General features: G+C 45.2%; 3 protein-coding genes and 6 pseudogenes across 4 annotated transcripts; 3 read left to right on the top strand and 6 right to left on the bottom strand.

Moving 5' to 3' along the window:
- Positions 1-29,848: 29,848 nt before the first annotated feature.
- Positions 29,849-32,185, bottom strand: LOC118985115 (GRAM domain-containing protein 2B-like; annotated as a pseudogene).
- On the bottom strand, positions 31,798-32,885 carry LOC118985078 (myosin regulatory light polypeptide 9-like; annotated as a pseudogene).
- Positions 32,886-39,129: 6,244 nt separating this feature from the next.
- LOC118985114 (olfactory receptor 1F1-like) lies at positions 39,130-40,054 on the top strand. Its single transcript, XM_037043450.1, is given in 2 exon segments — positions 39,130-39,951; positions 39,953-40,054. Coding segments are annotated over 2 exon segments (924 nt in total).
- Positions 40,055-48,001: 7,947 nt separating this feature from the next.
- LOC118985113 (olfactory receptor 1F1-like) lies at positions 48,002-55,954 on the top strand (annotated as a pseudogene).
- Positions 55,955-57,963: 2,009 nt separating this feature from the next.
- ZNF200 (zinc finger protein 200) lies at positions 57,964-72,319 on the bottom strand. The gene is made up of 5 exons (XM_037043364.1): positions 72,197-72,319; positions 71,175-71,493; positions 70,459-70,550; positions 69,998-70,121; positions 57,964-58,733 (listed from the first exon to the last, which is right to left on the bottom strand). The coding sequence occupies exons 2-5, from the start codon at positions 71,419-71,421 to the stop codon at positions 58,006-58,008; spliced, it is 1,191 nt and encodes a 396-aa protein (XP_036899259.1). The 5' UTR covers positions 71,422-71,493; positions 72,197-72,319; the 3' UTR covers positions 57,964-58,005.
- Positions 60,197-62,214, bottom strand: LOC118985077 (ras-related protein Rab-11B-like; annotated as a pseudogene).
- A 5,595-nt stretch (positions 72,320-77,914) lies between the features above and the next one.
- On the bottom strand, positions 77,915-91,012 carry MEFV (MEFV innate immunity regulator, pyrin). 2 transcript variants are annotated; one of them, XM_037043363.1, is made up of 10 exons: positions 90,711-91,012; positions 86,637-87,452; positions 84,607-84,986; positions 84,087-84,182; positions 81,070-81,300; positions 80,651-80,673; positions 78,786-78,901; positions 78,578-78,610; positions 78,177-78,209; positions 77,915-78,016 (listed from the first exon to the last, which is right to left on the bottom strand). In XM_037043363.1, exons 1-10 carry the CDS (start codon positions 90,985-90,987, stop codon positions 77,931-77,933), a joined length of 2,091 nt encoding a protein of 696 aa, XP_036899258.1. In that variant the 5' UTR covers positions 90,988-91,012; the 3' UTR covers positions 77,915-77,930. The 2 variants fall into 2 exon arrangements, with proteins under 2 accessions (XP_036899258.1, XP_036899257.1); XM_037043362.1 differs by having other exon boundaries at positions 77,972-78,209.
- LOC118985075 (small nuclear ribonucleoprotein E-like) lies at positions 82,848-83,282 on the bottom strand (annotated as a pseudogene).
- Positions 88,015-88,189, top strand: LOC118985127 (uncharacterized; annotated as a pseudogene).
- Positions 91,013-106,861: the final 15,849 nt, after the last annotated feature.

Below are 106,861 nucleotides of genomic sequence, written 5' to 3'. Positions count from 1 at the left end.
AGGAGGAGGACATGCCTCACTGTTACTAAGCAGAGGTCCAAAGGGGGCAATATTTGGCTTACCCAGGGATGCCAAAAAAACTGTTAAAGAACAGAAACACTGGGGCCCCTGACTCCAGGGGGTGGTATACTAATACTGTCTGTACCCCACTACTGGGCCCAATCATCCGTCGCCAATTAGAAAGACATCTCTCAATACCTGAGATTTGTGAAAAGGAAACGGAATGTTTATTTAATGCTATTCAGACCTAATGCCTTCATTAAAGTATCAGAGTCCTTTAGGGTATACACCCCCCCCACACACACACAGTGCTCCCTTCTCCCCCTGTCCTAACTCTGGGTACCGTAAGTCAGGAAAAGAACACACGTCTGTGTTTCAGGCTGCTGGTACCGTCAGCTGTGTTGCTGTCCAGGCAGAATCTCCAATTAATCCAAAGTCACGTAGCACCTTCTCACAGTCCACTGGCAAGAGTTCTTTGTACCCAGTTTTCCGGTCAAAGTCTCTCCTGCTTCCCAGGCCACGCGGCCAAAGGGAGCGCCCCAAAGCTGTGTGGGCCTCCTCTACCAAAGCTGCAGGTGTCCGCACCCCACCAAAAGAGCATGGCTTTCTTCTTCACCTGGCTGGTGGGGCCCCCACTCTGCTAAAGCCTCATGCTTCTCCCTTTCACCTGGGCAAGAGGGGGGTCCTAACTCTGCCCAAAACCGCATGGCTCTCTCCAATGGCTGCTGTGTCTGGGTTAAAATCCCCGTGCCAATCTTCCTCTGTACCCCTATTTCCAACTCCTTCCACGATCAGTTATACCTGCCAGTCTTTCTGTATTATTACAAGTTTACTGGGCTGCCATTGTTAGTCTGGGCAGGTATGGCCCCATGTTCTAGAGCCAATCTTCTCCAAGCTCTCACGCAGGCGGGGACCAGCCCCCCCCAGTTACATCTTTAGGGGAAGTGACTTCATGCCCCTAGCTCCAAGCCTGGCCACAGCCATTTAACATATCCAAGTGACCCGCCAAAGGCTATAGATATGTTAAATGGCCATGCCATGGATTAGCTGCAAGGCTGTGGCTGTACAAAACAGCCCTGCATGTTCCTGCCCCATGTGTCCCTTCCCCCAACTCACACCTGTGGGGGAAGGAGTGAGGTTATCTTGTATGTCTCTCCAGTATTCCTATACACCTTGAGTTCTGGACCCCATTCCAAATCTCCCCCCCCCCCAACCCCCGGGCTGCACCCTGTATCATCACCAGGGAGCCACGGAAGGGTGGTCAAGGAGCAGAGGGAGTGAGGGGAAAACCTGGGCCAGACCCTCTATTGTGGCTCCACAGAAGGTGAAATAGGTGAAGCAGGTTAAACAGGTTTAGATGGGCTAGTTCCGCAGGCTGTGGGGCACAAGTGCTGTCCTGGGCTGGATGCTTGCTTCACCGCCTCGGGGTCCTTCTGGAAGGTGCACAGTGGCCCCGAGTGTCAGAGCCAGCTAGAAGAGCTGGTTGGGGCTGTGGATTGATTGGTTTGCATTCAAAATGCCTGCTCACGGAGGAGCTCTTTGCTATCTCCACAAATTAGCTAACTCCGGGATTGGCAGTCAGAGCATCAGAGTACAGAAAATAAAAGATATGGCCAATACAGGCGGGGACTAAGGAAATTTCTGGGGGTTTCCAATCTGGGAAAAATTTCCAGATCCCAATAACAGAGTTGAGCCTGGCCCAGGATTACCTCCGAGGCACCCAGCCCCCTTCCCTGCAAGCTGCTGCAGGGCCAGAGTTCCCCCACCCCCACCCCCCACCCTCCTGGAGCCTGTAGACGGGCAGGCAGGACAGTGGGCCCGTCTCTCTGAGCAAAGCCTCCCTGGGCTTCTCTGCCTAGGCCTCTGGGTGGGGATCTGGGTGCCTCTTTAGAGCCTTCTGACTACTGCGTTCCTGAGTGAGTTCTCCCACACAGAATCCAGGGCCTCCGTGGGTGGGCAGGGAGACCTCTCCCAACCCCGAGGTCCACAGCGCCAAGGGGAAAACCAGGTTCCCTGGCCAAGGCTTTCTTCTCTGGTGGCTAGAACATTTTAGGACTCCAAGTCCTGAAGGGGAAATGACTACCGCCTCCGCAAGCAGGACAGTTCCTCTCCAGAGTCCTCCTCTGTGTTGACCCTCCCGCCAGGCTCCCTCTCACTTCTTCACCAGGGTCTGCTTCCCTCTACACCTAGCCTCAGTCCAGGGCCTGGATTGAGCTGGGCTCAGCTGTCATTTGTCCAATGAATGGGGAGAGGACGGTCTAGGACAGCAAGTGCATGCTGCAAAAGAAGGTACCCACGCAGCAGGGATTCAGTTTCAAATTCCAGAGGAACCCACAGTTTGTTGTCGCTGGTTATTTTAGGGCCTAAATGGAGCCCCTGGCAGAGTGGAGTGGGGTCTGGGACTGTGGGGATAGATGGGAGACAGGCCAAGTGGTGGGCACAGATCCCAGCTGGACGCCAGTAGCCAGATTGGGCCTGGGTATCTACGTGTGCTCAGTGGGCAAAGAGACACCTTGACCCAGGTCAGGGGCACTGGTAATGTGGGATGTCTCCCCTGAGGGGTCTGTGAATTTCCTCAGCATCCTTGCTCATCCTTCTGCTCCCCACTTATACCTCCCTCCGTCCTATGTGCCTTCCCCAGCTGTGGCTTGTGCTGGGAGGCTAGTCTTGGACTCCAGAAGTCCGATCCCTGGTCAGGAGCACGTGCAAAACTGGGGATCAGTGCGCAGTCCCTTCAGTGTCTGTGCCGTGGGAGGTGGTGTGGTCCTGGGAGCTTCTGGGAGCCTAGGGGTGTGGGTGTGGGGGAAGGGGAGAAATTCATTCCCAGCTTCACTCCACAGCCCATCCCTTTAGTGGGACAAAGGAGCACCTCGGGGCACTTTCCCAAACTGAGTTTCAGTTTTCCATGGGTGGGGGGAGAACAGGGGAGCAGACTTGCCGACTTGGAGTCTCAGCAGGTGGCGATGCTGAGCCTCGTTCGTTCCTCTCTTGTGCATGGGGACCTGAATCAAATCCTTCACCGTCACCCACTGGAACGGAGAGGGGCACTTTGTGGGCAAGAAAACGCGGACAGTTTTAGATCTTCGAGGGTGCTGCTGGGTTGAGCTCACCAAAGAGGACGAGGATTAACCACAGGACTGTCTGTGGCTTATAACTCTAAGAACATGATTTTCACTTAGAGTGTGAGAGGCCCTGGCGTTCAAAGCCCACTTAGCCCCCCTTTGAAGAGCGGCTGGTGGTTGTGTTTGTTTGAACCTAGGGTCCCTGAGCTGTGCTGCTGGGTTTGTGTTCGCCACACGACATGCCCACCCAGGGTGACCCCTTCACCCTTTCTGCTAGTGGTCTGGTCTGCTCTGTTCTGAGGGCAATGATTTAGTAAAAGTTAACTTTTTATAACTGTAGATGAGGAGATAATAGTAGTGGCTTGCTCTGTTGACTAAACCAAAGGAAAAACTGTGGGTGGGTTTTCTCTGGTAGCTGGGTTCAAATTTCCTCGCTTTGCTCAGAGAGGAAGTTGAGGAAGGAAGCAGGTTCCAGGAGAGCTGGCACCGCTGCCGCGGGGCGGCGGGGCGCAGTGGAGGGGCGGGGCGCAGCGGCGGGGCGGGGCACAGCGGGGGGGCGGGGCACAGTGGCGGGGCGCACACTCCCTGCCCACCAGACGACACGCGGTTGGTGCATTTATGAGATTGTGCCTAAACCAAGTATGCCAGGAATTGCGCAGAGGTCCATGCAATTTGTGCGTTTTTTGCTGTCCAAAGGATACCACCCTCCCCCACCCCGCTATAAAGTGCTGTATTCTGTTGGAATCTGAATTTTTTCAGTGAAAAATTAGTTTTCGTGTTTGCTAATTGTTTCTTTTCACTGACATGTGAAGATATTATTTTATAAATGATGAGATTCCGGGTAAGAGTGGAATGTTTTTTTTCTTTGAGTTTCATTTTTTTAAATTGAATCAGTTTGGAAAGTCCACCTAAATGTTGTGGTTCAATACACTGGTTTTGCTCCAGTACACTGGAGGAAAGAGTGTTAAATTTGGTATTTTATTTTATTTATTTACCTTTTTAATTGTCGTTTGAATACAGTTGTCTCCATTTTCCCATCACCACTTTCCCCCGTTCTACCCATCCCCACATTTCACTCAAATCTGGCATTTTAAAACATGTTTCTCTAAGGTTAACATAATTTCTAAAGGTTATTTTTAGTTGTGTTTGCTTTTGGTACAGTAAAATATTGACCTTGTTTTTTTTCCCAACAGTTCCTGATATTTATTTATTTGTTAATTAAAGATTTTATTTATTTATTTAGAGAGATGGGAAAGGAGGGAGAAAGAGGAGAGAAACATCAATGAGTGATCGTCTCTCATGTGCCCCCTACTGGGGACCTAACCCGCAACCTAGGTGTGCTCCTTGGCTGGGAATTGAACTCCCAACATTTTGGTGTACAGGTCGATGCTCCGATCAACTGAGCCACACTGGTCAGGGCTGATAACAATTTACCTTTTTTTAAAAAAAGATTTTATTTAGTTAGTTTTAGAGAGAAGGGAAGGGAAGGAGAAAGAGTTAGAGAAACATCAGTGTGTGGTTGCCTCCCATGTGGCCCCCACTGGGAACCTGGCCTGCAACCTAGGCATGTGCCCTGACTGGGAATTGAACCAGTGACCCTTTGGTTTGCAGCCTGAGCTCAATCCACTGAGCTATACCAGCTGGGGCTGATAATAATTTATCTTATTAAAATATTAAAAATTATATTGCCACAGCCATTCTTGGTCTGCCCTTTGGATAATTCTGAGCTGCTGGAACCTGCCACTGGGCCCTGACTGAGAGAGGGTTGGAGACTCCAGGGTGCTCACCAAGTTGCCTGCCACGGGGTCTCTGCCTTGGAATCCAATCTTCCAGGATACAGGGGCCAAAGTGAAGCAGCCCTGAGCAGCCCTGGAAGAAGCAGGTTGGTCCCTGCACCGCAGATGTGAGGAGCTGAAACTGCTACACAGACTGGGGATGAGGGAACACTCAAGATAATGTTGCTGGATATGAGCATGGCATTGGAGATATTTAAAAATAGAAGGACTTTATTTGTAGAGATATTTACAAAAAAAAAGCAAAATGCTTTGATGGGTAAAGCAGTACTGTACGATCTTTAAAATATGATAAAATGTGGAGGGAGATGTGTTTTTTTAAATTTATTGATTTTTGAGAGAGAGACCGATAGATTGACAGACAGACATTGATTTGTTACTCCACTCACTCGTACATTCATCTGTTGATTCCTACACGTGCCCAGGTCGGGGCATCTCACCCACAATCCTGGCAAGCACGGGGACTCTGCTCCTGCCGAGTGCTACCCAGTGAGGGCAGACAGGGTTTCAGAATATGCAGGTTCAGGGGAGGCTGTGCAGAGGGTTACGAGAACTCTGTATTTATGCTCAATGTTGCTGTGTACCTAAAACTTCTCTTAAAAGACACAGAAAAAAATTCAGCTACTATTTCTTCTAATACTATTAGCTCCATCTTTCTCCTCTCTTGGATCTCCAGTGCCTCAAACATGAGATATTTTGTTAAAGCTTCAAAATTCCTGAGGTTCTGCTTTTTAAAAGAAATCTGTTTTCTTTTTTTTTCAGATCAGATTATTTCTATCGTTGTATCTTTAAGCTCACTAATTCTTACTTCTTTGTTCATTCTGCTGTTGCTTATCCATTAAGTCTTTTATCTTGGTTATTGTATTTTTTGGTTCTAAGTTTTCCATTTAGTTTTTCTTTATATCTTATATTTCTTTGAGACTTTCTATTTTTCAGTTTGTCTCAAGCTGCTTGTAATTGCTCATTGAAGGGTATTTATGGTGGCTGCTTTACCGCCTGTCAGGTGGTTTCAATTTCCGAGTTGATATTCTTGATTATCCTTTCTCCTTCGAGTTGAGATTTTCCTGGTTCTTAGTATGACCAGTGATTTTTATTGCATCTTGAATATTTTCGGCATTAAGAAATAGATAATATTTGTCATCTGGTTTACCCGTCTCCTCTGACAAAGCGCCCTCTGGTGGGTAAAGAGGGAGCCACCCTGTTGTTGCGGCCTCGTGCACAGTGGGTGGGGCCTCCTTCACTGCGGAGTTGATGATCGCTACTAGACCTCCACTGACACCTTCTGGCTGGAGAAGAGGATGATCGCTTCTTATTCCAAGCGGACACACAGAAGGTTGGGCCAACGAGGACGTTCATCATTAGAGCCCAGAGAAATGCGAGGCAGGATATGGAAGCTGCTGCTAGGACACGGGGCCACAGGCTGAAGTAGCCCCGCAGTTTCTGCTCCGATCCTAGGAAGGGAAGGGGAAAAAGAGGAAAAACTGGGGACAAAGTGCAGGGGTGTAGTTTGTGAAGTGTATGCTTGGGGCATCCTGACACCGCACTGGTCATCGTTGACAATAAGTAGTTGTGTAAGGCCACTGGCCAGAGCCTGGCTCACTGTGTGAACGTGGCTCGGGGCTTCCTGGACCAGCACCCTGGTGTTATCGGTCCGGTGTGGCTGGCTGGGTGCTCCCTCTGGGGGTCCAGGAACTACGGAGGTATCCCAGATGGGTACTGTGGGAAGGAGTAGAAAGGGTGGGGCGCGAACCTGAGACCTCTAGCACCTGAAGTTTGATTCACTCACCTGAACTTGTCCTGCACCTGTCCATTTCCTTGTCCCACCACATTGCTGGCCTTTCCTACTCCCAAATGGCCCCACAGTAGGCCGCGGTATGTTCATAGCCCTGAAGGGGAGGGTGGTTTAGTGTCTCCAGACCTGGCATCCACTGCAGCTCTGGGGGTCTGGAGCTCTGTTCTGCCTCCCCTAGTTCTGGGTTTGGTTGGCCTTTCCATGCCCAGCAAGCCGAGACCTTCAGTGCAGCTGAACTTATGGGTCTTCTTCTCTCTCTATTGCCCAAGGTATAGGTTAGAGCCACGGTCCCCAGACCCCTCTGCCCAGAGGAGCCCTGTGCACGGCAGCTGCCACTCTGCTCGGCCTGGCAGCGTATTTGGACTAGAAGTGTAGGTCTCTTTGAGGCTTAGGGGGTAGGTGCACCAGTTACTCCAGGGGCTTTCCTGGCTGTCCCTCAGGAGGCTCTGTTCCTGGGCTGGTGTCCTCATCTGCCACCTGCACTTCTTTGGCCCTGAAGGCGCTGGCCCCCACAGAGCTCTGGAGAGGGTCTCCTGCCTGCTCTTCCCTGTACATCCCAGTCCACATCCGAAAATATTCGAGACTTCTTCAAGTCTAAACTCCTCTGGGCTTTCTCATACCCGAGATGAGAAGGAGGCCCATGAACCAACAACCACCCTATTCTTCAAAGGTCTGGAGAAGAATCCTTCCTTGTTTTCTAGCTTTTGGTGGCTCCCAGCATTTTGGCCTCTAGACCCGTCACTCCAGTCTCTTCCTCTATGAGCCTCTGTGTCTTCACATAATCTTTTTATAAAGACACCAGTTATTGGCAGTGGCTGGGTGGTTTGGTTTGTTGGAGCGCTGTCCCATACACCAAAAAAAAAAAGGTTGCAGGTTTGATTCCCAGTCAGGGCACATACCCAGGTTGCAGGTTCAATCCCTCGTCAGGGTGTGTACAGGAGGCGACCGATACGATGTTTCTCTCTCACATTGATATTTCTGTCTCTCTCTCGCTCTCCTGCCTCTCTCTAAAATCAGTAAACATACAATAAAACATTGGATGAAGATTGAAAAAAAGACACAAGCCACTGGATTAGGGCCCATCCTCCTCCTGTATGATCTCACTTTAGTCAATCATACGTGCAAAGGCCCTACCTTCTGAAGTTCCGGGTTGCCAGCAGTATTGGGAGAACACCATCTAACCCAGTGCAGTATCTTTCAGGGGAAAATTTTTATATTCCTTTAAAATAGCCATAATTATTTTCTGATGGGATTTGTGTACTTGATGGACCCTGTAAACTCCTCCAACCTTGGAATCAGATTGGCTCCTGCTGCTTTTAGTTCCTATTGCACATTGATTTTCCTGCACTGCTTGCTTTTAATTACAGAAACCATAGACAACCTAGCTTTGCCAAAGTATAGCATAATCAAAAACTGGAACTGAACTGCCTTGAGTTAGTAGTTTTAGAGGGTGTGGTTAAACACGGTGAAGGCCCCTCCACACATGGTCTGTGAGCCACAAACCGGGTCCAAAGCGTCACCCCGAGTGCAGCAGCCACGTGCTTGAGGAAGACAAGTAGCTGACACCAGAGGGAGCTCCTGCTGGTGGCTCCTTGGGAGGGGCCTGGAGGGCAGTTGTTCTGGAGGCAGCTGCACCCGGAGCCCACTCCCACCCGGAAGGCCCTTCCTGTGTCTGAGTAGCACCCTGATCTAGCAAATCCAAGCTCTTAGCTGTCCCCAACACTAAGGGCTCAAGACCCTGGGCCTGCTGAAGCTGTCTCTTTCCCTTGGTTCCAAATGACATCACAGCCAGGCCCTGCACTGCCTGCTTTAGAACAGGAGACTTTTGGGATTGAATTCAAGACCTTTCACATCTAAAGCAAGGAAAATATTCGTGGGCAAAAGATTCCCTTTGGCTTGTGCTCCTGGGTGACTCTAACTTCTGCTCTCTCACTTGCCTGAGGCAGTCTGTATTTCCCTTCGAGCTCGAGACAGGGGTTGGATGGAGAGGTGGGGCCCCCACATGTGGGATTTGGGATGCCAACCAGGTCATGTCTGAAGTCTGGGCACCTCTTTCTTCCCTCTGCCCCAGAGTACTGGGGTCTCCAGTTCAGGGAAACACCCCCTGCCAGAATGCTGGCAGCTTCTGGCCAGCAGAAGTGAGCTCAGGCCCACACTGGCCCTGAGTGAACCTTGGTCCTTTTTGGTTACAGCAACTGATCATCCTGGGAAGAAACATAGCTGAATTATAGAGCTCATATAGCACTTGAACCTGGGAGCACTTGTATCGAAAGCAAGAGTCACACCCCTACACCAGTAAACCAAATTGTCCTTTGTAGGTGTCCTTGATTCTGTCTGTTTCTCCCCCTTGCTCAGATTGGGCAATGTCCCAGATGCCTGCCTGGAGGAAAGGGGTATGTGGTGGGAGTATTTGGCTCAGCTTCTAGATAGGGGTGAGGTTCAACACTGCAGGTCCCAAAGGTCCAGGGTCGGTTCCATCCACTGCTCACCCCCCATCTGCCACCAGGACCTCCCTCCAGCACAGGCTGATCCAGGGGACTTGGGCTACTGCTGAGCTGGGTGGGCTCCAACACCACAGGCGAGCTCCCTGTGAAACCCAAACCTGGAACTAAGGCATCCCTGCTGTCCCAACTGGCCAGCTGGGACCATGGGCCTGGGTCAAAGGTGCCTCACCCGTCTGTAGGAAGGCAATTAGGTTCTGGGCAGACCTAGGGGCTCCTGTCCTCAGCCATGCCACCATCCCCTGGGCTCAGTGCCCAAAGCCTCTGCATGGATCTGGGTCCCTCGAAGTTCCTTTCCTTGGCCAGGCAGTCCTTTTCCTGCAGGGGCATCCCTGGGCTGGACCAATGCGCAGGGCTGGGGCACCGTGTGTGTCCTCCCTCGAATCTGTCAAAAGATACAGAAATCTACTGGAAAGGAAGAAGGGGACCTGGCCACATCCCTGGGGTACAGGACCCCCTCCAGGCCTGTAGTGGGTCCCCTATATCTTTCCCATTCATGTCATGCTACCTGCCCAAAGCAGGTGGGGGTATGCGTGGTAGAGTGCAGGGGAGGAAGTTGGAGCACAGAGGTGAGACGCATCAGGGATTTGGACGCAGGAGCTGCTGCAGGCCCAGGGAGACTCACCCCCGAGGGGCCACTGTGGAGAAGGGTGCCTTGCTCCACCTGTCTCTTGTACCCCTGACTCCTGTGACTCTGCCCTCCGTTCTCCAAGAGGGTCTCCAGCTTCCCTCCCTGGAGGCAGGAACAGGCAGGAGGAAGGTTCAGCTTCGGTACCAGAAATGGGAGGGAAGGAGGCAGTTTAGCGCTGCTGCCCCTGCCTGTGGGCCAGGGACCTGAGTGTAGAGTTGGACAGTGGGGGTGGGGGATGGGGTGCTTGGTGCCATTAGGGACTGGCCTCCCAGTGTTTGTCTGTGTCAGCGTGCCATCCCTGCCATGTCCCTGGATTTCAAACTAGGTGGTCCCCTCCCTCTCCCGCGCAGCTTTTAGTACGAGGCTCCTGGGCAGCACTGGGGAGGAAGAGTGTAGTCAAGCTGGGGCCAGCACTGGCCTGGGGAGTGGGTGAGGTGGGGCGGGGGTGGGCTTATTGTTCCCCACGATTGCTTCCTTCTCCCCTTGAAAGAGAGCCAACGGCCAAGCCAGTTGGTAAGATGTGGACTTTCAGTCTCAGGGCCATAGTTCCAAGACCCCTGTTCGGAGACAGCCTGTGAACAGGATTCTCTGGAACCAAGTTTACCCTGACTTACCACCTTCCGGGCAGGGTTCCAGACACCTGTGAACCAGGCTGGAGGGGGGGCCCTTGTGAAGAAGGGAAGGGCCTCCCTCCTCAGGGGGGTTGGGTGGCCTCTGACAGGGTGAGGTGAGGTGGACAATGGACTTAAGTCCCAGGTTACACTTATTTATTTGCCTGTTGGGGGTTAGGCAGCTTCCTGTCATCCACGGCGGCCCAGAGTCGGGCCTGTGGTTGAGTAATCTCACACACCGACGAGCAGGCAGCTTTTCAACCTATTTTGAGGAGACTAGTTGCCAGGACTCCTGGGGTAGAGGTGGCCCTTGGATCCACCTCTCCGAACCTTCCTGGAGGGCATGCAGACATGAATTAAATAAACAGGGGGGAGGTCCTCTGCCTCCTGACCCTGGACCTCTGAGTTCTTTGAGACCCAAGGCATATGATTGGACACCTCCCCTCTCATTCTCTCAAAATTCAATCTCATGACACTTTCCTTGAGTGACAATTATATCAATAGATGGAGGAGAGCCTGACATCAGGACCTTCCTTCCCAGCGGGGACCCAGGAAAAGGCTCGAGTTTGCAAGACTCCAAGAATGAGAGGAGGGATCAAGGAGGGCAGTGGGGTGGGGCGGACACACCAGCCCTCACACCCACGTCCTATTCGTAGGACCAGAGCCCATGGGGAGAGGAACGGGGGTCTGAGAACCCAGGGCAGTCTGTCTGCTCACCTCTGGACTGGGAGAAGAAACCCCCACTCCCCTTTCAGCAGCAGAACGTCTTACCTTCCCCAGCAGACCCAGTTTCAGGGCTTTTCCCACAATTGTCCCCATCTCCCCACAACTTAGGTTCATTCCAAAGAGGGCCGAGTCCCTACTCTCAACCCCAGACCCAGTGCCCAGTGCAGGGAGACCTCGGCAACTCAGGTGGGAGGCTTGTTGCCCCAGGGTTATGATTCTCGGCTTTGAGTGTAGGAGATCCCAGGTTAAAGTTCCTGTCTGAGCCCAAGTCATGGGCCTTCACTTTCCCTTAGTTTACGTGGGGATGATAACAAGTCCCAAACTGTAGCTGAAGCTGGACTAGGCAAAAGTCTGTGTGACTCTCTGGCCTAGGGCTGCGCGGTCCAGTGCGGTAGCCGTGAGCCACATGCAAACACAGAGCCCTTGAACATGGTCGTTCTGATCCAGACACTGCTGCTCTAGGAGTAAAATACGCACGGGATTTTGAAGACTTGGCACAAAAACAGTAAGATATCTTATTATGTCTTGGAATGTCTTGGATATATTGGATTAAGTAAAATATATTATCATAATTAATTTTACCTGTTTCTTTTTATTTTTTTAAATGTGCTACCAGAAATTAGTTAAGTGGATTCGAGGGAAGACACGCACAGTGCCCCAGCCCTGCGCATTGGTCCAGCCCAGGGATGCCCCTAAGGGAAAAGGGCTACTGGGCCAAGGAAAGGAACTTTGAGGGACCCAGATCCATGCAGGAGCTTTGGGCACTAGTCCAGGGGATGGTGGCATGGCTGAGGACAGGAGCCCCTGGGTCTGCCCAGAGCCTAGTCGCCTTCCTACAGATGGGTGAGGCAGCTTTGACTCAGGCCCATGGCCCCAGCCGGGCAGTTGGGACAGCAGGGATGCCTTAGTTCCAGGTTTGGGTTTCACAGGGAGCTCGCCTGTGGTGTTGGAGCCGCACCCAGCTCAGCAGTAGCCCAAGTCCCCTAGATCAGCCTGTGCTGGAGGGAGGTCCTGGTGGCAGATGGGGTGTGGTCCATGTCTGTGGCTGCAGGAAAGGACCCAGCTGGGCCAGAGGCTTGACTCTCACTGGTGGGGCACAGGTCCCGGGACCACAAGCTGACACAGACCGTAACTGTAAAAGCGCTCCCATCTGGTGCAGGCGCGTAGTGGGGGGCTCTGGATGAGAGGTTTAGCCATCTAGGACGTATTTATTTTCATCATCTGTTAAACGAGGGTGATAACAGCACCTGCAGCACACTTTGAGTTAGGTTTGAAAAAAACGCTTAACACTGCATCCTGGCACATAGTAGGTGCTCATGAGTTATTGGTAAAAAAATCTGGCCATTTCAGAGAAGGGCAGTTCTGATGGTTGGGGTGTTGAACAGCATGGGTGAGACGGTCCTCGTCTTGCGGGGATGAGTTTCTTTTCTCACCTTCCCTGTTGTGAAGAACCCCCCGCCCGGGATCATGAAGTGCAGCTTTCAGCGGTGGCTGACACTCTTTGGCGGGGGAACCACCCGGCACGAGGCTGCCCCGACGTTCTGTACCTGGATGGGCCCCACAATTCCTGGTTTTGGAGGCCAATGCCTCCTTCGTTAGGCCACCGGTGCCAGCTTCCTTTCCAGGAACCCCCACCCTTTCCACACTGGCGGCGCCCAGAGCTGGTGGGTACCTCGAAGTGCAGCGCCCGTGGTGTTGAAGGGGCCCCGCGTTCATGGCAACGACCATTCCCGCATTTGGCTGTGCTAGTTCCTGTGTTTAGGGCTCAGCGCAGGGGAGAAGTATGGGCATCGCCCCCCACCCCTTGCCATGCCCTGTCCTGTCAGATCCCTCTCTGACCTCAAATCCAGGTCTGCCTGGCGCCGTGTCCCAGGAGGGTGCCCCTGGAGCTGGGGCCCAGGACCGCGCCAACGAAGAGACAGGCAGCCGCACTCCGGGCGCTGGGGCTGCGCACTCAGCGAACCCAGACCTCGAACCATCCCAATTGAATGCGCAGCGCGGAGGCCTGTTCGCGATAGAAAGAAAAGTGGACCCGTCTCCACGGCTGCAGCTGCTCTGGTCAGTCGGCCACTATCTCGAGATCGAAGCCCCCGGCTACGTCCTCTGCATTTTCTCCGGTGGCAGCATTGGAACGGCAGCAACCACGTCACCTGAGGTCTCAGATCAGAGGTCAGAGAGTTCTTTTAATATGACTCATGGGTTTGACCCCGCCTCGGGCTCTCTCAGGCTCTTCAAAAACAAATTCTGTTTAGAGATCTTCCAGAGAGAAACTTCTGGGCTCGTCCTTCTATGAGGAGGAGGCAATACTGTACTCGGAGGGTTAATTTTGGGGGAGGTGGTTTATGTATTTATTTAGTTTTTGGTTTAAACACAGAAAGGCAGAGTCAGACCTGGAGCGCAGGGCACTATATGATTGGTTGTGTGGGGAAGGGGGCCTGCTGAGCTGAATGAGGCTCTTATCTCAGGGGCCCGGCCTGCGCCCCGCCTTGGGCCACCTCTTATGGCCCTGGACCTGTGGCTTTAACTGAGGCCTCCATCCCCTCTGAGTGCCCCCTTGAACAGATCTTACCATCCTGTTGCAGGGCGCAGACCAAACTGGATCCCACAAAATTAAAGGACCCAAAGGAACACCCCAAGATGTGGCCTCTTGGCCTTTCCCAGACATGTTGTCTTCAGACCCACAGAAGCAGTGCACCTCCTCCCTGCACCCTCAGGGGGAGGTCAGGAGCCCCAGTGACCGTGAGGGTAGTGTAGTGAATAAGAAAAAAAGTGTCTAAAATTAAACCTGACTCCAACTTCTGGGGCCTTCTTCTATTTTTGTTTTTAAATTTCATTTATTTATTTTTAGAGAGAGGGGAAGAGAAAGAGGGGGAGATAAACATCAATGTGTGGTTGCCTCTCACATGCCCTCTACTGGGGACCTGGCCCTCAACCCAAACACATGCCCGGACTGGGAATCAAACCTGCAAACCTTTGGTTGACAGGCCAGCCCTCTATCCACTGAGCCATGCCAGCCAGGGTCAGTTTCTGGGGCCTTCTGTCCTCCCTTCCCAAATGCAGGCAGTCCCACACCCTCTGTGCTCACCTTCCCTGCTCCAGCCTGGCCGTGCGTCTTTCCAGTGACCCCTTCCAGCACCTAGGAAACGCTGTCCCTGATCATAGCCCCACTGTCCCTGAAGTCCCCTGGGCAGGTATAATATTCACTGTACCCCCAGTTCAAGGCCTGTCCCAGCCAGTGATTTACAGAAGAATGGATGGCTGCAGGCCCCATAGAACCAGCAGGGGGCAAAACCACTTTCTTCAAAGAAAGGAAGAGAGGCAGGTAAAGAGACTGACCTTGATGAATATGTTAATCTCGGGATACTCTACAGCCTCTGGGAGTGAGAAGCCCTGGATTCAAATACCTGACAAGCCCTTCCCTTGCACACAGAATATTTTTATAATATGGATAAAGTGGTGGGTCAAAATCTAGGTCCTTTTACTTTATGGTAGAGGAGAGCAAAGGGGTTGAGAGTGCCGAGAGGAGGAGGTTCCTGGAGGCTGAGACCCGCCCCCATTGTTCAAATCCAACTTTCAGGCACTGTAGACACAAAGAGTGGATTCCTGTCGCAGAGTCGTGCACCCAAACTTCCTTGCATGGACTCCACCCCTGAACCTCAGTCTCTGGAGAACGCTGTGCTTCCATGAGAAATCTTGCATTGGAAATTTTCATGGCCAATTGGCTGTGGTCTGGGGTCCTGAGCCTCTCCCTAGGCCTGAAAGATCCAGGACACAAATCCTGGGCAGTTCTTTTGGGGGGGTGGTTTACAGGACCGGGCTCCTCAATCTCCATCTGGACTCCGCAAATCTGGATCTATTGTTAGAGGAAATTGGCAATTATTTTAAACATAGCACAGCACTCAGGGAAAGACTTGCTTATTATGGCTTGTTTTTTTCCCTTTGTTTCTTGCTTGTCCCTGCCTGCCAGAAATAACGATTGCCCCTGTGTGCTAGAGATAACTTTTCGCTTCTTGCTTCTGTAAGCTGCTTCTTGCTTTCGCACCAGAAGTAATGGTCTAAGTGAGAGACCACCCCTCACTCTATATAAGCAATTGCCCCCCGGCTGATCGGGGCCCAGAATTGGGAGACTGCCTCCTCTGGGTCCGCTGTGTAATAAAGGTTCCACTTTGCTTCCTCCAGTGTTTGGTGTGAGTCTTTCCCATAACACTATAATACTTGGGCTCTCGAGGGCTTCAGTTTACTCATCTGTATAGTGAGGATAATAGCACCTCATGCCTCAGAGATTTATTTGGGACATTAACACTATTTTTTTGCAAAACATTTAGAACGGTGCCTCAAGACTGGAAAATTAACTCCTTTCTGAGTTTCCAGCCTGCTTGTCCATCCCAGCCCCACTCTTACAGCTGGTCTGGTGGAAGCCAGGTTTTCTCTCTGAGGCCCCTTTCAATTCCCTGAGCACCGCCCACCTCCCCTCCTCACACTCCCCCTGACCCCTTCGGGCAGGAAAAGGAACAGTCTGTTGTCCCAAATCGTCAGATCCTGGCTCCATGCCGCTCCTTCCGCAGAAGCTGGATCTTGAGGGCCTGCTCCCACTACGTCGTAACTCAGATGGATTTCAGTCTGAGTTCAGCAAAATATTTCAAGGGAAGAAGGAATCCACTTGCTTTCCATCACCCTGTGGAAGCTGTCCCAGGTTCCCACATGCCTGGAGTGGCTTTAAGCTGACTCACCCACTTCCTGTGGCTTCAGGGTGGTTCCAGAACCCAGGGACTCAGGGCACAGACACTGATCAGGACCCGACTTGGCACCCAGCACCATCGTGGGTCTCAGGCAATGTGTGACCTTTGTGGTCTGGGTTGAAGGCAATGTGTATGACTGACAACATCGTCCACAGTCTGGTTTTGACTCTGACGTCACACTGATCTGAGACTCGGCTTTAACTGAAAGACTCAGTAAGGTTTAGCTGTGTGGGCTCCCAACCAGCTCATTCAGGGAAATATGAGACTTGTAATCTCAAGGCCATGGGTTTGAGCCCCAGTTTGGGCATTTAAAAAAAAAATTCACCAGTTGTGGGCCGTGATGGCATCTGGGTTCCTAGTCCCTCATAGGTTGTTTTCATGCTTGTAGGTTGTTTTTCTGCTCCAGATTTTCCACCTTGGCCTAAAAAGCTCCCTGTTGGGCCACAGTGAGAGTTAAAATAAAATTGGTTATAATAAAGAGTTATAATAAAAGCATATGCCCACTCACCCTCACACTCGGAGGGTCGAAAGCTGTGCTGGCTTTTGCCCCTCCGAGATGTCTACCCCTTGAGCCAGAATCTGCCTTCTGGACATCTCTGGACTGAGTGGAAGTTCAGCTACCCAGTCCTCGGGCAAAGCAAAGACCAATGAGCACTTTAAGGCCAACCAGAGGGCTTTCTTGCTCCTTGTTAGCAAAGGCCCTGAAAAGGAATTCCACAAGGGTTCAACTCCACAGGGAGTTAAGACTAGAAAGGCTGAAAACTGGACTATCCCAGGATTTGACGCTCTCTGTACACTAAGCAGAATCATCCCATGGACCCATGCAAACTCCTCTTGCTGCTAACCTCTTGCTCAGCAACACTGTCCGGACTCATTTCCATGGTCTTCATGAAGTAATTTTGGGGGAGAGTCTGATTCAGATATCCGATCAGGTAGATGAGTATAGGGTCTCTAGCGTCTAGTAGTTTGGGAATTCCAGTGTCTGTTTTGTCCCTCCCTCCCCACCAAGAACTTGAGGCCTCAGGCCCAGAAAGGTGGATGTGCTGACTGGAGACAGAGGATTGGCCCTGGTCTGGGACCAGCCTGACTGTGTGCAAGCCTCAGACTCTCCTGTCCCCACTAGAAGCCCAGGGGGAGGCATCCACCCCTCAGGCTTCTCACCTGAGGAGGGAGGGAGCGGGTGGCTGTGAACCCACTGTGCACACCCTAACAACTGAGCTGTCAGGCTGATCGCTGTACATTTTCCAGTGTCAGCTGCAGGAGGAGAAGGAGCTAGAAAAGAGGGGTTCCGGGGCGGGGCAAAGCAGGTGTGGCTTGGTCTAGGGCAGCGATTTCCCACCTTCTCCATCTCTTGGCACACGTAAACTAATGGCTAGAATTCTTCAGCACGCCCGCCCAAACATATTTTTTTCTGCCGATATGATAAAAAGTAGGTATAATTTTTGTTCATTCACACCGAACAGCTTTTGTGTTGGCTGAGGACATTTTTTTAAAAATGTGGCAATCTAAGGGAACCGAGGTCAGTGCCCCTGACTCATTAGGTGTTTCATGTTTTAAAAATCCTTGTGGCGCATCAGCGTGCCTGCCGTGGCTCACCGGTTGGAAGTCCCTGGTCTGGGGGGTCTGGTTCGCTTTGGGTGCAAGAGGTCCCAGGTTCCTCCCGAGTGAGCCCTCTTTCCCCGTCTGTGTCTCCGACGGAAGACAGGAGACCGGTCGGCACAACCGGGGTGGGGGACCTGGTGACGGAGACAGAGTCCCTGCGGCGGGGACTCCCAGCTCGCTACCGCCCTCGGTGAGACGAGATGATTCCCGGAAATGGAAGGTTATTTCGAGTAAGGGGAAGTGCTTCGTGGATTGCTCTAGGAGCACAGATCTCTCAGATTTAGAAATGATCGCCGCTCAAGTCCCGGGTTAAACCCTACGAGTTGCGTTTCAGGTGGGGGTCGGGCTTCCAGCGGCAGAACTTCGGTGGTCCCTACGGGCGCACACTCAGGCAAAGGCCGTTCTAGGCGGGAGAGGGAGGAAAGTCTGCAGCTTGGATCCGGAGGGGCCGTGGGACCCGCGCTCCCTGCGGTGAGAGGGGAGGGCACCACTGACCCGCCTCGGCACCCGGTCTCGGCGGCCCGTCGGCCTCCCTCCGGGAACCCCTGCGGTGCCAGACCGTCGCCGGGCGCCGGAGGCCAGGGCCATTGTTGGTCAGCTGGTTCGGTCGGTGGAACAAAGCGACCCTCAGCGTCGGCCTCCAGCCCCCGGGACTGGAGGCCCCACGGCAGCAGCTCACTTTCTTGGTTTAGATCTTGCCTCGGGCGGGAGCCGGCGCGGCGCCGAGCAGGGGCGGCGGTGGTGCACACCGCAGGCTTGTGGTGCGGCCCCCGGGGCGTCGCCCCGCGGCGGTGCGCGTTTTTCAAAGCGAGGGTCCCAAGTGATGGGGCTCAAGGACCTCCGCGCCCTTCCGCCCCCCCCCCCCCACCTCACTGGAGCGCCCGCCCGCCCGAACCCGCGCGCGGAGTAACCCAAGGGCGGCAGAGGGATTCCCGGCTTCCGGGCCAGAGGATCTTCGTTGTCCCAGCGCAGAGTAGAGTTGGCAGCCGGCGGAGAAATGCGGGTCGGCGCTGGACTTTGGCGCGCAGGGGGCTGTTCCCTACCGTGTGGGTCCTGGGGACGAACGCCGGGCTGCCTTCCAGCGGGTCTGAAATCCGGGTCTCTTCGTGGTGCAGACCCACCATCTCCGCGGGTCCTGCTCCAGACGCCACACCAACCACCAAGGGCCATCGGGTGGTCGAGGGGTGCGAGAGATCCCCGACGGCCGTCTTTAATGCTCCAGACGGAGACCAGAGTTGTAGGATCGGTCTTCAGCTTGGCTCCCTGGGAGATTATTTACCGTAAGTCTGACTAAGTGCTTCTCACTACCCTTAAAAAATAAATAAAAAAAAGTTCCAAAGCGTGAGACCTTGTCTCCCGACATTCTATTTAGTCCGAGTCGGTGTGCCTTCCCCTGTGCATCAGGAACCCATTCGTCTCTAGTCAGACGCTGGACACCTTTTAAACGTCCAGCCTGGGGCTTGCCGCACAGTCCCGAGCTCAAGAAGCCAGGGCCTGCGCGAACAGGACTGGGAGTTTGGGAAGAAGAAATGGGCAATGGGCTCCTTTGCAGCAGGCCTCTGAGGCAGCCTCCCTCCTTCCCCCCAGGAGCCCCGTCCCCCCTGTTCTGGGGCTCCGACTGCGCGTGGGTGGGGGGAGCCCAGACACGAACACCTGGTGAACACCTGATCCCGCTAACGTGGAATAGTTAGAAAATCCAAGCATTTGAACAATAGTAGCCGGTGGTTTGTTTTTCCAAGTCTACGTGATCCATGTGGTTACAGCCCCACTTCATGACCCACTAGTAAATAACTTCAAGCAATGGATTCACGAGACCACACACTTTGCCACACTATCTCTTACCTGTGACTAAGTTTAACAGACCACGTCCAGGAGCTCTACAGGCGTGAATATTTACTCTGCAGAACCCTGAGCAGGGATGCCTCCCGGTGCTAAATTCTTACAAAACACTTCCTCATTGGGAAGGTATGTTACCCTCCAGTACCCGGGGGTGGGAGGAAGGTGAAACTCGGGGGAGAGGGATCACTCCTCCAATCGTTCCTGCTTCACTCAGGAAAAGTCCTCCATGAAGTCCCAGGTGCGTGCTGGCTGATGCCTTTAGCATGTGATGGAGAAAAGAGTGCCTGGGGTACAGAGAGCGTCTGCTTCCCGCAGGACCGGGGTCGAGGGGGGGGGGGGCGGTTACACTGGAGAGGACCATAAGGTTGGGCAAATACCATTGGCAGGGTCTTCCTTTTGTGTGGGAAGGCGATTTGAGAGTGTGCCGTGACCCAAATATCATGAACATCCACCCCAGTTCTATGTACCAGACGGTCGATTGGGGTGGGGTCTATCTCAAAAAGATTTAGTTTAAACTGATCCATGATTGATAAATTCTTGAGCCTCTTCCTGGTATAAACAACTTCCTGTGGTGAAATACACTTTTGTTCTAGATCTCACAAAATTCCCCACACGAAAAATATTTGCAAGCAAAATGGGCAATTCTCAATCAAGAACAAGGCACTGTGGTGCGAACAAAGCACCATAAACGAACCAACGACGGCAATGGAAATAAAATGCTAAGATTTCAGATGTCAAGATTACCAGATATAGACTACAATACAACTATCTTTATCATGTATAAAAACATGAAAGACAATAATGAGAAGATATCTCTGAGAATAGGAACTATGTAAAATGCTCTAAAAAGAAAAAATAATGGTCTTTTACCCTGACTGGTATACCTCAGCATGGGCTCAATGGGCATAATAAAAATGTTGAAAACTAATGACAGAAAGTTAGCAATAATAAATACAAAGAAGTTAGAACAAGGGAAAATAGTGAAAAAGATGAAATTCATGAAGTAGAAAACAAGCATGCAATAGAGATTAGTGACGAATCTTGAAGACAGATCTTAGAGAAACGTAATGTTACTGATAAAACTGCAAAATCGGTCTCGGCGGGTACAGCTCAGTTGTTTGGGTAACAACTTTCAGTCCTGCAAACTGAAAGGTCGCGGGTTTGATGCCCGATTCTTGGTTCAGGGTGCATGCCTGAACTGCGGGTTCAGCCCCCAAACAACTAAACACAAACACCATAAAAAATAATTTAAAAATCACAATCTTTTGAAAATAAATGTAAACTTTTAAACAAAATACTAACAAACCAAAAGAAAATGTAAAGATTTTATTTATTTATTTTTAGAGAGAGGGGAAGGGAGGGAGAAAGAGAGGGAGACAGATATCCAAGAGCAACACCCATTGGTTGCCTCTCACACCCACCCTCCTTGGGACCTGGCCCACAACCCAGGCTTGTGCCCTGAGTAGGAATCCAACCCACAACTTTTCGGTGTGCAGGCTTGCGCTCATTCCACTGAGCCGCACTAGCCAGGGCCAAAACCAAAACTTACACGTGGAAAAAGAACAATATACCATGGCCAAGTTGAGTCTATCCTGGGAAATACAGAGTTGATTTGACGTTAGATCATTTAGTAATGTATTCAGTAAATTCAAGGGAACGTATTTGCTATAATCCAGCTTTCATTCATGATTTTAAAACTTCTTAGTAAACTAGAAAAAGGGGGTAATATTCATAAATTGCCAAAATTATCTACAAAACACTATAGCAAGTTTCCTACCTGATGCAACTTGAAGACATTCCCTGAGGCGGGAAGCACAGCAAGGATGCTGATACTGTCTCTACTGAACATTCACTGGGTCACTCAGACACTTGGTGGGAATATAAAATGGTACAGACACTTGGGGGTTTATCCCCCCAAAATGAAGATTTATGACTTATGCTCACACACACACACACAGAACTGCACACAAATGTTTATAGCTGTAATATGGTAACAGTCAAAAAATGGAAATAATCCAGACGTCCTTTAAGGGATCAATAATGTACCTGTGGTATACTTCAGCTTAACTTTTTACTTGCAGATCCCTTCTGTCCTCCTCTTGCTTCCCTAGCTGCTGGGGCTGCTCCTCCTGGTGCCTAATGTCAGCTCCACGGTGATGGGCACGGGACCAGGCCCCGGGTTTCTCAGCTAGAGGCCACTGGGTGGTGAGTGAAGTCTTAGACTGGGGCACCCTTGTTGTAGTGGGGGAAGCTTTAGCTGTTGACCTGCCCTGGGTACCTAGGTCCAATTCATTACCTAACCTAGTTCCCACCACCTTCAAGCACTCGGAAAAATTTAGATAGGACAATACATCCCTAGGGAATTTTGGCTAGCCCAGTTGGTAGAGCATGAGACTGTTAATCTCGGTGTCATGGGTTTGAGTCTCATTTTAGGCGGTTCTTTTTCTTGGCTTGGACCTTGAAGTCCTGAGAAACTCCGCCAGGGCGTTTAGTAATGATCGATAGGGGTGCAGCATTTTTAAAGTCTTGCAGGGACTGAAGTTCAAAAGACACTCAACGCTGCCCTGCGGGACCAGAGCTGCTGCTGGCTATTTCCCCACTGAGTCCCCAGCGCCCTTGCATCTGACCCAAGGGCACAGGGATGCATAGATCAGCAACCCAGCTGGCTGCCCATCCTAGCTGGGGGTGGGGGCAAGGGTTTGTTTGTTGTTATTTAAATTAAATAAGGTAATTTGTGTTGTTGTTGTTGCCTGCTCTGGAGTCCCCAGATTGGGTGGGGTGGGGGTGCTGGGGGTGGAGACATGGAAGAGTCCCTGGGCCCCAGAATGGAACCCTTTCTGGTGGGTGTGAAATCAAAGTCTCCATGCCACTGCCCCCCCCCCCCCAATCNCCCCCCCCCCCCCCCCCCCCCCGTCGCATCCTTAGGGAGCCATGTAATTATAAAGTAGAACGTTGGGTAGCTTGGTGGTCTGGGATAAGTGTCTTTTTTTTTTTTTTTTCTTTCTTGTTTTTTTTTTTTTTTTTTTTTTTTTTTAAATATATTTTATTGATTATACCATTACAGTTGTTCTATTCCCCCCTTCAATCCCTTCCACCCGCACCCTCCCTCCCCCACCATTCTGCCCCCCTTAGTTTATAACCACGTGTCTCAAGTTCTTTGGATTCTATATTTCCCCCACTATTCTCACCCTCCCCACTACCTATTTTCTACCTACCATCTATGCTATTTTCTGTGCCTTCTCCCCCCTTCTCCCCCTCCCACTCCCCTGTTTCTAACCCTCCATGTGTTCTTCATTTCTATGGTTCCACTCCTGATCTAGCTGTCCTCTTGGTTTGCTTTTGTTTTAGGTGTGGTTGTTAATAGCTGTGAGTTTGCTGTCCTTTCACTGTTCATATTTTTCATCTTCTTTTTCTTAAATAAGTCCCTTTAGCATTTCATATAATAAGGGCTTGGTAATAATGAACTCCTTGAACTTGACCTTATCTGAGAAGCACTTTATCTGTCCTTCCATTCTAAATGAAAGTTTTGCTGGATAAAGCATTCTTGGCTGTAGGTCTTTGGATTTCATGACTTGGAATACTTCTTTCCAGCCCCTTCTTGCCTGGAAGGTCTCTTTTGAGAAATCCGCTGACAGTCTGATGGGTACTCCTTTGTAGGTGACTGTCCCCTTATCCCTTGATGCTTCTAGGATTCTCTCCTTCATTTTGGTCTTGGCTAATGTAATTATGATGTGCCTTGGTGTGTTCCTTCTTGGGTCCAACTTCTTTGGCACTCTCTGAGCTTCCTGGATTTCCTGGAAGTCTATTTCCTTTGCCAGACTGGGGAAGTTCTCCTTTATTATTTGTTCAAATATGTTTTCCACTCGTGGTTGTTTCTTTCCCCCTTCTGGTACCCCTATAATTCGGATGTTGGAACGTTTCAAGATGTCCTGGAGGTTCCTAAGCCTCTCCTCATTTTTTTGAATTCTCATTTCTTCATTCCTTTCTGGTGGGATGTTTTGTTCTTCCTTCTGGCCCACCCCCTTGATTTGCGTCCCAGTTTCCTTTCCATCACTATTGGTTTCCTGTGCATCTCCCTTCTTTTCATTTAGTTTAGCCATATATTCCACTAATTTGTGACTTTGTTTCACTAATTTGTGACTTTGTTCCTCTAATTTGTGACTATAATCTACCAGTTCTGTGAGCATCCTGATAAATAGTGTCCTGAATTGTGCTTCTGAGAGGCTGGCAATTTCTTGGTCGCTGAGAGTTATTGGCTCTTGGACTTTGAGTTCTTGTGCCATCTTTCGGGTTGTTCTTGCCTGTTCCATAGCAGGATCAGAGCCCTAAAATGTTCACTAGAACGGGGCAACTAAATCGCTGGTTTGTGTCGTTGTATGTGGGGGCGGAGTCAAAGAGCAACAATGGCTCTCACCGGTATTGCAGGGAAACTAAGTCGCTGGGTTGTGACGCTGTATGTGGGGGCGGGGCCAAAGAGGGACTCTGGCGTCCCGTCTGCCGCCTGCCGCCCCGGCCCTCACGGGTGCCGAAGGGCAACTAAGTCGCTGGGTTGTGACGCTGTATGTGGGGGCGGGGTCAAAGAGGGACTATGGCGTCCTGTCCGCCGCCTGCTGCCACGGCCCTCACCGGTGCCGCAGTTGCTGCCGTCACCTGGCCCACGCGTTTCGTCCCACTGCTCGCGAGTGCGCCACCGCCGTCAGCCCTCGCCCCCTGGGGCCTGCGTGGTCTGTCTCACTGTGCGCGAATATGCGCCCGCGGTCTGCCCCGCACCCCAGCTGGTTCTCGTCCGCCTGCGCGCCTGGGTCGGGGGCCCTGTCCTGCCCGACCCCGCTCACTGCTGGCTCCGCCCCTCTTACCGTCCCCGTTGAACGGTTAGATGTAGTCGGACTTCCGTATAATTCAATTTTCTGTCCTTTGGTTGTGTCTTTGTTTCTCCAAACCTTTGTTGTATTCAAACTTGGTTGTGGGAGAAGGCACAGTGTTTCCACCTATGCCTCCATCTTGGCGGAAGTCCTTGGGATAAGTGTCTTGATTAGGTTGTAAAAGGTCCTAGATTCATTTTCTGGAAGTCACCCTTTTAAAACAAAATCATTCCTCCTAGAATTTGGGAACTGCCCAAAGGCCTCAGCCACTTAGCACCAAACCCAATGCTGCAAGGAGGAATTAAAAGAAAAATCTTTAAAAGTATCAAGATGGTTCCTAATGCTTATACACTTTAATTGGAGTATTGGGGGTCCAGAGGCTGTGAACACCATGGGACAGGGCACTCCGCCCCAGCTATGGCCAGTTTAAGGCCTGAGGGGAGAAAATCCGTGAGGGGAAACGCACTCCACCAGTCACACACCTTTGAGGGCTCAAGGCCATCAATTATGTACTTCAGAGAGACTCACAGTCCCCTTGCTAGGTGTCCAGTGATTTATATGCCATGATTACCCAGCTGGGACGGGGAGATGGCACTTAGAGTTGGCGCCACCTCCCTTTTCTGTCTTCCCTTTTTCTTCTTCCTTCTCCTCGCTCCATTTTCTTGCAGTCCCTCACCTAGATGCTCCCAGGTCTGCCCTGGTCTCACTGCCCCAGACGGAAAAGTTTCCCAGAACAAGGGCAAGGACCTCATCCTGGGATCCATGCCTTTTAAAGAGGGGTCCTGTGCCTCCTTTGAATGTCTGGTTGTGAGATGCCCCTGTTTGGTTGGCTGACTTTGACCCTTAAGGAGTTTCTGTTGCAGAGAGCTGCTTTCCAGAGAAGCAGAAAGTTTCCTGCTTTCTAAGCATCCACGGGCCAGGGTCACACCCAGGACGAATCTTCTTTGTTCCAGAGACCACTGCAGATCCTGAGGTTGACTGTCAAGTTACATTTCCTGGAAGAAACCATCCCTGTCCTAATGTTATTTTGGTCAACTTTTATTTATTTGTTTGCACCTTAACAAGCAGTTACTGATGAAGTCCCACTGCTCTGACCCAGGAAGAATGGAAATCTTCACGGTCCTGAGAAGTCCCAGGCTTGCTTTACTTTTCTAGACCCGGCCAGAGATTATTGGTCTGAGGGAGAGGAACTCTCCCTGGGCTTTCAGGCCAGGTCTGCATGAACAAGAGGTTGCAGTGCATGGACTCAGCCCTCGGGGCAGGAAGGATGTTTGGGGGAATCATAGGTCCAGTGCTTCACAGGAATCCTGTAGCCACTAGGGCCTCATTAGAGATAAGCAGAGAGTAATTGTCCCTTCTCCTTGGGCAATTTTGGATCCAACACTGATAATAAAGAGCCTGCCATCAGAATTATGTAATTGCTTTTTCAGGACTTGACAACTTTGTCAAGGTATATCCTCCTCCTGAGCTAGGATGTCCTAGCTGGAAAATATACATGATGCTGTACAGGGATTAAGAGAATAACCTTTGGATTCTCACAGATCTGTACACAATTCCCCAATCCACCACTGAGAATTACGTATTCTTGAGAAAGCTACCAACCTTCACAGAATCACAAACTTTCACCATCTGTAAAGTGGAGAAATAATATTCACCTTGTAGAGTTGTGCAGATTAAATAAAGTAATTTGTGTTGAAAACTTGTGATCCCTAATCTCATTAATGCACTGGGCTAGGACCATGTCCACTGCTTGGGAGCTTTAAGGTATTAAATGATATTTACATCCTTTATTCTCTGCTGAATCATCTGTGTTCTGAATAGCTACCATTTGTTAACTGTATGTTTGTTGTAGTGTTATTTACAATAGCCAAGACTCAGAAGAATCCCAAGTGTTCATCAGTAAATGAGTAGATGAAACAGGTATGGTACATTTACATGATGGAATACTACTTGGACTTGAAAAAAGAGGAAAGAAGGAAATTTTACCCCTTGGTACAGCATGGATGAACCTGGAGAACATTATGCTAAGTGAAATAAGGCAGTCAGAGAAAGACAAGTACCATATGATTTTACTTATATGTGGAATCTAATGAACAAAATGAACTAACATGTAAAATATAGACAGATTCATAAACAGAGAGCAGGCTGACAGCTGTGGGAGGCTTAGGGGGGTGTTGAGGGCTAACAAAGAAAAGAGAAAGAACTCATGGGCATGGACAACAGTGTGGTGATTGCCCAGGCAAAGGGTGGGTGGTGCACAGGTGAAGGAGGGTCTGGGGGGATAAATAGTGATGGATGGAGACTTGACTTTGGGCGGTGAACACACAATACAGTGTACAGATGATGTGTTGTAGGACTCTGAACCTGAAATCTGTACAATTTTGTTAACTAGTGTCACCCAAATAAGTTAAAAAAATAACCCAACAGATAACAACATCGAAGTCCTTTAGGCCTTGAAAAAATATCATTTGGTAATACTGTCACATGTTTATATGTCAACAGTGATTTTTTAAAATACTTTTTAAATTGTTGTTCAGGTATAGTTGTCTGCACCCCCCCCCCCCCCCCCCCCCCCCCCCCCCCCCCCCCCCCCCCCCCCCCCCCCCCCCCNCCCCCCCGACCCCCACCACCCTTCCCCACCCATTCATTCCCACCTCCCACCCTTGAACCTATCCCCTTAAGCTTTGTCCATGTGTCATTGGTACATCGTTCCTTGACGACCCTTCCCCTATTTTCTCCCACTATCCCTCTACCTCCTCCCCTCTGGTCACTGTCAGTTTGTTCTCATTTCAGTTGGTTGTATTTTGCTCCCTTGTTTGTTTTGTTGATTAGTTTCCACTTATAGGTGAGACCATATGGTATTTGTCTTTCACTGCCTGGCTTATTTCATTTGTCATAATGCTCTCCAGTTCCATCCATACTGTCAAGAAGGGTAGGAGCTCCTTCTTTCTTTCTGCTACATAGTATTCCATTGTGTAAATACACCATAGTTTTTTTCATCCACTCATTTACTGATGGACATTTAGGTTGCTTCCAGCACTTGGCTATTGCAAATTGTGCTGCTATGAATTTTGGGCCGCATAGGTTCTGTTGGATTGGTGTTTCAGGGTTCTTAGGATATAATCCCAGCAGCGGAATTGCTGGGTCAAAAGGCAGTGGGTCAAAAACTAAAACCATTTTTAGTTTTCTGAGGAAATTCCATATTTCAATAGTGATTTTTGAAAGAAGCCAATTGACAAGTCTTTTTTTAAACCAATGAGTATTTTTTAAAATGTATTTTATTGATTATGCCATTACAGTTGTCCCATTCCCCCCTTCATTCCCCTGCATCCTGTACACCCCCTTGGCCCACATTCCCCTCTTTAGTTCATGTTCATGTGTCATAAGTTCTTTAGCTTCTGTATTTCCCAAACTACTCTTGCCCTCCCCTGTCTATTTTCTCCCCACCATCATGCCACTTATTTTCTGTACTTTCTCTCCCCTTCTCCTCCTCCCACTCCCCTGTTGCTAACCCTACATATGATCTCCATTTCTGTGGTTCTGCTCCCGATCTAGCTGTCCTCTTAGTTTGCTTTTGTTTTAGCTGTGGTTGTTAATAACTATGAGTTTGCTGTCCTTTCACTGTTCATATTTTTTATCTTCTTTTTCTTATATAAGTCCCTTTAACATTTCATATAATAAGGGCTTGGTGATGATGAACTCCTTCAACTTGACCTTATCTGAGAAGCACTTTATCTGCCCTTCCATTCTAAACGAAAGCTTCACTGGATGGAGCAACCTTGGATGTAGGTCTTTGGATTTCATGACTTGGAATACTTCCTTCCAGCTCCTTCTTGCCTGTAAGGTCTCTTTTGAGAAATCCGCTGACAGTCTGATGGGCACTCCTTTGTAGGTGACTGTCTTCTTATCTCTTGCTGCTTCTAGAATTCTCTCCTTCATTTTAATCTTGGCTAATGTAATTATGATATGCCTTGGTGTGTTCCTCCTTGGATCCACGTTCTTTGCAACTCTCTGAGCTTCCTGGGCTTCCTGGAAATCTATTTTCTTTGCCAGATTGGGGAAGTTCTCCTTTATTATTTGGTCAAATAAGTTTTCCACTCATGGCTGTTTCTTTTCCCCTTCTGGTACCCCTATAATTTGGGTGTTGGAACATTTAAAGATGTCTTGGAGGTTCCTAAACCTCTCATTTTTTTGAATTCTTGTTTCTTCGTTCTTTTCTGTTTGGTTGTTTCTTTCTTCCTTCTGGTCTACTCCATTGATTTGAGTTCCAGTTTTGTTTCCATCACTATTGGTTCCCTGTGCATTTTCCTTCATTTTGCTTAGTGTAGCCTTCATTTTTTCATCTAATTTGTGACCAAAGTCAACCAGTTCTTTGAGCATCCTAATCACCAGTGCTTTGAACTGTGCATCTGATAGGTTGGCTATCTCTTGGTTTCTTAAAAGTATTGGCTCTGGGGCTTTGATTTGTTCTTCCATTTGAGCCATAATTTTTTGGTCAGGTTGCACCTGTTATGTATGAGGGGCGGAGCCTTAGGTGTTCACCAGGGTGCAGAGACCCAGTTGCTGGGTTCTGAGGCTGTATGTGGGGGCAGGATCAGAGAGGGAGCAATGGTGCTTGGTCCTCTTTCTCTCGGATTTTGGTCCCCTCTGCCACTTCCCAAAAGCAAATTGGGCATCTCTGGTGCTGGTTCCTGGGTGGGTGGGCCTGTGTATGTTCTAGGACCCTATGGTTCTCTCCACCAAACTCTAGTGTGAGGCTGGGAGCCTCTCCCAGCACCCCAACCCCCGAAAGTTTTTTTCAATCTGTGCTTTTAGGCTTTATTTCCCCCATCACTGGGGCCCTGGGTTGCATGGTCTGTCTCACTGCCCCCTTTTTTGCCTGGTTTATCTGCACGCAAATGTGTGTCCACAGTCAGCCAACCATCTTGCGAGTCTCACTGGGTTTGCTCATTTCCTCCCTGCACCTGGTTCTGCTAACCACCACCTCTTCCTGCTGGGACCCCTCTCCACCAGCCACTGACTCCACCCCTCTTACCGGTCTAGATGAATGGTTCGTTGTTATTGGACTTTGGTACAGTTCAATTTTCTGTGTGTTCTGGTTGTATTTTTGTTTCTAAATCTTTGTTGTCCTTAAATTTGGTTGTGCGAGGAGGTACAGTGTTTTCACCTATGCTTCCATTTTGGCCGTAAGTCTAACCAATGAGTATTTATTAAAAGCCAGGTATATCAGACACAATGCTTGTCCAGTAGGCTAACAGATACAAATGATATAACCTATTTAGTTATTAGCTTATCTAGTTAAGCAAAATACACTTCATAGAAATGATTATAAAATGTGTCCTGGCTGGTGTGGCTCAGTGGATTGAGTGCCTGCCAGTGAAGTGAAAGGTCACAGGTTCAGTTCCCGGTCAGGGCACATGCCTGTGTTTTGGGCCAGGTCCCCAGTCAGGGGTATGTGAGAGGCAACTAACTGATATATCTCTTACACATTGATTTTTCTCTCTCTCCCTTTCTTCCCCCCTTCCCCTCTTTCTGAAAATAAATACAATCTTTTAAAAAAGAAATTATAAAATGCATTGCAGATAAAAACAGAATATCTTTTATATTACAGAACTTATGGTACCTAAATAATTATTAATAAAAACCAGGCAACTCATACGGCAAACAGAAGTTAGAAGCCACCCGCTATTTCTTTATTTTAGTCAGCAAAAGATAAAAAGCATGCTATCATCGTGCTGCAATGGGTTTCAACATTTAATACAGACACCCTTTTTCAAAAGTAACATAACCCACCTGTAACCTTTAAAAATTCAGTGTTTTTCATCTTGTATCAAATCACGTTATACTTTTGGTTTAAAGATTAGTTTTGGTTTCAGAATAAGTTTATTTAGTGTTTCAGTCCCATGTCTCACAGATTCTTGACTTGGGGTGGGTGAAAATCAGCTCACTTAAGTATTAGTTTGAAGAACAAAACAAAACAGAATACAGTGAATGGGATGATTTATCTGCTTTGCCCAATATTCTTGCCAATATTCAATTGAGAAGTTAACACAAGAGGATTTAAACCAAAGCATAATAGTAGAAGGGAAAAAAAGAGAGACAAAATGCTGGTGTTATCTCTTTGCAGCAAGCCTGTCCATTAGGGCTCTTTATTGCCTTTGGAGAGTTATGACTAATTCTTTAAAGGACCATATCAGGTTTGTTGGTACATGATACATGCCTTTGTTTGAGGGCTGGGCTGTGAGGGAGGGTGGGAGGGACTAAAAGGCATGCTGTGGATGGTGTTTGCTGATGCACTTATGATGACCACTGAACCACAGTCATCCAAGGGAATGTCCACCACAGGTTCTTCCTGAGACCTCCCAAGATGGGTCTGTTTTCTTCAGGCAGCAGCGCTAAAAACTTCCTCAGAGAGTCAAGGTCAACTTTTATTGCACAGGAACTGAAATTATCTCCCTCCCCCTTTCCTGAGCTGGAGACCACCAAATGCAAAAATGGCCGGGGATGCCTTGCAGCTCATTCCTCCAGCCAGCAGGGAGCGCTCTGTCAGAACGCCGCCTCTGGCAGCCCCTACAGATGGAAGAGTGAGGTTTCATGTTGGCCCAACCAATCAGTTGGGTCAGCCACCATCCTCAAGCAACTTTTGTAAGCTGTTTTGTATCTTTTCTAATTTTATTATGTTAGCTGTAAACTCTCAGCAGCAGACCTCCACATTTAATAGTTCTTAAATAGTGACCCTGCATGGTGCTGCCTGTTCAGCATGATCGATGTCCACAGTGGAGATTAGTGACCACAGCTGCTCTGCCAGAGTATTAATTCTCTATCTCATGTAGAAGTTCGTGATGACTAATGCACAGATGACCTTTGTGTAGAATATAAGAATATGGCTGAGAGTCGGACATTTCTTAGACTGTGTAAGATTCTAGCGGTTTCTGACTGGCCATGAGCAGTCAGACTCTTGGCTTTTCCTTCAGGTATTCTGTTCACATGGGCATCTTCCCTAGTTGATTTTGCTTCTCCCTTGGAGACATTCAGAACTGTTTGGGATTTTGTCATGTGGAAATCTCTACAGTTCTTGGATTTGGGAGTCTGAGAACCAGAACTGTCCTGCCTACTTTGCTGAACCACTCCATCCAGACCTAAGAGTTCATAGTCAAAATTCAGAGGCAGAGATGAAGGGCAGACTTCCCTGAACTGGGAACTGTTTTCAAGAGAAGATGGATAGAGATGGTTACCAACACTTGTATTTTCTAGGTGTCCACACATAGATTTTAATAGTTTATAAAATGAATCTCTGGACAGTAAGAAAACAAATATGTACCTGCCTGTGAATGTTGCTATAATCAGGACATTTGGCACCAGAAGGGCAGATTTGCTTTTTAAAAAATCCTTACCTGAAGATATGTTTATTGATTTTGGAGAGAGAAGAAGGCAGAGAGAGAGAGAGAGAGAGAGAGAGAAGCATCAATTGGTTGCCTTCTTTACGTGTCCTGACCTGGGATCAAACTGCCACTCAGGTATGTGCCCTGACTGGGAATCGAACCCAAAACCTTTGGTGTATGCTGATGCTTCAACCAGCTGAGCCACTGGCCAGGACTGATTTTTTTCTTTTCTTTTTTCTTTTTTCTTTCTTTCTTTCCAGTGCTCAGCCTTCTATTAGAGACTCCGCCTCCCCTGGGACAAGCTCCACCCTCCAGCACCTTCTGGAGCACACTCCCAGTGGTGTGGGGACAGGGCCAAGGGGAAGGTCTGTCATCCTGTCCTCTGAGAAGGGACTGTGGTGAGGTTTGTGCGTTTGTGGCAGTGACTGGGAAAGGGCTTTCATGCCCTGCATGGGGTTCATATGAAGTGGTGTCCCAGGGCAGTACACAGGGCCTTTCCTGTGGGGACAGCCCATTCCAGGCAGGCAACAGCTGAGGCCTGGGCTCTCCTGTAGGGCCTTCCCTTTGACCCCCAGGCCTAGCCCTGTGGCCCAGCTCCCTAGATGACCCCTTCCTGGAAGATCATAATGGGCACACCTGCCTCATGTTGGCTGTGTGACCCGTGCCTGGCACTGCTCTCTCTTGGCCCTTTTCCTCCACTGAGAGCCAAGCCTTTAACCCCTCAGAAGGAGGCTCCCCCGAGGGAGTCCCATGGGCATGTAGCAGGTGCAGACTACATGTGGGGGGAGCAGGTAACTGGGTTAGGGGCCTGGGCATGGGGGCCAGGGAGCCTAGTCATCTTTGTCCTTGGCAACACGTTTGAGGATGCAGGTGAACTCCACATTTGACATTGCCTTTCTTGTCAATGGGTGCCTCAAGTACATCTCATTCACTTCCTCATCTGTGAAGTGGTCACCCATGGTGGTGAGCAGCTCTGGAAGGTGGTCCTTGTGGATAAAACCTGAGGCCTCCTCGTCAAAGCAGGTGAAGACATTGTGGATCACATCTTCGGGGTCTTTGCCATTCACCTTCTTCCCAAACATGGTCAGGATCATGGTGAAGTTGATGGGCCCAGGGCCTCGCTCATCATGACCTCCATGTACTCCTCTGTGGGGTCCTTCTCCAGCGAGGTCAGCATTTCATGCAAGTCCTCCTTGTCAACGAAGCCGTCTTGGTTCTGGTCCATCACGTTGAAGGCCTCCTTAAACTTCTGGATCTGGGATTGGTCAGACATCGCAAAGACATTGAATGTGGCCCACTGTGGTCACTTGTTGGTAGTCTTGGCCTTGGCTCGCTTACTGAACATCTCAGCTTCAGGTGGGTGGGCTTTCCTGGGGTGGAGAAGGCGCTCTTTTAGTGCCTTAAGAGACCTGGTGCGCAGTTGGATGAGGAACCCTGTGTCCAGTTGGGGCTGGACTGAGCCTGATTTTCTTTATTAGGGTTGTAGAGAAAGCTGGAATAGAGACCTTAGTATCATTTTCAAAGACCTTGAAATGAAAACAAATCTGGTATTCTGATGCAAAGAGCTTCCCTTCATATAATATTTCTTTCTGCAGAGCACAGGTAAAACTTTGCCTGTTATTCCTCAGTTGGGACATAAAGAGACAACTTGTGAAAGTGCTATTTGCCTTCTATTGGCTGGATGATAAACATGTTTTCAGTCTTAGAGTCATTTTTGCTTTCTGTTTTAAAGCAAAAATTTGCCTGTTATTCCTCAGTTGGGACATAAAGAGACAACTTGTGAAAGTGCTATTTGCTTTGTACTGGCTGGAAGATAAATATGTTTTCAGTATTAGAGTCATTTTTGCTTTCTGTTCTTACAGAAAGCCGTTCTTACACCATCAAAACTGGGCTTTGACCTCAGGCAGATGATTGATTCTCTTCTGGTCGGGGGACTGGGCTTTGCTGGATGGGGTGGGAGACTGGGCTGTTGGTGACCTGCAGACTTTCTTTTTCTCCTTCCCACCATTCTCAGCCTCTGAGTGGACTGTGCCCATCTCTTCCTGAGCACTTTGGCAGGCTATATGTGTTCCACATCTCGCTGTAGTTCACTCACCGGGGCCACATCTGCTGGGCACCTTCAGGTCTCCGAGCATCTGCAGACTGCTGCCGCCAATCTAGATGCGTTAGAGCGGCAGTGATTGGTCAGGGCAAGTGTGGAGGAGCCACGAAGGAGGGAAGGAGGGGGGGCAAGTGTTTTATTCAATATTGTAATTTGAAGGTAAATGGGTTATAGGAACCATTGCTGGGTCCATGTATAAACTGGTAGAACATGGATGCCCATGAGGAGCAGAGAATTCGTGAATCTAATGTGTACAACTTTACAGTTGTTCTGAAGACAAAACCTGGCTTTAAGGTGTCCAAACAGCTTTTGATATTATGCATTGAAATATTTAGTTTTCTGAGTTGATAACATTTAAGAGTTATTAATAAAAACCATACAGCAGAGCCAGAAGTGGTAACTAAATTGTAATCTCCATCCTCTGGGAACCAGAATGTTCCTTTAACTAATCTTTCACTTTGGGTTAATTTATAAATAATAATTTCCTTAACTGACTACAGCATCTTTTAAAAAAGATTTTATTTATTTATTTTTAGAAAGGGGAAAGGAGGGAGAAAGAGAGGGAGAGAAGCATCAGAGAGAAAGAGAGGGAGAGAAGCATCAGAGAGAAAGAGAGGGAGAGAAGCATCAGAAGCATCAAGGAGGGAGAAAGAGAGGGAGAGAAGCATTGCCTCTCAGTGTGTGGTTGCCTCTCACATGCCCCCTACTGGGGACCTGGCCCACAACCAAGGCATGTGCCCTGAATGGGAATTGAACTGGGACCCTTTGGTTTGCCAGCTGGTGCTCAATCCACTAAGCCACATCAGCCAGGGCCTGAGTACAGCATCTTAATAAATACAATATTATTCACCTACTCCAGTAACTCAGGATAGGAACCTCAGGGCTATAATGAGCCCTCTTGTCTCTATCAGATACATGTTACCAGACATCAGTCTCTGTCCATTCTATCTCTAAAAATAGGCCATCTCCCTCTCACATAGATCTGGGGAGGAGGGGGCGGAATAGTCACAGGATTAGTAAAAACATTGTTTGCATATGATGAAAAACCAACTCGAATCAGCTTAAGGAGAAATGGAATCTATTGGTTGATATAATCATAAAGTTCAAATTTCTTCTTGCAAAGCCTCTGTGTTTCAGGCAAGGATAGTTTATGTACCCAAATAATGACATTAAGACTTATATTTATCTTTCTACTTTGTTTGCTTCTGTTTGACTTCGTTCTGAAAACTGTATCTCTCCTTGTGGCAGGCAAGACGGCCACCAGTAGTTTCAAACTCACATTCGTCCAGACTACCTTTCACGGGGCATATAGGACTTCTCTCTAACTCCAGGCAATGCTGCAATCATCCCTTCTTCAATCATATGCTCAAATATGAACCAACCATTCTGGATAAAAAAGGAGAGTATTCTAGTCATCCTGGGTCATAAACCCAATCCCTTCCATTTGGAAACAGAGTGATGAACATTATCACCAGGATGAAATGGAGGAGGGGAGGAGTTTCCCAAATAGATCAAAGAATGAAAATGGAAAGGAATGCCCTTGAATGAAAAATATCTAGTTACCATGATCTATTAGAGCTACTCCATCAGTTGACTTGAGCAAAGGATTGTGAGGGCACACTTAGGGCACACGATACATTAGTAAGCTGCTTCAAAAGTTAAGGTGAACAACAACAACAGAAACAAACCTGTACCAACCCAATACTAACTAGCACCCAGATCTTGGTTTCTAAAAACCATTCTCTACTAAAAGAAAATTCAGCTCCTTAGAGAAAGGGATGGTTGGAGGTCTGGGAAGGAAAAAGACAAAGGTGAGTTTTGGATATTATATATATGCCAGATAATAAATTTCACTTTTAAATTTTTCATGGGGCTATTAGAAAAATTTACTAACAGATAGGATGTTTATTGCCTCTAGCATGCCATCAGGAGATTCATTGTACCCGGTTGTCCCTATTTTTAAAATGACATAGTACTATGGATATCTTTCTAAGTCTTGCTAACTTAAAAAACTTTCATTCAAAGACATGAGCATGTATTTAAGGAGAGTCCTGGTTTTCTGACCCTTCTCTTTAATCTAGGGTGCAAGAGAAAAGGAAGTACACACTCAACCCTGAGATTAGGAATCTCATGCTGTACCAGCTACAGCTAGCTGGATGTGTGATAGTCTGATTTATCAGAGAAGAATATCTGATAAAGAGAAGAGTGTGTACACACCAGTCGGTATGACAGTGAGAGGACAGTGGGAGTGTCACGGACTGCTGGCAGAAGTGCAAGGCAGCCGAGTGGCATTTGACCCAGGTCTTCCGATTAGCAAATGGCACAGGTACCAGCTCTGGAAAGATGAGGCAAGTCTGGGATTTCTAGTGACCATGAAGATGGCTGTTCTTCTTAGGTAAGGGTTAGATTAGTAGGACTTCGTCAGTAATGGCTTGTTAAGGTGTAAAGCCGTTTGGGGCACTCTTCACTATACCCTTGTAAGTCCAGCCACAGAAGCAGTTCTGAGATTATCAAGCAGTTCCTTGTAATCACTTGGTCATGATCACTATTTGTCTTGTCTGTTTATGAGATCCTGAACTGTGATGAACACAAATTGGCTGAGTTTCTGCTCATATTCTGGATCATTTCCATTTTAACTCTACCAGTTAGACTTAGAGAGCTCAGTGGGCATAACCAAGAAGGGCTGGCTTGGAGCTCTAGAAAGTGCTCCGAAAATATGAGCCAAGGAAGCAGCAGCAGCAGCAATATCACCATTACCTCTCAAGGAGCAGTTACTGCCTGATGACTGATAATGTCCTCAGAGCAAACATGTAAAGAATGTGTAACATGTCCAGCCCTGGCCAGGTGGCTCAGCTGGGTGGAGCATCATTCCGTACAACAAAAGGTTGGAGGTTTGATCCCTGGTCAGGGCAATACCTAGGTTGAGGGTTTGTTCCTTGCTCAGGGGGTCTGGGCATGTACAGGAGGCAATTGATCTATATTTCTTTCTCACATTGATATTTTTCTCTTTCTCCCCACCCCCCACTTCTCTCTCTAGCAAATCAATAAAAATAGCCTTGAGTAAGGATTTTAAAAATGTATAATATGTCCAGATTAGATATAATGAAACTAAAAAATATTCTCCAGGATTTCCACCAAGATGGAGGCATAGGTGGAAACACTGTGCCTTCTCCCACAACCAAGTGAATACAACAAAGGTTTGGAGAACAAAGACACAGCCAAAGAACAGAAAATTGAATTATATGGAAGTCCAATGACACCGAACTGTTCAACCAGGACAGTAAGAGGGGCGGAGCCAGCAGCGGAGCAGGGTCAGGCAGGACAGATCCCCCGACCTAGGTGCGCAGGCAGCCCAACACAGTCAGGGTGTGGGGCAGACTGACCGCGGTCGCACATTTGCACACAGTGAGACGGACCGAGCAGGCCCCAGCGGCGAACCCAGTGGTGGAGGGCTGACGGCAGTGGCACAGTCCCGTGCAGTGGGACGAAATGCACGGGCCCCCATGACGGTGGCAGCTGCAGCGGGGAGAGGTGGCAGATGGGACGCCATTGCTCCTCTTTGGCCCCGCCCCCACATACAGCGTCACAACCCAGCGACTGAGTTGCCCTGCTCTGGTTAACACCTAGGGCTCTGATCCTGATATGTAACAGGCACGAACAGTTCAAAGATGGCCCAAGAAGAACTCAAAGCCCTGGAGCCGATAATTTTAAGTGACCAAGAAATAACCAACCTATCAGATGCACAGTTCAAAATACTGGTGATCAGGCTGCTCACAGAACTGGTTGATTTTAATCACAAATTAGAAGGACATAGGAAGGCTAAACTAATTGAAACGAAGGGAAATGCACAGAAAACCAATAGTGATGGAAAGGAAACTGGGACTCAAATCAAGGGAGTGCACCAGAAGGAAGAAAAAAACGACCAAACAGAAAAGAATGAAGAAATGAGAATTCAAAAAAATGAGGAGAGGCTTAGGAACTTCCAGGACATCTTTAAACGTTCCAACATCTGGATTATAGGGGTACCAGAAGGGGGAAAGAAACAGCCACGAGTGGAAAACATATTTGAACAAATAATAAAGGAGAACTTCCCCAATCTGGCAAAGGAAATAGACTTCCAGGAAATCCAGGAAGCTCAGAGAGCCCCAAAGAAGTTGGACCCAAGAAGGAACACACACCAAAACACATCATAATTACATTAGCCAAGATTAAAATGAAGGAAAGAATCCTGGAAGCAGCAAGAGATAAGGGGACAGTCACCTACAAAGGAGTACCCATCAGACTGTCAGTGGATTTCTCAAAAGAGACCTTACAGGCAAGAAGGGGCTGGAAAGAAGTATTGCAAGTCATGAAATCCAAAGACCTACATCCAAGATTGCTTTATCCAGCAAAACTTTCATTTAGAATGGAAGGACAGATAAAGTGCTTCTCAGATAAGGTCAAGTTCAAGGAGTTCATTATCACCAAGCCCTTATTATATGAAATTCTAAAGGGACTTATCTAAGAAAAAGAAGATAAAAAATATGAACAGTGAAAGGACAGCAAACTCATAGTTATTAACAACCACACCTAAAACAAAAGCAAACTAAGAGGACAGCTAGATCAGGAGTGGAACCATAGAAATGAAGAACACATGGAGGGTTAGCAACAGGGGAGTGGGAGGAGGAGAAGGGGGGAGAAGGTACAGAGAATAAGTAGCATAGACAGTAGGTAGAAAATAGACAGGGGGGAGGGCAAGAATAGTAGGGGAAATACAGAATCTAAAGAACTTGAGACACGTGGTTATAAACTAAGGGGGGGAAGAATGGTGGGGGAGTGTGTGGGTGGAGGGGAATGAAGGGGGGAATAGAACCACTGTAATGGTATAATCAATAAAATATATATTAAAAATATATTCTCTAAGGCAACATCACCTATGATATTGATAATATCTGTATCCTATATTAGGGTATTTGCTTACTGCACGTCAGTGTCTATGGTACTCATCATAGGTATTATCAATAGTGATGGAAAGGAAATTAGTCTCTATTAATTTTCCTATATCTGTAGCGTTTTGTGACACTTTAAAAAATACATGGTATGGTAGAAAGCTCAAGCAGATGAACAATTTACCCATAAAACATAAATCTGTGTCTGTGCTTGCATGAGCACAGCACCCTCATTTTGCTAACCAAGTAATGCAGGCACAAAGAGGGCTATCAGGAGCCAAAACACACAGGGAGCAAAGTTCTAATATACTACCTATGTCACTTGGCCTTTCTCCTTGTAATTTTCTTATTTAAAAAATTATATGAGTTAATTTGGTGACATATGCTGGGGAGCAAGATCTAAAATTCTCCCAAGAATAACAGTTTTGCAGCTTCTTCTATGCATTTGAAATTAAGGAGGAGTCCTTGCAATCTTCTTAGCTTCCCCATCCTAACCATCATATTCTAGGATTTTAATTTTTTTCTGCTTTGTCTGTCTCTGCACTCAGGCTCCCAGCCTCATGAGAAGAGCAAATCAGTCAAGTGTCTCTGAGTTACTTCTCCAGGGGCTCTCCAGCCAGCCACCCCTCTTCATCTTCTTCTTGAGTGTGTACCTGGCTATGTTCCTGGGAAATCTGCTTATCCTCCTGGCCATAAGGATGGACTACTGCCCGCACACTCCCATGTACTTCTTCCTCAGCAATCTGTCCTTAGTGGACATCTGCTTCTCCTCCAACACCATCCCCAAGAAGCTGGCCAACCATATACTCAATGGTCAGACCATCTCTGGGTGTCTCACACAGATGTATCTTCTCTTTGAACTTGCCATGGACCATTTCCTTCTGGCTGTGATGGCCTGTGACTGCTTTGTCACCATATGCCACTCCCTACACTACTCAGCAAAGATGATCCAGCAGCTCCGTGCTCTGCTGGTCACTGGGTTACGAGTCACTGCCAGCCTGAATGCTCTGTTGCATACTCTGCTTATGGCTTGACTCCCATTCTGTGCAGACAAGGTCATCCTCTATTTCTTCTATGATGTGACACCCTTCCTGGGACACTGCTGCTCTGACACACACCTCAATAAGATGATAGCTCTGACTGAGGGTGCCCTGATCATGATTACCCCATTTGTTTGCATCCTGCCTTTGTATATCCATATCACCTGTGCTGTCCTGAGAGTCCCATCCAAAAAGGGAAGATGGAAAGTCGTCTCCATCTGTGCCTCCCACCCGGCTGTGGTTTTCCTCTTCTCTACTACCACCATTGCTGTGTATTTCAGCCCTTCACCCTTGCACTCATCTGAGGACACCACAGCTACTGTGATGTACATACACGGTGTACATCATGATCCTTAGGATGAATCCTTTCATCTATAGCCTGAGGAACAGGGACTTGAAAGGGGACCTGCAAAAAATAACTGGCAGGAAGGCATGTTCTTACTGATGAAAGTACCATGGATTTATCATTCCCATGAATATAAATCTTTGCCAATTTCACTGAAATGTCGCAATCTGTTTGTCAAAGTGTCTGCAAGGTACCGGGCCTCACATAGAATTCAAAGAACACGTCAATGTTTTTAGTGCCTGTCCTAGTCCATTCAGGTTGCTATAACAAAAAACACCACAGACTGGGTTGCTTAAATAGCAAACATTATTTTTCACAATTCAGAAGGCTCCCAGTCCAAGGTCAAATTGCTGAAAGATTCAGTTTTTGGTGAGAACCTGCTTCCTGGTTCATAGATGGCATCTTCTCATTTTATCCTCATATATTGGAAGGGGAGAGAGAATTCTCTGGGGTCTCTTTTATGAAGACAGGACCCATTCATAAGGGCTCCCTCTTCCTGACCTAATTACCTCCCAAAGCTCCTGTCTCCAAATACCATCACCTAAGGGGTTAGGATTCTAACATATAAATTTGAGTGTCATTATCCAATTTGACTGTCTTACCTTTCAGGGGCATATTTGGAATAAAGGTACTTCTGATTTTGGAGAAAGGTCAAGTTTTGTATTCAGTCTGACCAGGAAGCCTGGTCCTTCTCCTTGAGAAAACCTCTGAGTCTTCAAGAGCTGAAGTCTTTGTCTCCTATATGAAGTCTTTGCTGACTGATTTAGGCTGAGACTCTCATTGCTTGTGCTGAGTTCCCACAGAAAACTCTTTGAGTTGTTGTCCATGTGATACTGTTCATCTGCTTATTGCTGCTGCTTCTCCCCCTTCCTCTTCCCTCAAGGCTCTCTACAGACTGTGAGAGCTCATTACTCACACACATATACTTTGAATGCCTTGTTAAAGGCTTTTTAAATTTTTTCTTTTTAATATATTTTATTGATTATGCCATTACAGTCGTTCCATTCCCCCCTTCATTCCCCTCCACCCTGCACACCCCTCCCCCACAATTTCCCCACCTTTAGTTTATGTCCACGTGTCTCAAGTTCTTTAAATTCTATATTTCCCATACTATTCTTGCCTTCCCGCCATCTATTTTCTACCTCCTGTCTATGCTACTTATTCTCTGTATCTTCTCCCCCTTTCTCCTCCTCCCACTCCCCTGTTGCTAACCCTCCATGTGATCTCCATTTCTATGGTTCTGCTCCTGATATAGCTGTCCTCTTAGTTTGCTTTTGTTTTAGGTGTGGTTGTTAATAACTATGAGTTTGCTGTCCTTTCACTGTTCATATTTTTTATCTTCTTTTTCTTAGATAAGTCCCTTTAGAATTTCATATAATAAGGGCTTGGTGATGATGAACTCCTTGAATTTGATCTTATCTGAGACACACTTTATCTGTCCTTCCATTCTAAATGAAAGCTTTGCTGGATAGAGCAATCTTGGATGTAGGTCTTTGGATTTCATGACTTGAATACTTCTTTCCAGCCCCTTCTTGCCTGTAAGGTCTCTTTTGAGAAATCCACTGACAGCCTGATGGGAACTCCTTTGTAGGTGACTGTCCCCTTATCTCTTGCTGCTTCCAGGATTCTCTCCTTCATTTTAATCTTGGCTAATGTAATTATGATGTGTTTTGGTGTGTGTTCCTTCTTGGGTCCAACTTCTTTGGGGCTCTCTGAGCTTCCTGGATTTCCTGGAAGTCTATTTCCTTTGCCAGATTGGGGAAGTTCTCCTGTATTATTTGTTCAAATAAGTTTTCCACTTGTTGCTCTTCCTCTTCCCCATTCTGGTACCTCTATAATTAGGATGTTGGACCGTTTAAAGATGTCCTGGAGGTTCCTAAGTCTCTCCTCATTTTTTAAAATTCTTGTTTCTTCATTCTTTTCTGTTTGGTTGTTTTTTTCTTCCTTCTGGTGCACCCCCTTGATCTGAATCCCAGTTTCCTTTCCATCACTATTGGTTTCCTGTGCATTTCCCTTCATTTCAATTAGTTTAGCTTTTATTTGTTCCTCTAGTTTGTGACTAAAATCACCCAGTTCTGTGAGCATCCTGATCACCAGTGGTTTGAACTGTGCATCTGATAGGTTGGCTATTGCTTGGTTGCTTGGATTTATCAGCTCTGGGGCTTTGAGTTCTTCCTGAGCTATGATGTTTTGGTTTGTTGGTGCCTGTTACATATGAGGGGCAGAGCCCTAGGTGTTCACTATGGTGGGGCAACTCAGTCGCTGGGTTGTGACGCTCTATGTGGGGGCGGGGTCAAAGAGGGGCAATGGTGGTCTCCTCTGCTGCTTCCCGTTGCTGGGGCCTGCGCAGTCCATCTCACTGCTCTCTCCATCTCACTGCTCACAAACGTGTGAACGTGGTCAGCCTGCCGCATTGCGCCCTCACTGGGTCTGCCCATCACAACCCCACCATGCCTGGGATCTGCCAACTGCCTCCCACGCACCTGGGTCCCTGGGTCGGTCTGGCGGAGTTTTCCTGTGCAACCTTGCTCTGCCAGTCACTGGCTCTGCCCCTCTTACCGGTCTGGCTGAACAGTTCATTGTTGTCAGACTTCAGTATAGTTCAATTTTCTGTGCTTGGTTGTATTTTTGTTACTAAAACTTTGTTGTTTTTAAACTTGGTTGTGTGAAGAGGCACAGTGTTTCCACCTATGCCTCCATCTTGGCTGGAAGTCTGAATGCCCTGTTAAAGGCTTGATTCCTGAAAAATTATAAATGCAACCCACTAATACCGAATAAGTGAATGAAAGGCATGTGGATCTGGAGAACCCAACCTGAGACACATTTTAACAGTAGCAATAACAGCATGGAAACAATAACAGCAAAGAATAGATAAACCATGTTGCCTAACCAAAGATTAAGTGCTAAGATCTAGTCCATTTGCCATATTACCAACTATTCTTTAAAAACAACACTTAGTATTTTATTTGAAAACATAATTTTGCAAAACACAATATTGCTATTCAGTAGTTTTGGTGATTTCCCAGTGCACTTGGCATTGTTTTTATTAATTTCTTTAAAAACTCACAACTTCGTTAAACACGATTCTCTGCTTGCTTCCTGACTGTCTCTTTGCTTCATTTATTTTGTCAGCTGTTTCTCTTCTATCATCCCCAATATGTTTGTTTTCCTCTTGGGTTTTATTCTTGGATTTCTTTTCACACTATACTCTACCCTAGGCAATTACACCCACTTTCTTGTCTTTAACCACACCTATGTTCTGGTGAGTTCTGAATCCATATTTGGCATGTTTGATCAGTCACAGCACCTTCTCCATGGACTCCATAAATCTTTTTTTTGTGTGTGTTTCAGTTGCATTTTTACCTTTCTTGAAATAATAACACATAATATGCCACAATGTTGCATATTTTCTTCCATCTTCAATATTAAATGGCTGTTCAAAAATTTACCAATTTTGATTTAAAAAAATGCACACTGATATGACAGCTATCATAATATAATCTAACAAAATTGTTCTGAATGAAGTTAAAGACAACTAGAGCCATCATAGGGGAAAAACCAAATGAACTTTTTGGCCAACCAAATAGAAATAAATCAATCAAAATCTACTTCTTTGTCTATCTCAGTTTCAACTCAGAGAATTGCCATATTTGACAATTTCTCTCAACCAGGTGAAAGTCTTCAACAAATATTAAATTAACTTCAATCTTACTTATCTTGTCTTTAAAACTTTGATAGTTTGTTCAAAGACTTTTGGATTAACTTTGATTTTATAACTCAGTGTATTGAAATATTTATGTTGATTACTATGTTTTTGGGACCCCCTTAAGTTTTGCACCTCACCACCCACCACCCCATCCCCCCACCTTTGTGTAGGTGAGTCTATGCACACAAGAGGACCTCCTTGAACAGGTTAGCTATGTAGCAACGCAGCACTGAAGGGACACCACAGCAACTCTCCTGGAAGCTCTCTCCTTGCTCCACCCCTTTCAGATCTTTCTTTAATTTTCCAATAATGGTCGACAGGGGACTATCACCCCTTTCTCCCCAAGAGCTCCTGCCCAATTAGATAGGAGGGGCAGGGAATCAACCCTGTTCAATCTCATTGGGAAGGCCCTCTGGCAACTTTTTTTTTTTCCCTAGCGACTCTCAGCTGAAGTTTTGCGTGCTGGGAACTCCAGCATAGAGCAGATGTTCTGCTCTGCAGTAAGTGGCTGTGATTCTTTTACCTTGAAGTGCCATAAAGGGGCACTCTGAGGTTGGCACTCGCAAACCTAGAAAACTAGGGTGTCCCATGAGCTTTCCACACTCCACCTAGTCCCAATCCTCTAGGTCTCTGTTCCAGCTATCTGCCCTTCCTGATTAGGAATGTGTTAAGGATTTCCATCTCCTACTACCACAGGCTGGGACTGCTGGAGGCCAAGTGTGACTTCCAATCTGATATCCTTTCAAAAGGTGAAGTTGGGTGGGGAGGCAGATGTGCATATACGTGTGTAGGTGGCTTGGATCCTTCTCAGGGTAAGGGCTGAGCCCTCACTGCTCAGTGTGACTTGAGGACCAGGCACTGCCTTGGAGATTGTTGGACATGCATTATCTCAAACTCCATCCCAGACTTTCTGAATCAGAACCTTCACTTTAACAACATCCCCAGGTAATTTATGTGCACGTTAATGGTTGAGAATCGCTGCTTTAAGTTTCCCAAGTTTTCTGGTCTAGAAGGCAATGTTGGTGTGTGTATTTGTTTCTGCAGATGGTGGCCTATACTGCAGACCTAAAGGAGGTGTTGAGATTTGAGCTTTGTGAGTCAGATTCAGGATCTTTATGACACTTCAGGCAAGACTTACCCCTTAATCAAGATGACACAATGAAAGTCATGTGCGATAATATAGGTAGAAAATCTATGGTGAGCATTTGTATCTGAGAATGTTCAGAAATACTCTGAAAGGGAAATTAATGATCCTGAAGAGGCACTTAATGAACCTGATGTTGAAAGACTGATAGGTTGTGTATTAGAAATGAATGAATCTATTTGTCAACTTGGCATCTTACAAACATCATTTCTTTAAAAATTTTTTTTTAATTTATCTGTAGAGGGGAAGGGAAGGAGAGAGGGAGAGAAATATCAGTGTACGGTTGCCTCTTGTGCATTCCTCAATGGGAACTGGCCTGCAACCCAGGCATGTGCACTGACTGGGAATCGAACTGCGATCCTCTGGTTCGCAGGCCCGCACTCAATTCACTGTGCTACACCAGCCAGGGCTTTTTTTTTTTTTTTTTTACAAACATCATTTCTAACCAAGAAACTGACTTGATGATAAAAGGGATGTAGTAACCAGTTTCCAAGATGGCCCTCGATGATCATAGTCTTGTGTAATCCCTTCTCACTTCGAATTGGGCTGACTTTGTGTCTTTATCCGTTTGGGCTGCAGTAACAAAATACCATAGACTGGGTAGCTCATAAACAACAGAAATTGGTTTCTTACAGTTTTGGAGGCTGCAAAGTCAAAGATCAAGATGCACATTTGGTGTCTGGTGAGACCTCACTTCCTGATTAATACATGGTGATATCTTCAGTGTAACCTCACATGGCAGAAGGGACAAGAGAGCTTTCTCATTTCTCTTTTGTACTAATCCCATTGATTATGGCACAATCACCTCCCAAAGGTCCCACCTCCTAATGCCATCACTTTGGGGGTTAGGATTTTAACCTATGAATGTTGTGGGGACACAGTCCATAGTACTGTATAAGCAATAGAATGTTGTGGAAATGGTGGTGTGTGACTTCTGGAGCTCAGTTATAAAAGAAAATATGGCCTCCATTTTGCTCTCTTGAATCCCTTGTTCTGGGGAAACCAGCTACTCCCTTGCAAGGACATATTGAGTTAGCTCTAAGGAGAAGTCGTGTGAGGAAGTGAGGCTTCCTGCCAGTCGCCCTGTGAGCAAGCCAGTTTGGACAGTCAAGCATCCAGATGACTGAGCCCCTGCTGACCACTTGGCGGCTATATCATGAGAAGCCCTGACCCAGAACCAGTCAGCTAAACCACTACCAGATTCCTGACCCAATGGAACTTGTGAGATGCATGTCTACTGTTTTAAGTAGCTAAGTTTTGGGGTAATTTGTTACTAGACAATAGAGTAACTATGTGTAAAATAACGATGAGGCTCATTGGTACTTACTTGTACACCATCACCAGGAGCAGCCTACCCTATGGAATAGAGATATGGTCTTTTAAAGACCAGTTTTGTCACCAGTTGAAGTTACCATGCGAGGTAAGGGGTGGTGTTTTACAGGATACAGTTTAAGTTTAATACCAGTTTCATACCGATATAGGCTGAACTTCCTCCCAGCCAGGAATTTATGAGGTAAAGAAACAAGAGGGAGAAGTACCATGTGTTGCCGTGTATAATGCACACCTTTTTGCCCAAATCTTTGAGAGAAAAATAAGGATGCACACTGTACATGGATATAATGATTACACTGCATGCATAATGAGCACAAAAATGTGAGTGTGCATTATATGCAGCAAAATACTTAAATGATCTGCTTGTGAAATTTTTCTTAACACTGGGCTCTGGAGAGACTTCTTGCTGGCCAGTTTGGGCTCCATTTGCTACTGGACAAACTGACCAAAAAGGTGATTCTAATATTGTTTTGATTTTGACTATCAATAGAAAATAGTTTTGCTGCTACATAATGGTAGCAGAGAATATTATGGATGGATATAGCTCCTTGAGAGAATTCCAGAATTGCCATGTCCAGTGATGGCAATTATTGAAAGATTAGGATAATCTTATATGGGTAAGATCAAAAGGGCACCAGGTCTCTCAAACATGAAAGTTTAGGTTACTATATCAGATTAATATAGGGTTACTATAGGGATAATATCGGGTTACTACATCAGTTTAATAACCTTGAGCTACTGAGGTGCTTACTAAAGACAAAAGGAACATGAATTAGATTGTGGACAGGAAAATGATTACTATCAACTAAGAATTCATGACTACCTGTAGAAATGAATACTACATCATTCAGTCATATTTTCCTCCTTCCTTTGTTATGTATACATTTTTAAAAAGAATTTTTTAATTCATTCTTAGAGAAAGAGGAAGATAGAAAGAGAGGGAGAGAAACATCAGTGTGTGGTTGCCTCTCACGTGACCCGCACTGGGGACCTGGTCAGCAAGCCAGGCATGTGCCCTGACTGGGAATCGCACTGGCGACCTTTTGGTTTACAGCCCGTGCTCAATCCACTGAGCCACACCAGCCAGGGCTGTTATGTATACATTTAGGTATCATCTTGATTAAGTGGCAAGTGTTGCCTGAAGTGTCATAAAGATCCTGAATCTGACTCACAAAGCTCAAATCTCAACACCTCCTTTAGGTCTGCAGTATAGGCCACCATCTGCAGAAACAAATACACACACCAACATTGCCTTCTAGACCAGAAAACTTGGGAAACTTAAAGCAGCGATTCTCAACCATTAACGTGCACATAAATTACCTGGGGATGTTGTTAAAGTGAAGGTTCTGATTCAGAAAGTCTGGGATGGAGTTTGAGATAATGCATGTCCAACAATCTCCAAGGCAGTGCCTGGTCCTCAAGTCACACTGAGCAGTGAGGGCTCAGCCCTTACCCTGAGAAGGATCCAAGCCACCTACACACGTGTATGCACATCTGCCTCCCCACCCAACTTCACCTTTTGAAAGGATATCAGATTGGAAGTCACACTTGGCCTCCAGCAGTCCCAGCCTGTGGTAGTAGGAGATGGAAATCCTTAACACATTCCTAATCAGGAAGGGCAGATTGCTGGAACAGAGACCTAGAGGATTGGGACTAGGTGGAGTGTGGAAAGCTCATGGGACACCCTAGTTTTCTAGGTTTGCGAGTGCCAACCTCAGAGTGCCCCTTTATGGCACTTCAGGGTGAAAGAGTCACAGCCACTTTTTTTCTCTCCATTTGTTCTATTTAATATACACACAGGGTACACAGTTATTGGTTAGCTTTCAAGTTCAATTCATAAGTTATAGGTTGTCATGATGGGATGATGACTGGCATAGAGGAGATGCTGATTGTGGACATGGATACAGTAACTGATGGGATTTTGAGATGTACTGCTCTTGAAAGAAGGGTAGTTGCATTATGTTTGGCCAGAAAATTTCACTTCTACTGAAGGGTAAATTGGTAAGAGGCATATGTGTTAATATTGTGCTACTGGAGGGGTGTATTTCAGTGAGCATTTAGCATGCTTTTTGGTTTCCCAACTTCTGTAACCCCTTCCAAAGCTTAGGTAATCTCTTCCCTAATAATTCTGGCTGGGTAAAAAGCCTCCTTCCTCCTATGTAAGAAAATCTCGAATAACTTGTCTCCCAGCTTCCATTGCAGCTGAAATGTGGGCATGTGACTACCCATCAGATATCTTAACTTAGCGTTTGACATGAAGAAGAGGAAACCAAGTAACCCACTAGCAGTGGCTGTCACTGTAGCCAAATGAATTCCCAGGGCAACACTGCTACTGGCGACAGCCTATGTCCAGTGACAGCTGTGTCAAAGCCATGAACTATGACATTTATGCTTGGAGGCACAGGAATCACTGGTGTGCTCGTAAAACCAGTTCTGTGGCATGCTTTGGGCCATTATAGCTTGTGTGTGACCTTCTGAGTCTGGTTCTTCAGCTGCTCGGTGTTTTTGAAGGGCATCCATTATCATTTTCAAGAAATAATTCTCTGCATAGCTCAGCAAAATGTGCTTTTTCTTATTTTCAACTAAGAACTGTGAGTGAGGCCACAGTGTAGCCAATCATCAGAAAAGGACTTGGAAAACTATCATAAAAAAACTTTTGCATCTTCATTTATGATGCACTTTGGAGGGTTTGTAAACTCCTGCATATCTAGACCAAATCATACTGAGAATGACCTGCATGCCTTAGCCTCAGTTCCCAGTTCCCGTCTTCGATCATGAATCCTCATTGGGCAGGAGGTGGTGCAGTATAAATTGTGCTACTGGAGCCCACAGCCCTGTGACTCTGGATTAGAGGATCATTCTCAGAAAAAGGTGACTCATTGTGAGCTGGGAAGACATCCTAAAAGAAATCTATTCCAGGATCTTGGATTTTCTCAGTAATGGCATGCTTGTACTCTCTCTGATATATCTCTCCCTGCAATCATAAATAGGTTGTCTTTCACACCAAATACTTTAAATGATTAAGCCTGTAATGCCAAGTCCCCAGCCCAGCATTCCTATCTGCAAACAGGTCATTAACTTTTTACACAGCAAATGACCACATATGAGAAAAAAATGAGATTCACTCAGATTATACTATAGTAACCCCAGTTTCTGAAAGGAGAAAATAAGAAGAAAAACATTTAATAATGGAATTTTCAAACCCATAAACACAAGCCTAGATTCACAAGGCGATTCAATGAGGTCTTGGAAATTTTCTGTAGGACCTGTCTTTACCTAGATTGCTTTATCTCCAAGTTCTGATTTAGGACTCAATAGTATACTTTGTGGTCATCGTTGAGTCTTCAGAGATCAACAAATAGGTGGGGCAGTTCTTTTTGCTTGTCTCTGATGAGGTTCTCAGGGAATTTGGTCCCAGCAGCCATGGAAACTACTGTAAATGCCCAATTCTAATTTCCCCCAAAAGTCTTCCTGCACAGAGGGCTAAGGTCATGAATCCCTGATTCTCACCCACTCAGGAACTACCTGTATTTTCAAGACTTTCCAAACCTTATAATAGAGAGAAGCATTGGCCAGTTCCTCAAAGGCGAACACTTGACAGCAACAGCAACAGCTTCTCACAGGTAAGATTATATCAGTGATGTCAATATTTCTTATTAATGAGTGAAATTCTTTGAAGAGCTTCCTTCCAGATCCAGGGAATAAGAGTCCTGAATCCATCAGTTGGAGCTTGAGATGAACTCAGTAATAACTTGTTTCTCTTGTCTCTATGAGCTACTAAAAGAGACCTATATAATGACAGAGAAAGGATCTGTATGTGCCTGTGTTGTTATGTTATATTTGATAAAATTTAAAACTGATTCCAGTGGGACCAGCCTCATCTAGGACGCGGAGTTGGAAGTTGAGGGTGTAGGGACGAGAGGAAGATCCTGACAGAGCAACTCACATACAGGTGTCACTAACATGACCATCACCAGAGCTTGGGTTGTTGCATCCAAACCCTTACCTTCTTGGTTTGTGACCCCTGCCTCTCTGCATCTCTGCCAGGCTCATGAGAGGGCAAACCAGTCAAATGTATCCTAGTTTCTCCTTCTGGAGCTCTAGGCAGTCCCACCAGCAGCTGCTCCTTCTCTTCCTCTTCCTGAGCATGTACCTAATCATGGTCCTAGGAAACCTATTTATCCTATGGGGCATCAGCATAGACTCCCACCTATATACTACCATGTACTTCTTCCTCAGCAGTCTGTCCTTCATGAACATCTGCATCTCTTCCATTGTCCCCAAGATGCTGTCCGATCACATACTCAGGATTCAGAACATTTTTTTCTGGGTGCCTCATGCAGATTTATTTTCTTTTCGTGTTTGTGGATATGGACAATTTCCTTCTGGCTGTGATGGTCTATGACTGCTTTGTCACCATATGCTACCCCTTACTCTACTTAGCAAAGATGATTCATCAGCTTTGTGTTCTGGTCCTCTGGGTTATTGCCAACCTGGATGTCTTTTTGCACACCCTGCTGATGACTCAAGTCTCATTCTGAATAGACAACACCAACCCCCACTTCTTCTGTGACTCACTTCCTTTTCTGAAACTCTCCTCAATGATCTGATCTTTTTTTTTCAAATTATAAGAGAAAGTTTATTTAGGAAGTTACAGAGGTAGTGGAAATGAACCACCTGGGTGGTGTAGGCTCAGGAAACAAGTTACAGAAGCAAAACAAGGGCCCTTAAAGCATAGGAGAGGGAAAGGCAAAGGTAATACGCTTGGGGGGAAGACGAAGGGGACAGGAAAATGCACAAGCATGCTCCCTAGAGGGAGAGCCTCTAGGTGATGATTGTGATTGAAGTAAGGCTGACAAGGATCATTCCCTTCATTTGCATCCTGTTATCATATATCCTTATCGATTGTGCATCCTCAGAGGAGAGTCCCACCCACAAAGGGAAGATGAAAAGCCTTCTCCACCTGTGGTTCCCACCTGGCTGTAGTTTTCTTTTCTTTGCTTTTATATTTTTAAATATATTTTATTGATTATGCTATTACAGTTATCCTATTCCTCCCCTTTATTCTTTTGCTCCCTGCATCCCCCACCCCTTAGTTCATGTCCATGGATTGTATATATAAGTTCTTCGGTTTCTACATTTCCCACATATTCTTAACCTCCTGCTATTTTTTTATCTACCGTTTCTACTACCTATTCTCTGTACCTTTTCCCCCATTCCCACTCTGCCTCCCCACTGATAACCTTCCATGGGATCTCCATTTATGTGATTTTGTTCCTGTTCTGGTTGTTTCTTCAGTTCATTTTTGGTTTTATTTTAGGTTCAGATTTTGATAGTTGTGAGTTTGTTGTCATTTTACTGTTCATATTTTTTATCTTCTTTTTCTTGGATAAGTCCTTTTAACATTTCATATAATAAGGGCTTGGTGAGGATGAACTCCTTTAACTTGACCTCATCTGGGAAGTACTTTATCTGCCCTTCCATTCTAAATGATACCTTTGCTCAAAAGAGTAATCTTGGACGTAGATCCTTGCCTTTCATGACTTTTAATACTTCTCTCCAGCCCCTTCTTGCCTGAGTTTTCTGTTGAGAAATCGACTGATAGTCTTTGGGAACTCCTTTGTAGGTAACTGTCTCCTTTTCTCTTGCTGCTTTTAAGATTCTCTTCTTATCTTTTTTTTTTTAAGATTTTATTTACTTATTTATTTTTAGAGGGGAAGGAGCAAGAGAGAGAAACACCAATGTATGGTTGCCTTTTGTGCATCCCCTGCTGGTAGTTAGCCTGCAAGGAACCGGCCTGCAACCCAGGCATGTGCCCTGACTGGGAATCGAACCGTGATCGTCTGGTTCGCAGGCTCGCGCTCAATCCACTGAGCTATGCCAGCCAGGGCCTCTCTTCTTATCTTTAATCTTGGGTAGTATAATTATGAGGTGCCTTGGTGTGTGCTTTCTTGGGTCCAAATTCCTTGGGACTCTCTGAGCTTCCTGGACTTCCTTGAAGTCTATTCACTTTGCCAGCTTGGGGAACTTCTCCTTTATTATGTTTTCAAATAAGTTTTCAGTTTCTTGCTCTTCCTTTTCTCCTTCTGGCAGCCCTATGATTTGGATGTTAGAATGGTCCAAGTTGTCCCAGAGGGTCCTAAGCCTCTCCTCATTTTTTTGTATTCTTATTTTTTCATTCTGTTCTGGTTGAATGTTTATTTTTTCCTTCTTTTAAAAAATTTTTAATTGTATGTATGTATGTATGTATGTATGTATTTTAATTATTGTTCAAGTACAGTTTTCTGCCTTTTACCCCCATCCCAGCCCACCCCCACCCTCCCCACCTCCCTCCCATCTCCACCTGCCCTTGTTTTTGTCAATGTGTCCTTTATACTTGTTCCTGCAAACCCTTCCCCTTTTACCCTGAAATTCCCTCCCCTCTTGCCTCTGGCCACTGTCAGCCTGTTCTCTATTTCATTGTCTTTGGTTATATTTTGCTTGTTTGTTTGCTTTGTTGATTAGGTTCCTGTTAAAAGTGAGATCATATGGTATTTGTCTTTTATCACCTGGCTTATTTCACTCAGCATAATGCTTTCCAAGTTCCATCCATGCTGTTACAAGGAGTAGGAGCTCCTTCTTTCTTTCTGCTGCATAAAATTCCATTACAACAGGAATATAATCAACAAGACAAACAAACAAGCAAAATATAACCAAATACACTGAAATTGAGAACAGGCTGACAGTGACCAGAGGGGAGAGGAGAGGAAATTTCAGGGGAAGAGGAGGAAGGGTTTGAAGGAAGTAATATAAAGGACACATGGACAATAACAAGGGGGGTGGTGGAGATGGGAGGGAGGTGGAGAGGGCTGGGGAGGTGGGCTGGGATGGGGGTAAAGGGCAGAAAACTACACTTGAACAATTAAAATAAAAAAATAAAATGGAATGTGGATCTAGAGGCTTGGGCAGATTCAAGTTCAACTTTTTAGCAAGACTACGCAATAGTGGTGTTGTGTTCTTCAATAAAATGGCATGTCTGGTTGTCTCTTTTTTCCCCCTGATGTTAACAGGCAGGCGTTGGTACTCAAAGTTAAGATCCATGAAGTCATTACAGGTTGTAAAATCATGAATATTTCATTGTATTATTGCTTCTTCATTCACTGTCGAGAATATTTTTATAAAGAGAAACTGTTACAAAACACAGCATACACATGGGCGGGGGGGATCATGATATACTATTATTGAAAGGACCCCCTACCAGGTTCATTATGTCCACTGCCAGATAGGAAAGACGTCTCTCAATGCTAGAGATTTGTGAAAAGGAAAGGAAATGTTTACTTAATGCTATACAGAATTAAAGTAGTGACCTAATGTCTTCATTAAGATATCAAAGTCCTCTTTGGATACCTACCCACAGTGCTTCCCTCTCCTCCTGTGCTAATCTGGGGTACTGTATCTCAGGAAAAGAAGCACACGTCCATGATTCAGGCTCCTGGCACCTGTCAGCTATGTCGCCATCCAGGCAGGATCTCTAATCCAAAGCCATGTGGCACCTTCTCATGGTTTACTGGCAAGAGTTCTTTCACCCTTCTTCCAGGCAAAGTCTCTCCTGCTTCCCAGGTCATGTGACCAAAGGGAGCACCCCAAAGCCACATGGTCCTCTTCTACCAAAGCTGCAGGGGTCCTGATTCTGATCAAAACCGCATGGTTCTTCTCTCCACCAGAGCTGCGGGGGTCTGCACTCTGGCCAAAAGTGTGTGGCTCTCTCTCAATGGCTGCTGTATCTGGGTTTAAATCCCCTCGCCAATCTTCCTCTGTACTCCCATTCCTGATTCACCCTACAATCAGTTGCACCTGCCAGCATTTCTGTATGATTCCAAGTTTACTGGGCTGCCATCGTGAGTCTGGGCAGATATGACCCCATGTCATGGAGCCAATCTTGTTCAAGCTCTCATGCAGGTGCTGTCACCTGGGGGACTTGTCCCCAGTTACATCTTGGGGGGAAGTCACTTCCATCACCCTGGCTCAGAGCATGGCCACAGCTATTTAACATATCTATGCAGTCAGTTAAAGGTTATAGATATGTTAAATGACCTTGCCAGAGGTTAGCTGCAAAGTTGAGGCTGTACAAAACAGCTCTGCATGTTCCTGCTCCATGTGTCCCTTCCCCCAACTCATACTTGAGGGGGGATGGGGTGAGGACATCTTATATGTCTTCCTAATATTTCCTGGACACCCTGAGTTCTGGGCCCCATTCCAAATCCCTTTTTGGGCCTCCCCTCTTGGCTGCACCCTGTATCAAAACTTCCTCTCACCTGCTATTTTGTTCCCCAAACATTTATATAAAAACAAAAGTATAAATGCTAGACTATTTCCTTTGTTTGTAAGTGTTCAAAAGAATGAGCTGGCCCTGGCTGGTGTGACTCAGTGGATTGAGTGCTAGCCTGCAAAGAAAGGGTCGCTTGTTTGATTCCCAGTCAGGGCACATGCCTGGGTTGTGGGCCAGGTCCCTAGTGAGGGGTGCATGAGAAGCAACCACACATTGATATTTCTCTCCCTCTCTTTCTCCCTCCCTTCTTCTCTCTAAAAGTAAATAAAATCTTAAAAAAAAAAAGGAATGAGCTGGCTCAATATTAATACTCCAATGATAACCAAGTAGTTTGTTTTAAATTTCTACACCCCACCCATCCCTTTGACAACCATTAGCTTGTTCTCTATATTTATGGGTTTGTTTCTATTTTGTTTCACTTATTTTTTAGATTCCACATATGAGTGAAGTCATATGTTTCTTTGACTTATTCCACTTAACACAATACATTCTAGGTCCATAATACACTCTCATCACAAATGGCAAGATTTAATTATTTTTGTTGGTGAATAATATTCCATTGCACATATATACATCTGCTTTATCCATTCATCTATTGATGGACATCTAGATTGCTTCCATATCTTAGCTATTAATAGTAATGCTGTAATGAACATAGGTGTGCATATCTCTTTTGAATTAGTGTTTTTGTTTTCTTCAGATAAATACCCAGAAGTGGAATTGCTGGGCTGTATGACAGGTGTATTTTTCATTTTTAAAAATGTTTATATTTAAATATAAGCTCAAAAATTTAAACATAAAACTGCAATGTTTTTATGCTTGATTTTCAGATTGTCCTATATGGTCAGCTGTAACCTCTGTAAGTTGCTCCTGACTTCTTTCGACAAAATTTGGGTAGTCTTTTGATAGCATCCTTGTTATCTGGTAAGAAAAGGTGTTCTAGATTCATTCTGTGCTTTTTTTTTTTTGGCTGCCACTGGCCAATTTTCTAATATTCCCTGTTCCTTTTAGTAGGAAATGATGCTCATGACTAATGAGCTAATCATGTTTCCCTGGCTTTTTCAGTGGATAGTTAGGGAACATCTTCTTAAGATAGAAATACACCGTAGGTTCACACTGATACTTCCAATTCAAATTTGGGACTAAAGTGTTTTCTTCTAACCTCTTGGGTAATACATTCATATCTTCTCTCTCTCATGCTGAGACACTGAGCTCAGTGCCACCAACAATAACAGAATGTGACAAAAACCTTTGCTTTCTTTCATAACTAACAATCTCAAAACAATGGTGGAGGAAATAAAAATTTGTTATGTCTCTGCAGTGGCAAGAAAGCCAGTGATTCCACCAGCCTCCTGCTCCAAAGTTCCTGTCAGGCAAGGGTCCTGTTGGGGAGGGGGACTCAGGTGCCACTTGGACTTTTGAGTTTTTTTTCTCTCTCGCCCACCTGTGGTTCTGGTTCAGGAACTTATAGCAGAGAACACACCTAAGAGCTTTCTGGTGCTCTATTAGGCGGTATCCTGGCCCTGCGCTCCTGGGAGAGGGAGAAGGCACAGGAAAAGCTAGGCTGGCCCAGGCACTGCCCTCCAGGACAGCAGGCATTCACGACCTTGACTGCATTGACCCTTGTGCATACTGAGACCCAGGACAGAGGGAGACTCCCAGACGCAGGGAGGTTCTTTAGGTGATGGGAACATCACCCACCCACAGGCCTTGGGGACCATGTGGCCTAACCCTTGGGCAGGGGCCAGGACCACCCAGTCACTGCCCCATAGTGCAGAGCCTTTAAGTACTCTAGGTGTGTGGGCTAGTCTTTTGTGCAATAACCGGTGGACCCTGACAAGACTTCTGGAGGAATGAGAATAACGTTAGCAGTCAGTTTTGTCCCTGGTTTTAAAGGGTACTGTAGGCTTGAAATACAAAGTTGATAAAGGACAATTTTTCTGTGATCTTTAAGTATTGGTTTTTGTCATCGTTTTTAAATTAGAAGTCAGGACTGTACCGTATCATAAAATGTTTTGTACCAAAACAAAGCTTAGAGCAACCTGTTTTTAAAATAACAAAAAATAGGCCAAAAGAAACAAAACCATTATTTGAAGATGGTATAATTTTCAACCACAAATTACAATAAATTGTGAAATTATTGAAAATTAATAACATTCAGTGAGGTGGCTAGTTTCACAAATACATAATTAAAATAACTTTCTTATATAAGAGCAGTAACTATAAAAATATAATAAAAACTATTTACAATTAAAAATGAGAAAAATTTACTCAGGAATTAATAAATGAAAAGGCATAGTTCTGAATGGGAGACAAAATTTGTAAAGTTAACAAGTTTTTTTCAAATAGTTTAGAGGGCCAACTTATTCCAATCAAAATACCAATGTAAAAACTTGGGAAACCTAGAAAGTATAAAACTGATCAACAATCCTTAAACTCACATACCACAGGATTGGTCCCGGAAAGATACCACTGACCTTACCTCTGGGAAGACAGGTCAGGAAAGTCTAGATATCAAGAGGCCAAAGAGAACAAATATCTACTACAATGAAGACACTGGGATCCTGTTTCTTGAGGGGCATTGTGAGCTAGTCACTGGAAACAATTTCTAAAAATAAAATTTTGCTTGTGAGGTAGCGACCACCCATTGCCAAAAGTCTAATAACTGCTTAGAGAGGAATTAAGCTTATGGCCAAGATATTGAGCAACTCTGGTTCCAAGCCAAAGTGCTCCTCCTCCTTTTGCGGCTCTTGGGGTTTTCTTCCTAGTTAAGTCTTCTTGGCTCAGCAGAGGGACACAATTCTCAAGAGCTTTTTCAGTAGTGGGGTTGGGTGGCTGGACCTGAGCAATCTAAACTTCTTTGTGGCAAGGGAAAGGCATCAGAGAGCTGTTTAAGCAATTACTAGCTGAACAAGAAATAGTAAGAATGTAGACATTTTAAAATTATGTTGTGAAAAGGATTTTTGTAAGTCACTTTTCACAAGTTGCAAATGTTACTGAAATTGATAGTTTAGATTACAAATGAGAGTAAACCTTTGATATTCAATTAGTATATTTTCCTATATTCCAAAGCAAATAATCCCTTTCAAAACTCAAGCTTTAACAGGGTGTTCTTAGAGGGTTAACACATTAATAGAAGCTATTGGTTTAAGAACTCAGTAGTCTGGGTCTTTCAGGAGCATACCAGTCCAGAAAAAGACTTTGCATTATTTATCTTTTCTCAAGTGTGAATCCCTATGTGGAGGGAAAACGGATATATTTTCAGTACACAAGTTACTCTCTGTTCACTTTGCAGACTTGTATTTGAAGCCTTTCTTGGGAAAAGGATCTGTGACCTGTACATACATTGCTGTGTAAGTTCACAAAGGCAAGCTCCTTAGTCCCAAAAGCCTAGATGCTAACTGAGGTATAGACTTTGAGGGTATTTTCTTCCCTGTGAATTTCCTAAAAATCTGAGGCTTCAGGCAAGATGCATATTTATCCAGTTTGGGCTATTATGAAGTTTTCACATATCTTTCTTTTCAGACAGCCCGAAAATTCAGAATTCCTTATTAACCATTTCAAGTTGAGACAGGACCATATGACCTTTCCCGATCCCACTTCTGCTTTCGGGTCTTACATGCTGAGTGGGTTTTTTCATGGCGAGTGCAGTTTGACAGCCGACCAAATCTTCTCCCACATTTTTTGCAACCATATGGCCTCTCAGCCACGTGACTCTGCAGATGAAGCACAAATTCTTTGTTCTCTGGGAAGGTTTTCCCACATTCTGGACACTTAAATAGGTTCTTCCTTATATGGATTCCTTCATGGCGACTACGATGAGAATTTTGACGAAAATTTTTCCCACACTTCGAACATGAATAAGGTTTCTCTCCTGTATGGATACGCTCATGTTTATTAAGGTTGGTTTTATGATTGAAGCTTTTCCCACAGTGACTACAGTCATAGGGTTTTTCTCCAGTGTGAGTCCTCTGGTGGGAAATAAGGTAAGAACTCTCATTAAACTGTTTCCCACACAGTGGACAAGTGTACAATCTTCTTGTTCTCCGATTTCGGGTAAGTTCAATAATATTGATATCCACAAATTTTGAGAGTTCCTCTAGTGGAGTATCATTTTTAATGGTAACTAAAAGATTTCTCATTTTCCTTTCAGCTGGAATGGATGTATTTAGTCTTTTTTCTTTATGGCAATCTGGAGGTTGCTCAGAGACCATGGAATAATCAATTTCATCACAATCTGAAGACTTTTCTCTATGATCTTCATTCTCGGGATTATTGTCATCATTAACTGTTGGGGGAAAAAAAGAATTTAATAGCTTTTGAGGGATATGACACCAGGAGGGGAAAAGAAAACGAGTCTGATTTCTCATGAAATAACCTTGAAAATCACAAATCTGAAAATTGGCAGATAATCATCACCAACATTTCTTTTCTACTCTTACTGACTGGGGGGATACATGACTAATAAATCTTTCCATACCCCCAATGCAAGCACGTGAAAAAAATGGAATGACTGAGGCCATACTGAAAGACTTTGTATGTTTGTTTATTCATTAAGTTAACATTGAGCTTATATTCTGTGTGGAGCACTGAGCTAAGTACCAGGTGATGAAGGACATAAATACAAAAGGGTAACACTCATAATCTTTAGACTAGTGAATGGTAAGATGAGTTACTCCTAGGTTCCACTACATTAAATATTGCAATATTATAATATTACATAATATTATCCTATATATAGTGAAAAACCTCAAACAATTAAAAAGCCCTAAAATAGAAAAGATGTAACATATTCACACAGATTATTATTTGGGCATTGAAGTGAATGCTACGACCAATACAACAAAACTATGGTATTAGTCAGTAGTGGTCTTTTGAGGGTAGGAAGGGAAGTAGTCACTGGGCAGGGGCCACAAGAAGAATTTCTGTGGTGCCAGGAATAGTTAATTTTGGGTGGTGGTTTGACGAATGTGTATGTTTTGTGAAAATCTGAGTTTTACACTTATAATTTGTACATTTTTCTGTATTTTATTATACTTCATCCCAAAATGTATAAAATAAGATGATAAAGATTAGGTGACAATGTGGGGAAAAAATTATGCTGTAAACAGGCAGGACCCCTAAACTTTGGGCAACTTACTAAAAATAAAGGGTTGCATCAGCCATTTGGGTATGTGGCTCATCCTGAGGCTGGAATGTGAATCTCTGCTGAATTTAGCAGTTTCACACTAATAGATTTTTTCTATTTATTTTAAAATTATTTCCTTAGGTTAATAAAAATGCTGGGTCAGAGCTTATGCCAATTTTCATCACAACTCTTAATGTGAACTGCCATAATGCTTTCCAAAGAAGCTATCCCAATTTCAGTACAAGCATCTACAAGGGGGTAATCATTTTAGCAAATCTTGCCAGCATTAAATATCATTTTAAAATATTTAATAGGTATAAAATGGCTTTTCATTGTAGCTCTATTTTGCACTTTACTGAAAACTACTGGACTGAAACTTTTATACATTTAAAGAAATTTTATATATTACAAATTCTAAATCTTTGTCAATCATTACTTATTAAATATTTCTTAAAAGATTTATTTATTTATTTACTTTTAGAGTGGAAAAAAAGGAGAAAGAGAGGGAGAGAAACATCAATATGTGGTTGCCTCTCACACACCCTCTACTGGGGACCTGGCCTGCAACCCAGGCATGTGCCCTGACTGGGAATCAAATTGGCGACCCCTTGGTTCACAGGCCCACGCTCAATCCACTGAGCTACACCAGAGAGGGCTTATGAAATATTTTTTAATTGAAGTCTTCTTCTATAATTAAGCTCCACAACTTAAAACGAGAAAAAAAAACCTTTCAAAATCTGATCAATTTCTATTGTGTTTTCTGGCCATTTTTAGTGACTTCTTTTTATAGTTAATTCATACATTTGGAGGTTTTTTAAAAAAAATCAATGGATAAAAATTTTGTTTCTTTGCAATCGCAAAAAACAAACACTACAGGAGCACATAATAGAAAACACTGAGATATTGTTTCGCTTGCAAACACATCCTTGACCAGACAGAGAAAAGGGCATAGGGAGAGGTGTGGACTACACTGAATGCAGAAAGGAAAGGGGGTTGTTTTCTCCAGAATAAATCTACAGGCAGGAGCTGGACTCACACATGCTTGGGAGAAGCCAAGTGTGCCAATGCTGGCTGTGCATGAGTAGGGTGCTAGGAGCCTTTGTTTGTTCTGCCCCATGTTACCTGCTTTTCAGGCTTGAGCCCAGATGGGAGTTCTAGGTAGGGGCCAGGACCAGCTGGGGCAACTTGCCAGAGAGGGAGGGAGGGAGGTAATTGCTCCCTGTAGTCTGCTGTGGAAAACTAAAGAGGCTTGCTAGATGTGCCCATCCTCTTGCCTCTGGCTGGCCCTGTCCATCCTGCCACCCTCCCTGCTCCCTAGCCAGAGGCCCACTGGGACTCAAGGGCAGTGTAGCAGCAGGGCTTCGAACTTTCCTGGGGAGTACAGGAGGTACGGCTTTACTTTTGTTCTTCCTAAGCCTCAGCTGACTGTGCACAACTTAATGGAAGGTTGGGGGTCAGTCAGAGGGACAGAGAAGGTTGGGTCATGGAGGGTATCATGGTGAGGGGTAGGAAAAGGATGAAGATGTGCATGCACACTTGGACAAGGTAGGGGTAGTTATAGGGTCTGGCAGTACTGCAGACTGTTCGGTTTCTGTCTGTTGGTAGTGGGCAGTACAGTCTGCAATCTGCTTCTATGACAGTGTGGTAGATCTCTGTGAGGATGTTCTTGAAAGCCTTCTCTATGTTAATGGGGTCCAAGACTGAGGTCTCCACAAAGGTAAGTTATTCTCTGTGAAGGCACAAGCCTCGTCAGTAGACAGAGGCCACAGGTGGTACAAGTTGCTCTTGTTGCCCACCAACAAGACGACGTTGTCACTGTCAGCATGGCCCTACAGCTCATTCAAGGGGTGCTCCATGTTCTCCTGTCATGTACTTGGTGATGTCATACACCAGCAGCACACCCAATGGGCCATGGTCGTAAGCAGAGGTGATGGCACAGTTGTGCAGATCTGGCAGTGTTCCGGATCTGCCCCTTGACCATCCTCCTAAATGCTATGGGTGGCAAACTCTATGCCAATCGTGCTCTTGCTCTCCAGGCTGAGCTTCCTGTGGGTTAAGCAGGACAGCAGGTTGCTCTTTTCCACACCTGAGTCCCAGATGAGCATTGTTTTGAATTGACAGTCATACCTGTTCCCAGTCCCCACTGTCTTGGGCTTCTGGCACGATCTGTGACTCCACAGATCCACCTAAAATACCCCCATTTGGAATTTAATATCACACTTTTGTTTGTAACATGTCTAATATTGGTAAAAGCAGCAAGAACATCCACTTTTACCTTTTTAAAAATTTTGACTCTGACTCTAAATACAGTATAGACAAATTTGGAAAACAGTTATCTTTACATGATTTTAGTTTTCCCATTTAGATTCATGTCTCTCCAATATTTAACAATCTTACATTTACCAATAAACATCTCTAGTTTATTCCTGTTTTATACACACTCTGAATTGAGAGCTTTCGTTGATTTAAGAATGCTATTGATAGTCATATATTCATCTACTATCTACTTTAAAACTATCAAATGTAATTTTTAGTTGATCCTTTCAGATTTTCTAAGTGCAAATCAAGGTTTGTACTAAGCATAAAAAGGGTTCCCTCCCTTTCCAGTATTTTTTTCTTCTTTTTAAAAAGGTTTTACTTATTTTTAGAGGGAGGAGAAGGAAGGGAGAAAGGAAGGGAGAGAAACATGTATGGGAGAGAGAAACATCCATTGGTTGCCTCTTGTACACACCCCAGTCAGGGACCGAACTGGTGACCTTTCATTCTGCAGTGTGACACCCAACCAAGTGAGCCACACCTGTCAGGGCTCCAATATTTTTTCTTAATTCTTTTTTCTTATCTTCTTGTTTTAGAAAACCTAGATAATGGTATTAATAGTGATAGCAAGTTTCTTTATTTTGTTCTCAGTTTTAAGGTATTACCATCAGTGTTTTATGAAGGATCATAAGTGTTTGGTTATATTAAAGAGCTAAATATCTGTTTTGAGGGCAATTTGTTAAAATTTGTATACTTTTTCTTTAATGTGTTAACTTTTAAAATTAAAAAATTTTAAGAGCGAATACATTTACATTGCTCAAAAATCAAAACATACGAAAAGGTACACAATCAGAAGTACTAATCCAAGTCCTGTGCCTGTCCATTCTACTCATCCCCAAGACAGGCACCAGTTTTTATCAGTTTCTTTTTAGTATTCCATTGTTTCTTTAGGTAATACATTTTCTTTTTTTCTACTTTTCTTATATAAAAAGTAGTATACTATGTATATTTCTGCTTGTTTTATTTCAATCACTATATGCCAGTGCATAGAGATTATCCTAGTACGATGTGTGGACATACCATATTCAAACCTACGGAGACACCTGAATTGTTTTCAGTCCTGTGTTTTCATAAGCAGTACCACAATGAATAACTGTTTGTACATTATTTTGAGTGTATGCTATTCCTATTGCCTGTAGATCAGATTCCCAGAAGTAGGAATGCTGGATCAAATGGCTAATGCCTCTGTAATATGAGTAATTACAGATTCCCATACACAGGGACTGTACTATTCTGCATGCCTACTAGCAATATCGGCATCTCCCAATAACCTCACTACCAAGGTGTTAGTATGGTACGATTTATGTATATATGATTTAAAAAAATGGTAACTTAGCCCTGGCTGATGTGGTTTAGTGGACTGAGTGCTGGCCTGCAAACCAAAGGGCTGGTAGTTTGATTCCCAGTGAGGACGCATATGCCTGGGTTGCAGGCCAGGTCCCCATTAGAGAGTGTGTGAGAGGCAACCACACATTGATATTTCTCTCCCTCTCCTTCTCCCTCCCTTCCCCTCTGTCTAAAAACAAATAAATAAAATCTTTAAAAAAATGGTAATTCAGTAGAAGTTTAATTTGAATTTCTAATTATGATTAGGGCTAGACATATTTTCATGTTACTAAGAGTAATTTATATTTCTAAGTAAATCTTTTGGGCTTTCTCTTCTTTACTTTTAGAAGTTCTTTATGGATTAGAATTAGGAAGAGTAGGCTTTTATTACAAGGTATAAATATCCCAATTTATTATTTTAAAATATTTATTTATTTATATATTTAATTTATTAATCTTTTCCTTCAACATTTCTGGACTTTTGAGCCTTAAAATTAGAAAAGCCTTCCTATCCCATGGTTATAAAAGGAATTCATCCATGTCCTCTAATTATGCTTTTAAGGTTTTCTTTTCTTTTCTTTTCTTTTATTTATTTATTTATTTATTTATTTATTTTTTTTTTATTTTTTATTTTTAGAGGGGAAGGAGAGAGGGAGAGAAACATCAATGTACGGTTGCTTTTTTGTGCATCCCCTGCTGGTAGTTAGCCTGCAAGGAACAGGTCTGCAACCCAGGCATGTGCACTGACTGGGAATCGAACTGCGATCGTCTGGTTCGCAGGCCCGCGCTCAATTCACTGAGCTACGCCAGCCAGGGCTTAAGGTTTTCTTTTAAACACTTAATATCTGCTATCCATTTGGACTTTTCCTTGGTGTGCAAAGCAATGTACAATTCACCAAACCGATACTAAGTTGTGCCATGACCTTTTATCAAAAAGTCCCTGTTTACCTTGCTGTCTGAAGATTTTGCCTTTATCACAAACTATACCTCCAGTGTATTTGAGGATTTTTCTGAATCCTTTATTCCACTCCACTCGTCTCTCTAGTCAAATGTCAGTACTACTCTATTTTTATTACACAGGATTTAAATTTAGAGGCTGCTTTAACACCTGACAGAGCTAGAACCCTTCCTATCCCACTCCTCTTCTTTTCAACTTTCCTGGTTACTTGTATTTATTTTTCCATTTAAATTTAGTATCAGGTTATCTGATTCCAGGGGGCAAATCCTATTGGTATTGTTGAAAATATTAACATTGAATTCATGAATCAGCTTGGGGAGAACTGACTTTTTTTTAAAGATTATATTTATTTAAGAGAGAGGGAAAGGGAGGGAGAGAAACATCAATGTGTGGTTGCCTCTTGAGTGCTCTGCACTGGGGACCTGGCCTGCAACCCAGGCACGTGCCCTGACTGGGAATCAAACTGGTGACCCTTGGGTTCCCAGTCTGTGCTCAGTCCACTGAGCTACACCAACCAGGACCCAACCTTGTTATTTTAAATCTCCCTAGCCAAAAACATGGTGTTTCTTTTCATTCATTCAAGTCTACTTCGGAGTTCTTCAGAAGTGTTTTAAGATTTTTCTCATAATTTTTGCACATTTCTTATGTTTATTTCCAGGTGTTTAATCTTTTTTGTTCCTATATATTCTAAATGATTGTTTTCATTCATGAAAGCTAATTATTTCCATATATTGTAAAAGGCGAAAAGACCAATTTGATCTGAAGAGAAACCAGAGTACCCATATACTGTAATATTTTACATCTCACTGCCATACTAAATGCTTATTATTTGTTGTAAGTTTTCAGATATTCTCTATGTTTTTCCAGCTACACAATTACATCATATGCAAGTAGATATGCTTTTTCCTTTCTCTTAAACCCTTATACATCTAACTTCATTCTCATTTAACTGTACTGCCTAATACCCAAAATACAATATTAAATACTGAAATTATGACAGTGGGCTTTATTGTTGTATTCCTCATTTTACTGGGAATGCCTCACAGTATTTCCTGTGAAGATGATGCCGACAGCCTTGGCTGGTTTGCCTCAGCTGGTTGGGTGTCGTCCTGCAAAGTGAAAGGCTGTGTGTTCAATTCCCAGTCAGGGCGCATGCAAGAGGCAACCAATTGATGTTTCTCTCTCATATTGATGTTTTTCTCCCTCTTTCTCCCTCCTTTCCCCTCTCTCTGGAATCAATAAAAGAGAAAAAAAGATGATGCTGACTGAATATATAAGTACCCCATTAAGAAAATATTCTCTAATTACTATTTTGTTAAGTGTTCTTATGAAGAAGGGGTTAGTATTTTGTCAAATATCTTTTCAGTAACTAAAAATGATCTTAGATATTGATTTTTATTAAACAATAGATTTTATTAACAGACTTCTAGTATTAGATCAATTTTGCATTTCTGGATTAAATCTTCTTTGGTCACATTTTTATCAGGTTGTATATCTTTGTAACACTAAATTCATTAAACAATTTGGAAGTTCTTTATTTCTGTACTCTAAAATTTTTCATAGCATTTCAATTGTCTAGTTTTTAAAGATTTACAAGAATTTTCTGTGAAGCTGAGGCTGGTCCTTTTTCTTGAATGGCAAGCTAGTTTTTGAATATTTCAATTTGCTCGGTAGAAATTGGTTCGTTTTTAAATCTATTTATTACTTCCTCTTTTAATTTATTATATTTCTAACTTAATACTTTCTTTTCCTTTATCTTGTTTTCCTAACTTTGAGTTAGAGGCTTAATTAATTTCATTTTTCTATGTTAACATACATGTTTTATAGCCATAAACTGTCTTTGAGTATCACTTTAGGTTATAACATAGATTGCAATACACAGTGTTTCTAGAAAAATTGTGTAATTTCAACTGTATTTCCCCTTTGACTCAAAGTTACTTAATTGTTTTTAAATTTTCCAGTTAGGACCCCCCCGCAATTTATTATTAGCTTTCAGCTATACTAGATAGATTCTATTCTGTTAGATATATTCTCTTACCACAGTAGAGGTAGATAAAACCTACCTCTAAAACCAACCAAAAGAACCATCTCATTGAAAATTTGTTTAAGTGTTCTACATTTCCACATTACTCACTTGAGTAGAGACACACATTCTGTCCTCCTCTAACAAGAGCTCTTTTCTGATTTCTTTCTCCACTAGGTTCATTCTCTTACATTTTTCCCTTTGCAAACTGACCAAGAATTACTATTTCAAAATTAACTGTATATTGATGACTCCCAAATCTTTATGTCCTTATACCTGACTTCCAATCCTCAATGCCAAGTACCCAGAGGATAAGCTCATTTTACTTCCTGCTATAGAAATAAAATCCAACTTCTTTTAAACTCTGTTCTTGGTCCAAATCCTGCCTCAACCTCATCATATATCTTTATAACAGTTTCACACTGCTTATCTTTTTATGTGAATGACTTATCTTACAAAACGAACCATAAACACCTAGATAGCAGGAATGGAGCAATATGTATCTTTTTAATCAACTCCAGAACCCAACCTTGCGTGAGAAAAACAGGCAGAGTTTACTAAATATTGGTGAATGACTCTTGGTGCTTTTAAAAATTGTGCATATCAGACTTCTGCCAAGATGGAGGCATAGGTGGAAACACTGTGCCTTCTCCCACAATCAAGTCTGAATACAACAAAGGTTTGGAGAACAAAGATGCAGCCAAAGAACAAATAATTGAACAACAATAACAAACTGTTCTACTGGACGGGTAAGAGGGGCGGAGCCAGCAGCGGAGCAGGGTTGGGCAGGAAAGATCCCCCCCCCCGACCCTAGGCGCCCAGGCAGCGGGGTAGCGTTGGGCGGACCCAGTGAGGGCTCGAGAAGGTGGGAGTGAGAAGTGAGACGGACCGCACAGCCCCCAGCAATGAATCCAGCAGCTGCTGACTGCAGTCGCACATTCGTAAGCAGTGGGACGAATCTCTCGCGGTGGGGTGGAGGCGGGAGGAAGCAAAGGGTGCCCACCATTGCTTTCCTTTGGCCCCGCCCCCACATACAGCGTCATAACCCAGTGACTGGGTCACCCAGCCCTGGAAAACACCTAGGGCTCTGCTCCTCATACGTAACAGGCATGAACAGTCCAAAATATGGCTCAAGAAGAATTCAAAGCCCCAGAGCCGATAACTCTAAGCGACCAGGAAATTGCGAACCTCTCAGATGCACAATTCAAGACACTGGTAATCAGGATGCTCACAGAACTGGTTGATTTTAGCCACAAATTAGAGGAACATTAGAAGGCTAAACTAATTGAAATGAAGGGAAATGCACAGGAAACCAATAGTGATGGAAACGAAACTGGGATTCAAATCAAGGGGGTGGACCAGAAGGAAGAAAGAAATGCCCAAACAGGAAAAAGTGAAGTTACAAGAATTCAAAAAAATGAGGAGAGGATTAGGAACCTCCAGGACATCTTTAAACGTTCCAACATTCGAATTATAGGGGTACCAGAAGAGGAAATGAAACAGCCACGAGTGGAAAATTTATTTGAACATATAATACAGGAGAACTTCCCCAATCTGGCAAAGGAAATAGACTTCTGGGAAATCCAGGAAGCTCAGAGAGCCCCAAAGAAGTTGGACCCAAGAAGAAACACACCAAGGCACATCATAATTGCATTAGCCAAGATTAAAATGAAGGAGAGAATCCTAGAAGCAGCAAGAGATAAGGGGACAGTCACCTACAAAGGAGTACCCACCCATCAGACTGTCTGCGGATTTCTCAAAAGAGACCTTACAGGCAAGAAGGAGCTGGAAGGAAGTATTCCAAGTCATGAAATCCAAAGACCTACATCCAAGACTGCTCTATCCAGCAAAGCTTTCATTTAGAATAGAAGGGCAGATAAAGTGCATCTCAGATAAGATCAAATTCAAGGAGTTCATCATCACCAAGCCCTTATTATAGGAAATGTTAAAGGGACTTACCTAAGAAAAAGAAGATAAAAAATATGAACAGTGAAAGGATAGCAGACTCACAGTTACTAACAACCACACCTAAAACAAAAGCAAACCAAGAGGACAGCTAGATCAGGAGCAGAACCATAGAAATGGAGATCACATGGAGGGTTAGCAACAGGGGAGTGGGAGGAGGAGAAGAGGGGAGAAGATACAGAAAATAACTAACACAGACGGTAGGTAAAAAAGAGAGAGGGGGAGGGCAAGAACAGTAGGGGAAATATAGAATCTAAAGAACTTGAGACATGTGGACATAAACTAAAGGGGGGAAAGGGTGGGGGAGGGGTGTGCAGGGTGGACGGGAATGAAGGGGGAAATAGAACCACTGTAATGGTATAATCAATAAAATATATTAAAAAAATAAAAAATAAAAAAATGGGAAAAAATAAAAATTGTGCATATGTTTGCTATTTATTGTTTGACTCTAACTCATCAGTTTCAGGGTATGAGTGATAAAAGGGAGGGTGAGCTTTGGGTCTCCAGATCTCAAGATTCATGGTCAAAGTGTTGCTGGTGGTGACAACATACCCACCAACCAGTCACCCAAAATAAATGTTAGCTTTGCTCAACACTCAGGCAAAACTTTTGTAATAACTCTTATCTCTTTATATTTTTCCCTAAAATAAAAAAATATAATAATAGGACAACTGTGGGAAATTAACCTGGCCCATTAAGTAGCATTACCCTGACCATCATACTGTATGAGAAAACTACAGAGTTCAATAGTCATTATAGATTTTTGTCACCCCAGGCAATTCACAAAGCCCACTTTCTCCTCAAAGCCTGCCCCAGAAGCAAACAGCCTTGAAATCAAGGTAAAAAGTATTAGGCACTCTTCAAAACAATTTCTGAAGGCTCCTGACTCTAAAGTAACAAAATTCATTTGTCAGTGAATTTTCTCTACTTCTGGAGAAAAGCTGAAGCATCTCTAAAATTAAGCTGCTGCCAGATGAGTTGATACATAGCACTGAAGACACTTGTTAACCATACTGGGAAATAAGCACAAATGAAGACTCCTCCCTTCACCAACCATATAAAAAATTCACTGACAAAATTATGACAAATTCAGCAAGGAGGCAGGACAACTCTAAGCCAGGACTACAAGATGTGATGTTAGATTCCCAGAGTCCAAATCCCTGCTCTACTACATACTGCTGTGTGACCTTTAGCAAATACCTTAACTTTTCTCTGCCACAGTTTCATCATCTGTAAAAATAGTACAGATGGGTACTATTGTGAGAATTATGAGTACAACTGTGAGACTTGTACAATTGTGTGAATTATGAGATTATAAATGCATCCCAAGTACTTAGATTTACTGTTTGGCACATAAAGGCGTACAAGTGTTTAATAAGTGCTAGATGTTATATCCATCAATAGTTGGATATATTTTCATTTATACTAGCAGGCTTCACGGCTATTGAACATCAAGGGGAGAAAAAGACTTAAACAGTTTGTCATGTGTCCAATAAAAACACTAATTTAAAATATACCTATTGAGAGAACAGTACTGGATCCAGAAAATGGATTCAGAAACAGTCTGCCTGCATTTTCTGTTTGAATGTTTGATATTAGGCTATAGTTCTTGCATACCAAGAAAAATGCCCTCTGCCCTCACTGCCCCAAGATTCAGAGAAAATGGTCATCCACAGGTGGAGCAGGCTCTGCTACATAGGATAAAATAAAAATTAAACGTGTTTATAAACATGTGCTTAGCTGTGAATAGTGTCTCAAAAAAGTCTGAGATGAAGTAGTAAAATATGCTTTTCCCATAACATTCAATCTGAACATACAAGAGACTTAATTTCTTACCCATTAACATCATCTCCCCAACACTGTCTTCTTCCTTCTCTGAGGTGGGCTGTTGAGTAGGATCCAGGCTCACACATTCTTCTTGGGAGTAAAATATATTCAAATCTTCGAAGACCACCAGCTCCTGAAAGATCAACAGGTTCCTCTTCCTCTTAGTAACAAAACTTCTTTGACACCCTGTTGATAAGAAAGACTGAGACCCAAAGATAAAGGAAGGAATGGTGAAAGGAATCTTTAAGTCCCACACAGACGCGGCCAGACAGGAAAGCCAGGCTCACAGAGAAGCCAGGCTCAGAGGAAAAGCAGAAGAAAAACACCTAATAAGGCAGTGAAGCACAAGCCCCACTCTCTTTCCCGACTCCCAGGAGTATGATTTTATGCAAAGATTGGCTAAACAGGGAGGGACGACAAGAACACAGAAGGTGATCCACTTAAACAGTGAATGGAAAACCAAACCACACCTTAGGCTCAGATTTCAAACACAGAGATACTGTCTCCTGTTTCTGCCGGATTCCTTCTCTGGTCAGAAGCTTCACTAAGGGAAGAGGTTGCACTGGGGAAAGAGGAAGCTGTAGTTACTGGAAAAGTCAGTGACTCTGATATGGAGACTCTACCCATACCCTGAAGCCAGGTTGCCCTCACTCATTCAGCAGACACCTCATGGCTTTTTCTGCTCCTGTGAGCCCAGTTAGAGATCAAACCATAAACCACAATATCTTGAATCTATATAAGGTCTCCTCACTATGAAAAGAATGTTTCCTTAAGTACCTTTGAAAATTCCCATAACTATTAAAGGGGAGGTGGGGGGAGGTAAAAATCTGAAGATCCCCACAGCAAGCACAAAATTTCCAAAATGCCACATAAACTGAAATCAGTTCAATAATTCACTCACATATATTTATCCTAAAATGATATCCCCTAACCCCCAGAATGTCTCTGGAAAATTGACACTAAAGAAAAGACATACATTCTTTATTCTAAGGTCTTACTCACACCCAGCAAACCACTCAAGCTCCAGCTTGAAAAAAAAAAGTACTCCCTCTCCCCAACACGTTTACTTACTAGAATCAACTTCTTTTCTCAATACCCACCATCCTAACTGGAATTTGTTACTAGTACGGAAGTCTATCTCAGCCCCAAGTACCAGCCTCTTCTAGTGAAAAAAATGGGTTCTTACCTCGGTTCTGAAAGTCTGAGCTCACATCCTTCATAATAACCAAGGTCTCTCTGATTTTCTGATTGGGCTGGGCTAGTCCTGGCTTGGGCAAAAAGGTGAGGAAGTGCTCCAGAACCAGCTGGTGGATGGTCTTGGGCCCATTAGTAGCGTCTCGAAGTAGGTCTTGGCCTAGCTTGGAGTTTGGAGGAACTCTCAGTATAAAAGACTGCTTTGGCTTCGGGGGCATAGGAAACACTTTTGCAGCCATCGTGCCTTTAAATCACACACCACACTCGTTTCTGCAGTTCCCTTCTCTTACTGAAGGAAATCCGCCAGAAAGCTGCAGACAAGAGAGTAATTCGTTACCCACAAAATCAGGCAGGGCATACCTACACTCCAAAACGTAGCTTGGATAGTTAGACCACATGAGCTCCAAGTCAGAAAGCAAAGATAGGCTGGGGTAGGGAACTCATAACTGAAATGAATAATTTTAGCAAGGCCTGAAAGAAGATCTTGAGAATGAGAGCCAAAGGATGTCCAAACCGCAAGGACCACATGGAAGGGAGAAAAGGCAACCGGCAAAATATCAAGGGCCATTCGCCTAAGAAATGTAAACTCCACTGGGAACAGCTGTTTAACTCATGCTGGTAGAGCAGTGGCTAAAAGACAGAAAATCTGAGGGCCAACACTAAGGGTATCAGTCAGCTTGGCCACTGAATCTGTCCAGAACAGCTGATGGATCAAGGAACGAACTCAAGATCGTATTAAGTGTCCACACATGGCCCGCTGACTCCTTTACGCTGAGAAAACTGTGGTGAAAGCGGCAGGGGACAGCCTAGTAGGGCCTACCGGTCCTAGCACTCAGAATCTCTTCCACCGGTCAAGGGCTACCTTCAGCGCAAAGTCCGGACTGGGCGTTGCCTGCGGCTCGCTCCTAGCTCCCTATCCGGCCAGGCTCCTCAAACAACGGACCATGCTCCTGTCCCCAGAGTGGCCCCAGAGACCGCCTCAAGCCTGGTTCCCGCCTTTACCGAGCACCTCACCTTTCTGAGGCTCGGCCACCCTCAGCGCTTGCTGAGAACGACCCAGAGACCCAGGATCTGAGAGAGACCGGGAAACTAGGCGCGAGAGACCGAACCCTCCCCTCGCCCTTGGGAGTGTCCTCACAGGCCGCCAGTCACTATTGGTGGGCCAAGCCGTCAGTTATGGGAGACGGAAGGGACGCATTGTCTTCTGGGAGGCTCAGCACCTCGGCACATGTGACATCACATCCGGTGACTCGTTTCCGGTGCGATAATATGGTCTCCCTGCTAGGAGCGGGCAGTGTGTAGTTGAAGCAAGCCCGAGGCCGACCGGCGGAACTCTCAGGACCAAAGGAAGGCCAAGCTGGAGGCAACCGCTCTCTCTTTGGCTCTAGCTGGAAGACAGACAGCAGAGGGCTGACTCCAGTCCCCCACGACGGGCTGGCACCACTCCAGGTAAGGGCTGACTCTAGGTCCTGCTGGGAAATGTAGTTCAGCTACAACCAGCCAGTGGGAGGGCGCCAGGCACAACCGTTGGGGCTGGGTAGAGCGGAGGCTCGACCGGAAGCGGGTTGTGTCTAGGACCGGAAGGTCTGTGTGAGGCCGCCGCAGGTGCTGTTCCAGCATCCGGGGTGGGTCCAACCTTTACCGAGCTTGGGAGTGGGTAGTGTTTCAGGGCCCCGGGCCCTGGCGCTTTTTACAGTTGTCACCGCCTTCCATCTTCAGTAGTGTTCTGGCCATCTTACTTTCTAAGAAATCACTATTGTTCTTGGGCCGTTGCTGTTTCCATCCTCAATTTCAGCCTCTTACGGACGCCTAACAGCGTCTTTTCTCTTTGCATAGTTCCCATAGGCGGTTCCCACACACTGATCAGGGTTGGAATAGCCCCAAATATGCCTTACTTCTTTGCGTAACATCGGCTATCAGCAGGATGATGAAAGTCAGACTTTAAATCAGTGCCTTTTCTTAATCCTAACTATAGGTGATGCACTTAACCATAGTTTAAAATAAATTATAAAGAGACTAGTGTCAAAACTGTGTGGTACCAAAAAAATTTATTTTAAATAAAGAATACCTTTCTCGACATCAGACTTACTAAAAAAAGGAAAAACAAAAAACAACAGCAACCTCCTCCTTTAATCAAAGCAGTATAGTTTCAGCCCTGGCTGGTGTGACTCGGTGGATTGGGTGCCGGCCTGCAGAACGAAAGGTCACCAGTCGGATTCCCAGTCAGGTCACACGCTTGCCAGGTCCGCAATTGGTGGGATGTGAGAGGCTACCGATGGATGTATCTCTCATGGATGCGCATCATTCCCCCCCTTTCTCCCTCCCTTCCCCTCTCTTTAAAAATAAATAAAGGCTTTTAAAAAGAGCAATACAGTTTGAACTAAGAGTAAGTAAATAGAACAGTAGAGAAGAGCAGTAAGTGCCAAAATTGGTCTGAATATATGAGGACCTATATGAAAGGGCAATTTCAACCTAGTGTGAACTAGATGGTGTTAGCAAAAACTGTTTTTTGGGGGAAAAAAGTAAGACTCCTGTCCTTAGACATACAAAAAATGGTATTTAATAACAAATGAAAGCACACTTAAGAGAACATTAAGTTTAATGTTGAAGCAAAATGGGAAACTGAGATGTCTTAAAATATATATCAGTGTTAACTTTAAAAACGGTATTAGTGAAAATCACTCAACAATTTTCATCCAGTTGTTGGAATCAAAGAAGTGTTTAGGAGAGTGGTAGAAAAGGGTAAAGGAGGGATAAATGGTGATGGAAGGAGACTTGACTTGGGGTGGTAAACACACTATGTAGTATACAGATGATGTGTTGTAGAATTGTATACCCCAAACCTATATAATTTTATTAATTAATGCCACTCCAATAAATTCAATAAGAGTGACAAAGAGTTTACCATATTTTGTCATGTATATTATGCACCCATGTTTTGGGCCCAAATTTTCAGGAAAAAATATTTTGTTTTAATTTTTAAATTCAATTATTTATTTATTTATAGATATTTGTTTTTATATTATAAAGGAATTTTAGTATTTATTTTTGAACATATGGTATGAGAAATTTTTTGTAACAAATAATTGTAAAACATGAGAACAGGAACAAGGTACAAGAAATTTTATTTACTGTTAACAAATTAGTACTACCCATGCATAATACGCATCCTTATTTTTCCCTCAAAAATTTGGGCAAAAAAGTGCACGTTACAGGCAGCAAAATACATAGTTCATTTTGCAAGTTGGAGCAGCTGACATGTATATCCTATTGTAGAATTTGAAAGTTCAACACGAAATAAAATGTCTGAGCTGGGTTTTCTGGGGTGTCCTTGGTGTCAGTTTTGTGTGTTCTCCTATTGTTGTTGAATCTTGATTGCTGCTAGCAAGTCAGTGGGTGGGATTGACCCCAGGCTGACTGACTGTGGGGACTGGATGTGATTACAGCACATGTGCTGTAGTGCAGAGATTGACCCCATGGAGTGTTTATACACTGTATTGGGACTGTGGTTCCTGCCAAGTCAACAGTTTGGGTATGTTATTTGTGGAACTAATTGGGTAGTGCTCTAGTGTAATCTGAAGCCAGCCACCAGATGTGTTGGTTCTAGGGCTTTTTGGGTGGGGGGCTTCTCTGTAGGCCCATGTCGGCCACTACCTGTGCCTGGTCTGGGGACAAGTGGTAGGAGTGACAGTGTGATCTGCATTAGATAGGTGTCTGTGCTGGACTCACTCCCACCTGAGAGAGTCTATGGTGCAAACCAAGGCCTACTGCCACTGGCCCCAGGGCCATTTAGCAAGAGGTAGAGGGCATGCTGAGGCCAGCTGCTGCTTGACTGGGTTTGTGGACCTCTTGAGATTTTAGGAGAGTCACCAGTATGAGTCAAGATTGGCATCTTGTTAGGAATAGCCACTGAAAGAGGTTTGGGTTAGTGTTTGAGTTTAGGTAGTGTGAGTTTTAGGGAATCACCAGAGTGGGATGATATTGATGGAGACTGAGATTTGGTACCAGTCTGCTCCTGCTGGCTATGTGGGGAGAGGGGTCAACAAAGGAACAAAGTTGCCAGCAGTATGGCCCCAGAGAGAGCTGCTCTTCCCATCCTCACCCTGAAGCCAGACAATTCAGTTTTGTCCTGTTCTCCCTGGCACTTTCTGAGCTGCTGCCCCTGGAGCTGGAGTCAGAACAAGTTGAGTACATCAGGGAGTAAGTCTGTGCACAAGCCTTTGAAGAGGAACACCTGAGACTCATTTCCACAGCCAGATGTTTTGGAGAATTTTTTTTTCCTGGCACTGGTGGTCTGGGCTGGGGAGCCTGGTGTAGGGCTGGATTTCCTGGCTCTTCAGCAGGCACCTCCACAGCCCATTTTGCATCTTTGTCCCGCCTACCAATCTTGGTGTGGCTTCTTTTTTATATACTTAGTTTAGGAGTTTCATTCAGCTAGTTTTCAGGTGGTTTTCAAGGGTGGTGGTTCTGTAGAAACTCCCTGGTTCTATAATTTAGTTGTAGTTTTGATGTAGTTGTGGGAAAAGGCAAGCACAGCCTTCACCTACTCTGCCAATCTTGACCGGAAGTCCTGTACACTTTCAAAGGGTGCATCTTATGGTATGTGAAATATATCACAATTAAAAAACACCAGACAGGGAAAATTTCATCTTACAGATACAAATATTTAGTATCTAAAATATTTATGAAGAACATACTACCAACAAAAAATTTCAATATTTAGATTCTACAATTAAATAGCCAAAGGAGCTGTACCATTTCTTTTTTTGAAGGTTTTATTTATTTATCTTTAGAGGGGAAGGGAAGGACAGAGGGAGAGAAACATCAATGTATGGGAGAGAAACATCAATTGCTTCTCGTGCATCCCCTGCTGGGAACTGGCCTGCAACCCAGGCATGTGCCCTGACTGGGAATCGAACCACAATCATCTGGTTCGCAGGCCCGCGCTCAATCCACTGAGCTACACCAGCCAGGAGAAGCTGTACCATTTCTACAGAATGAAGTAAAAAGTAGAAATTCACTTGGAAAAATTCACTGCCTCATAAATGGTAGTGAAATAAAACGTAGGTAAAACTTCATCATATCTCTATTAAACCAGTGAAAAATAATGTCAAACATTGCTTTGGGCATGAAATGTTTTAAATCTTTCTGGAGGATTATATGGCCACTGTAGCACATGTTATCAAACAGTTCACATTCTAAAACTATTTTAAGAATAACAGGAGAAAAAATAAGTGAGGCGATGGAAAATAAACATGAAGCTTATTGTGAGAAGGGCAGGAATAATTGGAAGTAACAAATGACCAACCATAGGGAACAGTTGAGCAAATAGGGCACATGAACTGTGTCAGCATGTGGATCATTCACATAGAACAAAGCACCATGAAGACAGCAAAACATATGTTTTGTGCTCTGGTCACAACCATGGAGAACTGGAGTCCAATCTAGGCTGTAGTGTGAAGATACAGAAAGAGGAGTTGGTGTAGGAAGAGTTTGGAGTTTAATCTTCATTGATTATTTTTTTCTTACATCCTTTCTCTTTGCATGTAATGGGGGATGATAGAGGGGACATCTGAGAACTAGAGCACCTAATATTCCATAGGCCCACAATTTTCAGATATAGATCTGGACAGAATAACTGGACACTTGGAATGTATGTCAAATGTTTTCCCACCACAGTAGCCCCATCTCTCTCATGGTGTTCAGTAGGGAAGTGGAATCTCACAGTGATCAGTTGAGTGACAACAAATGGAATTATGATAAAATTTTCTAATCAATTTATCAGGCCTAACCAGTGCTGTTTAAGAATCATAGTTTATTATTCCAAGTACAAAAAACAAATTATAGCAAGATACTCTGCTTTTTAAAAAATCTAGAATTCCCAAATTTTCAAAACAGGGGAGAATAAACTGAGGGGACATGTCCTTGCCATGGGGTCCTGAGGGAAATGAGAGTGGGATCTCTGTCTCAGGAACCTTTTAGGGTGTTAATACATACAAGGATTTATTGAGCAATAGCCATGTACTTTGTACTCTGAAGAACATGTGGCATGTCATCATTACATGTGTTTTCTTTTTTCACCCTTGGTTTGCCGCTATTTAAGTACCTAGCTTACTTTGACTACTACTCCATAAGCTCCTGGGGCACACAGACTATTTTCTGATTTATTATATTTCCCAAAGCACCCAGAACCCAGGATATGTACAATAATAACTGTTGAGTGTATGAATTCAAGATGCAAGGTTGGGAGTTGGAAGAAAGACAAGAAGTGTAGGCCATTCAGTGAGGCACCTGGCTACCCACTGGACAGATGGTGAGAGGACCCATGTTCTCCCCTCCATCATGTGTTCCAGGGCTGAAGATAGGTTGAAGGGGCCCAGAGGAAGAGAAGCTGGTGAATGTGTAGATGTGAGATTTGGCTGTCACACTGTAAAAGGAAATGTCTTCAGCCAAGTAGCCCAGGAGGATACCCACACGCCTGGGGGGCTTTCTCATCTGCAGGTGGATTGAGGGAAAGGTGGACACCTGGTACTCATGTTGCTTCATCATCATCACTACCCAGTAGCCATTCTCCAAGTGACAAAGTCATGCTCCTCTTTCTGCTTATGGATGTCTTGCAGATGCCTAGGGCCCACTCTGTCTCGTCTTCCACCTCCACGTCCCAGTAATGGTGGCCAGAGAGGAAACTCGGAGAGCCCAGGACGATGATGCAGCTATCAAATCTTTCTGGATTATCAGACATACAGTTTTACTTGTTTCCAAGTCTAACACTCTTCAGGTCATCAGAAACGATGAGGTTGGGGTGGTCAGTTTCTGCATTCAGAAGCACATAAACTGCAGAGATAATTAGAATACCTAGCTAGGGGTCCATGGGCAACATCCCCACAGGTTCTCCCCACCTCCAGGAAACATGGGCAGGGCTGTTCTTCTGGAACACAGGGGAAGCGCAGGGACCCACCAGGCCAAGGCCACTCACCTTGATCTGGGCACTTACCAGCATGTGCCTGAGCACCAGTCAGTTCTGGAACTACAGAGAAAAAGGAGATGAGGGGGGTGTGGGGAAATCCTGAGTATTCCCATTCTGAGGGTTAAATCTACCTTGGTTCCTACAACAAGGAAAGACAAGGACCCTGATGTTCAGGAATCTGATTCCTCTGCTTGGATATAACCCCATTCCTTTTAGGCTCCTGGGCCTGCCTTGGAGACTTTTGAGGTCTGATGAGTTGACCCCCCTCTAAAGGAATCTTGCACAGAGCCTGTGAGGGCCTGTTGTGACCTTTCTCTTGCCTTTGTTACAGGTGCTTTCCTCCCTTCTAAATAATGCCCAGAAATAAACAGTATAAGGGAATATCATAATTACTCTTGCTCAGCACATATTACCACCACCGTACTTACCAATGAAGGTTTCCATTCCTGAACGCAGGGTTTCTAAAGGAGAAAGGGAGCCAGAGTTAAGTTTGCCAGCTAGAGACAGATTGGGGGAGGCTGAAGGCAGAGTCAGAAAGCTGTGAGAGGTGGAGAAGGGATGCCCAGGGACTCTTGGATACATGCATCTCAGGGAGGAAGTGAGCAGGTAACTCCTATTTTCCACAAGCCCACCTACCCAAGAAATGCTTTACGCTCTTCTCCACAAACTCTGATTTCTGGTGGAGGAGGTGGATCCTTTCTTTTACCTCTAGAGGAGTGGTCCATGGCTCAGGGATAGTCACTGTCTTGGCTCTAGAAACAAAAACTGGTGTCCAGAGAGGGCTGGAGCATGGGAGTGACCCAAGTTCTCATAAAATGGAAGGGACGTGCAACCTCCACAGGCTATACCTAGCCCAGCCTGGGCTTTGCAAAGAAAGTCCTCCCTGGACTTCAAGTTCTAAATCATGGTCCTCAACTTTGGCCATGGATTTGCATCACGTGGGGAGTTTTAAAAACCACTGATACTAACTTCTCAATGAGTTTTAAGAATTGCCTTAAAATGCTTCTGATTTGAAATGTTCAGCCCAGAATTATCTATGTCAAATTAATTATACTTCCCTAGTCTTTTTCTTTCTATGGAAATAACATGATAGTTGGTGAGGAAAAAAACACAATGATATACTACTCCACACCCATTGGGATGGCTATTGTTAAGAAAAAAATAGACCTAGTCATGTAGCTCATTGGTAAGAGCATCATCCCAATACCTGGTTGTGGATTCAATCACCAGTCAGAGCACATACAAGAGTCAATCAGTATGTGTTTGTCAATGTTTCTCTTTCTTTCCTCTTTCTCTCAAATCAATCAAGTAAAAATTAAAAAAACAAGTGTTAGCAAGAATGTAGAGAGATTTGAATCTTTATGCATTGCTGTGGGAATGTAAAATGGTACAGACACTGTGGGAAATACGATGCTTCTTCAAAAAAAGGAACTAAACATATAATTAGTATATGACAGAAAGATTCCACTTCTGGGTGTATATATCCAAAAGAATTGAAAGCAGAGACTCAAACACATATATCTGTACCAGTATCCATAGCAGCATTATTCACAATAGCCAAAAGGTGGAAGCAATCTAATTGTCCCTTGATGGAAGGACAGATAAACAAAATTTGATATATACATGCAGTAGGATATTAGTCAGTCTTAAAAAGGAATGAAGTTCTGACACATGCTATAGCATGGATTAACCTTAAAGACATTGTGCTCAATGAAATAAGCCAAATATGAAAGTACAAATATTTTATGATTCCACTTATATGAGGTCATTAGAGTAGTCAGATTCACAAAGACAGAAAGTAGAATGGTGGTTGCTGGGGGTTCAGGGTGGGGAGGTTGATGGTGTGGAATTTCCATTTGGGAAGATGAAAATGTTCCGGAGATGGATGGTGGTCTTGGTTGTATAATAATGTGCATGTATTTAATGCCACTGAGCGTACATTTAAAAATGGTTAAGGTGGTGAATTTTATGTTATGTATATTTTACCACAAAAAAAGATTTATAAATTGATTCCTGGGTTGCACTCCTGAAGATTCAGCTTTAATTCATCTGCTAAGGCCTGGATGTCAGGATTTCATGAGGCTTCTGGGATGATTGTAATGTCCAGCCTCCTCACTCCGATATCCTCCCCTGCCTGCTGGGCTTAGCAGCTCCACTCCTGGAAAGTCCGTTCCCTCCCTGAGACCACAAGCACTCTGCAGGAACAGTTTTCCTGAGGTGAATTGCATTGGACACAATCTATTAGGAAGGTGTCTTAGGTAGCCACCATCAGCACGGCAAGCTGTGTTCATTCTTTCCAGTCTTGGAGCTCATGTTCTCCCTCCTGATCATACACCTGTTTTCCCTACACAAATCCAGAAAGGCCTTAGGTAGCTGCAGGAAATGGGAGGAACCTGGGGAGGAGTCCCAAACTCAGAGTTGGGAACATCTCCATTCTAGGACTGCCTCACCAAATGCTTCCTGCAGGACACCCAAGGGATCATCAGGGGACCTCTCAATACCTGTGCAGGGTGACTCCAATGTCCTAGGAGAGAAAAGAGGGAAGCTCTCCATTACCACAATCCTATGGGATGCACTGACTACTGGTCTCTCTGGCCCCAGGACATCAGCAAAACTGGGGTACCTCTCCCAATTCTAATTCTAATTCCCTGAGGTGGCAGCCTAGCTGTGGCCTGCAACATAACTGCACGCAAGGCCTGCTGATCTCTGGGAGATGCCAGGAGAACCCCTGGATTCTGGGCCACTCTGGGATCCTAAGAGCTTATCAAATGGGTCTGGGCATAAGAGGCATTGCAGGTCACCAAGACCAAGTCCCACCATTGGCCCCAAGGACCTGGACAGAGCTGATGTCAGTGCTGGGTGTCCATGTCATCCTACTGGGCACAGTGTACAGGTCAAGGCCAGGTCCAGTCATACTCACCTGCATAAGCTCCCATTCTGGCTGATACTGCTTGGCTTCCAGCTCCTCGATTAGCTTGTTGAGAACGGCAATATCCCTGGACACTTGGCTGTCATATGTCTCCTTGACCTGGCCAATGGTCTGGCCTAGTTCCTCCAGCCAGGCCACAAAGAGCTGTTCTTGCTGCTCCAGAAAGCGGTGCAACTTCTCCAGCTGGTACCTGACTCTTTGCTTCTGGATTTCAGTTTGTTTCTGGGAACAGGAAACAGGGAGGTATAGGTGTCTGTGCTGTAGGATGGATGTGTGCCCCAGTAATCCCTAGAAGCATCTGGGATAAGAGGCATCTCCCTCAGCCTCTTAGAGGCTTGCATTCCAGAGCAGGAGGCAAAATGGACCAGAACCTTTCACAGCAGACTGAGGGTGAAAGGGACTGGCTCTTGGGAAATGCCCTAAAACCTATTATAGATTAAATTATGTTTTCTCTAAAATTTATATATTTAATTTCTAACCCCTAGTACCTGAGAATATAGTCTTATTTGGAAGCATGTTTTTTGCAGATGTAATTAGTTAAGATGAGGGCACACTAGAGTGGGGAAATTAGGGAACACACACACACACACACACACACACACACACGGAGAACATCACGTGAAGAGACACAGGGGAAAGACAAGTGTCTACAAGATGAGGAGAGAGGCCTGGAATATGTCCTTCTCTCAGGACCCTCAGAAGGAACCAACCCTGCCAAGATATTAATTTTGGACTTCTGGCCTCCGGAACTGCCAGAGAATAAATTTCTGTGGTTTAAGCCACCCAGTTGGTGGTATTTTGTTACAGCAGCCACAGAACACAGATACCTGATGTCACCTTCTTCCTTCCTGAAAAGCTAGTGTGAGGATGGCATATACTTGGGGTCATAAATGGACAAGATTATGACCACCAAGCTCTCCAGAAGGGAAACTTCTCTCCACTCCCTGCCCCTACCCCAAGTGATGGCATGCAGAAGTTTCTCAGTATGGCTCTGAATGGGGTTGTCGGTCCATTTATTGGAATGAAAGTGAACTTGACTTCCACTACCGTTGCACACTGGTCAGCCAGTAGCTTATTGCCTTGTTTCTCATGGTCTCTAAGAAGCATCTGTGGAGAAGTGAAGTGGCTCTAGAGCACCTTTTCCTTCTCCCAAGAAGGGCAAGGGCCCTTCAGATCCACTAAGACTGGACTTAAGAAGTCTCTTCATTATTGGCTCAAGAGGACAGGACTCACTCCTGTTCTTTGAACCAAAAACTCCTCCTCACTTTTTGATGTTGTTGTTGGCAGTAATGTTGACTTTTTTTAAAGGACAGGTCATTTGTCTTGTGTAGTGGCCTATATCCTAAAATTATCTGATAATTTTGCTTATGATTAAATTCAGGTTAAGTACTGTGGACCAGAGTACCACATATTTAATGCTGTGGTCTTCCCAGAGTATCTCATGGGGAGGCAAAGAACTTCTAGTTTGCCCATTACCATTATTGCAATACTAGAATCAGTCACTTGATTAAGGAAGTGTCTGTCTCCACTGTAATATATATTAGTTCCTTTATAGTTATTAAGTAATTTGGGGAATATACTTTGAGAGTATGTAAATATCCTGTACTCTAATGATCTAAAAAATTTAGCATTCATTGAGGATTCCTATTGGTGTCAATTTTTATATTGGTGGTTATATAGTGAAAATTTCTAATTCAGTTATTCTTCTATATTTGTTTTAGCTGGCATGGTGCTATAAAGAAGAGCTTTCTTTCCTCCCCTTTTTTTAAAATAAAAATAATCACATAGCATTTATTGTGGTCTGGCAATAACAAAAGGGTACTCAAAACAGTATCAATAAATGTTCAAGGACTACCTGCAACAAAGAACACCTAAAAAACACAAACTGTATTGCTCCTCAACAATTTTTCATTTCATTAGTCATTTCTAGTTGGAGACACTTTGGAGGAGAGTAATATTATCTCCTTCAGCGTGATCCGACCTAGTTGTTTTCTTGACTTTGTTTTAGAATGAATCTCTTCTGTATTATCTAATACAAGGTTCATGTATTCATCAAAACCAGTGATACAGCCCTCTATCCACATATTTACTTGCTCATAAAGCCACACCTGAATCCGAGATCTATTCTGCAAGTATCTGAAGATAAGGTTGATGGGCTGTGCCATCACCTTGTGCACCTTTTGGCCCTGGCCATGGTGTGCCATGGTGGAAGCTGACGAAAGACTCTTTCCCCCTTTCTTATGAGTACAATTTTTTTGATTATTGAAAAAAGGAGAAGTTCTGAAAATAGCATGTTGTTTCCACAGTGGCCTGTGTCACTGTGGCCTCTTTGCCTGTTTCCCATTGTGATGTGATGGATCCCAACCAAAGTTTGGAACCCGGAGGAGGAGATGGGATCCAACCAACAGAAATGAATCAGACAGATCAAGGCTCTGTGAGTAGGTGCCTTCACTTGCAGGTAAAATGGAAACAATTTACACATCCGAAAGGCTGCACATCAGCTCCACAGAGGAAGGCCAATAATTTGTGGCATTGCAAAAACTGTGGTTTTAAAGAAAATGTGTATTTTAACCATTTGAATTTTAAAAATCAACATTGTTTTTGTAAAAAATTACAACCAACAACAACAACCATGATAAAAGCATTAAAGAAGAGTATTCAAGTTGAAAAGTCCTTCCTTTTTGTCAGTCCCATCCTTGAGCCACAGCCTCTGGTATTAGTTTCTCTAACCGTTTCATGATGAGTATGAGAAATTGTAATACATCCTCGGAGATGCCCCTCCCTGTGGTGGTCAGTCCCCCTCTGCAGGCATGAGCTCATCCTTGGACACTTGTTACCTTCCTCTCCCCTGCCCCACAAGAGCAGGTAATTCTAAATATGTGATCAGCTCTGCTTCCCTATGAACCAGAACAGAACCTCGGGGACCCTAGTTTATGCTCTGTCCCTTCCCTCCTTCTGGAGGGGTGAACCTGGGTAAAGACTGGACATAGAAACACCCTTGGCCTTACCAGGTAGTTTGCTATGTTCTTATCCCCCTGAGATCTCTGCTCTTCTCCAGATTTTCTCAGCTCCTTCAGATGCTCCAGCTGCTTCTGAATTTGCTCCTAGACAAAGAACACTTGTTGAAGCTTAAACTTGTCTCCTGCTATGTTTAGTTGGTACCAACTCTAGAGGGGAAAATCTGCTTTGGGGAGTAAAGCTGAGGGTGTGCAGCCAAGAGCAAGTGGAGGGGTGCCCAGGAAAGAATGAATCCATCACACCAAGGGAAGCAGAAACAAGAAAAAGGAATTCCCAATGACCTTGTGAGCACCTGGATTCAGCCATACCTGAAGTGAGGCCCTTGGACCTCTGAGCTACATGAAGTGGTAAATTCTGTCTTTGCTATCCTGGTTTGTTTTGTGATTTTGTCATTTACAGCTCAAGAATGGTGACTAACATACCAACCTCCTAGAGTCATTGGGAAAATGAAGCAAGCCCCCACATGTCCAAGTGCTCAGCAGAGAAGGGCCCCCAGGCAGGAAGTCCTACCTTGTATTCCAGGGCAGCTTCCTCGATGGGGCGTACCCGGTGGCCTCGGTGCTCCTGACTCAGGCTGCAGATGAGGCAGATGGTTTCCCCATGGTCCTCGCAGAAGAGCGACTGGGCCTGCTTCATGTGACGCTCACATTGCGGCAGGGGCTTAGGGTTCAGACAGGCCATCAGAAGGCCCTCCTGTTGTTCAAGGTCTCCAGAGCTCTCCATTGGGAGCAAGGCCTGGTACCTGTGGCATCTGGGCAAGCAACCACCCAAGGTCTTGGGATCCCTAGAATCAATGGAGCAGCTGCAAGAATTGTGCACACAAGTGCCACCAACCGGGTCTCCTTCCTGGGCACAGCAGAGGGGATACAGAGCTTCATCCTGCGGCCTCCCTAGGGACATGGCAGTGGAAAAATCTCCTGAGTGGCAAACCCAGGATGTTACAAAGCGGTAATGCAAAAGCACAGGAGGGAAAGAGCCCATGCCCAAGACACACAAGCTCTCTGTTAGACTGTGGCCACTTCTAGCTTGTCCTCCTCTGATTTCCCTCCAGCAAGGCAACAGACAAGTCCCTGGTACTGAGAGCTAGGGGCTAGATCTCATGACAGTCCTGAGACCTGGAATTCTTGGGTACTTATCCTAAAGAAAGGCCTTTTGCTGTAAATTCTATGCCTTCTTCCCACACATACACTGATCGAACAGGTAATATAAAGACAGACATTTTGACCAGTGTTTGCTTTACCACTTAAAACCACCCCAAAACCACCCAGGCTACTCATGACTATAGTGGGTACTTCTGGGGGACACTGACTGGCTCATAGCCAGACCTCCAGTTCCTGGCAGTGTCCTCGAGACGTGGTCAGCCTTTGGGAAGTTTGTGTTGAATGAAGAAACAAGTGGACCACCTTTTATACCCACGTTCAGGAAGTATTAAATGAAAGTAAAGAAAGGGACTTTATAAGGCTAAAGGGTGTAGCCTGCCGTGATGACATACAGCTGTGATTAGCTCTGCCCCGAGGCCATAGCACAACTTCATGGAGCGGAAATGACAGGAGCCCCAAGAAGAAGTAGAAACACAACCATTAATGCCCTCCCACCTCTTCCTCTCACAGGGTTCCAGAAACTTAGAAAATATCTGTGAGACTGCAAGAGGCCACATAATAACTGTTCTCCCCTCCTTCCCTTGTGGTAGAATTGATTGCTGTCCATAAGGCTGCTCCCCCTGACTCAACTCCACCCCAAATAAAATGACATTTCTCAGCTTCCTTTGCAATTAGTTGTGGCCATTTGATTATATTGTGGCTAAAGGGATGTAAATGGAAGTGTCATGACCAACTTCTAGAAACTTCTGGAAAGCTTCCCTAAGTGCCACTATTCTCCTTTGTCTCTCTACCTTGCTCCCTGGAATGAGGATGCCACCATTTGAGACCATGAGCTTGAAAGCAAATTTGATGAGCAGAAGACAGCAGGAGCCTGGATTCCTGGCCCACAGAATACCACAGGCCCTGGACAACCTGTGTATCATTTGTGTAAAAGAGGAACAGACTTCTTTCTTGTTTTAGTTACTGTTATGACAGTGTTTCTGTCATTCAAAACCCAGCATAATTCTAATTTCTGCCTCATTCGTATAAAAGAGACCTGAGGTTTTGGCCAACAGCTCTCCTCCTGAGAGGCAAATCGTGGATTCTTGGTTCCATGACATGTGGCCACAGGTCTATTGGGACATTTTTACCCAGTCTTTCCCAGGTGCTCAACCTGGGATCCATGAAGACCTTAGAATTCTAAAGCAGGATTTCAGAGTGTGTAAGAAATAACTAACTGAAATTTAAGGTATCATTTTGTGAAGATGTGCATTTGTAGGTTTTTTCCCCAGGATTCACAGCCTCCAACAGATTCTCAAAGGGTTGGGGACCTCAAGGGGGCACCCAGGGATCCAGTAACATTAGTACAATGGGGATAAAAAAAGGTTTGTGGAGGAATACCTGCACAGGTCACCACCCCTAAGGATATCAGGTCATCTGGATTCTGAGGTCCTTTCTTACCTGAAGATGGAGGGACTCCTGGATTTAAAAGCTCACTGCCCACTGCCTCTCCTGAGGTCCTAGGGGTCTCTGGTTCCTCATTTTTATTTTTCTCTGAAGGTGTGGATTTTGGATGCTCCCAGGTCTTCTCCTCTCCAGCCAATGACATATTGGAAAACACATTCCTGAATGCTTCCCCATCCAGGGTCACAGAATGTTCTGGATTTCTGGAGCATTTCTCCAGAGCTACGGTAGCCCCTACATCCAGAGTGGCCACTTTGCGGAGCATAGCTGCTGAGTTGGGACTCTCACTTATGACTTTCTCTTGAGGCAGAAGAGTTCCTAGATTGGGCAGTTCTCTTTCTCCTGAAGAAATGGTAAATTCAAGACTTCTGGGTCGATTCTTTTTTGAAGGTACATATGCTTCAGATGGCTTGCATTCTTTCCTGCCCGGGGACCCAGAAAATGACCCATTGGAAAGTCCTTGGAGTCTTCCTGCAGAGCTGGCATTCCTGCGTAGCCTGACACTTGAATTGCTCCCCTTCTCCACTTGTGGCTTGCCTGGGAATGGACTTCTCTTGGAAGACAGAGTCATGCTCCTAGGGCCTGGCTTGCCCTGAACATCCAGGCCCTCTGATCCCTTCTGATCTCTCCGTTTACCCTGAGGCTTCTTCTGGGGCCCCTTCCCAGCCTCAGGCTGGCTGGTTGCCCCATCACCACTTTGCTGCTGCCTGTCACCATCCAGGCCATCTGGTATCCTTAGGCTTTTGGGCTTATTCTCCCCAGATAAACAAGACATTGCCGAGCAGTCAGTGCCACTTTCTTGTATCGGATATTCTGAAAAGACAAGGTGATGCAAAGGCATGAAAATGTTGGGTGCTCAGGCCTAGGGCTGGGGGAAGAGACAGAAGAGAGAATCCACAGAAATGGGAAAAGTTCTGGCCCTGGCTGGTGTGGCTCAGTGGATTGAGTGCCAGCCTGCAAACCAAAGGGTCACCGGTTCGATTCCCAATCAGGGCACATGCCTGGGTTGCAGGCCAGGTCCCCAGCAGGAGGTGTGCGAGAGGCAACCACACATTAATGTTTCTCTCCCTCTCTTCCACCCTTCCCTTCTGTCTAAAAATAAGTAAAATCTTGAAAAAAGAGGAAAGTTCTGAATATTCTAGACAATAGCAATCAGTTACCATTAAATGAAAACATAGTATTTGCTATATATTTTTCAAATAGTATCTTCAAACTTTTTAGGCAGGAGAATTTATTTCCAATATGAGAATTCCAAAAACAGAATTCTTCATACATAAGATAAATAAAACCCTAGTTACTGGTATGAATTGCGTGTGATTATAAAATCAATAAATAAAGAATTCGCTTATAAAATCAATGAAGAATGAACAGGTCTATTGCTTCTCAGCCTTTTGGCTGAGATCAAGTGTAGCACTTGTTCCTATCAGTTTAATATCTGGTACATTTTTTACCCAAGGACAAGATATTAAGTGGGTTTTTGGAATTAGGAGGTGAGATAAGGGCTTGCTCCATCTCCTTCACGCATCCATTCCGGGCATGGTGCACCCTCTGGGGGAAGTTTGAGTGTTTCAAAGTAAGGTTCATCTAGGTGGACATACAAATAAGTTTTCTGGAAATGTCAAAAAGAAGAATTAACAGGTGTAAACTAGACTTTTCGTGGTGAGCATGCTGTAGTGCGTTGAATTATAATGTACACCTGAAACATGTTATCAACCAATAATTTCTCAGAAAAACAAAACTCAATTGCAATAGTAAGCAAGGGAAGAACAGCTGTAGTCAGAATGGTCAGAGAGTGGTAATCATCGAAGTGGGGGTGGGTACAAAGAGGCTTCCCCATAGTACCCTCTACCCCTGAGTATGTTGGAAAATCTATACTTAAAAGTTTTAAAGGAAAAAAAGAAAACCTTCCACACAGAAGAGGACAGCACGAATGTGTACCTATAGATCTTGACACTAGATACAGCAGAGAAGGAAAATCTCTCCTGAAGATTCGTAAACACCAGCGCTGTCTTTTAGGCCTCTGCTCCAATTCACATTATTCATGCAGTCCGAAAAACCTCAAGAGAGCAATTTCATTTGAAGAGGGTGCTGGGTGGCATTCCCCCTAGACAATTAGGGGGAGCAGAATTTGCATACTGCTGTATGATACATTGGAAAGTTGTTAAAGAGAGTAAATCCTAAAAGTTCCCACTTACTTTATGAGAAGGTGGGTGTTAGCTGAAACTATGTGGTAATCATTGCACAATATATGTAAATCAGACCATCATGCTGTATGTCTGCCTTACACTTAGACAGTAATATATGTCAATTATTTCTCGATAAAAAGAATTAAAGTATTAATTCTTTAATTAATTTAATTAAAGAATTAAAAAGATTAAAGAATTAAAGAATTTTTTTGGCATAAAAATTTGAAATGAGGTAGTGAAAGGCAGTTAAAACTTCACAAAGGAATTTATATCTGTTTTTCCCTTTGGTTTCATGAGGTGAAGAAAATCCTAACTCCCACAGATAAGTGAGTGTAAATGGTAGTTCTTTTAAATAAACAGCTTGCCTTGAAACTTCTGGGTGCTGTTTAGTAAAACAGAAACGACAGGAAAGACTTAGCCCCAAGATTTACACAAAGAGGAGTTCAAGTTGCAGTGTGAGCCGTCACACTGGCAGCCTTCGGCCTTTCAGAATTTGATTACTGATACGTTTTAAAGGGAATTTGTTAGTTTTTTAAGTTCCAAAATTAATAAAATTTGAATCAAGTATTTGCTAGTATTCTAAATAATCCCTGAAATTCCATCCTGGGATATAAAACTACCACTCTAATAAAGAAATGAAGATAACCTGTAATTAGCACCTTAATATTTGGTTTGAGGAAGCTCATTAAAGTTCTTTTAACATTGTTTAAAACACTTTGCTGTTGGCTTTGTAGGAAACCATAAGTTACCAAAGATGGCTTAAGAACTGGTGAGAAACCCTGAACTTGCTAATAACCAGATTTTAAAACATGAAAAAGTAATTCTATTCATCAAATTAATGCAGATTCAGATGATAGTTGGTTCAGTTCTATCGTTACTTCAAACAGCAGAGAATTTTAAGTTACTTAAACTGTTCTACCACAAAGGAACATTAGAAGCATTTCTAATGTACTCTCAAAGTGTAGAAATTGAAGAAAAATTAACACAACAAAGGATATTCTTAAAAAAATTTTTATTCACTTATCTTTAGAGGGGAGGAGAAGGAGAGAGGGAGAGAAAGATCAATGTATGATTGCCTCTTGTGAGTCCCCTGTTGGGACCTGGCTTGCAACCCAGGCATGTGCCCTGACTGGGAATCGAACCATGATCCTGGTTCGCAGGCCCATGCTCAATCCACTGAGCTACACCAGCCAGGGCCCAAAGCACATCTTAAAAACTGACCATGTGTTAGCCGCCCCCAAATCTTTTAAAATGTGTTTGAAAGCAGAAAGCAAATAGGCCACATTATTTGATTACAGTATAACAGAATCAGAAAGTACAGCAAAAGGGTAGCAGAGGAAGGAGAAGGAAGAGAGGAGAGAAGAGGAGAAAAGGAGAAAAAGGAAGGCAGGGAGGGAAGGAAGAAACAGAGAAGAAAAAAAAGGAGAAAGTCCTCTTGACAATTTTAAAGTGGCCTTTGTAAAACGTGTGAAAGAAGAACTCATAACTGAAATTAGATGGTTAACAAGGGAAAGATCACTTATAAACCCTGTTAATATGATCCCTTAGCAAGCCATTTTTATTCACCCGGATAGTTGTCTGCACACAGGTGTTGATCAAAAACAACATGAGGAATTCTTTGAAACCAGGCATCTAGCTCCTGCCTCTCCTGATCCTTCCCTGAGTCCGAACCTGCAGCTGCCCACTCCCGCCCCTGCCCTTTTTAAGCCATTGGGGGCCTTCACTTTGCTAATCCAGCTCCAAAGAGAAAGGGCCTTGCTTAGCAAAGTCACTAGCGTCATGGAGGACCTGGGACTCCTAGCCCCTAAGTTGGAGTGCTAGTTCTTGCCTCTCCCACCCCACCTCAAGAACAGCTAGCGGAGGAGGGGACATGGGGTCTGCTTACCTGAACCAGTCGCCCTGTGGAGCTCCTCTGCCAGGAGGTGCTGGTTGATGGCCCTCAGGACCTGCAGTGTCAGCCGCACGGCACACTTTTCCCCATAATGGGTGAGCATCAGAGTAGCCAGCTTCACTGGCCTAGCTGTCTGGAGCTGGCCTCGGGGTATCCGAGGATGCTCCTTCTCCAGGCTGGTGTTTTGCAGCTTGAACTTGAACTTTTCAAAGTCATAGGGCACCAGCTCCTCCAGGGAGTACAACAGATGGTCACTAGGGGTCTTGGCCATGGTGTTGACCAGGAGAGGTTAGAGCCAGCTGTCTGGCTTCTGGGAGGAGAAAAGGTCCTCTGTCCTGGAGCCCAGGGTGTAAGTGAGAAGAACTTGTGAAATAACGGAAAAGGCACAGGAAACACTTTGTGCTTTTGTGGGAACTGAGACTATAAGAGCTCATTGGTGGCTTGTGTTCTCTTTCGTCTAGATTCAGACACTTTTCCAGCTGGGAGGACTTGATACCTGCCCCACACGGGGTCTTCCAGTGCCCCAGCTCTCATCTCCAAGGGCTAGACTGTCGGGCTGTGGGAAAGTCTGTGAGGGAGGGTCTGGAATTGGATTCCAGCCTCTTGATCTTTGGGCAGGAACTCAGATTCTTTCCTCTTTCCTACTTTCAGCGTTCGGGGGTGGGAACAGAGTCCCTGGTCCCTTGTTGGAGATGACCACGATGAGGATCAGCCCCTCTGGCCAACTGTTCTCTAGACTCTTGGGTTTTATTGACCACCCAGAGCCAATAGTTGGGGGAATACGGAGCAGTAAATACAGTCCTGCAAGCTTTGTGGTTCTCTGCCCAAGAAGGCAGGCAAGGCCAGAGGGCACTGCCAGGAGGTAAGCCCTGGTGTCACCCCTGTTAATGTAGTTCCAGCTGTTTGGTACCACCAGCAACATGAGGTCCTCATGGTGCCACTCTCGGGACTGCCACCTTCATTTGTTTGTTCCCAGGGCTGACTCTGCTCTGGCTTCCTGGAAGTACACCCGAGAGAGAGAACACGCATCTCTGCACATTCACAGAATGAATATTCTGAACACCATGTCAGATGCCAGAGAAACAAGGTGAAAAAAGGCACAGGTGTCCTTTGGAACTCACGGCCCATTGCCCCAGGGGGGCTCATGGTGGCTGTACCAGGGGTGAACTGACCTCTTCCTTAGTTAACTGCTTCTGTCTTTCTGCATAACAAGATTTTTATCCCCAGTGTTTTGTTTTGAAAATTTTCAAACCTACAGAAAAGTTGAGCGCATAAGTACAACAAACTCACATAAATCCTTTACTTGGATTCACAAACTGTTAACACTTTATACTATTTGGTGATCTTCTCTCTTCTCTCTCTCTCTCTCTCATATTCATGCACCACTTCTTTTTTTGAACCATTCGATAATAAATGTAAAACATTATCAGATATCACTCCAAGTACTCTAGATATCCTAAATACTATGAACGGGGATACAAGTCTATTATTTCAAATAATCAAAATAGTGTCATTACACTCAGGAAACAAAACATTGTTAAATCAAATTCCCCCAGTTGTCTTGATAATGTCCTTGACAGCTTTTTCCTTCAGCCCAGGGCCCAGTCAGCACTGCTTTTAGTTGTCATGTCTCTATGGTCTCCTTTCATCTAGAGCACTTTCACACTTTCCTGCTCTTTTTTTTTTTTAATTATTTATTTGTTTCCAGAGAGAGGGAAACATCATTGTGTGGTTGACTTTTACACCCCCTACTGGGGACCTGGCTCCCAACCCAGGCATGTGCCCTGACTGGGAATCGAACCAGTGACCCTTTTGTTCTCAGGCTGGTGATCAATCCACTGAGCCACACCAGCCAGGGCCCTGTTCTTTTTGATTCTTTCAAAACATGAATGTTTTTAAAAAGTTCTGGCCCAAGCAGAATGTTTCTCAGTTTAGATTTGTGTGATTGTTTCCTCATTATTAGACTCAGGGTCCATTCGGTCATCCTTGAGATCTCTCCATTGTAAAGGGACATTTTTCTTTGTAATTAATTAGTAATCTGTGCAGAAATGTCTGGTTCTCCCACCATTTTTCATCCCATGGTTTTAGCATTCATTGATGATCCTTTAGCATTGATTTGCTACAATGGTGGTTGCAAAATGGTGATATTTCTACCACTTAGATTATGACTTAGAGTCCATATTCTGGTTTAACCTTTGTCTTTTCTCATGACATTTTTGGTTTATGGATGTTTCATTGGTAATGGAGTTACTTTCCAACAGTGCTCACTCTATAAAGCACATTATATACATTCTCTCCCAGAGTTTCTGCAGCTCCCCTGCATGGCAGGATTCATCACCCCATTTGCAGACAAACTTAGTGGCTTAGTAACTTGCCTTCAGCCAGGATTCAAACCCACTCTATTAGTCACTTTGCAATATTGTCTCACTGTATGACAACTTTACTATGCATCTGTAACTGTCACCTTTTTTAGCTGACCACTGAAGCTCAGAATGGGCATTACTGACCACTCCCGCAGGTCAGTGACAACATTCTGATGCCTGGCTGAACAAACAATCCTGTGTGTGACCAGCCTGAGATCAAAGGCTTCCGTGAGTTCTGGTTGATTGAATTTATCTTATTGTCCAGTTGGCTCATGTGCTTTGTATTTTACAGTTATCAGTAAATCAGTGCTGAAAAGAGTAATCAGTGCTTTTGGTTTGACAGCTGATAACGTCATGTTCTCTGGATCCTGCTGAAAAGATAAACACTACCTCAATATTTTCCCTAAGATGCACATTTCTGGTACAAATGACAGATTGTGAAATTGTCAGGTTGGTCAGCAGGGTGTTGACTGGGGTGTTTCTAGGACCAGGACCAGGACAAGATTATGGAAACAGCAACTGCCCACTGCTGACGCAGAATGATGAAATTATGTGATGATTGCAGAATCATTTGTGTTTCTTGGGTCTCTGACCCTGTCTTGACTGGCCAGGGAACTCTTCTAAGCTGTGACTGTGACAGACTGGATAGGAAGCTGGGCTTTCCAGTCTCTTTTGCAATTGCAGTGACATCTTCTGCAATGGGCAGTTCTGAGGAAGGGACTTCTTGAAAAGTGCTGTTTTGATGTCATTGAGGCGTTTCTAGGTAGAGAGGCTCATGAAGCGTTCATTTTTTTTAGGCTCCAGTGAGTTTTTACAATGAAGAAATGTAAAAATAGGATTATAGTTCTTGGGGTGCATTTTAAATCTTTGATTTACCAATTAGAATGGAGTGTTGAACTCTTATTTCTTGTACCTCTGGGACTTATGTGTGCCCTTTTTAGGGACAACATGACAAATCTACATTCAAGGCAGCTGCTGCAAAGGGTCCAAACTCTGCTCTTATATTTAAGTAATGCACAGCTGAGGAATCCCAGCCTTTAGTCCATTCCTGGTTGTTAGCGGTTTTGCTTTCTACTGTGGCAGGATAGTAAGAAGCCAATGAAATTCCTTGACAAATGGAATACTGGAAACTGAGACAAAATAATTAAACAAGGCCAAAGGATTTGACCAATTTACAGTAGCTAATCAATCACAAGATTTTATCTTCCCTAACCAAGGACACTTAGGAGCAAATATTTTACACATTCCAGACTTTCCTGGGATAGAACAGCCTAGGGCCTAGTCCCTCTTCAATGATGTTCTTGATAATGTTCTTTAAAAATGAAACTAACCAGCCCTGGCTGGTGTAGCTCAGTGGATTGAGCGCGGGCCTACGAACCACATGATCATGGTTCGATTCCCATTCAGGGCACATGCCTGGGTTGCAGGCCAGTTCCCAGCAGGGGACACACCAGAGGCAACCATACATTGATGTTTCTCTCCCTCTCTCCTTCCCTTCCCCTCTGAATATAAATAAATAAAATTAAAAAAAAATGAAACTAACCAGAAAATAACCACGGATCCCTCTATATGCACATTTTGATGGGTTAACATATTGAAGGACACACCTGAAAACCTAATGAATATTCTGTTGAGACCGTAGACCTCCCCTCGGAGTCCAGCCAGCCAAAGAAGATAAATCTCAAGACAAAGGACACACAGTGTGTTCTCTCACCCATGCCTTGTGTCTCTGCTGTTTTCCTCCTAAACTCTTATGGCCCCCACGAGACCTGCAGTCAGGGGAGGAGCAGGCAGCGGCTTACCCCTTGAACCTGTATGCAAGGCTCTCTTTGTCTCTGACTTCCCAGGGAGCTCACTTCTGTCACTATGACTTTTATTTCTCAGTGAGCCCAAGCAGCCCCGCCTAGGTTCTCCTGCTGCTGCTTCTAGCTTAAGCCCTTCCTTTGTTTCACTGTCCCCAGCTTTAATAAACATACCTTCAAAACCACCTGGACTCGTGTTGTGGAATCTTTCCTACACAAAGTGAAGAATGGCCAGGAGGAGGTCCAAGGTGGACCTCCTCCTGGCCCAGACCCTGTCCACTAAGACTACTGCATTCATTTTTTTGGCATCACTTTGTGATTTTTAAATCAGTATGTATTTTTATAATAAGAAAAAGATAGTTTTTAAAAAGTATTTTATAATTACCTTAGTCTCTAAGGTGCTATCAGTCCCAACCATCATGCTAAAGGATGTCTATGAAGTATTTAAATACGATACATATCTGCTATTGAGGAAATGGAAACAACTGCTGGGAAGATCATGGAACAGTTCCTGTGTTAATCTGGAGTGGAGAATAATGGATCCCATTGTGACATGAACTCTCCATTGCCCCCAGTATATTGAGTTTTAAGGAAGCTATCTGAGACTTTGAGGGGCTAAACCAAGTTCCAAGTGAATTTCAGGCAAGGAATCTACCACTGAGAAACATACTTGTAACTGCTTGAGGGCAAACTGATTTCTGGGGCAGCCTACAAACTCCTGAGCAGGACTTTCCTCTCCCTAGAAACCAAGGGCGAGGAAGCCAGCTTCCCAAAGTGGGGCTCAGTGGGCGACGCGACCTGTCGAGGTGCTGCAGTAATGAGATCTGAACAGGTCTTCTACCCGCTCATCAGTGAGAGCTTCATTTGTAATTTGGTCACTTAGCAAGAGGCTTTATAAGCTGTGAAGTGTTATACACATCGCATTCTGGTTGTTAAATCTAGATGGTCAGTGGGTGTTCATTTAAGTCTTTAAATTTTTCTATGTATTTAAACATTTTATAGTTTAAAAAATTGAAAAAAAATTACTCTACCACTATAAGGACCCTGCTAGGACGCTGGCTTTGGGCACCCAGTCCTTGAACGAAAAAAGATTACAGGTCAGTGAAGGGGGACAACACAGTCACCCAGAAGGTGACGGGTCTTCCTTTGCCACACCTTTTCAAGTTCGGTTTACATAATCTGTCCCCACTCACCTAGCCATTCTGCCACTGCTGGCAGAGCTGATCCCTCTTGCCCGATGCTTCTGTCATTCCCGCTCACCACCTCATATTGAAACTATTAATGAGTTTGGCAGCTTCATGAAGTAGTGGGGAAATATGGGACTCCAGGGTCTAGGACCTGTGTGACCTGGCAAGTTACTGGACTTCCCTGAGTTCGTTCCCTGTCAGATGGGTTGTGTCATGAATTCAATGAGATAATGTGTGCAAAAGTGCCTGTCACCATGGGTAAGTGTCACCTTCATTCTTTGGTGTACCAGTGCCTGGTACATCGTAGGCTGTGTCCACCCTGAAGGTGGACAGGAGATCCCTGCCCCAGTACACCGTCACCTCCTGGACGCCCTCTGCACATTCAGTTCGAGGCGTGGGGGACGGGAAGGCACCATCTAGGTGACGTGTCAAGCTCAGCAGCATCTTCCTGGGGCCACAGCTCCGAGGGGAAGCGGCTTGAGGTAAGAGGGGCGTTGCTTACAGGAAGAGGCCCGAAGATAAAAGGGGAAGTGTCAGCGCAGAGCCCCAAGAGGCAGGCAGGCGCTGGAGCCGAGGCCAGCCCCGCGCACTTCCTCTGGCCCTGCAGGGTCTCCTCAAGGTAAGGGGAAGCTGTCGCCACGCCTCTGCTTCGGTCTTCCACGGCGGTGAATGCAGATGCTCCGGTGACTCCCAAGGGATTCAGGGAGTGAACGGGATAAATCAGAGGACTGGAGGCTGGGCTCACTCGGGCCTGCGTCTCCTAGAGGGCGCTAGGCCGCCTCCTTGTGGGGGGGGGGGGGGGGGGGGGGGGGGGGGGGGGGGGGGGGGGGGGGGGGGGGGGGGGGGGGGGGGGGGGGGGGGGGGNCCCCACCCCCCCCGGCAGTCCCAACACCTTAGCGCGGTTTCTCATCAGAGCGGGCTCGCGCTGGGTGCGAAGGAGGAGCGGTTGTTTCGTATCCAGAACAATCCAGAAGAGCCCCGGGGACTGGATCCCGCTGGTCCTTGCCGCCTCCGACCTGTGCGGAAGCAGTGATCCTTAGATCCCTCCGACCTTTAGGAACCTGTAGACTGTTGCCGAGGGTGTAGCATGTAACCACTTACCACTGTGCTAGGGGTGAGGGTGGTCATGTCAGGTAAGCTTACTGCCCCAGGGGGCTCATCTCGGGGGAGAGGGGAGTAAACGATAATTTCCAGTCATGATAAGAGCTGTGAAAGAAATGGGTCCTTTATACGAGCGGTCCCTAACTTTTTGGCACCAGGGACTGGTTTCGTGGAAGACAAGTTTTCAGGTAGGTGGTGGGTAGGGGAAGGCTACGATTTCGGGATGATTAAAGTGCATTACATTTATTGTCATTTTATTTCTATTATTATTACATTGTAATGTATAATGAAATAATCACACAACCCACAACATTCTAGGCTTAGCACTGGGCTTACCAAAACTGTGGCTGAGACAAGTACACAGTGCAGGAAAGAGGCACCCACCAAGTGGTAAATAAAATAATGGGTGAGCCACCTCGGACTAAACCAAGTGTCAGATTCTGACTTAAAGCCTGGCACCAGAGAGATACAGCTTGTCACTTGGCACTCACTGATAGGGTTTTGACATGAGTCTGCAAGCAATTGATTTATTATGGTCTCTGTGCTGTCAAGCCTCTCTGCTAAATGGTAATCTGTATTTGCAGTCGCTCCCCAGTGCTAGCATCGCTGCCTCAGCTCCACCTGGGATCATCAGGCATTAGATCCGCATTAGGAGCAGCAACCTAGATGCCTCACGTGCGTAGTTCACAGTAAGGTCTGTGTTCCTATGAGAATCTAACGCTGCCGCTGATTTGACAGAAGGTGGAGCTCAGGCAGTAATACCAGCGATGGGGAGCGGCTATCTGAACAGATGACACTTGGCTCTCTGGCGGGTCGTGTAGGTCGTTCACCTCTGGCTGTGTGGCTGGGTTCCTAACAAGCCGTCGACTGATACTAGTCCGTGGCCCCGGGGGCTGGGGACCCCTGCTTTATACCAACACCAGCTCTGCCATCTTCTCGGTTTTCAAACACTGTCCCTAGGAACCCTAGAGTACAGATTCTTAAATTTCTCTGAATCATGATTCCTTTGGGAAAATCTAGTAAAATGCCATGTTCCTTAAGGATAATGGTGGAAAAGAGTATATGCACTTACAATTTTGTTTATCATTTAAGGATATTCATGGAAGTCCTAAAGTCCACCTGGGGGAACCTAGCAGGGGGAACTCTAGGCATAGACCCCCACATCGGCCAGGGCAGCCCCTACTTTTTCACTGTTTTGCATATCTCATCTTCAAGCAAGGTTTTCTTTGATCGAAGTGTACTGGGTGGGGGGCAAGGGTGGTGGAACACCCAGCTAGATGGTCTGTGTTTCCAGTTACACATTCTATTTAAGTCCTTCCCATTGAAGCAGGAAAATTAGAATAGGAAACAAAGGCCTCAAACTTTACCCCTCCCCTTTGCTGTCATGGCTGGAACGTCACAGCTGTGACCTTCACTGATCACCTGTTTCCCCTCTCCAATTTCCTGTAATTGAGAGGACCAATAGAAATTGCTATCTGGAGAGGCGACCAGAACAAACCAAGTCAAGTCACCCACTAGTGTCAGAAGCAGAAGACCACCCTATCCCCCACTTGCCCACATTTAATAAAAACCTCCCACCCAGACCCCATCTGCATGTCTCATTCTCTGAGGTGGCCCACTCTCACTTCTCCAGTGTATACTATCACTTTAATAAACTTACTCTGCTTTGCTAAATCCTTCTGTCAAGCTCTTGAATCCTTTCTCGTTCCATGACAAGAACCTGGATGGGGTAAACCTGGATTGGGATGAGGCCTCCCTTGGCCTCCCCTGGTACTGCCTGGCATCACAAGCAAGACTACTCTCTAAGCTCAGATCAGCGTAACTAGTCTATATTCACCTGCTCGGTAATGTGTGTGCCACCTTCTTCCTTAAATCCCTGTGTTCCATCTGGAGCATTCCCTTGCCTGCCACACTTGTCCGGTAGTCAGCAACGTAAACAAAGGGCTATCAGCAGGGAGCTGGCTTAGTACATTTTGGTGAATCTGTCCCATCTGCACTGCATCTGCTGAAAACAATGTGATGGTTTTCCACTTGCTAATGTGCAAAGATTGTGAAAGTATATTAAATGAAAAGACATGTCTACAGTGTGGTAGTATAATCCCATGTTTGTAAATAATAGACAAATATTTAAAAAAATTAAGGATCTGGGCCCTGGCTGGTGTAGCTCAGTGGATTGAGCATGGGCCTGGGAACCAAACAACCACGGTTCAATTCCCAGTCAGGGCACATTCCTGGGTTGCAGGCCAGCTCCCAACAGGGAACACACAAGACGCAACCATACATTGATATTTCTCTCCCTCTCTCCTTCCCTTCCCCTCTAAAGATAAATAAATAAAAATTTTTAAAAATTAAGGATCTGAAGGGAGACTCAAGAAATAGAGAGTAGAATTGGGGGCGGGGGGTGTGCTTTACACTCAGTGTCCTCTATATATTTTTGTTTTTCAATGAGTATTTAAACATTTTATGACACATGAAACATAGTCTATGAATATGTTCTCAGTGTAAAGTAATAAGGCAAAAGAGAAAATATAGCAAGCTAAATGTTAGAGGAAGACTTTAATGTTTTGCTCACTATTTTTATAAAAAATGTAAATAAAACCTCATTAAGTAGAATATGTTTTTACTGGTGTGCAGAGGATTAGGAAAATAGTTTTTGAAAAGCAGATTGTACTCATAGAGAAACAAATATGTCAGGTTTTTAAAAATATTTTAAATATATTTTATTGATTATGCCATTACAGTTGTCCTATTTTCCCCCCTTCATTCCCCTCCACCCTGCACACCCCCTCCTCAGCCATTCCCCCCCTTTAGTTTATGTCCACATGTCACGAGTTCTTTAGATTCTATATTTGCCCTACTATTCTTGCCCTCCCCCTGTCTATTTTCTACCTACTGTCTATGCTACTTATTCTCTGTACCTTCTCCCCCTTCTCCTCTCACTCCCCTGTTGCTAACCCTCCATGTGATCTCCATTTCTGTGGTTCTGTTCCTGTTCTAGTTATTTGCTTAGTTTGCTTTTGTTTTAGGTGTGGTTGTCAATAACTATGAGTTTGCTGTCCTTTCACTGTTCACATTTTTTATCTTCTTTTTCTTAGATAAGTCCCTGTAACATTTTATACAATAAGGGCTTGGTGATAATGAACTTCTTGAACTTGACCTTATCTGAGAAGCACTTTATCTGCCCTTCCATTCTTAATGAAAGCTTTGCTGGATAGAGCAATCTTGGATGTAGGTCTTTGGATTTCGTGACTTGGAATACTTCTTTCCAGCCCCTTCTTGCCTGTAAGGTCTCTTTTGAGAAATCAACTGACAGTCTGATGGGAACTCCTTTGTAGGTGACTGTCCCCTTATCTCTTGCTGCTTCTAGAATTCTCTCCTTCATTTGAATATTGGGTAACTTAATGATGATGCGTCTTCGTGTGTTCCTCTTTGGGTCCAACTTCTTTGGGACTCTCTAAGCTTCCTGGATTTCCTGGAAGTCTATTTCCTTAGCCAGACTGGGGAAGTTATCCTTGATTATTTGTTCAAATAAGTTTTCCACTCATGGCTGTTTCTTTTCCCCTTCGGGTACCCCTATAATTTGGATGTTGGAACATTTAAAGATGTCCTGGAGGTTCCTAAGCCTCTCCTCATTTTTTTGAATTTGTGTTTCTTCATACTTTTCTGTTTGGTCATTTTTTTCTTCCTTCTGGTCCATTCCATTGATTTGAATCCCAGTTTCCTTTCCATCACTATTGGTTTCCTGTGCATTTCCCTTCATTTCAATTAGTTTAGCCTTCATTTGTTCCTCTAATTTGTGACTAAAATCAACCAGTTCTGTGAGCATCCTGATCACCAGTGTTTTGAACTGTGCATCTGATAGGTTGGCTAAGTCTTGGTCGCTTAGAATTATCGGCTTTGGGGCTTTGAGCTGTTCTTGAGCCATAATGTTTTGGTCTGTTGGTGTCTGTTAGGTATGAGGGGCAGAGCCCTAGGTGTTCACCAGGGTGGGGCAACCCAAGTCTCTGGGTTGTGATGCTGTATGTGGGGGTGGGGTCAGAGAGGGGCAATGGCTGTCCCCTCTGCTGCTTCCCGTAAGCTCACTGCTCGCTCCTTCGCCTGGTTTATCTGTGCGAGAATGTGTGACCGTGCTCAGCCAGCCGTCTTGTGCCCTCACTGGGTCTGCCTCTTGCTGCCCCACGCCTGGGATCTGCCAACTGCCACCTGTGCACCTGGGTTGGTCTGGCTGATTTTTCCTGCACGACTCCACTCTGCCAGCCACTGGCTCTGCCCCTCTTACCGGTCTGGCTGAATGGTTTGTTGTCAGACTTCCATCCAGTTAAATTTTCTGTGTTTTGGTTGCATTTTTGTTACTAAAACTTTGTTGTCTTTAAACTTGGTTGCGCGAGGAGGCACAGTATTTCCATCTATGCCTTCATTTTGGCCAGAAGCCTCAAATATGTCAGGTTTTCAAACAGTATGTGAGGTTTTTCCAATACTGAAGGAAGCACAGGACAGACGTACTTCCAAAGTAAACACACACATAGATACAGATACAAACCCACCCCCGCACACACTGCAGGCATCAAATTAATGTATACACAGACTCTAACAAGAGCATAAGGTCTCACGCTTTGAATCCCTTAGAGCTACAGAATGGAAGCTAAACTGTTACAGAAAACAACTCAGCTGCTTTTGGGTGTACGGAGTGGAAGTTTATTTTCACGTGTGCGGACCCAGAGGAGTCAGTCTCCAAATTCTGGGCCTTGAACAGTGGGAAAGCAGTTGTTTTTATAGAGCAAGGGAGGGTCTGTCCTTTGGACCGAAAGCACAAGGCAATTTACAGAAGCAGAAAGCACAGCGTTTCGTTATCTCTGGTGTGTTGACGATAAGCTAGAAGAAACATGGTGAATCACTGGGCTGTAAAAACAACTCCCTAATTGCTTTGCTGTATAGTGAGTCACTTCCTATGCACTGAGTTGTATTTTGAAATAGCTATCAATTTCCCCAACATTCCCCCCTTTGATGCTTGGCAGCACTGTCAGCTGGACTAGCACCACTACACGGCTGGTCTATAATTGGGGTATCTTCTGATAATGATGCCTCTGGAGGGACAGGATCTTGGTGGTTGTTCTGTGGGTCACTGTGGCCTCTAGACTCTGGACTATGGTCCATAGTATACAGGGGCCAAAACTCAGGCCTAAGAAAATGTTGATTAGGGGTCCCAGGAAGGGGAGCAACCACTGGAGCCAGGCATGAGGGTTTATTCCCCAGCTCTGCCACCCCTCTCTTCCTGCTTCTTTGGTACGGTGGTTTATGTTCTCTCAAAATTCTCCAACCTTTTTTGCAATAATTCCTGACTTTTATGTAATAACAGCACTCCTCACCTAGGAATGTACAAGTTCCTCCTCTCTCTGTGGTGAGCAGGTCTATCGCTCGTCTGTTCTGAAGGGTGACTTCTGCTAGGGAGTTGATTTGTTGTTGTGTGGTAGTGAGAGAATCTGCTGCCTTATCCATGTCATCATTCAGTTGAGCTGAGAGCTTATAATAGGAGGTTGCAGACATACCTAGGGCTCCAATACCTGTTCCAGCTCCTATAGCTACTCCTACCCCTGCTGTGGCGGCTATTGCTGCTCCTCTCTTAACTCGGGCAGACCCCCATCTCCCCTCCATGAGTAGCTTTGTCATTTCTTGTGGGGTCTGCACACTCACCTAGGTGCTAGGAAAACTTCTAAACATATTCCGGTCCAATTTGCAGGGAGACACTTTTGTAGGTTGCCTGTCCACATACCAGGAATAGGCCTGGTTCTGTACAAAAGCTGCCATGATCGGGAATGCGGAGCTGGCTAGAACAAAGCTGGGGATTAAGGGAGCCTATATCATTTCCAGCTGGGGAGATTCTATCAGCTATTAGAGGGGTAAGGTTACTCTCTTTCACATCTAAGTAAACTCTAGATGCTACCGGATCCAGGACTGCAGTCTGATTAACTGGCATAGGCATAGATCTCCTAGTATGGTTCCATCCCTGGGGGACTGGAGTCCCAATATATCCTCTCTCTCTGAGGGGTAAGCATATCCAGCGTCCCTGGGTAGAGTTCCTGGAGGCTTGGTAGACCGAGTAGATGCTTCTCTACTAGATGCTCAATCTGTACTGCTGGGCTTATCTTCTGCTGTACCTCCTGGAACTCAGTGAGATTGGCACCTCGGTACTCTACCTCTACTTGTTTGACATGGTTTGCACGGCTTACCACTTCTTTTACTGCCTTTTCCTTACCGCTTCTAACTCTGTGTGGTTTAGGGTACTTAGCTGTGGACTGTAGCTTCAGCAGACTGTCTACCCGGGGGCCCATGAGATGCACACCGCCAGCTCTGGTATCCTGAACTCCCAACCCTAATACCTGTCCGATATAATTTCTCTCCCCAGCTACAAAGCATTGAGCCTTTAACACAGTCCGAGGGTATAGAGGAGATGCTTGACATAAAGCTTGTTGGCAGTGTGTACCGGGTCATTACACCGTCTCCTACCTTTACCCTTTCTCATGGCGTGCTGCATCTGCAAACTGGAGCTGAGACAGGGCTGAACAGGCTAGGCAAAGCATATTAAGTATCTGAAGATACAGACAACACAGAGGTAGGCTGCTCCAAGAGTGGCCCGTTCCCCAGGACTCCATCCTGAGGGGGCTACAGTCACCAGTCCAGTTCCCAGGATCACTGCAATGAGGCCAACAAGAGCCAGGCATTCCCAGGAACAATGATGCATGCGCTGGAGTCTGTTGGCGGCTCTGGGTCTCCATCAGACCTCCGGAGCTTCTGAAACTGCGGCGGGTATGAGGGTCCACTCCTCTGATGTCCCGGTTCCTCCCTGCCATCGCTGGATTCTCAGGGCTGGCACCCTCTGCTGCTCATCAGGGGGCCCCCAAGACCTGGACTGGCTCAGCTGCTTTCTTGACTCAGCTGTAATGGATCCAAGGGGCGACACCTGCAACTTTGAGGGCAGTTGGGGTAGTTAGTAGTACTAGGTGGGGCCCGGTCCATACCAGCTGAAGTGGTTCCTTTTCCCAGTCTTTTACCCATACATAATTCCTTGGCTTAAAAGAGTGTGCTGCCCCCCCCCCCCCCCCCGGAGTTGCAGCCCTTGGCTCAGTCCAGCCTGGATTATCTTTTCTAGGGTCTCTCCTAGCCTCTGGAGGTACTGAGTCTACCCTAACTCCCCCTGCAACCTGCTCCCCCCTTTGTGTATCTTGAGGATGGGAGGGGGTCTCCCAAAAACTAACTCATAACGGGTATAGCTCGAAGAGTTAGGAGCATTCCTAACCCTGAGTAGCGCCAGTGGCAACAAATCAGTCCAAGGCAATCCAGTCTCCTGGTGAAACTTAGCTAGAGTGTCCTTGAGGGTCCGGTTCATGCGCTCTACTTTTCCCAAGCTCTGCGGCTGGTATGCAGTGTGTAGTTTCCAAGTGGTGTGGAGGAGCTTTGCCACTTCCTGTACTGTTAGAAACGAATGCCAGACCATTGTCACTCCCAATAGTCAGGGGCAAACCATACCTCGGGATGATTTCTTTCATCAGCTCGGGTGACTTCTTGGCTTTTCTCCGTCCAGGTGGGGAAAGCCTCTACCCACCCGGAAAAGGTGCAGATGAAAACCAGGAGGTACGTATACCCTCGGCTGGGTCTGATTTCAGTAAAGTCTACCTGCAAACCCTCAAACGGCTGCCTCCCTGAGTGCTGTATTCCTGGGTTTATTCCCGGGTGCCCTGCCACATTGTCCCTGGTGCACGTCACACACTGCATTGCCGCTGAGGTGAGAGCACAGCCAGAATAGGGAAGTAAAAGTACCTTTTGAACAAGTTTTCTAGGGACGTCTTGCCCATGTGAGTGAGGCTGTGACACTGCCTCACTAGATTGCTTGCTTGCCCCTGGGGGACATATATTTTCCCGTCAGGCAGCCTCCAATTCCCTTCAGTAGTTTCCTATTCCCCAGCCTGTCTTGCCCACTCTATTTCAGCTGGGGCGTACTCCCGCGGGTTGATTTGTATGCCTAAGAGGGGGCCCATCAACGGGGCGGTTGTTTCAGCTTGTTCCAAGCCAATGGCTGCTGCCTTAGCAGCTTGATCCGCTCTCTGGCTCCCCTTTGCAACCTCAGAATCAGGCTTTGAGTGTCCTCTGCAGTGCATAACTGCTACCTCAGTAGGAGCCCACACTGCCTCTAATAGCCGAAGTATCTCTTGTTTATTCTTTATTTCTCTTCCTTCTGGAGTCAATAGCCCTCTTTCCCGGTAGATAGCACCATGGATGTGAAGGATGGCATAGGCATACTTGGAGTCTGTGTAAATATTGACCTTCTTCCTTTGGCCGAGCTCCAGGGCTCCTATTAGTCCCCATAGTTCAGCCCTTTGTGCTGACCATCCTGCTGGCAGTGCCTTAGCTTCTACTATTCCCTGGGGGCCTATGACAGCGTATCCTGCTACTTGCTTCCCGTTGGACACGTAGCTACTGCCATCCGTATAGTAAACAGCATCAGGATGAGGCAGGGGCTGGTCCTGGAGATCCGGTGGACTGGCATGTGTTTCCTCGGTCACTTCGAGGCGATCATGGTCCGGTTCTCCAAGCTCCGTGGGCAAATAGGTGGCAGGATTGACCTGTCTAGTAGTTTTGACCTGCACTCTCAGGTTCCCCTGCAGGATGCCTTGGTATTGCGTCAACCTGGGGTTTGAGAGCCCTCTGTGCCCTTGCCCCACAAGGAGACTATTTACTGCAGGGGGAACGTGGAGGCTGATCTCCTGCCCCAGCGTCAGTTTATCTGCCTCCTGCAGGAGAGTTACCGCAGCAGCTACTGCCCTCAGGCAAGGCGGCCACCCGGCGGCGACATTATCTAGCTGCTTAGATGAGTAAGCTACTGGGCGCTGCCACAGTCCTATGGGCTGGGTCAAAACTCCTAAGGCAATTTTGTCTTTTTCATGAATATATAAATCGAAAGACCTCCCGGGGTCTGGTAAGCCAAGGGCAGGGGTCTCACCGAGGTGCCTCTTAATTCTCTGGAAGGCCTCCTTTTATTCTTGTCCCTAATCTAGAGGCGGGGCATCGGGTCCCTTTAAGACTTGGTAGAGGGGCTTGGCCATAGAGGCAAAGCCGGTATCCATATTCGACAGAATCCAGCCTCCCCCAGGAACTCCCTAAGTTCTTGTCGGGTCCTGGGGGGCGGGAATTTGGCTATAACAGTCTGTCTTTTGCTCCCTGGGGCTCTCTTCCCTTGTGAAATAAGGAACCCTAAGTATCTCACTTGTTTTTAACAGATTTGTGCCTTTTTCCATGATGCCCGGTACCCACAGTCAGTGAGCAGCCGCAGCAAGGCTCGAGTCCCTCTCTAGCTTTGTTCTCTGGATGGGGCCGCTAGAAGCAGGTCATCTACGTACTGTAAGACAATCAAGTCAGGGGACTTCTGCCAAGATGGAGGCATAGGTGGAAACACTGTGCCTTCTCCCACAACCAAGTTTCAATACAACAAAAGTTTTGGAGAACTAAGACACACCCAGAGGCCAGAAAATGGAATTATACGGAAGTCCCACAGCTACGAACCGTTCAACGAGGACGGTAAGAGAACCAGCAGCGGAGCTGGGTTGGGCAGGACAGACCTAGGAGCGCAGGCAGCCCAGAACTAGTCGGGGTGTGGGGCAGACTGACCAAGGTTGCACATTCGCGCGCAGTGAGACGGA

Source organism: Sturnira hondurensis, unplaced genomic scaffold (assembly GCF_014824575.4).
Source record: "Sturnira hondurensis isolate 20B ecotype Veracruz unplaced genomic scaffold, ASM1482457v3 Scaffold0004089, whole genome shotgun sequence".
Taxonomy (NCBI): domain Eukaryota; kingdom Metazoa; phylum Chordata; class Mammalia; order Chiroptera; family Phyllostomidae; genus Sturnira; species Sturnira hondurensis.
Note: the sequence above shows the minus strand (reverse complement) of the source record. Positions and strands in the feature narration are given on the sequence as shown.

What these genes read in the sequence shown, in the direction of transcription:
- ZNF200 (XM_037043364.1), bottom strand. Translation starts at nt 71,421, where the DNA reads ATGGCTGCAAAAGTGTTTCCTATGCCCCCGAAGCCAAAGCAGTCTTTT. An exon ending in CTCAGACTTTCAGAACCGAG is followed by an intron (nt 70,551 to 71,174) that starts GTAAGAACCCAT and finishes CTCTTTCCCCAG; the next exon opens with TGCAACCTCTTCCCTTAGTG. An exon ending in TGGGGAGATGATGTTAATGG is followed by an intron (nt 58,734 to 69,997) that starts GTAAGAAATTAA and finishes TTCCCCCAACAG; the next exon opens with TTAATGATGACAATAATCCC.
- MEFV (XM_037043362.1), bottom strand. Translation starts at nt 90,987, where the DNA reads ATGGCCAAGACCCCTAGTGACCATCTGTTGTACTCCCTGGAGGAGCTG. An exon ending in CAGAATGGGAGCTTATGCAG is followed by an intron (nt 80,674 to 81,069) that starts GTGAGTATGACT and finishes TTTCTCTCCTAG; the next exon opens with GACATTGGAGTCACCCTGCA. An exon ending in AGGAATGGAAACCTTCATTG is followed by an intron (nt 78,210 to 78,577) that starts GTAAGTACGGTG and finishes TTTTCTCTGTAG; the next exon opens with TTCCAGAACTGACTGGTGCT.